This window comes from Aquarana catesbeiana, linkage group LG01 (genome assembly GCF_042186555.1).
Source record: "Aquarana catesbeiana isolate 2022-GZ linkage group LG01, ASM4218655v1, whole genome shotgun sequence".
Lineage (NCBI taxonomy): Eukaryota > Metazoa > Chordata > Amphibia > Anura > Ranidae > Aquarana > Aquarana catesbeiana.
The window spans coordinates 296046894-296152007 of record NC_133324.1 but is presented as its reverse complement, the minus strand read 5'-3'; the positions used below and the strand labels follow the sequence as shown (position 1 = coordinate 296152007).

The window sequence follows — 105114 nt, the reverse complement described above, 5'->3', positions numbered from 1 at the left end:
TATCAATGAAAACATTTTTTTTTTAAAGGGCCGTTTTTTCCGGAGCAGTAATTTTAATAATGCTTAAAGTGAAACAATAAAAGTGAAATATTCCTTTAAATTTTGTACCTGGGGGGTGTCTATAGTATGCCTGTAAAGTGGTGCATGTTTCCCGTGTTTAGAACAGTCCCTGCACAAAATGACATTTCTAAAGGAAAAAAAGTAATTTAAAAGCTAGTGGCTATAATGAATTATCGGTCCCGGCAATACAGATAAAAGTCATTGAAAAAAACGGCATTGGATCCCCCACAGTCCATTACCAGGCCCTTTTGGTCTGGTATGAAAATAAAGGGGAATCCCGAACCAAAATTTAAAAAAAGATTGCGTGGGGGTCCCCCAAAATTCCATACCAGGCCCTTCAGGTCTGGTATGGATATTAAGGGGAACCCTGCGCCAATGTTTTTTTTTTTTTTAAATGGCGTAGAGGTCCCCTCAAAATCCATACCAGACCCTTCAGGTACGAACAACCTTTAAAGATTTTGTCATTCTTGCAGGGCCGGTGCTACCACTAGGCAAACTAGGCAGCCGCCAAGGGCGCATTGCAGCCTAGAGCGCCCCGCCACTGGTGTTTCTACTCTCTTCAGCAAGCAACTAAGTCTCAGCATCAGCAGGCAGCCGCCGTTCCGTTCGCACAGCGGCGGAGGACTGTCTGTGTCCCAACTCCTAGATGAATGGAAGCAAGCAAACATTCATTGATGAACACTGGTAGGCTGCATTGATGGCCGCTGGTAGGCTGCATTTGATGGGTGCTGGTGGGCTGCATTTGATGGGTGCTTCATTAAAAAGATGGGGTATACAAGGGCAGGGCAAAGGGGTTGGAGCCGGGGGGGTTGGCAAAATGAGGTTTCTTCTAGGGTGTCAAAAATCCTTGCACCAGCCCTGCGTTCTTGAAATATAGAGGTCAGTATTTTCTGGTGAGTTACCTGTGTGCATAGAGGTGGTGAAATCACTGGACAATGGGTACGGTGATATGCTGCATTATTGACACTTGGTGCGACACACATAGGGGTTGTTCGTCAAGCTGGACGAGTTTGTTAAAGAGTCATTACTGAAAACTAAAGAAGTCTAAACACAAATTTAAATTACTATGTGTTCTTTTCTATCTCTTCCATAAAACCCTCTTTGGTCTGACCATCCTCGAAAAGGTCTTCTAATATTCTTAATGCATCTCTTGCTGATTTTTGTTCTTATCAAGGGCTGACAGCTATTTTTATGAAACCAATGAAACAACACCTTGCACAGAAAAAAAGATTTAGATAAACTTAAATGGAAAATGAAATTTGACAAAGTTTGATGGAAGAGATAAAAATATGGGTATACAAAGACAGATTAGTACCGTGATAGTGAGAGTCCCTGCCTCGGAAATAATAGGTTTAAAGAAGACACAGAGTTTGCATGTCTGCTGACTGCAGGGCAACAGAGCAGTTATTTTGAGAGGAGAAAACTGCTCTGGCAGCTTTCTCCGGATTTTACTATTTGTGGATGTAGCTCTGTAGTTTGAAGATTCCCAAGAGTCTTGGGTGCAGTGGCAACTGGTGCTCCATCGGTCAGGGGGGGCAGCAAACAAACCTGAGACATCTACCCCCCTCCCGGTCGCTTCAGCCCACCACCCCACACCAACCCCCCCTCGGTCGCTGGCTCACTTGCTCACCGATCGATCGGCACTTACCCCATCCAGGTCGCGGCTGCAGCTTCCCCCCTCCATCTCCTCCGTGTCCCGGTGGTCGCTGCTTCTCCTCCTGGCCAATCGGGTCTTCAGACTTCCGGCCAATGGGGTCTCAGGACCTGCTTCCTGATTGGCCAGGAGGTGAAATAGGAAGACATTAGAAAATATTAATTTGCTAATGTCACACAACTGGATAAGCTCAGGGCGAAGTGCTCTGCGCCCCGAGCCCACCCTTTTTTTAAGCCAATTAGAGCCTCAGGTTATAATCATGTGCTTAAAAAAAAACCCCATTGAAATCCAATGCGTCCGGCGCCCTGCATGTAGATTAGAGGCCAGGTGCATGGATTAGGGGGGCAGTGTCCCTTATGGAGCAGACGCCACTGGTTGGGTGGGACGGAATCTCCAACCCTAGAGGAAAAGAGATTTCATCTCCAAATACAGAAGAAATACAGTTTCTTCACAGTAAGAGCTGTGAAAATGTGGAATAGACTCCTTCCAGAGGTGGTTCTGGCCTGCTTTAAGAAAGGCCTGGATTCTTTCCTAAATGTACACAATATAACTGGGTACTGATATTTATAGGTAAAGTTGATCCAGGGAAAATCCGAATGCCTCTCGGGGGATCAGGAAGGAATTTTTTCCCCTGCTGTAGAAAATTGGACCATGCTTTGCTGGGGTTTTTCGCCTTCCTCTGGATTAACTGTGGGTATAGGATTGGGTATATGGGATTGTATGATAATATTTTTTATTTATTTATTTTTATGGTTGAACTAGATGGACTTGTGTCTTTTTTTTCAACCTATGTAACCCTGTGTCCAGAGTGTTGCGGACAGCCAGCAGGGTGTGTGCCCAGGTGCACACAGCCCATATAACGATGAGCTGGGGAGAGCAGGAAGTGGTGGAAGTTGGAGTGTGAGCAGATGCTGCCATTTGGATTCAGGGTCCTCTCAGAGAACCCGGTGGTCTCTTTCTGAGACTGCATCCCTGGTTAGGGTTTCCACCTCATCCCTTTGAAACCAAACATATATTAATTACACAGGTTCTGTGGCTGATTAAAGTTGTAATTAAACCCACTTGGTGCCTTATCTGTATTAAATTAGCCTCAGAACCTTTGTAACTCATATGTGTTCAGGTTTAAAGGGATGAGGTGGCAACCCTATCCCTGGTGAGGGGGACTTCTTGCCTAAAGGATGGGGAAGGTCGGGATGGCTACACGGGCCTCGCAGACCAAAGTTCAAGGGGGCTAGAGGAAGTCCTGAAGTCTCGGGGAGAGTGAGCAAACCCAGGGGGGGCTGGAGAATCTTGCTAAGGCCAGGAGTAGCACTGTGCAGCAAGGAACTGCAATTCAAGGCAGAGTGCCTCTGTATTTTTTTCATTTGTTGCATTTATTGGAGAAGAATCCTGTGTGGGCAATCCTGTGTATGAACTTTTACTCACTGAAAAAGCATCTACTGTACTGTGCGCTAAACACCCCCCAATATTTCCAAGTGGTTGGAGGATGCAGGCATACAGACGGTGAAATCCAGGTCCCTGCTCCAGTGGTGAGTCTTTCACGCCAGGAACTGCTGCTGGCTGTGTGTGGCAGCCAAGTGAACAGCATTGCGGAGGAGTTCAATTGATGAACTGTGTTGCACGCAGGTGGTGTACCTGTGGAAGTGAGAGCTAAGCGTGGCCTGAGAAGATGTCTGCACCTAGGAGGCCCAGTCCAGAGGGTCCAGTGGTGTATGAGACAGTGAATGAATGGTTCAAGCAGAACCAGAATAAAGCCTGGGGCGCAGTGCGAATGCCTGAGGTCTGGGCCTCTGACTATTTGCCATCCATGCTACCTACAGAGGAGGTTGAGGACTTCCCAGTAAAATTTGAAAAAGTCGTAATGCAGAGAAAATGGCCTAGGGACCGGTGGCCAAAATTGCTGCAAGCGTTATTACTGCTGGAGTTCTGGTCAATTTGTCATTTGATGAATTGGGACCAGGATGACTACCGCAAGTTTAAAGAGGAAATCCTTGTTAGAGGAGCAATCCAGCATATCACGGTCCACCAGCAATGTTTCAGGATGGGAGAGGTGTTACTGGGAGGTCAAGGTATTGGAAATTCAGAGAAATGCAAAGTTTTGTGTTAGGGCTGCTTAGTGAAAGTGGTCAGCCCAGAAAGGAGGGCACAACAGCCAGCATCCTGCATGAGGGATAGCCAACCATCTTTGGAGTGCAAGTCTGCGGTTACCCCTAGCAAGAGAGATCTTGTGTTACCAGCAGGGGGCGTCAGTGGATCTGGAAAGGCTGCAGTGTTGCTCCATGACAGCATGGGGGAGTCAGCCTGTGGAGACATCACAGATGAGAGACATCGCACTCAATTTAAGGCTATGACACCAGCTACAGGAACTTTTAAGACTGTTTCATTTTGTGGGACTGAACCCAATCAAGTGGGGAGATCCGCTGCATGTATGGACATGGACTTGCTGCGATGTGCTACCCTGAGCAGTGGGGAGGCACAGGGTGAAGCCCAGCTGACAGCAAGGTTAAAGACTCAAGAGGACATGGGGACTCTGTGTATGCCTACTATAATCCAGCAGAGTGCTGGGAAAGTTAAACTAGAGGTGGCTAAAACTGTTGTTGTGCTATGTTCCCTAGTTACAGGTGCTGCAGAGTTGCCCAGGGAAACTTCCAAGGGGCTCGCAGTGACTGAGCGGAGTGTTTCTCAGGTCAGCTATGGAGATGCCCAAGTAGGAAAGAGTGTCCCTTTAAAGAGAGGGTGCTGTGAAGAGCAGCTCACAAGCTGTGGTATGTAATAGACAGAGACAACCCACAAACCCGCAGTTATGTTTACATTAAATAAGAATGATGATGGTCATGCTGACAAAAGTGTTACTGTTGGTAAATGTAATGTTATTGATGATAATGACATGGAAAAATTTATTTCTGGTAATGTCATGTCTGAAAACAATGGGAGTAGGTTCTGTGCTGTGGAGCTGGATATTGTTCAGGACAACACTGGTACAGGTCTGGTGGAACAAAGGGGGACTGCAGAATGCAGTGAGAGTGTGTGGGCACAGCCCCACAACCCTAAGTGTAGCTCAGTTGGTAAGGGGTTAATTTAGCCTGTCAAAGCTGGAAATGCAGAGCTGTGTGTGTCGGTAGCGCCACCAGAGCCAGCTTGTAAAAATAATGTATTGCAACCTGCCAGGACTGATGAAGCATCATCCCAATGTCATAGGTAAAAGTGTGCTTGCACCATGTGATGCATATAGAACTGATAAATGTGCTGTTTTGGCCAAAGAATCCCAGGTTCCTGTGGGGCCTTCTAGAACATGTGATGGAGCACTGTGGAGCGCCCATGATGGAACCAAAATGGACTGGGATGGTTGGTATGAGAAAGCACTCACAATACTAAACAATGTGACCATGCATTACAAGGCTATGGTGTATAATAATGTGGTGGACATAACACCTGCTACGCCCAATGGAAGGATCGCAAAACAGCCAGTGCACAAGGGCACGTTAGCCCGTTAGCCCCTGCGAAGGTTGATCCCCTCCAGTCTGAAGGAATGCAGCACTGCGCTGGCATGGCAGATGTGTTGTCCACAGCCCAACAGCAAATCATTTTAAGTGTCAAGGTGACAATGTGACTAATGTTGACGTGCAGAGGCTCATTGTTGTTGAGTTAGAGGAGAGTAGTAAGAAACATGTCTGACAGAGCTCCAGGGGAGCCCCAGGCTCTGATGATGGGTAGCTCCAAGGAGGTAGAGGTCTCTTTAAATGTCTCAACTTCTCAAGCTGCAGTGGATGAGCCCCTCCACATCTCTGACAAGGGAAAGGTCTATAAAAAAGGTCACACAGATGACAGAAACCTTACTAGAAATGCTGGAGTTGGTAAAAACACGTTTGCTGTACACTTGGATGTCTCCACCGCAGTTGGACAAGGTGCTACTGCGTAGTACCAATGGATAGAGCCAGGTGGGACAAGCTGTGCTGGGTAACCTTGATCAAAAATGGAATTGGTGTGACAAATGCTTATTAACAGTTTGGCACAGACAGGATGTCCCGATTCCCTATGAGGGTGCTTCCAGTTACTGATTGGTATGGAAGGCACTCAGGAGAACTGTTGGAGACATCAGAGGTCTCTCCGCCTGGTGTAGTGACTAAGAACATTTCTGCTGGTGTGGTCCGAGGTGCGGCTGAGCAGTGGTCAGTAGAGGGCACAGATACTATCTCTCCCAGCGCCCAGGGACAGCGATGAAATCTGAAAATTGGCTTGGGCAGGAAGGGGGGAAAGTGCTCTGTATTGAAGTGGTTAAATGGAGTTACAGAATTAATTGGTTTTAGACTTTAGAAGTTTGTTTTGGAGAATAATTATTAACAGTTGCAGGCAGATTCTGTTGCCAAATAGGAAGAATACCCACAGGAGCCTTCACCTAAGGTGTTGGGAACGTGCCAGGGTGAGGAGAATGTGTGAGTCTGGGGTACATGTGGCATTATGGAAAATAAGTAATATAGATGATGTGCTCAATGAATGGGGAGAGGGGTGAAGTCGAGTTTAAAGCATGTTTTCTACATTAAATGCATATCTATACGCTATATTTTAAATTCCTGGACCTCAAAATTAGGAAAGAGGATTCAAAAATTATGACATGTAAGTTCCTAAAAAGTATGACTGGGAATACCCTTCTCCTTGTGACCAGCCATCATCCTCTCTCAACAAACATTGACAATTATTGACTATCAATGAGAATCTAAGGGAGATTGTAGGCCCATCACTATCACTGGTAGTGGGACGAGTGGCAATTTTGAAAGACCAAATAGTAAATTGGTTCCTAGAGTAAATGATACCTGGTTAAATAAAAACCTGGTATTTGGTATGTACAGATGTAGCCATTGCTCTGCATGTGCCCAAAAAGGGAGATATTTTTTCAATAGTGAGGGTACTAAAATATGCACTGTAAGATCAGTTATTAATTGTGAATGAGTAAAAATTAATGTATTATATAGATAGAGCTTGGTGTTAGCAATGTGTTCAGTTCCTACTATCTTTTTGCGCTGATGAGCTGTCATCTAAGGCTACCTGCCACTCTTCTTTTGTTTCCTCACAGGGAATTCCTCCCTCCTCTTCTGCCTGGCCGGGTAGTTATTTTGCTTTTTTTTTTTTTTTTTAGGGCTTCTACCCTCAGGGAACAAGTTCCTCCTTCCCATCTATGCCCCTTATTCCAGAGATGTAGGGGTTTTGGGGCTTTTTAAAGCATCTAGCATCTGTTTTTCTCATAAGTTGCAGGACTAGGTGCAAGGTGCCCCTGCTGTCAACTGTCTGTTTGGGTCCATTGACCCCTCTTGCTTGTTTTTGTTTGTGAGCCAGTTGCTGCTTTTTTTGCTATTTTGTTGCCCACTGTGCAAATTATTACCTAGGGATGTCTCATGGTCAAAGAATCGATTCCTGTGCCATGTGCTTCACAATTAAGATAACAGGAATTTTGATGTACCTGTAAATTCATATCCTGTAGTGCAATACAGGAAACAGGTTTCTTCGCCTCTTTTAGCTGTAATCTCCTTACTTCTTGCTAGAAAAAAGGGTATACTGGGGGTGTTCCCAGCAAAGCTTTTGCCAGTGAACAATCACTTGAAGGCAGCGGCATATAACCCAGGGTCTAATAAGCAATACTTGTGTCCTCTACTGTACGCCAAGATATGACATTTACAGGTCTATCAAAATTCCTATTTTTTATTCTGTTATACTGTATATGTTTTGTTCTAAACACAGCTTCAAAAAATGATTTTTTTTCTCTTTAAGCTTCATATGTAAGAACTATGTGGTCTTTATTTATAGAAGGTCCCAAAAAACATAAAATGTCATACAGTCAAGACTGAAAATCTTTTTCTCCTGTAGTTTCTATACTGAATAGTGCTAATAAATCTCCTTATGTTTACACCCACTGAAAGTGACTTTGTATTGTGTCTTGGGATCAGAATAGAAAGAAACAGAACCCGGAACCCAGCTATTATTGTATTCCCATTGATCACACGGATCACCTCTTAACGTGTATCCATGCCAACCTCCCTTATGGAAAGATGACTCATTGAAGATCTGTTTGCGTGTTCAATTACACAGGCTATCTCACAGAAGAGCTAGAATAGAAATATTGGATTTGCAAGCAAAGATACTGACGACTCAGTAATCAGTAGATTATATATGTTACTTGACAAGTAGCAGACACAATATTTAGAAATGTACTATGTTCTGTACTGAAAAGGAGGTAAAAGCATTTAACCAGATCTAAAACTTCCTTTTCAGTGAAGGAAGCTGCCATCTTAGCCTTTGTTTGATCTGTATTTGTCATTGTACTGCACATGTGATCAGTTATGACACCAACCATTTTAATGCATATAAATTATTATCACTCTGTGCTATCATCAAATAAAGACAAAATTGTATGGAGCGATGTATATAAGTGAATCAGTGTGCATTATTACATATAAGGCCAATCACACCTATATATTTATAAGCATCACATAAAACAAAATAATTGTGAAAAAAATTGTGTTCAAAATAAAACCTTGTGCACAGATGTTTATATTGTCCCAAATGACTTGCATTAATTCAGAATGTGCTATGGTATTCTAAATATAGTGCTTTGTAATACAATCCGTGTGTATTGTGAATTTATAAATCAATTCCACCTCCGTGTGAAGGAAGCTGTCCCTATCGGGAGAGGACAATGAATGTGGAGAATACAATTGCTCAGCAGGAGGGATTCCCCTGTCAGTACTGTCTGTGTATATGGGGGAATCGTGCAAATTCCTTTCCTGCAACCTGTCAATGCCCAGTCAATGGCCTGCCTTATCTCTCTGAGAGCGCAGTCAAGTCCTTAGGTTTTGGTAGGATTTTTCTGAACAGCTTTAGACTTATTCTAATGCCCTGTGCACACGATCGGACATTCCGACAACAAAATCCATCTGATTTTTTCCAAAGGATGTTGGCTGAAACTTGTCTTGCATACACACGGTCACAGAAAGTTGGTCGGAAATTCCGAACGTCAAGAACGCGGTGACGTACAACACGTACGACAAGCCGAGAAAAATGAAGTTCAATAGCCAGTGCAGCTCTTCTGCTTGATTCCGAGCATGCATGGCAATGTGTGTCGGAATTGTCTACACACGATTGGAATTAACGCGAACGGATTTTGTTGTCGGAAAATTTTATAGCCTGCTCTCAAACTTTGTGTGACGGAAATTCCAATGGAAAAAGTCCGATGAAGCCCACACATGGTCGGAATTTCTGACAACAAGCTCCGATCGCACATTTTCCGTCGGAAAGTCTGATCGTGTGTACAGGGCATAAGTCTGACAATGAGCAGCTCTTATATTGCAATTTTTATTCTTTTTTTTTTATGTTGCAATACATTTATATATTTTCTCACAATTCAAATATTGGATTCTGGTTGTGCGGGTGTGGAATATTAGATCCAGAGCAATAGGTGTCTCCTTGGCTTCTTGTATCTCTCTATTGGGAGAGAGCATGTGTCAATGCAGTAGAACAAGAAGCAGTGGTGGTCCGTAATGCAGGACGCAGGGGCACCACCTTCCAATCCATGCATCCGGCCGCCTAATCTACATGCGGGGCGCCAGACGCATGGATTCCAATTTTTTTTTTAAGAAGCGTGTAATTAAAGCCAGAGGCTCTAATAAGCTTCAAAAAAGGGTGGGCTCGGGGAGCAGAGCACTGCGGCCCGAGCCCACCCAGTTGTGTGACAATAGCGAATTAATATTTTTGCTATTGCCTTCCTGATTCTCCTCCCAGCCAATCAGGAAGCGGGTCCTGGGACCCGTCGTCTGATTGGCCGAGAGGAGAAGCGATCCTATTGGCCACCGAGGAGGAGGAGGGAGGAGACACAGGGGAAGCCGCCGTGAAGCACCAGGAGGAGAAGACGCCGGGGGGTGGGGGTGGTTTGTCTGCTGCCCCCCCCCCCCCAACAAAAAAAATATACCACCAGCTGCCACTAACAGGGACAGAGATTTTTCATCCCACAACAGGAAGAGCCTGACATGAAACTTTGTGACAGGATCCCAAGAAATTATATTAGCTTGCAGATTTAAAATATTAACATTATATTAAAGTGGAATTCCAGGCTCTAACTAAGGAAGCCTAAAATTGCTCCCACCACTCTTTCAACTTCTATTCTGACTACCCTGTAGAAGGAAGATGCTTATACAGTGGGCAAAATAATGATTTGATCCCCTGCAGATTTTATAAGTTTTTCCACTTACAAAGAAATGAAGGGTCTATAATTATCATAGGTGTGTTTTAAATGATAGAGACAGAATATTAACCAAAGATTCAGAAAAAACACAATACAAATGTTATATATTTTGTTGCAGTTCAGAGAGTAAAATAAGTATTTGATCCCCTACCAACCAACAATAATTTTGGCTTCCACAGACTGGCTACAGTATGTGCTCATGTGGTACACAGATTCAGTGGCGGCTGGTGCTGAAAATTTTTTGGGGGGTGCAAACATACTGAAAAATTCTGGAAATAAAACCCCATCAGTTGCAGCCTCACTGTACCATTAATCGCAGCCATTGTGCCCATCAATTGCCGCCACTGTACCATCAAACACAGCCACTGTTTCCATCAAACGCAGCCAATGTGCCATCAAACGCAGCCACTGTGCCCATTAATTGCCACCACTGTACCATCAACGCAGCCACTGTGAGCCATCAATTGCCGCCACTGTACCAGCAAACACAGCCACTGTGCCATCAAATGCAGCCACTGTGCCAATCAAATGCTGCCACTGTACCATATCAAATGCTCCCACTGTGCCATCAAATGCTGCCACTGTACCATATCAAATGCTCCCACTGTGCCATCAAATGCTGCTACTGTACCATAATGGTGTTTCTGGGAAGTCTCCCAGGATGGCACCATGAGAGATGACTGGTCCACCTGACAGGAAACACAATCAATCAAGAGGTTAAAGGCCCCCGCCCCTCCCTGTGCTCCTCAGTTGTGACAAAGTATTGACCCACACCAGTGCACGAGAGTGAAGAAAATAAACACCTAAAGAGAATGGGTGGGAAGTAGGCCTGCCATCCTGGAAGACTTCCCAGAAACACTGTTACCGGTAAGTGTAATTGGTTATTTTCTCAACTCGTCTTCCAGGACGGCACCCTGAGAGAGGAGCAAGTAGCTCAGGCCTACCTTTAGGGTGGGACAACCGCTTGCAGGACTTTCCTGCCGCTTGACCATGTAGCGGCTCTACATATCTGCTCCACCGAAGCTCCAGCCCTTTCTGCCCAGGAGGTTGCCAGAGATCGCGTGGAATGCGCTTTAAGGTCTCTAGGAGCTGCCTTACCGGACTGCTCATAGGCTAAAGAAATGGTATGCTTAGCCCATCTAGCTATGGAAGCCTTGGACGCTTGTTGGCCCTTCTTTTGGCCAGAAAAATGAACTAAAAGATGGCTGGACTTTCGAAACTCCTTAACTTTCTCTAAGTAGGATAATAAACGTCTGACGTCCAGACAGTGAAAAGAAACTTCCCTTTCATCCTTGGGATTGTTACAAAAGGAAGGTAGCACTACTTCTACGAGTTCTGTGGAACTTTGATGCTACCTTAGGGAGGTACAGGGGGTCCTGCCTAAGTATAACCCTGTCCTCAAATAAACGAAAAAATGGCTCCTTAATTGAGAAGGCCTGGATGTCACTCTCCTGGCTGAGGTAATGCTAGTAAAAAAGCCAACTTAAAGGTCAGGATCCTAAGGGGGATCTGATCTACTTGTTCAAATGGGGCCCTTGTTAACCCTTCTAATACTAAGGTAAGGTCCCAAGGTGGACACCTAGACACCTGAACAGGGGACAACCTCTCTCTGACCAAGAGAAATCTCTTGATCAGGGGGTGTAATGCCAAACGTCTCTCCAGAAAGCAGGACAAGGCTGAGACCTGTGCCTTAAGTGTCTTGGTTGCCAAACCCTGATCTGCTCCATCCTGGAGAAATTCTAAAATAGCAGGGATCTCTTCTTGTGAAGTCCCTCTCACCTGACACCAGCAAGAAAAAATCCCCCAGGTCTTAGCGTAAATACGCCTTGTGACTGGTTTTCTACTAAGGAGGAGTGTATCCACTACTCTGTCTGACAGGCCCTTCTCCCGCAGGTTTTGCCTTTCAAGAGCCAGGCCGTCAGCTTGAAGAAGCTGGAGTCTGGAAGGCAGACTGGACCCTGAAGGAGAAGGTCGCACCGAACAGTAAGGTGTAGAGGTGGGGCTATGGACCAACCCTACAGGGTTGGAAACCAAGCTCTCTTGGGCCACCAGGGGGCTATCAGAGTCAAGTTGCCTTCCGAGAGGAACAATTTTTGAAGAACCCTCGGAATTAACCCCAAGGGGGGAAAGGCATAGGCCAGTCGGAAATCCCAAACTTGGGCCAATGCATCTATCCCCTCTGAGCCCCTCTCTTGGGCAAGGGAAAAGAATCTCTTTACCCTTCTCTTCTTTCTGCGGGCGAAGAGATCTATCTCTGGAACGCCGAACTGCCGACCTACCAGGGAGAAGACCTCTGGATTCAATTCCCATTCTCCCTGCAGAATCGGCTGAAAACTGAGATAGTCTGCCTCTATATTCAAAGTTCCCTTTATGTGGAGTGCAGAAATGGAGAGAATCTGATTCTTTGCCCAGCCCAGGATCTCCGAAGACAGGGACAGGAGAGTTGTAGATCTGGTGCCTTCCTGATGATTTAGGAATGCTGCCGCTGTGGCATTGTCTGATATGACCTGAACCTTCTGGTCCCTGATCCTCCCCTCAAAAGCTTTTAATGCTTCCCCTATGGCCAAAAGCTCTCGAAAGTTGGAGGATGTCCTTCTTTGCCTTGGATCCCAGGACCCCTGAGCTATTAAATCCTCCAGGTGGGCCCCCCACCCCCAGGAACTTGCGTCTGTAGTTATCCTGAGAGGCTGACTCCAAAGGAGACCCCCCTGAAGCCTCTGAGGAAGAAGCCACCAGTGAAGAGAGTCTTTTACTTCGACCGGAATGGCAACCTCTATGTCCAGAGAGTTTCTTTTCCTGTCCCAAGAGGATAGGAGGAAGTGCTGGATGATCCTGGAATGTAGTTGTGCCCAAGGAACTGCTGGGATAGATGCAGTCATCAGACCCAGTACCCTCATGATACCTCTGTAGGAGATGGTCTTTGCCTGTAACAGTGATGTGACTTCTGATATGAGGCCTTCTACCTTGCTCTGGGGTAGAACTAATTTTTTTTCCGAGGAATCCACCAGAAAACCTAGATACGACTTTGGGCAGGAGTCAGCAAGGATTTTTCCTTGCTGATGATCCATCCCAGGGATTCTAAGGTCTCCATTACTCTGGTTAGATCCAGAAGTAGCTGATCCCGATTTTGATTGTAAATCAAAATGTCGTCTAAATAGGGATTCAGTGCCACTTTCTGGAGATGCAAGAAGGCCACCACTTCTGCCATAACCTTCGTGAAGACCCTTGGACTGGATGCCAGTCCAAAGGGGAGGGCTGCAAACTGCCAGTGCTGCACTCCCTCTGGAGAAGCAATCGCGAATCTCAGGAAGATCTGATGGTCCTGAAATATAGGGACGTGAAGGTAGGCGTCCTTTAAATCTAAGGTTACCATGAACACGTCCTTGAGGAGGTGTCTCCTGAGAGAATAAACACTCTCCATTCCTTCAAGATGACCTCCTTTAGGGCGGAATGTACAGGAAGAACCCTGGCCTGAGGCTTAATTATGCCTCTATACATTTTATCTTGGGCAGAGACCTGCGCAGCGGGCTCCTGAATTTCTTCTGAAGTGTAAATGGCTTTCAGAAGATCCTCCATGTCGTCAGCTGAGAAAATATGTCTGCTAGACTAGGAGTCCCCCCTCCCATCCTCCTCTTGACTGTCCAACACCCCTTCGTCCGAAAATCCCTGTTCAAGGGATTCAGACTCTCCCTCCTCCTCTGAATCCTGAGGTAGGGGATACTTTGGTGCATCCGCCCAGTATCTAGACCCCCTAGAGGAAGCGGAGCCCTCCTGGGAGGAGGCGTCCTTACTCATATGAGCCTCTGAATCCCTAGGTTTAAGGGAGGATTGAAAGGCCTTTAGAGTGGACAGCATCTCAGTTTGTACTGTGAGGAACTCCTTCATAATCTGAGATGTCTCCTTCCCTGTCAGCTTCTGTATGCACCCAAAACAGAAGGGCTTTGGATGATCCGGGGGTAACCTGTCATTACAGTTCCCACATCTTAGAACGGGTGGAAGATTTCAGGGGACGGCTGGCAACCTCACAGGCAGTAGCATCGTCCCCTGAAACAAAAAACACAGGCATATAAATGCTGTAACACCCAGAGGAGAAGAGTTGGGGTACCCTCCCCATCTAAACCTCCGGAGGCCGGTCAGACTCACCCCCTGTGGTCTCTTCTATGGCCGTAGACCCTGCAGGTCTCTCCTCATGTTCCATGCTGCTTCCTCTGTAAGAGATCATTGGATATAAGAAAAGCGGCAGAGGAGAAGTGGGCGCCTGCTCCTTCTGGATTTTATATCCCCCTATGTGGCTTCCACCACGCTGCCACTGCCGTCATTTTGCCGAAGACCGGAAATGACACGGTGCACGCTGAGCTAATTTCCTGATCAGTGGAGGAAGTGATGTCACTCCTCCACGACCTTCAAGAAAATGGCGGTGAGCGCCCACAGGACGCTGTACGGTTCTCAACAGAAGAGAAGTGACCAGGCGAGCCCAGCGATCGGCTGGTCGGCTCGGTCGGTCGGACGGACTGGCGGACGGGGGGGTGGGTGGGTGAAGCAATAGTCCTGACCAGACACCGCTGTATAGGACTCTCCCCCCCTGCATAAGGAAAACAACTCCTGCTGCCTTCAGAAGGCAAACCAGGCTCCTTTATCTGCACGGCCACCGCACAGGTAAGGAGTGGAGACAGGAAAATTGGCCCCTGAAGTTCTGGGTACACCACTGTACCCAGGGTCCTTCAGCACTCAGGGGGGCTCTTCCAATTTCTGCTGCCCCCCCTGAGGAAAAGGATAGGGGACCCCCCCAGGAAGGATAAAAATATCCGGCTGGACCCAGCGGCTTCCCAGGCATTTGGTCCGGCTCCCAGGGGGAGACCACCAGCACCAGGCTTCGGGTCATAAGAAAAATAACAAACGGTTTCGCTGTGGGGAAACGCAATCAAAAACTGAGGCGCTCAGGGAGGGGCGGGGGCCTTTAACCTCTTGATTGATTGTGTTTCCTGTCGGGTGGACCGGTTATCACTCAGGGTGCCATCCTGGAAGACGACTTGAGAAAATTACAATGAAACTGTGCCCAAACGTATGTGAACTGTGTCTAAAGCCTTGTACATACGATCAGATTTTCGGACGACCGTTTGTATGTTTTTTGTTGCATGCTAGTCTCATGTTGAAAGGGAAGAGGTTACTCACCATACGAAAATTCTCATACGACAGAATTCAACTTCAGAAGTGACGCCATGCGTTGGATAGTTTTGTATTTGACGTACATGGGCTCACTGTTGCCTACACGGGGCATACATTCTCTCTGCACCATGTACTTATGTCTAATGTCTGATATATGTTTTTAATTCTTTACCTTTTTTTGCTCTGTTTGCATAAAGAATTGTTATTAATAAAATATATTTTTTACCTATTCTTCATCCGAAGTGCCTTTAAAGTCTGACCCAGGGCTGTCTTTTTGCCCTTTTTTTCTCTTTTGAATAGTTTTGTATGTATTCTTTCGTTTATGAGCATGAGTAGTCTTGCTCTCACAATTTTTTTCAGACAAAAACCGTACTAATTAAATGAAAATTGGACGTTCACATCCAACATAAATTTTATAGCCTGCACATCCAGCTTTTGTCGCATGAAAAACTGGAATCGGCTGTCGAAAGCACTATACTAACGAACTGAAAAATTGGCAGATCGGACGACTAAATCTTACTTCCAATTTTTGTATCGTGTGTACAGGCCTTTGCAGTAAAGCCATGGGTACATTTGAAGACTTCAGTCCTAGATTTGCACATGCTGGAACTTTAAGAAATCTCAAAATATTCCCAATTCATTGAATATATATGTATAGAGCAAAGGCTTCACTGACCAGAGTGGCAGATTATCTGCGCAAAAAAAAAAAATGAAGTTCTGATTTTATCCCTCCTCACGACAGTCAGTTGTCAGAGACCCCCACAGTGTATAATCCGTGTAGGTACCAGATACTTTGTTTTCTTGTTTTAGGACTAACTGCTTAGCTATCAGAGGAGGATTTATTTTCCAGAGATGTGGTGTTTCTGTGTCTTCCGCTGATTTCTATTACACGTGCACACGCCGTTCCCATGGAAGCATCTATCTAGGCAATGTGAGACCTCTGCTGGTCAGAGACTATTTTCTACATACCTTGATATGGTTAAAGACCTAATCTAAGCATGCAGCATTCACTTGTGATTTCCTGTGGTCTGAGATATGACTGGGTGTTAGTTTCCTGCTGATCAGTATTTTATGCTATAATATTAACATAATAAGTAGATGTCTTTAGTAAGACATTACAAAGAGCAAACTTGAAGTGAGAAGTGCACTAAACACTGACTTCCCTCTACTTTAGACTGATCAGTGGACAATGAATTATTGAAAGTTGTGGGTTAGTGCATTTTGCATTCCTGACTATGACTATACCTGACAGCCTTTATCAACCTTTTTAACCAGGGATCTTGGGGGACCCTTAATAAAACCAATTCATTAGGGTCACTGGGGAAAATTGAAGGAGCCAGGTGGAAAATTATTGGCCAAAAAGTAGCTGCATCCAATCAAACGCAGCCCCTGTCCCACTATTTTGCAGCTGACAAAATAAATAGGCACAATGGGAGGTTCATCCATCTGCACTGTATAGCGTGGATGAAAGAAACCGTTATATAAAATCCCAACCACGACACTACTAGTTTGCATGTTCTTCCTGTGTGGGTTTCCTCTGGGTACTACGGTTTCCACCCAAAGACATGCTGGTAGGTTAATTGGATCCGGTCTAAATTGTCCCTAGTATGTATATGTATGAATGTGAGTTAGGGACCTTAGAGTGTAAGCTCCTTGAGGGTAGATACAGAAGGAAGGTTTATGAAAGGGACTTTTGGAAAGGCCAAAAAACTAGTGCTACCAATAAATGAGAAGGCAAAAATTCTTATCTGAATGCTCACCAAAAAACTAGTGCTACCACTAAATTAGAAATCAAAAATAGTAAAAAAAAAAAAAAAAAAAAAAAAAATCCTTGAGGGTAGGGACTGATGTGAATGTACAATATATATGTAAAGCGCTGCGTAAATTGACGGCGCTATACAAGTACCTGAAATAAATAAAGTTGTCCATATATTGCATACACCTGCAGGTTGGAAGAAAAAATTAATTGATCCGTGCTATACAGTTTATAGCCTGCAGAACTGATTAAATATTTTTTTTTATTTTCCCAACAGGGCAGTTGAACAGTTCAGCTACTGTGGCCATCCATGGGTCGAAATTTGGCCTGTTCCTGCCCATGTATGGCTAGTTTAGGTGATTGATACTCTTGTTTTATACAGCTGAAGCTCAGTTCACACCATCTGCTCAGAGGTTGCAGGTGTATAGACATTTGGCCCTAGTGCAAATACAGTACATTTATTGCTTTCTACCTAAATTGGCCCTACAGTGTGTGCAAATATGTGCATTTTAAAGGAAGATTTTGTGTAGAATTGTGGTAGGGATATTAGGACTAAAGCATCTTTTAAAACAAGGACTTCTGTGAGTAGTCCATGTACTCTGTAAAAGGCTGCAGAATTTGTAAAAAAAAATATAGGCAAACTAATGTTTCACTCATTATATACTGTATATATATTTTGCAAACATTTACTACAGGGGTACCAACAGACCATGGATTTTTTTTGAAGAGCATAGCAGGATCACTGATTACTTTCAGACTGTCTCTAATTAAAATGTCATATCGAGCCCAGGCAGGAAGGGAGAGGAGACGCTGCTCTGACTTATTCCATTGTGTCGGTCAATAATTTAATCAAAGCAGATAAGAAAACCCCTGCAAAAAGCATGTGGAGCGTAACGTGCCACCTGAAAATTAAGAACGCAAAATATTTGTATGCAACATTTCATACCTAAATTTCCAACACGTTTTTCCTAAAACCAGGTTTCTTCCAGCTGGCCACATGATAAAGAGTGTCATTTCTCTTCTTCTCTGCTGTTGGGTGGTTCTCAGTGCTGCAAAGTGCAGAAATGTGACACTGGGATGGTTTAGTGATGCTCTATTCAGCATTCTTTGAACCAAGGCTGTATTATGAAACCCCCCCCAAGGATGTGTCCATGATGGCCTGGGCTCACGGAAAGTAGGCTGAATGATACTGAGTGATAGCAAGAGGTGGAACATAAGTGTCTGCAGTGGACAGCACCAGGGAGAAGGCGGTATTCCATTGAAAACCGCAAGTTTTATTTTTACAGGTGTAAACATATATGCAAATTTATTATTTTTTTTATACATAAGCAGGTCTAATGCATGGTGCACCTTTTCCTTCTTGCTTAAGAGTAACATAAATCATAAAAAAAGTTGGGGAGATAGTATACTTGCCTTTTCTCTGGATTCTTTTACCAACAGTGTCTAGGCCAGTGTTTCTCAACTCCAGTCCTTAAGGCGCCCCAACAGGTCATGTTTTCAGGATTTCCATTATTTTGCACAGGTGATTTGATCAGCTTCACTGCCTTAGTAATTACCACAGCCGTTTCATCGAAATCCTGAAAACATGACCTGTTAGACACCTTGAAGACTGGAGTTGAGAAAAACACTGGTCTAGGCCAAGGTGACATTGGGGGTTATTTACCAAAGGCAAATCCACTTTGCACTGCAAGTGTACTTGGAAGTAAAGTTGCTGTAGATCCGAGGGGACATGCAAGGAAAATAAAAAACAGCATTTTAGCTTGCACATGATTGGAGGATAAAATCAGCAGAGCTTCCACTCCTTTCAGATCTACCCCTTAGATTTACAGCGACTGCACTTCCAAGTGCACTTGCAGTGCAAAGTGAATTTGCCTTTCGTAAATAACCCCCATTGTCTTCCTAGCGCAATCTGCAAAATGCACAGTAGTCCAAATGTCATGGAGAAGATGCACCCAGCATTGTTTTGCAGCTACTTCTCACAAAATGAGTGCGCACTATTCTCTGCAATCTCATTGGCAGGAGAATGACATTACTCCTTGCACATAGAAGCTGGAGGAAAGGCAAGTACATTATCTATCCCCCAGGCATTTAAACTTTTACGCTGATCCCCAGACATGTTCAGGCACCCAGGAACTGCACATGCCTCATACTGCTCCTAATACAAGTGAATGGCTATACACACACACCCATGCTCAGCTAAACGCTGATGGCTTCTGCCTTTGGGAAGAGACCCTGTACGCACATGTGCAGGTAACCGCCAATGCATCAGCATGTCCCCGAGCACACCTGCATACAGCCATCTACTTGTATTGGTGGCTGTAGATGTCACTAGCAGCTTCCCAGGCTCCTGAAAGCACCGGGGATTTCACACTCCAGCACACCGGACGTAGTAAACTTACATGTGCATGAGGACAAAAAGGAGAGGAAATGCAAAGTCAGCTTTAAAACATCTGTGCACCCTCCCAGTGAAGTGACTGACCTCAGGAGATACACAGAGATAAAACAAAGCTTCCTACGTAAGTTGTTCCTGTTTATCTGCAGTCTTCTCTACATCTGTTCAAAGTGCTGTATTAAAAAGATTGTCTAAAAATTTCAGTAAAAAAAAAAAAAGGAGCTGAAGTTACACTCTGCAGAGCTCAGTGTGGAGGGCTCTGAGATCTGATTGGAGGGAAGGGACACATCCCCCTAACAGCACACACGAACAGAGCTGAGGCTGCCAAATCAGCTGGAGATCCCTCCCGTCACATTTGTTTCCCTCTTGGTGTCAGGAATATTTGTCAAAAGTGATTCATGTTATTAGCAGAGGAACAAAGTAGCAGACAGAAATGACACTTAGCACTCTTAAAGCAGAACTACACATCATCTGAGCACCACAAATGAAAAACGCTGTTTATTCATTTTTGTTATTCAAAGCAAACTCAACCATCCATCCACGCTTTATTTTACAGAGAAATCACTTTGAAAACCACCTGCTAGCATTTCTGGCTGTGGCCATCTTGAGTAAGGGCAAATGATTCATGTAGCATTTACTTTTTTAAATCCATCTGCCCTTAGCTCAGGCATACATACAGGAGGGTGTGCTTAGTTTAGCAAACCCCTCCTTCCCTCCTGAAGACTCCTGGGATGTATGACATCATTTTCCTTTTGCTGGAAACCAGGAAGTAACTAAAGAAATGTAAAAAAAAAAAAAAAAAATTTAAAGTAAATAGGAAAGTATATCACATCTATTTACTAATGCTAGCAGCATGAGGATTACAAATAATCAATGTTGATTGAGAGAGTGGAGTTCTGCTTTAATTGAGACAAGTCCACACTATAGAGGGATATGCTTTCTTCATATTTAATAACCAAGGTTTACAAGTACTTTAAGCCAATTTACTAAAGAACCTTTACATGTACTGTATGTACAATAATTTAATAGGTAAACATTTATTAATTTAAAGACACACACTCAGTTTTGCATCTCTAAACATTTATTATCTATTTTTTTTTCCTTAAATAAATACATCACTGTACATTAAAACCAAACAGGAAAAAAAATTGAAAAAAATTATAGTAAATAGAAGATTTAAGATGAGCACTTTTTTTTCAGAAGAATGTGAAATAAGTTGATACAAAAATACAAGCGGTTTCCCCCCCTCATGTTGCCATAAGCACTGATAATACAATAAAACAACTGCATGATTAGATTGTGACGTTGAAAATCACATGAATAAAGCCAGTTCACAAGGTCATTGCGTACACAGTCCTTTCTATACCAGCTAGAGAAAAAAGCTTTGAGTACAGTACTGGTTGCTGAATATTAGATACACAATCAAATATCAAACCGGCAGAGAACATGAATAGATATTCCTACAGTTCTTTGAAGTTTGTAAGCATGCAGTGAGTGTAACGTTAAGATTTTTTTTCAAGAAGACACATCTGCATGTCCAACAGTTTTGGTCCCACTTCACAGTTAGAAGAATTATCTTACTAAACAAATATAGAATATACACCAACTGTGATATTGACATAAACACACACCCACACCGGTTGAACTGGATAGACTGGTGTCTTTATTTAACCTTACCAGCTATGTGATTACGTGATACAAATTCACACCGATCAGCCATAACTTTATGACCTTCGACAGGTTAAGTGAATAACAGATTGTCTCTTTACAATGGCATCTGTGATATATTAGGGAGCAAATAAACATGTTGCCAATGAAAGAAGTTGTAAACAAAAAAATTCCCTCCCCAAAAAATGAAAAAAAAACCCTGCAAAGACAAAAAAGGCTTACCTTAGAACGATGCCCTGCAGTGCCGCCCGCACTCCGCTCCCACGACCGACATCTTTCCCGGAGTTTCTTCCATTTTCGCGGGCTCCGGTGCTGTGATTGGCTGGAGCCGCAATGATGTCGCTCCCGTGGGTGCCGTCAGTCACAGCATGGGTCCTGAAGAAACATCACGAGTGGGCTGTTCCTTCAGTGTGCATGCGCCGATAGCGGCAGCGTATATAGTAAATATCTCCTAAACGGTGCAAGTTTAGGAGATATTTATAGTACCTACAAGTAAAGCCATACTATAGGCTTATCTGTAGGTACAATTAAAGAGGAAGACTTTACTTCCTCTTGAAGCTGAGGTGTTGAAAGCAGAAAAAAAAAAATGGACATCGCAGTTTGCTGTGTATGGGGCTGCATAGTTGCAGACCGGTCTGGGTGCCCATGCTGATCCATGTCCACAGCCAAAAAAAGTGTCTACAATAGGCATGTATCAACTGGACGACAGAGAAATGGAAGAAGGTGGCCTGGTCTGATAAAATGTTGTTTTCTTTACCATCATATGGAGGGCTGGGTACATGTGCTTCGCTTATCTCGGGAAGAGATGCTACCAGCAAGCAGTGTGATGCTTTGGGCAATGTTCTGCTGGGAAACCTTGGGTTCTGCCATTCATGTGGATATTACTTTGACATGTGCCACCTACCTAAACATTGAAGCTGACCAAGTACATCCTTTTGTGGAAATGGTATTCCTTGATGTCAGTGGCCCATTTCAGCAGAATAATGCACCCTGCAAAAATGGTTCAAGAATGGTTTGAGGAACACAATGACTGTTTACCTGGCCTCCACATTCTACAGACCCCAAACCAATCAAGCATCTGTGGGATGCACTGGAAAAACAAGTCTGATCCATGGAGGCCCCACCTCACAACTTACATAACTTAAAAAGATCTGCTACTGACAGCTTGGAGCCAGATACCACAACATACCTTCAGAGGTCTAGTGGCATCCATGCCTCAAATGGGACAAAGCTGTTTTGAAGGCAAAAGGGGGACCTATTCATAATTAGATGGGTAGTCAAAGTTATGGCCGATCAGTGTATAGGAGCGCATATGAAAAGTGTGCCAACATTCCTTGATTGCTTAAAACAAATATACTGTCTACAGCTGACATATACTGTACAAATTTTCCTAAATCCTGATGAAATTGACAGAATTCACTGCTAGGGTGGACCTGTTGCCACCTTTCCACCCAACATCCCTGAAAAATTTAAAGGAGCAGGGTGGAAAATTGTTAACCAGGTAGTGCCTGCATCCGATCAGATGCAGCTGCTCTTGAGGTATTTGATAGCCAGCTGTCAAAATACAAGAGCCACAGCAGGAATTGTGTGCTGAATAGCATGGATAGAGGGTCGGTTAGATTTTTTTTTGTACAGCCCGCAGGCTTAACGAAAAAAAAAAACCTTTCCTGGATCTGCGTCATGCCATCACTGCAGGTCAACTATGCCCCCTTGACCCCCAATAGGACATTCCTGAATAGTAGTATAATAGGCAGGTAATACCTGATGAGTGTTCTTTTTTGTCCTCGCTCCAGACATTCCCGATAACGCTCTGTTCCCACCGAGATTCCCAAGGTGGAAGGTCCTCTTGTTGGGGGTAAATCCCCCTGAGATTGAGCGCTCCTGGGGTAGAGCAGCCACATAATATGCATGAAGCCTTTAGTGAAGCTAGAGCCACCATTCTGGGCTCCCTCTCTCTTTTCTCTATGCCTCAGAGGACAGGATCTAACTCTCTCTCCTAATGTAGCCAGCGTGCGTTTCACGCTGGTCAGCAGTAAAGCTATTAGCTCCTATTGGTGGTTTGGCCGGCACTCGAGGCTCCTCCTCCCTCGGCTTCCTGCGCTCCACATCAGAGCACCATCTGATTGGCCAGGGAATGCTGGACGCTCATTGGTTGAGTGGAGGGGCAACTTTTTAAAGTGCTGGCGTGGCTTTTCTCTGCTGCTGCCCTAGCTGAATGTTGTGTGAGCTGGGTAAGGATATCAGCCATAGCTGTGCCAGGGTATTGGATTGCATGGCTCCTCTGCTATCTTCCTACAGTCTGCATCTGTCTTTGTACTGCTGGAGAGGAGATCTACATTCCTAGATTACTGCCTGTCTGTGCCCTGATACCTGTATTGCTGGGGAGTGTTGCAGGTTGGTCTGCCTTATTTTTTTGCTGTTCAGTAGAGTTAAACCTTTGATCTTCTACTCCTCCTTTCCCCCCCCTCCTTCCTTCCTTCTTAGCCCAGGATGAGCTTGCCAGCTCCTGTGGATGAGACGCTGAAGACTACAGAAAGGTAGGGTCCACTTATGGATTCCTGTTTAATCATTCTTCCTTATTAAATATTGAGCAATCCTTCTTTATTCCAGGGGGAGAGGCTCTTTACACAAGAATCACAAGAGACTGATATCCTCATCCAGCAATCATTCACCATCTCCACATCTTTCCCATTCTAAAAGCAAAGTTCAAAGTTCATACGACACCATGTTCATCAAGAATCATCTTTTTCACCCATCCCATCTTCTAGACATTGCCATACGGGCTCATCTATGGGTAGAAGGGCGGTGGATCCGACTGGTCCAGTGGCCAGTGTTTGCTGGGCTGGTGAAGGCGTGTCTATGCCATCCAAACGGTTATGTGAATCATGCTTCAGGGAGGTCTCAGTCCAGCCAAGCGGTAAACGAGGATATGAAGCGGTACATTAAAGAAGCAGTTCAGGATAGTGTAAAGGATCTTTTGTCCACCTCCTCCAGGAGGAGTAGGTCTACTCACCAGGCAGTGCAGGAAGACGATTCACCAGAGCCAGGGCTGGTCTCCAGCAGGTCTGATACGGACTCTCAAGGGGCACAGGATGGAATGGATTCATTTTAATTTGACTTTTCCCTAATTCCTGCTTTCATTGCGACAGTTAAGCAGGTGATTGAATGGGAGGAGGTTGCCTCGGTTCCTGTGGAAGGAAATATTACCCCAACTTGAAGAGGGATCATCCTAAGTTTCCTCTTATGGAGGAGATAAAGACGCTAATAAAAGATGAGTGAGCTAAGCCTGATAGGATAGGATAGCCTGCATTTCAGAACAGAGTAGATAAACTTAATCCATTCCAACCGTGAGATTTAGAACCCTGGGATACGCCTCCGAAAGGTTGACGCATCTATACAACACTTGGCAAGGCATATTACTCTGCCACGAGAGAAAACCGTATCATTCAAGGACTCCATGGAGAGAAGGGCTGATTCAGACCTTAAAAAGGGTGTTCTCTACAGCAGGGGCAGCCTGCAGGCCAGCTGTTGCCCTAACTTCTGTAGCAAGGTTGTTAAAGTATGGTATTCAAACGTGGAGTTGGCTCTTGGATCTCAGTGTGAAGAGGAAGCGGTTTCTACTAGCCTCCAGGGCCTCAAGTTACCTGCGGAATATATGGCGGAAGCGGCTATAGATCTAGTGAGGTTTGTTTCACAAATTATGGCACATTCTGTCACGGCCAAATGGGCCTTAAGGTTGAAGCACTGGTCTGCAGACTCTGCCTCTAAACATGGGCTATGTTCTATCCCATTTTCAGGAGGAACACTTTTTGGGAAAACTCTGGAGGATGTGATACATCGGGTGACTGGAGGGAAATCTGGCCTCCTCCCCCAGGATTGAAGACGCCGTACACAGTCCTTTCACACAAACAGGAGACCTCAAGAGCAATTCAGAGACGCATCCTACCGCCTAGGTAAAGAATTTAACAGTTTTCCGTGGCGCCGACGCAACTCCTTTGGGGATCGAGCAAAGTCCAAGGCCTGTCAGCCTCCCAAGACAACTACCAAGTCTTTTTGAAGGGTTGCCCGCCCAGATGTTGCCAGTGGGGGGGAGACTGGCCCACTTTGGCAACATCTGGGTAGAAAGGATATCGGATGCATGGCGTGAGTCCTACAGTGGTTTCGTCTTCAATTCGAAACTCCACCTCCAGCAAATTTTTGTCTTAACGAAGACCCCAGCATCTTCAGAGAAGAGAATGTCGCTAGAATCTTATGTTTCAGAGTTGCTGAGTCTGCACGCCATAGTTCCGGTTCAGAGATCAGAAGAAGGCAGAGGCGTCTATTCCCCTTTATTTCTAGTGCGGAATTCTTCTGGCAAGCGGCACCCCGTCTTGGACCTCAAATACCTAAATGTCTTTCTCAAACAAGAATCTTTCTGCATGGAGTCACTCAAGACCATATCCGCAGTGGTACAAAACATGATTGGATGATCTATAGATCTCGAAAACGCCTATTTTCACATCCCAGTCGCCACGGCTCATCAGCGGTATGTCAGGTTCCACTTCAGCGGCAGCCATTTTCAGTTTAAATGTCTACCCTCTGGCCTCAGTTCGGCTCCAAGGACCTTTTCAAAAGTCTTGGTGATGGCGATTGCCTTTCTTTGCAAAAGGGGTGTTCGCATATTCCACTATCTGGACGATGTTGGCACTGTCCACAGATCTTCTCGTGAAGCACCGGGGCCAAGTCTTGCAGATCTTGATGGAATTCGGTTGGATGATCAGCTTCCCAAAATGCCACCTCACACGACTCAGAACATCACATACCTAGGTATGATCTTCGATACAGGGCAATACAAGATTTTCGTGCCAGAGGACAAAATCAGTCATGTGTGTGCAGAGGTGATGTCTTCAGCTGTAATCACTGTACGAGGGGCCATGAGCTTTTTGGGCCTCTTAACGGCATGTATTCCAGCGGTGGCTTGGGCACAGTGGCATACTAGGAGGTTTAAGTTCTGTCTCCTAGATCAGTGGCATCGCAGTTCTCTGAACCAGAAGTTCCAAGTTCCTCGCTTTATTTTCAACAGCCTTCTGTGGTGGACCAGGGGAAGCAACCTCTTTGGGCAGGCCCATCAATCCTGGAGACTGGATCACGATTACCTTGGACGCCAGTTTACGGGGTTGGGGGGGCTCACTGTCTAGGCCTGAAGGCCCAGGGGACGTGGGAAGGGGGAAAGGAGGGGAAATGGAGATCCCGCTGGAAAATGACTGAACCAGACGCAGCTCACCGACATCATATCCAGCGCGGGCGTCCCTGTAAGAGCGCATGCGCCCAACCTCCAACCACGTCAGAGACTGCAATGAAGAGGTGGCATGCACAGCTCCTTTGGCAGACAGGAGGCGCTAAGGCAGACAGATACCGAGGAGAAGAAAAACCTCCTCGTCCACCAGGGGTGCCCGAATGCCTCACCACATAACCATGCCAGACCACCCTTATTGATGCCAGAGAAAGGACCGCAAAAAATCAACAGCAATACAAAAAAAAAAATGTATATCTCTCAAAGATAAAAATTACAGCAATTATATTCACAATTACTTATTCCCAATAACTGGGGGCTCCCATATCGTTTGATCCGAAGTGCAGCAAAAGCAGGCCTCAAAGATCCCTCTAGGGAATATTACACCTCTACAGAAATGGTTTAAAAGTGAGTGCCGTGTTCATTCCTGGGGGCATAGTTGCCTTCTGATTATAGATCCATTTGGCCTCCTTAAGGGCGATACCGTTCAACTGTCAGGTGCCTCAATTCTTTTCCTGCCTATCCACAGGCGCTAGCCCAAGATGCTCTCTCTCAGATGGCACCTCAAAGCAGTTTACCTGTTCCCGCCTATTGCTCAGGTCACTACTAAAGATCATGGAGGAAGGAGTACCAGCTATCGTGATTGCTTCATTCTGGTCGAGGAGGCCATGGTTTCTCCTTCTAGGTCACCTGGACAGCCGCACACTGCTGAAGGCATCTTTATTGTTGCAATAAAATCCAATACAGTAACCTCATCAACAAAAGGGACAAGGACAAGCAGCTAACACGTTTCACACAAGACCATGGTGCTTAATCATAGCTAGCTGGAAGTCACCTAATACCTTCATTAGGCACTATAAGCTGGATGTGGTGTCATCTTGATATGCTCAGATGGGAGCTTCAGTATTGTCTAATGTTCTGTCATAATAAAAAGTTTGTTCTGTAGCAGCACCTGGTGTCTATATCTTGTTCTTACCGCCTTGGGATTGGCTAGTTAGATCCTGCAGTGATGGCATGAATCAGAGCCAGGAAAACAGAAAATTGTTACAAAATACTTACCATAATTTTCCTTTTCTGGCTCGGCGTCATGCCAGCACATGCCCTCCCTGGTCCGTCGCAAGCTCTTCACAAAAACACAGTCACCAGATACTGCCTGCTACTAATCAGGAAGGTCCTATTGGGGGTCAAGGGGGCGGAGTTGATCCACAGTGATGGCATGATGCCGAGCAAGGAAAGGAAAATTACGGTAAGTATTTGGTAACAATTTTCTGTTATATGTGCATAGCAAGCTTTGAGTCTGTGTCATGTAACAGCAACATATAGATGAGCTTTGTTTAAAGAAAAAAAAACAGTGATATATAGACAGAAATGGCAAATTCTTAATCCCCCTTTCTTTACAAATGGACACACCGAGATGGATTTACTAAAGGGAGTAAAGGCCTTTCTTTGGAAAGTGAAAGTTCACTTCACTTAGTAAACAGGGTCAAGTTATTGGAACGCCACGCATCCAATCATATTCGGTTTTGTTAGATATCCCTTGCACATGATTGGGTAATCAAAGTCAACACAGATTAACCTTATTTACCAAGCTAAGTGATCATACATTTGCAAAGTGAACAGTCTGCTTTAGTAAATCAACCCCATGGGATTGCAGCGATATGTGAACCTTGAATAGGGATTGCCGCCTAGTCCAGGTAAACAACCCTAAGGATGTCTCCTTTAAATGCAAAACAGCATTGCTCAAATTTCACTCAAGTAAGGCCACACCTAAAAAGTGATGGTTAACAAGGGTAGTTGAAGTCTAGGGTCCCAGTAACAGGTTCCAGGGTCTTGTGGTGGGTACCAACATGTCTTGTCATGCAAAAGGAGAGATTTAAAATTACTGCACTTTATTGCCACAAGAGCAAGGTTGGACGGGATTTTGTGTTCAATCCAGAGCATCCCACTATGCCGATTTGCAGCCATGCCCACACCTCTCCCCAGTTGTTATGGGGTTATGCGGTCAGTTACAATGCCCGCAGGTGGATCAAGGCAAACCCAGCACTGACTGCACTGAGGAGAAGGGTTCCTTCTCGTGACAACACTGCAGTGATTTCAATCAGCATGGTCACCCTACACAAATTCTTAGGCACTAGCAGGATCACCAGGTATTTATGTACAGGAGTGTAATCCAATCCTTTCTGCTTTTTAGACAAGGCAGATACATATGTAGGAATCTATATTGCTCCTATTCAAAATAGTCATGAATAAATATGCCATTCAAATACTTGCTATACCATTTAACATACTAATGACCATTACAAACATTTTTCACTGGAACTATACATTTCTTGGAGGGAATAGTTTTATCTTGTTCTTTAAAAAACAGGAAATGTTCAAAACCTGACTTATAACTGTGTCTGTCTTTCTCTGAACAAGTTTCCGTTCTTCAGTACTTCTAGTTTTGGTAATGCCAGCCTTCTGATGGGACAATGGCATGAACCCCAAAAATCACACAAGGTCTTACATTCCCAAAAGAGAATGTATACAGTATTTCATTTACGATATGGTAATATTTACTCAGCAGAATACCCATATATTCTGCTATAATGAGAAGTACAACTTGTGATTTGGAACATGTGGACCTCTAAACCCAACAAAGAACAATGACACATTGATACAAATCTTAGCTGTACAAAAGGCAGAATTCTGATGCCCTTGTCACTGTTAATGTCTTACACGTAGATATGTTAAGCATTTTGCTGAATATAGTAGAATTTCAAGTATAAATGATCACTGTGCACCATTTGTTAAATGACAGAACAGTTGACAACTAAAGTCCAAAGAGAAGCTGCCATCCTCACAGTACTCAACCTTGTAACGATGGGTGCTGGCAGTGAATGCCCCAGATAGTACCGTGCCAAAGCCAGATGCATAGTCACCAACACTCAAAATAAATTAATTTTACATGTTTATTGTAAGGGCAGCATCACATAAGGCATAAGCAACAGATGCTTTGGTTGCCTCACAGGGTCTCGATGTCGCCTTGAGAAAGGGACCCCCGCCAGGCTCCAAAATGTCGGTTTCTTATGCCTTATGTGACGCGATCTTCACAATAAACACATGAAAGGCATTTATTTGGAATGCTGGTGACTTTGCATCTTTACAGAACAGTTGACACAACACTTTTAATCACAATGAAGTTAACTGTCCACCAAATGATATTAAAATTGTCTATAGAATGTAATTTATGCACATGCTGAGGTCATGCTCACCAGATTTTACTATACACTATAAAATTGTGTTTTGTAATGAAAACCATTATAGAATTCTATAATTGAGCCTATAATTGAAAGGTCACAGCAGTGATCTTTTCCATATTATTTGTGTGTCACTGGGTAATTTTTTTTTTTTGACAAAGCAAGTCAATACTGTGAGTTCCAGTACATGCTCTTGTCTTTATTTCTCAAGTTGGAGCTCATACTGAACGCTTCTCTTCTACTGAACCTCTCATTTTAATGTGTGAATAATAATTCACACTGAAGAAATTACTATTTTAGGTTGTATTCTCTGCTTTAAAGTGGAACTTTAATCAGAAAATGAAGTCCTGCTAGATCACTTCAGGCTGGCCCCTTTTGCAAGTATAGCTACATAAAAAAAACATTAAAAATAAATGCCTATGCTGTTTAAAATCCAGTAATACACTGTTTCACCCTGTTCTGCACATGCTCAGTTGTTTTCCATTTTTAGGCACTGCCGAATTTGTAGAGGCTAATCTGCTGACAGCCTTAAAGTGGAATAAACCCCATCTTGGAAAATGCCTACAAGATTTTGTATAGATGGTATTACACGCTGACTAGGCTTGCACATTTTATCCCTGCCTACCCACCTAATTGTTTGAGTATATGCTCACACGTTGGAACAATGACACATATCTGGTGGTCTTGCCCAAAGGTGTGCAGACTTTGGGTCAGGGTTTATGCTCTACTTCGCACTTTGCTTCATACTGACCTCAAACAAACCCCATCCGAAACCCTTCTCTGCAAACCGATTGAAGAAATACTTTGCAGAGAGCGACAATTACACCTTTTTTACTGCAATTAAATTGATGATAGCAAGGGCTTGGAAAACCCCAATTCTGAAGCAGCCAAAATCTGAATGAATGACATTATGGTCAATGAAAAGCAAACAGCCATATTGTCAGACACTCATGGGAAATTTCTCTGGGTGTGGCAACCCTGGATTGCCCATGTTCAGCCATCTTGGTTTGAAAGTGCTCTTTCGTCACTCTAGCAACCCTGCATTGCGATTCCCTGGGGCTCCTTTTCTCCTTCCTCTCTTTTTCTAGCTCTTGCTCTTTCTCCTTGGTTTGAAGGCCCGGCCCTCAGACATAGGCATGGCTTAGATTGTTATGATATGTACAATCTTTACTTTTGGTACTGAAACAAGCCTTATGGGGCGTACACACGGTCGGACTTTTAGTCCGGACTGGTCTAATGGACGCCAACGGACCAAATCCGGCAGAAAATCCGATCGTGTGTGGGCTTCACCGGACTTTTCCAGTCGCAAATCTGACTGACTTTAGATTTGGAACAGGCTTCAAATCTTTACGTCGTAACTCCGCCAGACCCAGAAATCCGCTCGTCTGTATGTTAGTCTGACGGACAAAAGACTGACAGGGCAGCTATTGGCTACTGGCTATCAACTTCCTTATTTTAGTCTGGTGTACGTCATCATGTGCGAATCCGTCGGACTTTGGTGTGATCGTGTGTAGGCAAGTCCGTTCGTTAGAAAGTCTGTTGGAAGTCCGCTGGAAAGTTTGTCGGACCAGTCTGGTTGAAAAGTCCGCCCGTGTGTACGCCCCATTAGGGCTCCTTCACACGGCCATGTCCGTGTACGGAGCCCGCTCTGCTCAGCGGTGGATCGATCCGTCGACCCCCGCTGACCAGGCAAATGACAGGTCCGTCGCTGCGGACCTGTCAGAACGCCACTCTCCCCTATGGGGGATCGGATGACGACGGACTGTAGAGTCCGTCGTCACCCGATCCGATGACAGATGGAAAAGTAGGTTTTTCCTCCATCACACTTTTTTGGATCGGAGCGGGTCGGATGTCAGCAGACGTGTCACCGCTGACATCCGGTGCTCCATAGAGGTCTATGGAGCGTCCATTCAGGCCTGCCTAAAAAACTGACAGGCGGATCTGAACGGATCGTCCGTGTGAAAGAGGCCTTAAACATTACACTTCTAAGTCTATGCATTTGTATCGTTAGAACCATTGTTTAATTCGGATGTTGCTAACATTTATATGTTAAAACTTAAATCTTCTATATTTTATATTATATGGCTCAGTACATTGGCTATGTGGGCTTTTCATGCTCACATTTTTTCATTGTCGAAAATACTGTCAAATTACTGGCTCTGTTTATTCAACTGATTAACGTCAACAATCCCTTGTAAAAGTGGAGTTAAACCCTCCTATCCTTTACTGCTAATGAAGCTACTTCTGTTTGATCTTCAACTGCTTAAGGCTCGGTTCACACTAGGACGACTTGTCAGGCGACCTAGGTCGCCTGACAAGTAGCATCCCGTTCAGTACAATGGAACCATTCTAATCGGAGCGACGCAAGTTGCTCCGACTTAGAAAAAGGTTCCTGTACGACTTTGGGGGCGACTTGGGGCGACTTGCATAGACTTCTATACAGAAGTCGTTTTGCAAGTCGCCCGGGCAGTCGTGTGCAGGTCGCCTCGGTGAGGCGACCTGCAAGTCGTGCCGCCTCTGGTGTGAACCGAGGCTTAGTGTTGCACATGTGATCAGCTATGACACCAGCCATTTGATGGTTTGACAGTTTGCTTGAGGACACAAACAAAATGTGACAGTTAGCAATTTCCAGCATTCTAGGAATGTAACTTTTTTGAAACCATTAAAATCGATGGGTTCAGTTCCTCTTAATGATTTACTGCTGTTCAGGTGCTCTGGGCTTCAGCAAAATCGCGGCCTCCAGCAAGAAGAAACAGGAGCAAAGCTGTAGGCAATTTACAGCATTTTGGTAGCATAATTATTAATCTGGACAGTATGCTAAAGAACATTATTTTTTATTTAGCGGTTATGAGTAAAGTTCCGTTTTGAATCAATTTTGCCATGGCCTGTCCCATGCCCATGTGGAGAAAGAAAAAATGTGCCAACCTCGCAAAATTCAAGAGCTACTTTAGAGACAGCAAGAGAAAACATTCAAAGATACAACCCATACAAGGCCAACTGCTGGATCCTGAAAGGCACACAAGCCAAACAACATCCGTAGAATTCAGCAGAGATGAACTGAATAAACCACAGCCCACAATACTTCCAAGGCTTATTAGGGGATTATCCCAGCAGCAGACTCCAGCCAACACTTCTCTGATGCTTATTTATTTTTTCTTTTACAAAATAAGCACAAATCAAAACGGTCTTAGTGGATGTATAGCAGGATCTTCCTTGATACCGCAATAAAACCTAATGAGCACCCGGAAGTGTTGACGATTCCAAGCAGATTTCAACAGCAAGAACACATAGCTTACTACATCAAGGTCATTTTGCCATAGAGTGAGAGATAGTGATTACTCTCATAGCTCTTGTGGTTGGTTACTTATGTGCAACCTTTTCTTGTTATCGACAAAATATGTGAAGTACAGAACTGATCGTACCTTAACCTTCATTAGTTAAAATTATACGGGTATTTGCCAATTAGTGACCATGGGTTACTGTACTTTGTATGTGTTTTTTTATTTTTGTTAATTACATAACCTAGTGGTGTACATAACTTATGTATAAATAATAATAAAGAAATGTCCTTTCCATATTTTTTTTAAAACCCTGACTAGGGTAAACAAACAATTGTTCTAGGGGGACTAAAAACTACAATTCATTAAAACATACCACATCTACATAATACTTCCCCATAACACCAGTAGGTCAGATATCTGCATTTTGAGGTCCTGAGTAGCCAGGCCTTAAGGTACCAAAAGCTTAGGACTGTCTTTCAAATATAGAGAAGGTTATGGGACAGAGGACTGTCTTTCCAACATAAAGACAGTTGTGGGGCTCAGGTCTGTCTTCCCAATATAGAGACATATATGGGACACATTACCCATGTAATTGTATGACACGACCAAAACATTATCCTTGTGCAGTTAGATCTAGCTTGTGAGGCTTCTTTTACATACCAAGAGTTACAAACTGTAGAAGAAACATATCTCTTGAGTATGTTCTCTGTGCTTTCTTGTACAAGTATAAAAGACTTGTTTAATGTGATTTTCAGTGCAAATGGTAAATTCCTTCCAGGGAAGGAGAGTGTACAACATAAGGGTTTCCTAGCATGTTGGGTCAGAATAGACCTTTTAGGTATCATCTCTTCTGGATTTCATCATCTATGACCTCTGCCCTTCCCATGGTGTCCTGAACGTTTGGTTGGACCTGCTGCACGGTTTCTTCAAGGCTGCTGTTTGGAAACACCACATAACGTGCGGTGACCCCATGGTTCTTCGGTCCTCGCAAGTTCTCTTTACTGTGCCAGATGCCATAACCAAAGTAAACAACCAGCCCTGAAAATAAACAGAAAGGAAGAATGATTTGTGTTTATTCCTGCATAGATGCCAAGGCATTATTAGTTGGTACCAAAAGCCTATCTGATTTCTAGCATAATACTGAGAAGGTTTCTCATCAGTAATAAAGAATTGGCCTGAATGAAAAACTGTTAAAGTGGTTGTAAACCCTTACATAAACCCAGTGAAGTGGATTGCCTCACGTGATACACAGAGATGAAACAAATCCTCCTACATAAGTTGTGCCTGTTTATCTGCAGTCTGCTCTACATCCATTCAAAGTGATGAATTTCACAAAGGATCGCTCAGCTCTGAAAAGCAGGGGGCTGGGAGTTGAAGTTACATCAGTGAGGTGAGCTCCGAGAGCTGACTGGAAGGAAGGGACACACCCACCGTCACCCAGCACAAAGGAACAGAGTTGAAGCTGTCAATCACAGACTATGCCCTCCCCTGTCACCATTCTTCACCTGGTGTCAGGAAAACATGTCAGATGTGATTCAAGCCGATAGCAGAGGAATGAGGCAACAGACAGAAATGACAGTGCTCTAGATTGAGACAAGCACACACACACACACACACACTATAGAGAGATATGCTTTGTTCATACTTCATGTCTGAGGTTTACAACCGCTTTGGCAAAATTTTCTCTAGCAGGAAGAATCACCTGGTACAAATGTAAGCTGTAAGCCATCCTGCAATGCAATTAACATGGGCCACACCTTGCTTTATATTTTAGAAATACGAGAAATTCTATAAAAGCACAAGGACACAACTTAGAGTTCATACAATATGACCCTTGTGCTGATTCTTCCTCTTTTAGGACATCTTTTTCTTTGTCCTACCAGACACATATTTGGCTTTACGTTTTAAGGTCTCATGCTCATCAGCTGGTCTTTGTAGCATGGCATAGGCAAAGACAGCAGATGTCTGTGCCATCTAATTATTTATTACAAGGCTGAGGAAAACAGCACTTGTGTTTGACAAGAAAATAACCGAAAGCCATTTCAAGGGCCACATGATTGCTGTAGGCATACATATGACTCTTTCCTCCTTCTTAAAATGTGGTAGAATGTTGTTAAGTAGTTCTTAATCCACTGTATGAAACCGTTCTTTTTGATGCTGGGAGGAAATTCAAGGGGCTGGTGAAATGCAATGAAGTACACCTTCATTTGTATAGGAATTGTTCTATGCACTCCGTCCAATTAGGCGCAAAAAAAAAAAAAAAAAGTATTTTTTCTGGTCTAAATAATTATTTGTATCTTGAAACTGTTTTTCAATTTAAACTCAATACAAATTATTGAAACAGAAAAGTGATTTCCGGAGTTCAATTTTAATTATAGTTACACATAATCAGATATATTTATTGCTTTACACATTAAACTTGTATATACTACCATTATAATAAACAAACAATGTAGGTGTCACATTCCAATGAACATTTTTTTGATGGTGGTGGTAGGGGTGGAGGGTTCAGATCTTGGTTTGCACAATTTAATAATTTCAATTATTCAAAAGTTAAAACAGTACACGTGTCATATATTGCAGCTTACAAAGCATTAGATGTGGTGGCTGCATTTGTCTTTTTTTACCTGGCTGGCCAGTAACACACCTGTATTAGTGTGCCCCCATACTGGATGAGGGCACAACAGAGACACCTTTGGACAGCAGCACGGTCAGTCGGGGGGGGGGGGGGGGGGGGTGTTAGATGGACTAGCAGATTTAGATACACTAGCAAACTGAAGCCAGCTTTTTTTTTTTTTTTAAAGTAGTTACAGCAACAGCTTTGTTCATTGTGGGATAAAGGTTTTTACATGAATAAAAGCTGATCATTGTAAGCACCCTGTCAGTGTTAAATGGTTTGTCTTAACCCTTTAACTGGGGCAGCTTGTTCTGTTGAAAAACAGACTTACCGGGTAGATCCCTGGGTGAAAATATAGAAAAGAAAGCAAAAAAAAAAAAAAATTCAAATAAATAATAAATAATAATAAACAAATAAAAAAAGAATGTATTATTATTATTATTATACAGGATTTCTATAGCGCCGACAGTTTACGCAGCGCTTTACATTAGGGCAGACAGTTAGAGCTTACAATCTAGGAGGGAGAATGTACCCACCACATTTAAGAATTGGTAAGCTGCAGTATAATAAAATGCTTGCGTTAATGTTAGGTTTAATACCGCTTAACTATTGGGCAACAATAGCAGCTGAACCTCAGACAATTTAATACAAACGTCACCAAGATTAACTTTGTAGAACACAGCTTTTACCAAAACTGAAATAATTGAACCCAAAAAAAAAAAAAAAAACATAACAGCTTCGACTCTTCTGGGAAGACTGTCCACAAGGTTCAGGAGTGTCTCTATGGGAATGTTTGACCATTCTTCTATAAGCACATTTGTGAGGTCAGACACTGATGTGGATGAGAAGGCCTGGTTCGCAGTCTCTGCTCTAATTCATCGCACGGGTGTTCTATTGGTTTGAGGTTAGGACTCTGTGCAGGCCAGTCAAGTTCCTCCACCCCAAACTCACTCATCTTTGTCTTTATGAACCTTGCTTTGTGCAATGGTATGCAGTTATGTTAGAACAGGAAGGGGCCATCCCAAAACTGTTTCCGCAAAGTTGAGAGCATGAAATTGTCCAAAATGTCGCTGACGACTTAAGAGTTCCCTTCACTGGAACTAAGGGGATAAGCCCAACCCCTGAAAAACAACCCCACATCATAATCCCCCCAAATGATTTGGAATGATGTGGATCAGTGCACAAAGCAAGGTCCATAAAGACATAGATGAGCGAGTTTGGGGTGGAGGAACTTGACTGGTCTGCACAGAGTCCTGACCTCAACCCGAAAGAACACCTTTGGGATGAATTAGAGCGAGACTGAATCAGGCCTTCTTGTCCACATCAGTGCCTGACCTCACAAATTTGCTTCTCACTCCCAAACTTCATGGTCATCCTTCCCAGAAGAGTTGAAGTTGTTATAGCTGCAAAGGGTGGGCCAACTCAATATTGAACCGTGCGGAATAAGACTGGGATACCATTAAAGTTCATGTGCATGTAAAAGGCATGTGTCCCAATACTTTTGGTAATATAATGTATTTCCTTTGCTCCTCAGCTCCATCTAGTAGCCATAAAAGTGGTATTCACTACTGGGTTGGGATCTTGCGAGCAACTATGTTATTTGTGTAAAAATATATAAAATATTTAAATGTTTGTACCGACTGTGTATATATGGTGAATCGCTCACACCCTGCACACTCTCATATAATCGTGCTAATAGTCAAATAACAAAGCAAATAGTGCCATGCTCCACCTTCACTATAGGAATCCTCCTCATTTAGACCATAAAACTGCAACGATAAATAAGAAGGCTGGCCGGAGGTTAGCCTGCATTTGTAGGAGTCGTATGGAGGGTATATATCCCTCCTCCTCCTCTTTCTGATCCTGCGTCGGCTCGTCTTCATGGCTGACGCAGGATCAGACAGAGGAGGAGGAGGGATATACAGTCAGGTCCATAAATATTGGGACATCAACACAATTCTAATCTTTTTGGCTCTATACACCACCACAATGGATTTGAAATGAAACAAACAATATGTGCTTTAACTGCAGACTTTCAGCTTTAATTTGAGGGTATTTACATCCAAATCAGGTGAACGGTGTAGGAATTATAACAGTTTGTATATGTGCCTCACACTTTTTAAGGGACCAAAAGTAATGGGACAATTGGCTGCTCAGCTGTTCCATGGCCAGGTGTGTGTTATTCCCTCATTATCCCATTTACAAGGAGCAGATAAAAGGTCCAGAGTTCATTTCAAGTGTGCTATTTGCATTTGGAATCTGTTGCTGTCAACTCTGAATATGAGATCCAAAGAGCTGTCACTATCAGTGAAGCAAGCCATCATTAGGCTGAAAAAACAAAACAAACCCATCAGAGAGATAGCAAAAACATTAGGTGTGGCCAAATCAACTGTTTGGAACATCCTTAAAAAGAAAGAACGCATCGGTGAGCTCAGCAACACCAAAAGACTCAGAAGACCACGGAAAACAACTGTGGTAGATGACCGAAGAATTCTTTCCCTGGTGAAGAAAACACCCTTCACAACAGTTGGCCAGATCAAGAACACTCTCCAGGAGGTAGGTGTATGTGTGTCAAAGTCAACAATCAAGAGAAGAGGGTTCACCACAAGATGTAAACCATTGGTGAGCCTCAAAAACAGGAAGGCCAGATTAGAGTTTGCCAAACATCTAAATAAAGCCTTCACAGTTCTGGAACAACATCCTATGGACAGATGAGACCAAGATCAACTTGTACCAGAGTGATGGGAAGAGAAGAGTATGGAGAAGGAAAGGAACTGCTCATGATCCAAAGCATACCACCTCATCAGTGAAGCATGGTGGTGGTAGTGTCATGGCGTGGGCATGTATGGCTGCCAATGGAACTGGTTCTCTTGTATTTATTGATGATGTGACTGCTGACAAAAGCAGCAGGATGGATTCTGAAGTGTTTTGGGCAATATTATCTGCTAATATTCAGCAAAATGCTTCAGAACGCACTGGACGGTGCTTCACAGTGCAGATGGACAATGACCCAAAGCATACTGCAAAAGCAACCAAAGAGTTTAAGGGAAAGAAGTCGAATTTTATGCAATGGCCAAGTCAATCACCTGACCTGAATCCGATTGAGCATGCATTTCACTTGCTGAAGACAAAACTGAAGGGAAAATGCCCCAAGAACAAGCAGGAACTGAAGACATTTGCAGTAGAGGCCTGGCAGAGAATCCCCAGGGATGAAGCCCAGCGTCTGATGATGTCTATGCGTTCCACACTTCAGGCTGTAATTGACTACAAAGGATTTGCAACCAAGTATTAAAAAGTGAAAGTTTGATGGATGATTGTTAATCCCATTACTTTTGGTCCCTTAAAAAGTGGGAGGCACATATACAAACTGTATGTAATTCCTACACCGTTCACCTGATTTGGATGTAAATACCCTCAAATTAAAGCTGAAAGTCTGCAGTTAAAACACGTCTTGTTCGTTCTATTCAAATCCATTGTGGTGGTGTATAGAGCCAAAAAGATTAGAATTGTGTCAATGTCCCAATATATGGACCTGACTGTATACCCCCCAAACCCCTCTTTCAAATACAAGCTAGCCTCCGGCCAGCCTTATTATTGTAGTCAGAGTCTTCTCTTGGAAATGCGATACCCTAACTACCAAGGCCTAAGGTGTGCCTTGGCCTAGCTGGTCAGTATGCCTAAAAGGAGAGCAAAAAAAAAAAGACACGAAAGTAGGTGTGATAAGAAAGCTTGATGAAGGGTAGGTAACAATCAGTCTAGTAAAGTAACGAACGCCCGGATAGCTTCAGTATACGGATCCAGTATGTATCAGCTATAACAAGAGGAATTCCAGCATCTCATGAATTTAATGATATGAAGGGACCCCCTGTTTGGAACTAGCGAAACTGCCCAGATCCCAAACAAATGTCCTGTAATGATATGGATTAAGCCTAATTTCCGAGTAATCACAGTCATGAGAATGAACTGCTTGTAGTGAGAGGCTATGTGGGGGAAAGGGAGCGAGGGCTGACCCGAGGAGCCCCTGCAAAATAATTGCAGAGAAGATCGTGCTATTCAAAACAGACACCAGTTAAGTAGTAGTGTAAAATTCCCACGAACCTCTGGCCTGTCTGTCTATTCTTGGTATGGGAAGTTTTGAGAGGGTAATCCACAAAAATAGATGAACTTTCAGGAGTTTGCAGGGGTCTGAAGTGCTGGACACCTGATACATATGATCGATAGTGTTGGTGGGCAAGGCCAAAATGCTGTGGCAATGCATGGACAGCCAGGGTCAGGAACCTGAGAAATCTTCCAACCCCCTGATCCGCCTTATTAAAATTAGGCTATGGCCAACCATCCGTAACACTGAGCTCCCTGACCAACCGGTCCTCAGTGACTGCAACGGCCAGATATTGGGCAAATAACCAAAAAATACCAAAGTATGCGCAAACTAAGGTAGATGAAAAAACTTCTGGGGGCCAACCACTCATGTCCTAAGATGGCCGAATCCAACTAAGTCAGTGGCGACTGAAACGCTCCGAGAGCCCTGCTCATGGTTGTGGAATAACATGGAGAAACCATACCAGACACCCAGAAAACTGGTCCCACATGATTTGAATTGGTCGTGCCTCTGCGTAACCTGGCAACCGAGTCAAAGTCCTGAAGCAGGGGAAGGAGGGCCAGACTCCATCCTGAGGAATAATTCAACCTACCCCAAGTGACTGTAAGCCCCCCTTGGAACAGGCTTTGGAATCGGACAAAAGATGAATGGTCTGACTTATTTAACCAGTTCTTCAGGCAACCTGGCAATCTAGAAATTGGAGCCAAGAGTGAACCCAGAATAAAAATGATGATGTTTGGCCCAGAGAGAGACTGCAGATACCTGGGCAGGGTAACCAAGGTCCCCACACAACAGGAAATCAACTAAAATTAAATATCCCCTGACCCCCCCTGCAGGTACCCAAGATCCAATGGAGTGCTTGGCAAAGGTGTCAAAGCAAGGACTGCTTTTGACCCAAAGGTTAACCCAGTGGTGAAACGACATTTGTGCCATTTATCATGCCCTACCAGCGGGCAGGTCTGATGGAAGTAGCTTCAGATTGGATAGCCAAACCACCCCCAACTGTAGAAAGTGCTGAAATTTCCAGATCCATGGATGAGTACTTTGATGAAAATACTGCTGCAGGAAAGAGGGCAGACAAAATATAAACAAACAATAGCAAAAACTTGCCACTGGACACCCCGGTGGGCCGACCCACCACCTTCAGTACGAAGGTGAAGAACCAGACCAAGCACCCCTGGAAATGACTGCCTCCAGTGACTTATAGACAATGAAAGCATGACTGTCTGCTGACACCAAAATACTACATAGGAAAGACTCCAACGAGATAGTGATGAGGTCCGCGAGCAGGCCTGAAAATTCCCCCAGCAGGTGCTGTCTGAAGACCGGGGATGAGAGATTCCAACACAGCCTCTGACAAGGAACATTACTTGGCTCAGACATATTGAACCAGAAACCTTGACAAGTCTGGTGGACTAAGGGGATGCCGACCTTGCCTGCAGGAATGTAGGAGGAGCTGGGGATGCACCAACACCCCGCCTCTGACCGAGCGAGCTTCGACCACCTCCATCCTGTCTTGCAACCGTAACAGGCCGTGTAGAGCATATTAAGCCCACATGAATCTGAGAATAATTCCCAGAACATGTTCCATGCTGGTGGATGGGAGTAGCTGGGATGGAATTGGAAACAATCCGAAGTGTTCTGCCTTCCCGGCTGTGGCCGGGAAAAGAAAACCCCAGTGATAAAGTATAGACCAACACCTAAATGACAGAGTGCTACCATGCTCTGAACCCCACGTTGGTTTGAAGGGATGAATGTGAATTAGTTGCTTCTGAAACGTGCGGCATGCCCAAACCCAAGGAAAAACAAACTAGAGAAAGTGACTGACAACCAGACATGAGAACACCACCCCTCTGTACCTACCCAGGTATAAGGATGTGAGCAGTAATGACGAGACCACAGCGTGTAAATGAATCTGATGACGACCCCCACCCTATTGTATGTAGTATGTGAGCCAGCGTAACCTGCACCGCAAAAACAGGTAATTAAAACTTAATACTCAAGGCTAATGTACCCACAGACTGTGGGGGGTAGTCGTACAGGTGTAATGAAATGAACGTGCATCGTATGATGTATTGTATACGAGCGAGAAGATTGTGGTCAACAATCGTTTAAAAACGAAATTCAGCCCGTATGGATCTGTAGGAGGTGACAGATCCTGAGATGTAAGCACTAGCTAATTAAACCCCAGGTATACAAAAAAACCTGAATTAAAGGTACGATGAGACATGGAAACAAACGAAGATTAAACGGATACTGGTGTATGCCGTAACTGCATGGCACCGACATGCTATGACATGACCACAATGACAGAACATGCAACGACAGAACATGCAACGAAATCATGAAATGACCATGGAAGTGGAGCTACCCTACCAATCAGGCAACCCCCCTCTCGGTACCTGCCCTCAGTGATTCTCTCCCCCCCCCCCCCCAGGAAGCTTGCAGGGAGAGGTGCTGCAACAGACAACACAAGTGCTGACCGATGAACCTGCTGGTCTGCACCCCCCCCCCTTTGATCTGTGACCCCAAGGTGGCCTGGACTATCAAGCAAGTCTCAGCTGGCTTGCTCTCCTGGTTATCAGGACAGGTGGCATGCTGTGCCCCCCCACCATTATTGGCACTCCCCCCCCGGCCCGTACATACCAGGACTAAAGTAGCTGACCAATCCATTGATGCCCAGCGTGCGGGAGGAATGAGCGGGCGGCCCCCAATGATGCCCAGCGTGAGTACCGGGAGAAGTGAGCGGGAGGGTGGGCACCCCCCCAAATGATGCCCGGCGTGAGGCCGGGAGAAGTGAGTGGGTAGGCGGCCCCCTAAATGATGACCGGCGTGAGCCCCGGGAGAAGAAAGAACCGCCACAAGACTCCTGGAGCCAACCGCCGCTCTGCAAAGAAACCGGAAGTGACGCGCCCACCCTGTGAACCCGGTATTTAAAATCCAGCTATGGATTCTATGTAAAAGTGTGTACCCACTGTGTATATATAGTGAATCGATCACACCCTGCACACTCTCATATAACTGTGCTAATACTCAAACAAATCAAATAGTGCCACGCTCCACCTTCACTATAGGAATCCTCCTCATTTAGATCCTAAAAACGGCAAGGATAAATAAAAAAAAACATAATAAACTCAATGTACAAATATGCCATAAAATTGTTCGTATGCAGTTAATCAGTAAATAAATGTGTGCGTGACTCCATATTTAATCTGACAGCACTGTGCTCACAATACAATTTGTGCTTTGTTTTTGATTGATTATTTATGATTGATTTTATTAAATTGTTGTGTGTTCACTTAAAGTGGTTGTAAAAAAAAAAAAAAAAAAAAAAAAAAAAAAAAAAAAAAAAACACAAAAAACAAAAAAACACACCCCTGAATAAAAACTTACCAACAGCAAGCCATACTGCGAACCGCACCCATGTCAAAGCGTTCAGCTTAAGCATGAGATATGTGTTTAACAGGATACTCAGAGCTGGAATCAGTGGTACAAGTGGAACCTATGGGTTTAAGGTTTGACAAATACTCTATTAAAAAAACTTCACATTTGAAAAAAAAACAAACACCACACACCATACCTATATACACTTGTTTATTTAATAAAGTCAAAACACTTTTTATACAATGATTAATGCTTCTAGGCTCCTGAAAGCTCAGTATTGCCCTTTTCTGCCTACAATTTTCCTTATTTAGTCGGTAGAACTGATGTATCAATTGACTAACAAAAAGTAGAAATTTTGTTTACAGACATTTGGCTTTATTTTTGCTGTGATGCATACAGGGTTATGGTAAATAAAAGAGGTTTGGCCCCTGGCTGCCCTAGTGACACTGTGCAGTACATACAGTATTTCACAAAAGTAAGTACACCCTGACAGTTTTGTAAATATTTTATTATACCTTTTCATGTGACAACACTGAAGAAATGACACTTTGCTACAATGTAAAAGTAGTGAGTGTACAGCTTGTATAACAGTGTATATTTGCTGTCCCCTCAAAATAACTCACACAGCCATTAAGGTCTAAACCGCTGACAACAAAAGCGAGTACACCCCGAAGTGAAAATGTCCAAATAAGGCCCAAAAGTGTAAATATTTTGTGTGGCCACCATTATTTTCCAGCACTGCCTTAACCCTCTTGGGCATGGAGTTCACCAGAGCTTCACAGGTTGCCACTGGAGTCCTCTTCCACTCTTCCATGATGACATCACGGAGCTGGTGGATGTTAGAGACCTTGCGCTACTCCACCTTCCGTTTGAGGATGCTCCACATGGTTTAGGTCTGGAGACATGCTTGACCAGTCCATCACCTTTACCCTCAACTTCTTTAGCAAGGCAGTGGTTGTCTTGAAGGTGTGTTTGGGGTCGTTATGTTGGAATTCTGCCCTGCGGCCCAGTCTCCGAAGGGAGGGGATCATGCTCTACTTCAGTATGTCACAGTACATGTTGGCATTCATGGTTCCCTCAATGAACTGTAGCTCACCAGTCCTGGCAGCTCTCATGCAGCCCCAGACCATGACACTTCCACCACCATGCTTGACTGTAGGCAAGACACACTTGTTGCCTTTGTACTCCTCCCCTGGTTGCCCCCACACACGCTTGACACCATCTGAACCAAATAAGTTATCTTGGTCTCATCACACCACAGGACATGGTTCCAGTAATCCATGCACTTAGTCTGCTTGTCTTCAGCAAACCATTTGCTGGCTCTCTTGTGCATCATCTTTAGAAGAGGCTTCCTTCTGGGTCGACAGCCATGCAGACCACATTGATGAGGTATATAGGCCTGAGCACTGACAGACCGACCCCCCCCCCCATCTCTTCAACCTCTGCAGCAATGCTGGCAGCACTTATACGTCTATTTCCAAAAGACAACCTCTGGATATTATTATTATTTCAGGTACTTATATAGCGCTGTCAATTTACGCAGCGCTTTACATATACATTGTACATTCACATCAGTCCCTACCCTCAAGGAGCTTACAATCTAAGGTCCCTAACCACACATTCATACATACTAGGGACAATTTAGACAGGATCCAATTAACCTACCAGCATGTCTTTGGAGTGTGGGAGGAAACCGGAGTACCCGGAGGAAACCCATGCAGGCACAGGGAGAACATGCAAACTCCAGGCAGGTTGTGTCATGGTTGGGATTTGAACCAGTGACCCTTCTTACTGCTAGGCGAGAGTGCTACCCACTACACCACTGTGCCGCGGATATGAAGTGGAACCTGTCCTGCTGAACCACTGTATGATCTTGGCCCCGTACTGCAGCTCAGTTTCAGGGTCTGGGCAATCTTCTTATAGCCTAGGCCATCTTTATGTAGAGCAACAATTCTTTTTTTCAGATCCTCAGAGTTCTTTGCTATGAGGTGTCATGTTGAACTTCCAGTGACCAGTATGAGAGCGATAACACCAAATTTAACACACCTGCTCCCTATTCACACCTGAGACCTTGTAACACCAACGAGTCACATGACATCGGGGAGGGAAAATGGGCCCAATTTGGACATTTTCACTTAGGGGTGTACTCACGTTTGTTGCCAGCAGTTTAGACCTTAATGGCTGTGTGTTGTTATTTTGAGGGGGACAGCAAATTTACACTGTTATACAAGCTGTACACTCACTACTTTACATTGTAGCAAGTGTTGTTTCTTCAGTGTTGTCACATAAAAAGATATAATAAAATATTTACAAAAATGTGAGGGGTATATTCACTTTTGTGAGATACTGTATGTACCTAACGAGAAGTATATATACAGTACTCGAAAACTAAAGCCATTGGAATGAAAAAAAAAGTCAAACTTCAGGATAAATGCATTTATAGTATGAACCTTTTTCAAAGTGTTAATAATTGCGTACAAGTGTAACAGAGTACTAGCAATCACTCTAAACAATAAAGTACCATATTTTAGAAAGTTTCTGAACCACAACTTAAAACCTACTTTTTTTTTTCCCCCAGTGACTTTAACATTCATGTTAAGATTAGTTTGATTTTCTACAAATTTCCCTAAATACATTTCTGCAAGTCCAAGCTGGAAACTTCCAAAAACAATTCCCAAGTACTAGGGTTGTCCCGATACCACTTTAAGACCGAGTACAAGTACCGATACTTTTTTTCAAGTACTCGTCGATACCGATTTCCGATACTTTTATTTTTAGTGTCACGTGACAGTTTTTTTTTTTTTTTACTTTCTTTTTTTTCTTTTTTTAGAGGGGGGGGGGTGCAATACTTTGTGTGTGTTTTTGTTTTTAAATCAGCCCTGTTGAGGGGCTTTGGTGAGATATCAGGGGTCTTAACAAACCCCTGATATCTCCCCCTTGAGACAGAGAAAGAGACCGAGGATAGATATTCCCCAGTGCCTTTCTCTGCAGCCTCAGCACTGAAAATGAATGGAGAGAAGACAGCGGCTCCTCCCCATTCATAAACGGAGACATTGTAATCACAGGAGGTTACAATGTTTCAATTATGTGAATGGACAGAGTCAGCTGACTCTGTCCACACAGAAAAGGAAGGAGGAGGACATGGAGAGGGACAGCACAATGGAGGGGGACAGCGGAACGGAACAGCAGAATGGAGGGGGCATGGAGGATGCGGTGAGTCAGCCTTATCGTGTGTGGGGGAGTTACAAGCACCGATCACCGCTGTATAGATTTCATTAAAGCAGCTGAAAGCTGCAGGGGGAGAAGCTTGTAATTCCCCCACTCACCGATCACTGCTGACTGTCCAGGTATCGGGTGAAGCATTGGGAGCATTTGCCCGAGTACAAGTACTTTGGCAAATGCTCGGTATACTAGTATCGGTATCGGGACAACTCTACCAAGTACTCTCTCTATAGAGAGTGAATGGAGGTACGCACAAACAAAATAACAATGTATTGTTATTTCATTCTTGTAAAAGTACACAGCTCGATGATGAAGCTACAGCACAGATTGCAATTATACAGTTGAATGGTCTGGTCCACTACTAAGTCAACAATAACAATTTCATGGACCTGGGTGTTGAGTTCTGGTGTACTTTTATTTACCATCTGTAACAATCTTCCAGGTACAGCATTTGTTTAAAGTAGAACTATAGGCAAAAGTTTATTTTTCATTTTGGATAGAGAAAGGGAGAGTTATAACCCGTCAGATTTATTTTTTTGCCATTTGTCTCCCATTGGGGAGATTTCCTTTCACTTCCTGTCCCATAGCCAAACAGGAAGTGAAAGGAAATCCCTGCAAATTAAAAGAGGGAAATCCTTGGGGACCCCCGGTCACCAGAACTAGTGTCTTCATTGGAAGATTACTTTTCTGGGGTCAACCCAAAATTTGGGCATTTTACTTTCTCTTTCAATAATAATAGTAAACGGGACAAAGAGAGGGTGCTTTGCGGTTGTATACCCTTTTTTTTTTTTTTTTTTTTTTATTTTACCTACAGGTAAGCCTATAATAAGTCTTACCTGTAGTTAAAATGAATATCTCCTAAACCTGTATGGTTTAGGAGATATTCAATTTGCATTCAGCCGTTGACGTCAGCGGAGCATGTGCCGTGAATGCCGGAAAGAATACTCCCGCGCAACGCGGCTCTGGCCACTCACAGCACCGGAGGCGCGAACCCGTTGTGAGCAAAATGTCAGCTCCCTCGGCATGGACCAGGATGCGATACGGGGAGCTCATTCTAAGGTGAGTATTTCCATAATGAGCTAGTATGCGGTGCATACTAGTAGGGCTGAAACAACTAATCGATTAATCGACAACTAATCGATTATGAAATTAATCGATTACTATTTTCATAATCGATTAATCGGCCAGTAACATAACGGGGTTAAGAAAAACTAAAATGAGCCCTTTATAGTACAAAAAGAGCAAATAATCACTACTGTAAATATTACTTTCACAGTTCTACAGTAAAAAAATTAACCCCTAAGGGCTCTTTCACATGGAGGATCCGTATGTCCGTTTTTCATCCTTCCGTTTTCGGATGAAAAACGGACATACATGTATCCCTATGGAGCGTTGGATGTCAGCGGTGACCTGTCCGCTGACATCTGACGCGCTCCAATCCGAAAAGTGTAAACGGAGGAAAACCCTACTTTTCCATCAGTTTTCGGATCGGATCGGGTGACGACGGACTCTACGGTCCGTCATCATCCGATCCCCCATAGGGTAGAGCGGCGCTCTGACAGGTCCGTCGCTGCACAGTGTGCAGCGACAGACCTGTCATCTTCCTGCTCAGCGGGGATCGGCGGAGCGTTCCCCGCTGAGCAAGCGGATGTTCACGGGGCGGATCATCACTGATCCGCCCCTTGTGAAAGAGCCCTTACAGTAGTGATTATCTGCTTTTTTTTGTACTGTAAAAGGGCTAATTTTAGTTTTTGTTTTTTAACCCCATTATGTTACTAAACGTCTTAGACCTGGTTGCACTACAGTTCATTTACATGGTTTCCTATGGGACGCGTTCACATCTATGCTTTTTTTTAGCCGCTGCGTATTTGGAAAGGGTCAGGGACTTTTTTTTTTTTTTTTTTTTATACGCAAAACGGTGCTTTTTTGGTTTAATATACTTCAATGGAGAAGCTGCAGAAAAGCACGTAGTGCGTTTTTGCAGAAATTTGTGTTTTTTAATCTGCCCAACAAGTTGGCCAAAAAAAAAAAAAAAAAAATGCAAAAACGCAAATTGCAGCAAAATTACGTGCGCAAAAATCAAAATGCACACCAAAAAGCACTGCAGAAATAGATCAAAAGCAAACTGGATAGGTGTGTACCGCGCCTTATGCTGGCCACACCGATCAATTTTCAGATGAGAATATTCAGACGAAAAATCTTTGTACATTCGCTGAATGAAAGAATGTTTGAAAATTTCACTTGTTTTTAACACTCTGTTTTTAAAATGAAGGAAAAGCACATTCACCGTCTGAAAATTCCTTTGACCAAGAAGTTTTCTATTATTTCCAAATTGTCACCATGGTTGAAAATGAACATCGATTTGACCCCACTAACGATTAGAAAATCGAACTAGTGTTCTTAAAATGCCATTTTTTTTTTTTAAGGAAGACATTGTTTGTTTTTTAAATAAAAAAAAAAATTGATCTCTGAGTCTGATGATATTTACCAGATTCACCCTTTAATAGTATATATCTTCCAATAGCATATACAGTATATCTCCACTAATAGTATATCTCTTCTGTCTGTTATTCTCAGAGTGGATTAGATATTTTGCTCCCTAACCATATAGTTATTTATATTTACCACTGCATAGAGATATTTAAGAATAAATTGCCTTTTTTAAAACTTTACATATTAACTAAATTATACACCACACTTTTGTTTTTTTTAAACTTATTAACCAATTAAATCGAAACAATAATCGGCCAATTAATCGATTATGAAAATCGTTAGTTGCAGCCCTAGATGCTAGCTTATTATGCCTTTCCCCCACAAGTCCCCCCCCCCCCCATGTGCGGGTATACAACCGCTTTAACAGGGGCACAGACAGCAACAACAACTGACAGGTGTTCTAATCCATCTCCACTCTGTCCAAAACCAAAAAGAGTTTATATTTAAGGGAAACAAAACTAGTGTTTTTACATCATTGCAATAGTGTACATATAGGAGCTGAAAAAGGTTTTATATTCCATGATTACCTGAAACGTATTTATTTTCTTTTGCTGCTCATGGACCCAGATTAAAAACAGACTGATTAGGTACCCAATCAGGAAGATCACAAGCAGAAGATAAAAACTCCATGTAGGAAGGTGTAGCTGATTGCTTCCAAACACCAAGATGCAGCACATGCAGATGCTGGAGACCATCATTGTCACAACTGCAATAGTGACCACCTCTCCAGGATAACAGTCACTCAGGAACCTAAGGTATGGTTCAAAGGCAGCTTTCAAGTGTCCAGTTTCCCTACGCTCTTTGGCTTTTTTCTGACTTTCAACCAGCTGAAGCTTATCAGAGAAAGACTCGTATTCCTTCATTTCCTCCCCAATGATCCTATCTAAATTGACTTCAGGCTCTCGGTGCTGAGGACTTGGCTCTAGATCACCTGCAGCTGAAGTATCACCTTTCTCTTGCTGAAATCTCAATACGATGATACTAGCTGCAACAAAAGTATAGGCCAACAATGTACCAATAGATAGAAACTGCACCAGGGCTTCCAAGTCAAAAATCAGAGCAAGTAGAGCCATCAGGATACCAAACACCACAATTCCAATGACTGGTACTTTGGTGGTTGGGTTTACTTTGGCGAAAAACTGAAAGAAAAGTCCATCTTCAGCCATGGCATAAACAATTCTCGGTAGGGAAAAGAGATTGCTTAGCAGAACCGTATTCATAGCTTTAAAAGAAAACAAAAACAGCAAGTTAACAGCATTGTACTTCACATTCTCCCCATAAATGAACTATATAAACACAACTTCATTTTTATCATTTAAAGCAATTGTAAAAATAATTTTTTTTTAACAGACATGTCTATACTTACCTGCTCTGTGCAATGGAATTGAAATGGAATTGCCATGAACCTCCTCTTCCCTGGCCCCTCCTCCCTGTCCAGTGCCCCCATGAAAAGCGACTTCCCATGGGTCACTCATGTGACACTCTTTGACACAGACAGCGGGACTCAGCCCCCCCCCCCCCCACTACCTAATCATCACTGGGACCTTCACCCCTTTCCTTAAGATTGTCTCCTCCCTTAATCCTTAATTAATGTGATTTTCTACCAATTTCCAGTTCCCAAACAAATTGCATTTTTTTTTAAAGCAAATATCTTTACCCTTCTTAACACAATGTCCTTAATCCTTGCCTAAGGGACGATATTAAAACTTTACTTTAAGATCTAATCACAGTACAGCCTTCCAAGACCTCATGTACACTGCTGCTGGTAAACGGATATTTAGGAGCAGTTGGGAGTTTTTGAAACTGCCCCTGAACTCTCCTCTGTTATCTTATCAGTACATGTACACAGGGTCATTTACAGTCGCTTCTAGGCAGTTGAGTTTAGGAGGCATTTTTTGGAATGCAAAAAAATGCGTTCAGAAGCTGAGTTTAAAAACGTGGTAACGCTTCTAAAACGTGGTAATTCGCATTTAGCTGTGTTTCCTTTACAGGCGTTTTTCATTTTTGGCCATTTAAAACGCTTCTAGATGCAAACGCGGCAAAACGCAGCTAAACGCAGCTGACGTTTTAAACGTGGGTTACTATCTGTCAAGTTAAATCGTTCAGGAGAGGTTGTAAAAACGTCCCATGTACATGAAGCCTTAGGCTCCATGCATACTGGGCTTAAAAAAAATGTCAGTTCCCCTGGCAAAAAAACCCCCCACTCATATAGAGCATTTTTTTGTACAACATTTAGACGAGTTTTGAGTTTTTTTCTGCCAGTGAGCTCCAAACAAAAAAAGGAAAACAGAAGGGTTTTTTCCTGCCTTAAACGTTGAGCTCAATATATGTCTGTAAATCGTCCTAATGTGCATGGACACATAGGATAACATTGAGCTGCCTCTGCAGGCAGAACACAAAACTCCTGTAGAAGCAGCGATTTTTTTTTTTTTTTTTTTTTTAAGGCAGCGTGCATGAAGCCTTAGGCCCCTTTCACACGATCAGACCGTTCAGGTCCGCCTGTCAGTTTTGACGGCGGACCTGAACGGGCGCTCCATGTTAGTCTATGGAGCGTCGGATGTCAGCGGAGACATGTCCACTGACATCTGACCCCGTCTGATCTGCTAAAAGCAGACGGATGGCCCTACGTCCAGGTCCGTCGCTGGCGGATCAGATTGGGTGAGATCTGATGAAAACGGACATGCTGTCTGTTTTCATCCGATCCCTCCATAGGCGGCAGCGGCGCCTAACAAGCCCCTCCCCGCTCAGTGAGCAGAGAGGGACCTGTCATCCGCGGGCTCAACGGAGATCAACGGAGAGATCTCCCGGTGAGCCGGTGGACCGAGGCGGACTCCCTAGAAAGGGAATCTGCCTCGTGTGAAAGGGGCCTAAGGCTTCATGTACACTAGCAGCTCCTAAACTTGAGTTTAGGAGTTTGTCATTTTTTTGCCAAAGCTCCTAAACTCAACTCCATAAAAGCCTATGGGGTCGATTTACTAAAGGCAAAAAGACTGTGCACTTTGCAAGTGCAGTTGCTCCAGGACTTAGCTTCACTCTTAAAAAAAAAAAAAAAACCCAACCACGTGCAAGGAAGAAAAAAAAAAAAAAAAAAAAATCATCTTGCTTGCACATGATTTGATGATGGAAGTCATTTACGAAGCTCTGGAGCAACTGCTCTTGCAGAGTGCAACTGCACTTTGCAAAGTCCACAGTCAATTTTAGTAAATCAACCCCTATGTGTCCATGTAAACATAGGCTTTTGGGATCGTTCAGGAGCTGCTGCATTTAGTTGAGGTTAAACTTCCCTCTCCTGAAAGTGGAAGAATCGCGTTCAGTATAGGAACGTTTTTACCGCCAGCTGTTGGAAAACATGAATTGCGGTTTCCCACGACTGGTCAGGGTAGGCTAGTGTACACGTAGCCTTAGAAGATATCTACATGTCTCATTCTATCACAAATCCAAAAAATAAAGGGCTTATTTCTCATTAGGATAGTGGATATTGGCCCCTTATTTTTAGAATGTGTGATGTTAGACATATACACATCTTGTGTTCTAAGAAAGCTCTACTGGCCTTTTTTAGTTCATCTCACTAGAACTGGCCTGATTATTATTTAGAAATAAATAATGAAAAAATAATCGATCAAAGGAGCGAGGTTTTCACTTCTTCACTGCAAGAAATCTTCTAGCGACAATTATTGTGGGCTTCTTACTAATAAATTCCATGACCATATCCATTCTGCTGCAGGATGCAATAAAACCCCAAGAGCCCATTCAAAATGACAGGCTAAAATCTATTTTTCCCCCGAATAGGCCCAGCTTACACCGATCTGCTGCATTTGTGTACGTTGGGTAAAAAAAAAAAAAAAAAGGGTGCATTCAAATGCATTGCGACGTGCAGCAACTTATAAAAAGGATAAGTTCTGTGGATCATGGGTGCAATCTCAGGCTACTGCAGACATTTCATACAGCTCTGTACAGGCAAACATTTGTTGAGTTGCAGGAAGTGTCAATGGACTACAAAGGCACTGATCAGCCATTGAGTACTACAAGTCCCTCTTCCACGGTAGCAGACGGGACTTGTAATTCATTTAGTCACAGATCACTATGATTGAATGACACAGCTGTGAGGGAGGAGCTGTACCAATTTTAAATGTGACAGAGGCTGCAGGGGGCAGGAACCCCCATCCACTGTCACAGGGGGTGAGGGTGACTGGCGATTAGTAGCATGTTGCATGTTATCCCCTAATACGGGTGTAGTATGCAACATTTTAAAAGTAAACTTAGCCTTTAAAAGGAACATGAAATACTCCAATGCATGTTATGTACATCAGCGCGTTGCCAATCATTTTGAATGGTACCCAATGCACTAAGGCAATGCTGCTCTAAAGTACATGCTTTACAGTGCACGACAACACATGGTAATGCAATACCTGGTGTTGTGGTGTGCTGCATTGGAAAATATGCAGCATATACTTTTTGATCCATTCTGGTGCATTGGCAGCCCATTTAAAAATGAGCTGCCTTAACCCAGGACACAACATAGTACACAACATGGGTTAACGCACATGTGTTAATGCAAGGCACAAAAGTGGCAACGTGTGAATGGGACCTAAAGGTTCCTGAAAACTACAACATGACAGTTAACAATTAGGTAGTTGCACCTTTCAGTGCAACTATGGGCCCTATAGAAATGTTGTAATCAATTTCTTTTACATCTGTGGGTTCCCTTCATTTTAATGAACTGTATGCACCATCAGGTTGACAATTGCTCAACACTTCTACAACTAAAATGCTGCCCATCCTTTGGAACAGTATTGCAAAAGCTCAAGTACTCCATCTAGTTATGGTGGGATGGAGTAGATTTGCTCCTATATATTATACAACATACTTCATTAATCACAATTATTTTGCTAGGAATAGCCTTTAGGCTTTTTTTCAGCTTTAGAGCTTGTGTGAATGGGCATTCATGACAATCTTTTTCATCTGAAGTTGTGCTATGGGCATGGATGACATTACCCTCGTGACACAGTTCTAGATCCAAGGCGGCCAGTTTATCAACATTTTGCACGAATGTAAAAGAGAGGCCCATGTTGTTATTACAGTGCACTACAAAAAGAGTCTATGGATGTAGGGGGGCCATCCCATATGATCACAACATGGTCAATGTAACGACCATACAGTGGGGAAAATAATGATTTGATCCCCTGCAGATTTTGTAAATTTGTCCACTTACAAAGAAATGAAGGGTCTATCATTTTTTTTGTCATAGGTGTGTTTTAAATGATAGAAACAGAATATCAACCAAAAGTGCAGAATAAAACTAATATAACAAATGTTATAAATTAAGTTGCAGTTTAGTGCGTAAAATAAGTATTTGAACCCCAAGCAAAACATGACTTAGGACTTGATGGAGAACCTTGTTGGCAAGCACAGAGGTAAGACGTTTCTTGTAGTTGGCGACAGTGGCGGCTGGTGCTCAATTTTTTTTTTTGGGGGGGGGGGGCGCAATTTTAAAAAAAAAAAATACATCAATTTCAGCCACTGTGCCATCAAACGCTGGCAGTGTGCCCAAACACTCAGTAGTGTATTTAGGTTTTGTGCTGCCCTAGGTCTGACTAAACCCCCCAATTTAAATATGACCCACCCCTGCCTGTCAAGGACACACTCCTTGCTGTTTAAGACCCGCCCTGAAATTTTCGAGTGGGGACACTAGTTCTGAGGGCCGGGGGGGGGGGGGGTGGATTCCCTTAATTTGCATAGATTTCCTCTCACTTCCTGTTTGGCTATGGGGCAGGAAGTGAAGGGAAATCTCTGCAATGGGACAGGGATGGTAAAAAAAAATTAGATAACCGAAAACAAACCCTCCTGCGCACGAGTGGACTACTAGACAGTCTGTATATCGTGATGGTGCATGTCACTGGCCCTGCCCTCAAGGATAGGGCTATCCTAACAATAAACGAGAAAAAGGAAGAAAGGGCGCACCAGCCTAGTGCATTATCCTTTGGATGGATTTTATTGAAAATAAATATAAAAGAAAACTACTCACAAACGTAGTTGAATAGCTTGCAATGTAAACAGTTTCCACAGGTAGCAACAAAAAGTTAGAACCAAATGCACTCCAAACGGTCACAGAGGAAATGACAAAGGCCACTGCCGGCTGATGCGTTTCGAAGGATCACCTTCTTCCTCAAGCTCTGAGGAGTGGCCTTTGTCATTTCCTCTGTGACCATTTGGAGTGCATTTGGTTCTAACTTTTTGTTGCTACCTGTGGAAACTGTTTACATTGCGAGCTATTCAACTGCGATTGTGAGTAGTTTTCTTTTATATTTATTTTCAATAAAATCCATCCAAAGGATAATGCACTAGGCTGGTGCGCCCTTTCTTTCTTTTTTTTGTTTATGGTAAAAAATTAACTGACAGGGGCTATAACCCTCCCTTATTCTATTCAAAATGAAAAAAAAAAAAAAAAAAAGTGTTGCCTATAGTTCTACTTTAAGCACAAATGTCTGATTATTTTATGGAAAGGACTAAGAAGATATAACCATGCCAATGGCGCAGCAGAAATCATAGCACAGTGAGGAAGGTTTGTGGTCCAGGATGATAAAACAGTTAAAATTAGAAGCGGCGACACCCCCCCCCCCCCCCACAGTTGCGGAATGCCGGCCGCCCACATACCGCAAGCAGTGCGGCCGCTTTATGAGGGCGCCAGACTAATTTGCCTCTCATCCCAGTCCGCCCCATAAGACTGGCGCTAACAGTGTAGCGTAGGCCGGCAGGGACTCTTTCCGTGCTGCCCCCCTGCAAAGTGCTGCCCTAGGCTTTGTTGGCCTAGGCCAGGATACAGCGTTGCAAACGCTGCCAGTGTGCCCAAATGCTGCCAGTGTGGAAGAAAGAAAAATGCTTTCTTCTAAACGCGGCGAGTCCCCCTCAAGAAAGCACATTTACAGTCATGCCAATGAACATCTAAAATGATTCAGAAAAGGATTTGGAGAAGGTGCTGTGGTCAGATGAGACCAAAATTTAGCTCTTTGGCATTAACTTGACTCGCTGTGTTTAGAGGAAGAAAAATGCTGACTATGACCCTTAGAACACCATCCCTACGGTCAAACACGGCGGTGGAAACATTATGCTTTGGGGCAGTTTCTCTGCTAAAAGGTACAGGCCGACTTTGCCACATTGAGGGGCCAATGGATGGGGCCATGTATTTTAAAATCTTGGATAAGAACCTTCTTTCTTCAGCCAGAATACTGAAGATGGGTCATGGATGGGACTTCCAGCATGACAAGGACCAAAAACATACCAAGGCAAAAAAGGAGTGGCTCAAGAAGAAGCATATTAAGGCCATGGAGTGGCCTAGTCTCCAGACCTTAATCCTATAAAAAAATATATGGAGGGAGCTGAAATTTTGGAGTTGCCAAGCGACAGCCAAGAAACCTTAAGGATTTAGAAAAGATCTGTGAAAATAGGACCAAAATCCCTCCCGAGATGTGTGCAAGCCTGGTCACTAACTACAAGAAACGTCTTACCTCTGTGCTTGCCAACAAGGGTTTCTCCACCAAGTCCTAAGTCATGTTTTGCTTAGGAATTAAATACTTATGTTACTCATTAAACTGCAACTTAATTTATAGCATTTGTTTTATTTTGCATTTTTGGTTGATATTGTGTCTCTATAAATTTAAAATACATCTATGATACAAATTATAGACCTCTCATTTCTTTGTAAGTGGGCAAACTTACAAAATTTGCAGGGGATCAAATAAATATTTTCCCCACTGTAGAAGATTATATGTGCACAATAAGGGTTGTTGGCCCAGATGTATTGTTGTTCCCACGGACCCATGGCAAGGTTAGCATAACTCGGGGCTGTGCCATGGGTCTGTAGGTAGAACTCTATCAAACGTGAAATAAATTAATTGTGAGTCGGGCAAAATTCTAGGGCTTCCAGAATGAAATGGATCTGTCGCCGATTCAGATGGGGATCCTCATTAGAAAAATATTGTATTGCTTGGAGGCCCAACTCATGAGGAATACCACCAGCACCGCCGAGGGTTCACCCGGTTTCCCACTGTGGAGAAACATCATCAGTCGATCATCCGGCTAACTGCAGCGGTGACTCACATCCATATTGATGGGCGCTGTTAACTCTACCTTTGTAAGTTGCCACTTTGCCTTTATTAAAAATTATTAACCTGTTTCCTCTCTTCTTTCCATTGCACAGAGTTGTCTTCTAGCTCCACGGCAGCCACTGGTTTTAGCTCATTGGACTTTTGGTTCTCAATAAACTACTTTAAGCTCCATTGACCAATCCATACTTGGGAATTTTTACTTATAAAATGTGTCAAATCCCCCCCCTCCTTTTTTCCCCCTTTGCATTCTTGTCTTTGCATTTAAATGCACAGCGCAGTATTTGACAAAAAAAAAAAAAAAGCTGTTTGAACGCATTCAAAAGGAGTTTGACCTGCTTTGTCTTTAGTCCAGAATTGCTGTCTGAAAAAAAATGCACTACACAACTATTGACATTAATTAAGTCAATGGGAATCTGCTGACCAGCATTGGTCATACATTTTCAAAGCACGCAAGAACAGGAAAACAACCTCCAATTCAACAACCCTTTACAGTGGCAGCAGTAGTGGAAGAACACAACTTTTGCAGCTTGATAAATAACACACAAATAATAAAGATTTGACCCTTGAAACATACATGTTAACAGTAAAACAATGACACTACTATGTTACGTGCCTTTAAGATGAGCAATACATTTGGTATGTGAGAACACATAACTCAACAGAATCAATAGCAGTCACTTACACAGTCAAACCATGCACACCAAGTCAGAGGACAACTTATTTAAACTGACTATGATTGACACAATTCAATATGCTGCTTGACCTGCTGACACATGATTTGTTTTCCTCACACTGAAATTCCAAAATGTAAAGACACTACCTGCTCCAGAAATAATTTTCTATAAAAGATGACATTTTTAAAACGCTCATTATGGACACCCCTAAGTTATTAAGCCTCACGCACACTGGACGTTATAAAAACGCCAGTAGCTTTAGCTGTAGAATGTTATGTTAAAAACACAAGTTTTGCAGCATTTTTTCATTAGCGTTTTTTTAGCAGAACTATAATCCCACAGAAGCCTACGGCTCAAAAATGCCCATGAACGCCAAATAACCACGTTTTTTCAGCTGAAAATCTCTTCAAACCCACTAGTTCTTTGTTTTGTTTTTTACACCGGGATGCATGGAGGGCCGCATTCACCTGCTAATATATGAAGATAACATTACACAGCCCCCGCACCTCTGGCCCCCTTTACATCACATAACCCCCCCCCCCCCTGCACATCGCACAAGCCCCCCCAAGCTGTGTAAGCACAGAGGGAGCGATAGGGCACTTTAAAAAAAAAAAAAAAATTAAATCAAACACTGTCCCTTTGAAAAAAAAAAAAAATTCTGATCTCTTTTATTGCTGTCAGACGGAATGTAAACATCCCTTGTGACAGTAATAGGCAGTGAAAGGTACTCTTTATCCTCCTTTGCTTGGGATAACAGCCGAGCTGCTTCTTATCCGCATTGGTTAACACAAGAAAGCCAGACACCGGCTCTAAAAAAAAACAAAACAAAAAAAAAACAAAACATTGGTACTGGGGTGATGCGTGCAGCTGCAGGCATCAACCCGGTATAACCCCTTCAATCTGAGGCCGCATATTTGCATACGGTCGGCGTGAAGGGGTTAACACGTCCATGAGTCGGGTGCACGTGAATTCATCACGTGCACTGATGGGCCCAACATTTAGCGGCCCTCATTGGAGGTAAGTGGGAGAATGCCCCTTACATTGGTGGTCAGAATGACCACCCTTACAGATAACTAGAAAGATCATTGGTGTCATACTGCTGGCTCTGCCAAGTGGTGTTAGGCCCAAAACTATGCAAGCACCATCAGATGGAAGTTCAATCAGCCAAGGAACCCCTAGCAACCACTGGAGGAACCCCAGGGTTCCATGGGCTCCTTGTTGAGAATAGCTGACCTAATAAATGGCACAGGGAAATTGCGTCCCATTCTTCCAAGTGGTGTACTTTGCATGGAAAGTGTGCGTGTCAAACTCGGATTGCTGATTTAGGTTGGCTTTTTGCCCCTATACTATGTTCACATGCAGTCAGTGCAGAAATGGCTACTATGAGTTATAACGATGAGCCTGATGCATTGTGTTTTTAATAAGACTTGTCTGTATTGTCCTGTGGCAGGTTTTAGCTTTCATATTCCAGCTGTTATTTTCCAATGCAAGTTTGACATTTAATGGCAGGTGTGGGGGGAGAGTGGGTGGAGATAATTATTATATATTGTACACCCAAGGCTCAATTCAGAAAGCTAACACACCAGGATAAGGATCCTTATTTTCAAAACAGTGACAGTTATTTTAAGTGAAGGCCAATGAGATTTGACAAACATAACTACATTTAAATAAAGTGTAAATACCGCGCTAAGACAAAAGCAAAATCAGCAAAAAAAAGCAGCAACAATAAACCATCTAATACCTAATGGTGCTAATAAATGTCAAAGTAAGAAAAGTTGTGCTACATTAAATATTTCTTATGCAAGAAATAGTGTGAACCAATACCATACAGAAAACCAGGACACACCCGAATCAAGAGTGCATCCTGAGCCTCCTAAACTCCTTCAGGTGATGTATACATAAATGAATTGTTGAAATAAACAAAATAGCGACAGCTGAAAAAATCATGTGCACATCAATCAATAAATGAAAAAACAATGTCCATAAGACCATTAGTGTCCATATACAAATAAAATAAAATGAGCAGCGTTTTCTTTAGATGTAATAGAAAAAATATGTGAGTTATAATCCACAGCAGGTATCAAGGTCCAGATATTCAGCCTTAAAATGTCCACAAATGAAAGACAGCTCGATGTAAACTCTGTATGTGATAACCCTTACCGGAGCCGGTGGACCCCCTAAAGAGCGGGGTCATACGAACAGACAGGTACAGCCCTCTGCGGGGACACTTGAATCCTCTGGTATCTCGAGTCCTTTGGTTGCCTTGAGCGGTCCGCAAGGATTTCCCCAGATAGCAGTAAATGCTTAGCAGCTGGATGTCCCCAATCTGAAAAGAGAAGCACCCTCGGGCTCCCAGCCATGAGTGAGCAGACAGAAAGGGACTCCAGTCGTGTAGTAAGTTAAAATTCAAAATTTTAAATGTTAACTAGATAAGCAAAAGCTCATAAGACAACATGTACAGAGGTAATGTACAGGGGTATTGCACAGAAAAATTGTATAAAGGTGCATGAATAGATAAAAAGCCGGCTAGCTAAAACAAACAATAAAAAGCACCCATGTACCGGGTCACATGTGGCGTGATTGCGTCAGCACAACGCACAGCCCTACATGTTTCGCAATACCTTGCGTCTTCCTGGGGCACGGGCGACGTGCTGACACATCACTCAAATAGCATCCACTTGGTACCAAGCCTCACTTTCACTCCAAGTTCGTATTGGCCGTGACGGAGACCAAGCCTCGTTATCACTCAGGAACCAGGCCTCGCTATCACTCCTAAAGCCTATTGACTAAAACGGAGATCAAGCCTCATTATCGCACGGACGACATATTGGAGCCCAGAGATCACATGGACCGCAAACATGGTACCAAGCCTCAATCTGGGGCTTCAACCTAACAGGGCGAAACCTCAATATGAAATTCATAAGGAACACATAAACGTGTCTCTATATAAAACAGAGTTAAATCGCATTTGATAGTAAACTGCCAATAAACACACATATAGTGCCAAAACAAAAAAGAAGAAATAAAAAGGGGGAGTATTTTAAACAAAGGGTTGTTTACAGAAAAGTTCCATGACATCAAACCCTCATATATAAACGCACAGCCGTGCCATCAAAAAGAGGTAGGCCATATAGTTGAACCATTATCGAGTATTCTTACGAGTTATCAATAAACGCATTAATTTCTATATCTGTATTCAAACCATAAGGTTTGAGACATCCCATTTTGTATATCCAGCTCATTTCGAGCTTTGAAATGGCACGCCTCTTTGGCCCCCCCTCCAAGGGTGTTTGAGCCTATCCAACCCTATCATGGAGGTACCCCTAGGGTTTTGTTGGTGAACCTCCAGATAGTGTCTAGAGAGAGGGTGGCCCTTAAAGCCTCTTTTAATATTCCCAATGTGCTCGTTCAACCTGACCTGCAGGGGTCGTACAGTACGGCCAACATACTGAAGCCCGCAAGGGCAGGTCAGGAGATAGACCACACAGGGAGTGGAGCAGGTAATAAAGGATTTGATAGGGAAAAACCTGATTTTTAGCACTAGACGCAAACTGTACCGTTCTCCTAGCCTTGGTAGCATTGATGGAACAAACAGCACACCTATTGCATCTGTAAAACCCGACCAGGTTCTGAAAGAACATTGGTTTGTAAATAGGTGGATCACAGACGCTGGGGGCTACCATTTGTTTGATTGGGGAAACCCCTCTGAAAACCACTTTTGGCTTATCAGGAAGTACTGAGCTCAACACATGGTCATTTTTGATTATATGTCAGTGCTTATAAATAAGTTTTTTTTTATAGAAAAATGCTGCTGGGAATAACGTGTGATAAAAGGACAAGAGAAGTTGTTAGATTCACGATCTGAAACCGCAGGTTTATCTGCCAGTAAAAGATTGCGGTCCAGCGTTCGAACTTCAGCCATTTTGTCATTAAGTGCAGCGATATCATAACCCTTATCTTCAAGTTTATCTCTCAGTATTTTACTCTGAGAGTCAAAGTCGTCAATTTTGGTACAATTTCTTCTCATACGAATAAATTGACTTTTAGGGACTGAATCTAGCCAAGAGCTATGGTAACAGCTGTTTCGAGGTATAAACGAGTTACGATCTGTCATTTTAAAAAACGTGGAGGTAACCAGACTATCACCTTCACTACAAATAGTTAGGTCTAAAAAATTGATAGTATGTTGGCTTGCTTCATATTTGAATTCTATACCTCTTCCATTGTTGTTAAGATGAGTCATAAATGTCTGTAAGGATTCTAGAGTACCATCCCATAGGAGGAGGACGTCATCTATATACCTGGCCCATAGGACCAGCTCAGGTCTCCTATCGGCATAAATGACGTCCTCCTCCCATTTACCCATGAAGAGGTTGGCCAGGCTGGGGGCGAATTTTGCCCCCATGGCCACGCCTCTGTCTGAAGATAGTAATTGTTACTGTGCCAAAAAAAGTTGTGAGTGGTGGCATATTCTAAGAGAGTCATAATGAACTCTCTGTCTTCTAGACAGGGTACAATCCTGTTTGAGAAAATATTCCACTGAAAATAATCCCCAATTATGGGGAATTATAGTGTACAGGGACGTCGCGTCCGCTGTCACTAGCCAGAAACTTCCCTGTACCTACAATTCCTAAGGAGATTAAGGACATGTCTGGTGTCCTTAACAAAAGCAGGCAGGGATCTCACTAGGGGTTGTAAATACCCATCAATATATTTACCTGCTCGTGAGGTGGGGCCGAGTCCTTTTGAATCTTCGGAAGGTAGTAAATTATAGGGAGGCGAGAAGAAACAGGTATAAGAAAGGATTTTTCTTTCTTATTATACTAGACTCAAAACCTTTATTAACAATACATTCTAGTTCCTTTTTAAATTTGGAATGTGGATCTGAAGGGAGCAGTGAATAGGTCTCTCTGTCACCAACAATCTTATTCAGCTTGGCAAGACAGTCTGATTTGTCGAGGATCACATTCCCTTCTCCCTTGTCAGCGGGTCTAATTACCAAATCCTTTTGGCTGCAAAGTTGATCTAATCCTAGTTGTAAATGCTTAGTCATTTTAGCCTGTTTGACCTTAAGGAGATCTAAATCTCTGAGAAGTACATCCCTAAACACCTTAATTGATGAGGACAGACCACATGGGGGATTGAACAGGGAAGCGTTGGCGAGACCAGAATGTCTAATCCCAGTGGAGTGAGTCCCTCTAGGATTTATGGGGTTTGATAACATGTATCTTTTGATAGGAAGACTTTGTGTGAATTTATGGATATCCATATATGTTTCAAATTTGTTGAGGGCTCGAGGAGGCGCAAATTTGAGACCCTTGTCTAAGACAGAGGTTTCTGCATCAGTGAGAGTGACTTTACTTAAATTAAAAATTCCTTGTCCTTTCATTCCCTTTTCCTTTTTGCTTTTTGACCTCCGCCCCCCTCTGACTCCTCTCTGTGTTCTATAGGTTTTTGTGTTTTTTGTTTCTTCTTTTTTGTTTTGGCACTATATGTGTGTTTAAGGTTTGGCAGTTTACCATCAAATGCGAATTAACTCTGTTTTATATAGAGACACGATTATGTGTTCCTTATGAATTTCATATTGAGGTTTCGCCCTGTTAGGTTGAAGCCCCAGATTGAGGCTTGGTACCATGTTTGTGATCTCTGGGCTCCAATATGTCGTCCGTGTGATAATGAGGCTTGATCTCCGTTTTAGTCAATAGGCTTTAGGAGTGATAGCGAGGCCTGGTTCCTGAGTGATAACGAGGCTTGGTCTCCGTCACAGCCAATAAGAACTTGGAGTGAAAGTGAGGCTTGGTACCAAGTGGATGCTATTTGAGTGATGTGTCAGCACGTCGCCCGTGCCCCAGGAAGACGCAAGGTATTGCGAAACATGTAGGGCTGTGCGTTGTGCTGACGCAATCACGCCACATGTGACCTGGTACACGGGTGCTTTTTATTGTTTGTTTTAGCTAGCCATTTTTTTTATCTATTCATGCACCTTTATACAATTTTTCTGTGCAATATCCCTATACATGTTGTCTTCTGAGCTTTTGCTTATCTAGTTAAGTTAAAATTCAAAATTGTAATGTTACTACTTGACTGGAGTCCCTTTCTGTCTGCTCACTCGTGGCTGGGAGCCCGAGTGTGCTTCTCTTTTCAGACTGGGGACATCCAGCTGCTAAGCATTTACTGCTATCTGGGAAAATCCTCGTGGACCGCTCAAGGCAACCAAAGGACTCGAGATACCAGAGGATTCAAGTGTCCCCGCAGAGGGCTGTATCTGTCTGCTCGTATGACCCCGCTCTTTAGGGGGTCCACCGGTTCCGGTAAGGGTTATCATATACAAAGTTTACATCGAGCTGTCTTTCATTTGTGGACATTTTAAGGCTGAATATCTGGACCTTGATACCTGCTGTGGATTATAACTCACGTATTTTTTCTATTACATCTAAAGAAAACGCTGCTCGTTTTATTTTATTTGTATATGGACACTAATGGTCTTATGGACATTGTTTTTTCATTTATTGATTGATGTGCACATGATTTTTTTTTTCAGCTGTCGCTATTTTGTTTATTTCACAATTCATTTATGTATACATCACCTGAAGGAGTTTAGGAGGCTCAGGATGCACTCTTGATTCAGGTGTGTCCTGGTTCTCTGTATGGTATTGGTTCACACTATTTCTTGCATAAGAAATATTTAATGTAGCGCAACTTTTCTTACTTTGACAATTATAACTACATGGCTAAAATAAAGATCCTTATCCTTGTACTAAAACAGTGGTTCCCAACCTCAGCCTTCAGGAACCCTCACGTTTTGGGACTTTCCTTTAGCTAAAATATTTGTCATAAATACAAGCCATTGACGCTGACCTATGCAAGGTGAAAGAAATACTGAAAACCTGACCTGTTGGGGGACCTTAAAGTGGAAGTTAGCTAAAATCCCTGCCACCAATATTCTAACACTAACCTATCTAGCCCTGAAAAGCAAAAAAAAAAAAAAAAAAAAAAAAAAATCAGTATACATACCTTTTCTACAGGTGATCTGACCCGATCTCCAGCGACGGAAGCTCTGATCCCACGCTGAGCTGTCAGCCGCGGCTTCGCTGTATAGGCAGGTGCAGAGGACACATCTGACAACGGAAGCCTCATAGTAAGTCTATGGGTGACACCACTTCCCATTCATTTCACAGCCGTTGTCGGCCATGTCCTCTGCACAGCTTCCGCCACTGGAGATCGAGTTGGATCGCCTGCAGAAAAGGCATGTATACAGATTTTGTCGTTTCAGGGATAGATAGGCTAGTGTTAGAATATTGGTGGCTATAGATGTAGGGATTTTAGTTTTAGTACGGACTTCCACTTTAAGGACTGATGTTGGAAGCCACTGTGCTAAAATATTGTGAACTTGGTTTTGTACTGCAAAAATTAGTAAACCAAAATGAACTTCATATTTGAGACTTACCACAAATGGATCCAGCAGCTACAATAAATCCTGCCCAGGAATAGCCTCTCCTGTAAAAAGCATCAGAAAGGGCAGAGTCGGGTACTAATGTATTCCAAGGCACCATGAGAGTCAGGACAGTGGACACCAGAATGTACGCCCCTGTGGCAAGGCCTAGAGACACAGCAGTCGCAATGGGAATAGCTTTCTGAGGATTCCTTGCTTCTTCGCTTGATGCTGCAATTACATCAAACCCAACAAAGGCATAAAAACACGTGGCAGTGCCAGACATAATGCCGGAAAACCCAAACGGAGCAAAGCCCCCATATTCAGCTGACCAGTTCTTTGGTTCTGCCAGGATGAAGCCAAATATAAGGATGAAAAGGATTATTCCCATACTAATGGCAGCAAAGATGTGATTCAGCCAGGATGACACCCTAACCCCAAATGTTATAAATGCTGTGGCAAAGAGCAAGATTCCTGCAGCAAGAAAATCAGGGTAGTGAGCCAAAAACTGCACATTCCAGGTTCCAATGTGAGTTTCAGTAAAGTTTTTTATTTTATGGTCAAATATGGAGTCCAGATAGCCGCTCCAAGCTCTTGCTACAGCTGCACCACCAATCATGTATTCTAAAATCACATTCCAGCCAATCAGAAATGCCCAAATTTCACCAACTGAAACGTATGTAAACATGTATGCGGAACCAGTTTTTGGCACCCGTGCACCAAATTCAGCATAGCACAGAGCTGCAAGTAGAGAGGCAATTCCGGCAATAAGGAATGATAGGACCACAGCTGGGCCTGCTATTTCCTTGGCTACAGTGCCAGTAAGTACATAAAGTCCAGAACCCACCATTCCACCCACGCCTAAAAGTGTGAGGTCAAGAGTGGAAAGGCATCTCTTTAGCGAGGTCTCCATTAAGTCATCTTCCAGAGTTTTTACCCTGTTCAGTTTCTGGCAGAACCGAACAAAGGTGGCAGTAGAAGGTAAGCTGTTCCCCATCTTGCAAGGTGTTTCTTTACCGTGTACCAAGGATTGTAGATTAGCGTGAAGATTCCTTCATGTCAGCTGGTCTGTAATCTAGAAAAGAAAAAAAAAAAAAAAAAAGTTATTAAAATAAGAAAGGTTATTTACTAAAAACCTACCCTACTTGGCTAAGTTTCTGTAAAAGTTCTCATTGCTCCTGCCACAACTGAAAGCAAAAAAGGGAAAACTCAGTCCGAGTAAGGGACACCGACAACTATAAAAACCCGATTGAGGGTCTAATCCTTTCCCAGTCTAAAATGACAAAAATGGTTAGAGTTCTAATTTAACTGAGAAAATGTAAAAAAAAAAAAAAAAAAAAAAAACCTTCCATGATCAGCTCCCCCAGCCCCCCTAAATACTTACGAGTCCTACCTCGATCCAGCACTGCTTACTTTTTCTCTTTCCTCACAGGACTCAAGAGGCAGCAGTGGGAACCATTGACTCCTGCTGCTGTCAATCAATTCCTGTGAGTGGGGGGGGGGGGGGGGTTGTGTCTATGGACACACACAGTTCGGCTCAGGATTGAGCATGCATGTGCGCCTCCATGGCAAGCAGCTTGCTATGATGGTGCAGATAGAAGAGAAACCAAGAGCGGAGGTGGGGGACCACTCTGTGCAATATCCCTTCACAGAGCAGGTAGGTACAACATGTTTATTATTTTTGAAAAAAAAAAAAAAAAAGGGAGGGTATGCCTTTACAATCACTTTAAACCCCAAAACATTATATTGCAGCTTACCAGTCCTTGTGGTGTCTGCATTAGTTTTCTATTTTTAGGCTTTTTTTTTTTTAAAGAAAGAGAAAAAGGTCACCTTCACCCTCAGTGTATTTTTTTTTTTTATATTTTACAGAGAAGAAAGAAAGAAGGAACAAACTATTTGAACATTGAAAGGGGTGCTTACAATGGTCAGCTTTCATTTAAACCTTTAGCCCTAATCGAAAAAAATATCTGTTGCTGTGACTGCTGCTTATAAAGTGTTAGCTACAATGGATATAAAAAGTCTACACACCCCTGTTAAAATGTCAGGTTTCTGTGATGTAAAAAAAATAAATAAATAAATATGAGACAAAGAAAGAAATTTCAGAACTTTTTCCACCTTTAATGTTAATATAAAAATAAAAAACAAATAATGTGGTTGCATAAGTGCGCATACCCTCTTATAACTGGGGATGTAGCTGTGTTCAGAATTAGGCAACCACATTCAAAGTCATGTTAAAAAGGAGTCAGTACATACCTGCCATCATTTAAAGTGCCTCTGATTAACCCCAAATAAAGTTTAGCTGTTCTTGTAGGTCTTTCCTGACATTTTCTTAGTCGCATCCTATAGCAAAAGCCATGGTCCGCAGAGAGCTTCCAAAGCATCAGAGGGATCTCATTGTTAAAAGGTATCAGTAAGGAGACGGGTACAAAAGAATTTCCAAGGCATTAGGCATACCATGGAACACAGTGAAGACAATCATCATCAAGTGGAGAAAATATGGCACAATAGTGTCATTACCAAGAACTGGACGACACCCAAAACTTTATGAAAAGACGAGATGAAAACTGGTCAGCGAGGCTGCCAAGAAGCCTACAGCAACAATAAGGGAGCTGCAGGAATATCTGGCAAGTAGTGGCAGTGTGGTACATGTGACAATCTCCCGTATTCTTCATATGTCCGGGCTATGTGGTAGAACTTTTTGGTCATAACTACAAAAGATATGTTTGGCAGAAAAACAAAACAACACCGCACATCGCCAAAAGAACAACATACCCACTGTGAAGCATGGTGGTGGCAACATAATTCTTTGGGGCTGTTTTTCTTCAGCTGGAACAGGGACATTAGTCAAGGTAGAGGGAATTATGAACGGTTCCAAATACCAGTCAATATTGGCACAAAACCTTCAGGCTTCTGCTAAAAAGCTGAACATGAAGAGGAACTTGATCTTTCAGCATGACAACGACCCAAAGAATACATTCAAATCAACAAAAGGAATGGCTTCACCAGAAGATTAAAATTTTGGAATGGCCCAGACAGAGCCCAGACCTGAATCTGATTGAAAATCTGTGGGGTGATCTGTAGAGGTCTGTGCACAGGAGATACCCTCACAATCTGACAGATTTGGAGTGTTTTTGCAAAGAAGAGTCGGCAAATATCACCAGGTCAAGATGTGCCATGCAGACAGACTCATACCCCAAAATACTGAGTGCTGTAATGAAATCAAAAAGGTGTTTCAACAAAGTATTAGTTTAAGAGTGTGTACACTTATGCAACCATATTTTATTTTTACTTCCCTCCACCTAAAGGGATTTCAGTTTGTTGTTCAACTGAGTTGTACAGTTTATAGGTCACATTAAAGATGGAAAAAGTTCTTAAAAAAGTTCTTTGTCTCATTTTTTTTAAACATTGCAGAAACCTGACATTTTAACAGGGGTGTGTAGACTTTTTATATCCACTGTATAGTTCACCTTTAAAATTTGTTAGTCAAGTCAATTTAAATCGTCTAGCTCATTTACCACTACCCTATCCCCAGACTGACAATACTGCTGTCCAAAAGGTTGTTCCATTGCTTCTCCATCCAGAGTGGAGACATCCTAAAGCCTGGTACACACAATAAGATTAAAATCAGACAAATGATCGTCCGTTTTTTTTTTTTTTTTTTTGCATTCTAATCTCTTATCGAAAACGGAGTTTACCAAAGTTATGAAAATTCTTGGACAGAATAAAAATTCGGAAGTGATATAATGTCTGGTATCGTATTTTCAAATGACAACCGTACCGATTAAACGAAAATCGTACGAGAAAAATTTTCATGCTTGTCCCATTGGAAAATTTTACATAAATTGTCATGATCGGCTCTCGAAAGCCGTGTACCAACGATCAGATTATCATACGATCGCTCTGAAAGAGATATTTTTCCATACAATTTTCTGATCGTGTGTATGGACCATAGGACAGGAAGTGTGTTATTGGCCAGATCACCAAGTGAAAATAAAGCCCAAAAAAACGTAAGACACAAATGGAGGCGATTTGGCTCACTCAGAGAAGGTAAAGGATTTTTGTTAACTTTATATATAATTTGTTCCGTAGGGGCCCTTTCACATGGGCGGACTCATTGGGTCCGCCTGTTTTTTCAGGCAGACCCGGTCGGACCCTCCAGTCACCTCTAAGGAGTGGCAGGTGTGAACGGAGGTGTGTCCATTGACATCTGATCCTTTCCGCTAACAGACAGATGGGGGAATCGGATGGCAGTCGGGTGTAACCTATTAACATCCGACCACCCATAGAGGAGAGCTGGCTGTGTCTGTTCACTCTGCATAAAGCGGACCAGACATGTACCACCCATCCGCCCGCTCAGCGGAAAGAATCCCCACTGAGCAGGTGGACTCCAACAGAGCCAGGCCCCAATAAAGGGGCCTAACTGAATTTGGTACTTGTTTAGACTGTCATACAGGAGCCTTTAGATGTACTTAAACAGTGATTTTAAAACAGGTACCAACATTGTGAAATCCGAACTCTATTCTGAAAATAGTTCTGAAAATCAGTGTAAAATACACATAAATGAGCCTTATGCCTGAAGGTAAAACAGTTTTTGTTGCTTTGGCATTCTTTACAAAACAAGGACAAAATGTGGACTGTTATGTGCTTGACTATTACTAAATAATATATAATAATAGTGCATATTATTCTAGATAAAAACAAATACTTGAGAGAACATTCGTTTGAGGGATCTGTGTTTCTTCACCTTATTTCTGCCCATGTACCCATTATAGTAATTGTGTGTGTACACCAAATTAGACAGACAACAGCTGCTTGTTATGCCAGAATGGTAATTTCTAGAGCAAGGAATTACATTCACAAATTATTGGATATATTTACAGAGCTTGAAAATGAATTAAGTGGGTGGAGGCTACAAGTGTAAGTTTGTTATATAGGAGGTGCCCTTCAAAACGGCATATGCCTTGCCAGGAATGGATAATTATGCTTGCCTTGAGGCACTGGTTTCCTAGGATAAACTGACTGCAGAGGCACAGAATTCTCCACCTGCCTGATGGATGTAAGCTTCTTGAGGGACAGGACTTGATGGTTCAATATGTTCTGTGAAGCATTACATAATAAATCTGACATTATATATAATAAATAAAATAGGATTTTTGTATTTGTGGTAAAATTATTTCCTTAGAGTCAGTTAAAAGGGATAGAGAATATTATATATTTTATATTACACACACATCGCTCTCTATTATACTATTATAGATAGATAGATAGATAGATAGATAGATAGATAGATAGATAGATAGATAGATAGATAGGAGACACATACATATATATCACCGCCTGCAGGAGGATTGAAAACTAGCAAAAAAAGGTTTTGTAGCACCAAGAGTTTGATGATCCTATTTTCTCTCTCTCCTTTTGAGGGACACAGGAAGTTTTTTATGGCCAGGACGTCCACATCAAATTTTAATAGGCACAAGAAAACAACAGGACTGCCTGCAGCTCAAAGAGCCATCTAAAAGACCTTATGCTCAAAAGCTGGCATTAGAGGCCAAAATGTCCACCTGGCAGAACTTTGAGAAAAGTGTAAAAAGAAGATAGGTGGCAGCCATTCAAAGCCGGGAATTAGTTGCTGGAGGGCCCCAGAAGCACTCACAGATCTGTTGTGGCGGACCATGCCTTATCAGGAAAGGGTGGGACCCAATCCTTGGGACTGTGAGCTTGGATGATCACCTGTCTGAGCCAAAAGAGAGTAGAACAAGGAGTCGGTGCATCCTGATGGAAGATCATCTGTGATGACAAAAAAGGAATCAATCTTTCAGAAAAAAGCAGTGGCTGAGAGGTATACTCTCACAGCCCAAACCATGAACAACATCAAGACAATAGAGGGGAAATATCCTCTTGGTAAAATGAAGCCAGACAGGGGGATGGAAGAACAATGTCCTGGTTGAGGTGCATGGCGGAAACTACCTTAGGAAAAAAGGATTTCCTGAGCCTCAAATCCACATTGTCCCTATGCAAAACGAGAACATTTTTCCTCATTAGGTAAAGGACACCAATTCAGACATTCAAATTGCAGGAGGTAATGGCTACAAGAAACAAAACCATGTGGGTGGGAGTAAAAAAAAGAAGGTCTCTAATGGGTTCAAACTGCAGTTTCTGAAGCATAAAGAGACCTAATTTCAGATCCCAGAGAGTCACAGGTGAATGAACAAAGCGAGCTACATAGGAAACTCCCTGTACAAAAAGTTTTATTCAATTCCTGAATTAGGAGAGAAAGGACAGAAACCTGACCTCCGGTAGTGCCGAGAGTGAAATTCTGGTCCAGACCCAGCTGTAGGAGGGATATGATTGGTCCTACAGTGAAACTCTTAGGGCAGAAGTCCTGGGACTCACACCAAGTAAATTTTGCCTTCCATGGCCAATGACAGACCTTGTACGAAGTAGACTTCCCTTCCTAGCCTTTGGGTGCAGAGATCCCCCAATCACTCAGGACCTGGGCTTCAGCCATGGTGTTAAAGCCAACTACTGTGAAGCAGGATGGTAAATCGCAGCCGGACCCCGGTGTACGCCTGCACAGCAACAACCCCCCCCCCGGGAGTTTACCTTGATCTCCTCCACCGAGGCAGATGACATACATGGTGGAGTCGAGATGCAGATAGAAAGACAGTAGTCCATTGAGTCTGCCCATTTTTTAAAAATAGATTATTCATGATCCCAGATATAAACATGCTGTTATAGACCCCCTATAATTTTGGGGTCTATCCATTGGGTGAGAGGCTGCATATGGTGGTGTAATTCACAGAGGTTACTATTGCCAATCATGAGTGGAGGAAAAAAAAAAAAAAATAAATCATGAGTGGTGGAACCCTTCCAAATATAACAATTTAATTTACTTGGACATACATTTTGAGGAGGTGGACTTTCTCACTGATAGAATGCTTATTGATTTGTGGTCAAATTGAAAGTTGAAATCGCGATTTTGATTCTTTAACGATTGATTGTGGAGCTCTAAACACAGCACAACATTTATTTTTGTTACTTAACAATGGTAAATCTTTGAGACAGAAGAGCTGGACAATCTGGTAAGAGTTTTACCAGGTCGATGTACCATATATCCTTTGCAGCAATGAGGACCACCAGAATGCCCTCAATGTTAATCCGATGATGAAGACAGAGAAGATGTTTCAGAGGGTGAAAGGCATAGATCACCGTGTATTGATCCCACAAGTCACCAGAGCATCCATTGCTTCTGCTTAACCTGAAGCTCTAGGATGTTGAACAGGTGATGACGACCAAGTCCCCTGCATCGACTAGACCCAGATAACCCAAATGAGGAGTTTGTTCCAGTGACAGCTGCTGAAGAATCTGGATCCATCTGAACTGCTGTAATGTCTAGACGGTCAATACCATGTCGATTAACAGAGCTTTGGTTGTCTAAGTATATCACAATGATTATGCTATGAGAGAGAGAAGAAAGGCTTTTTGCTGGGGCTAGCACCCAAGGTGCAGACGAGAGGCCAAAAGAGCAGGGCAATGAGCTTGCAGTGTAAGGGAAAGTGTAGGAAACTGATGCACTGAAAAGCTGAGAGAATGTAGATATGCATCTTTGATGTCCACCGAAGCTAGAAAAACACTGTGAAAGGATCAGAGTGGACATAACAGACCTGGTGGATTCCATATATATTCAGTGCTGAAACCATTCTGCCACAGGAACTGGGGAAACAACATCTTAATTTAGAAGACTTGAGAGGGCTCAGTGGAGATCAGGTGCCTCAGGTGATACACAGATCAAACAAATAATCCTACATAAATTGTAGCTGTTTATATGCAGTCTTCTCTTCATCAGTTCAAAGTCCATAATTTAAAAAGCTTGTCTGAGCTGGCAGAAAACAGGGGGCAGAGAGCTCAAGTTAAGCAGAGCTCACTGAGAAGGACTCTGAGAGCTGACACACCCCCCTTCACGCAGGAACAGAGCAGAGGCTGTCAATTATGGGCTGTGTGCTGGAACTTCCTCCCGTCACTTTTTTCTCTTGGTGTCAGGAAAACTTGTCAGAAGTGACTCACACAGACAGCAGAGGAACGGGGTAGCAGACAGAAATGACACTTAGTGCTCTGGAGTGAGGCAAGTACACACTATAGAGGAATATGCTTAGTTAATATTTCATGTCTGAGGTTTACAACCACTTTAACCCCTTTTACAGTGGAAAAAAAAAAAGGAAGTGTTAAAAGCTCCCAGTGACCCGCATGGTAACTCCTGATGCTCGGCACAACCAGCCCACTCACAAAGTAAGTCTTCAGTGACAAGGCAAGCGATGAGACAATGCCAGCAGCTCTGGACCTGCAAAACGCTCCACCACTTACTTTTGATCTGAAAAATAGTAGTAGTAGTAGTAGTAGTAGTAGTAGTAGTAGTAGTAGTAGAGGTTATCTTGGCCTACAGTTTTTTTGTCTGTGTCCCAGGTGGCAGTAAAACCCAAAGATAAAAGACTTGTGTCTCTTCATGGACGAGAGAGAAAATCAGTTACTGACATGCTTTTTTTGAACCAAGTTTAGTGCCCAATATTACAGAAGGGTTAAATAAATGCTCTTCTAGCGTGAGAAAACATTCATGAACAATATAAGCCTTTTAAGTACTTAATTCTCCCAGTAGCTCCCTGTAACTCTGATGGCTGTTTTCCAAGAATACGAATAGTGAGCTTGGCAATAATTTACTTCAGGTATTATGTTATAAAATTCTACATTGCACATTATTGTTCTATGTGCCTTTTATTGGCCAGAAAGATATAACAGTGTATGGATAAAATGGCACTAATCTTTAAATTTATCTACATGTTCGTGATGAAAGGGTTGAAGAATCCATGAAGAGCTAATTGATGAAGTAATACTCGCAATAAAAAATAAATACAAACTAAAGCAGAACTCCACACAACAGATTTGAATAAGTACGTCTAAAGCCGTGTACACATGATCGGATTTTCCCCACGGAAAATGTGTGATGACAGGCTGTTGGTGGAAAATCCGACCATATGCACGCTCCATCGGACAATTGTTGTCGGATGTTCCACGGACAAATGTTGGATGGCAGGCTTTAAAATTTTCCACGGACAAATGTCTGTTGTCAGATTTTGCGAGTGTGTGTACACAAGTCAGTCGGACAAAAGTCCAAAGTACAAACACGCATGCTCGGAAGCAAGGATGAGCCAGAAGCGTTCAGTCTTGTAAACTAGCGTTCGTAATGTAGAATTAACATTCGTGATGCTGCAAACTTATGAAATCTCGAAATGCAGCGCACATTCTCTTTTTCTTTAATGGGATAATAATGAAGCTGCTTTGCTGGTGATACTGATGGAATTATTGCAAACAAATTTTCAAAGGCTTTTTTGTTTGTTCTAGTGATATCAAGAATATTATTATGCTTATTTTTTTTTTTTTTGGTGCAAGTTATCACAACACCATTATCCCTTAGTTTTTAAGATCAAAGATCCAACTATGTTGGTGTCCCTTGTTAATTTTACATAATATTTTTTTTAAACGCAATTGCCTACTCCCAAACTGTAATTTGAAGTAAAACACATAGCCAAGTATTATTCTCCACATTGTTTTTACTGTGCATTAAAAAAAAGAAAACAAATAAAATATTAGACATGCTATCTGCCAATAGAACTTAGCCAAAAGTGCATTCTATGCATCCTAAAGTATAACAAATCAAATCGTTATTAAACCAAAAAAATAATAAAAGCCTCATGCATGTGTCCTGCTTCTTAATATAGGGGTTCAACAATGTCAAGAGTTGGTGAAAGCAGGAGTCCGTCCTCCAGAGATAATTCAGAAAATCATCTGGATTATTCTCCTGGAGCTCCCGCAGCAAAGGCATATGACATAATTGGTCACGATTAATAAAGCAACCAATTTTTGGTCCAAGAAATCCTCCCCAATAATAAATAACACGTTATATCCTCAACATGGCTGATTGACGAACGGCCGTTCAGAAACGAACTGAAAAGCGCAAAATAAAAAGTGCGAATCAACACTCCCTAAACTTCTACTAACACAAAATTAGCAGAAGGAGCCCGAAGGGTGGTGCTAAAGAGCTGAAAAACCACGTAGCACGTCACTACGTTTGTGTTTGTTGGCCGACAATTCCTTGCCGTTTGTATGCAAGACAAGTTCCTGGCCAACACCCTTCGGACAAAAGTCAGAGGTTTTGTCTGCGGAAAATCCAATCGTGGGGACGAGGCTTTAGAGTTTCATCTGGCCAGGTCCCCAGTGTCCAGCCTGCATGGATATGATACTTGTCGTGCAGGCCTTGGACCCCAATAGTCAATACTAGGAATGGGATCACTGCCTTGTAAATGGGAAGTGATCTCTAGTAGTCTTAAGTAACATTTGTCCCGTCTCTATCCCTACCTACTCTCTGTACTCTCTGTCCTCGCTCCTGGACAATATTCGCAGTCTATGACAGAATTCTGAAGCATTACATATACGGGTTATTATGGGGATGTCAGCAGCCATATTAAGTCCCCCAATACCTCGTGATTTGACCACAGGTGCCGTAGGCAGGCAGCATGGACGCAGCATGTAGTCTGGCTAAAATACAACATTCAGCTATATCCCTGGTATCAAACATGTAGCCCCTGGCACTTTTTGTGTGGCCCTTGAGTTCTATTAGTCAGTAACCAGTTTTTGTTCTGCCTAGGTGTTTACCAGTACTTCAGATCAATAAATGCTGGCTACTGCTAGCTAAGGGATTTAGTTTATTTAATCAATTTCCTTTATATAGTAAAAAAAATAAAAACCCCAATGATTAATAAATACCAGCAAAAGAACGTTTCTAAATGTTGAATATAAAATTAAATTTGGGTACACTATTGCATGACCAAGTAGTTTGTCAAACTATAGCAGCACTAAATATTGAAACAGCTCAAGTAGATAACCACTTGACCTCCAGAAGGTTTTACCCTGGGTTACCAACCGTCCATAAATTTACTGACAGTTTGAAAAAAATCAGTGATCTTTGCTGCGGAAAGCAAATCATACTTATTTTTTTATATAACCAGGGCAAGCGCCAGCTGTGGAGTAAGCAGACGGTCGCACTTGCCAATGCTGCTCATCGAATTCTGGCTGCAGCCCTCAGATAGTCAGTGAAGAAGTAATATCTGTGGTCCACCTCTGCTCCACCCCTCCCTAGGAACCCAGCGCTCGTGGCATCAGCAGCTTGAAACCTGCGTCCATGGCCTACCTTGCAACTTGCACTCTACACTCTTTGAGTCCTGAGGGTAAGCTGTAGCTGCTTTTCTGCAGCAGCAGTTTTGCTGTTACTGTCCAAGAGGAGGGATTTGGGAGTGGGAGGAGAGCACTGCACTGGTGTAGGGGGCCATTTGGAGGAGAGGGGGATGTAATTTTTGGTTGTAAGTTGGTTATTACTCTCTACAGAGTGCAGAGTTCAGGGATGTGGATACTGCACCCCTGAACTCTACACTTTCTACACCCCTGAACTCCCTATATACACCACACCGCTTTTAAAATGTACATCAGGTAAATTACTTGTTCTGGGTATTGTCAGTGTTTCTATATTGTGTTTAGGCGGTTTAAATATTGAAAAAATGTCGCAGGAAGTTGGCCATCCTGGTTTTACCCACTTCATGAACAGGGCATTTGTTGCAGCATTGCTACTTTAACTGGCAATTGCGCAGTCATTTAACACTGTATGCAAGTTACATTTACATCATTTTTTTTTTTTCTACAAATAGAGCTTTCTTTTGGTGGTTTTTAATCACTGTTTTTTTTTTTAATTTTCCGCTATAGAAAAATCCCCACAATTTTGAAAATAAAAATAAAACACACCACACAGTTTTCTCAGTTTCTTCTATAAAATTTTGCAAACAAATAATCTTTCGTCCTAGGATTTAGGCCAAAATGTATTATTTAGTGTTTGTGAAAGTTATAGAGTCCACATACTATGGTATAAATATTTGAAAATTGATCAATCCTGATGTACTGATGTCCCATCTTGTTTTTTGAGACCCTAAAATAGCAGGACAGTACAAATGTATATATATAACCCCACCCCCCAGACCCCATTTTGAAAAGTAGACAGTTTTTTTTTTGTTTGTTTTTTTATACATACTGCCACCAGTATAGTATAGTGCCATCATATGACTGGTGTGGCGGTGATCAGGGATACTGACTGGTGACAGCATGTTAAAAAAAAAATATATATATATATATATATATATATATATATATATATATATATATATATATATATATATATATATATATATATATATATAATTATTTTTATTATACAGGTTTTATATAGCACCAACAGTTTGCGCAGCGCTTTACAACATGAGGGCAGACAGTACAGTTACATTACAATTTGGTACAAGAGGAATCAAGAGGGTGCTGACCGTTAGAGCTTACAATCTAAAAATCACACACACATGCTGTTACCACACACATGCTGTTACCAGTCAGTATCCCTGATCACCGCCACACCAGTAATATATATATGAAAAACCTTCTGTAGTGCTGCAGCCCCCAGCCCCCCCGTTCTATTCACCTGAACGCTGTCATCCTCCGTCCGGAAACGAGCACACCAGATCTAGCTGGCGTTTCGTGTCCTGATTGGATAGATTGATAGCAGCGCAGCCAATGGCTCCCGCTGCTGCCAATCAAATCCAAAAACGCGGCGCCGGGGGGGCGGGGCTGAGTCCTGCATTCTGTGTGAACGGACACAGATGCTGGACTCGGGAGCGTGCCCACACTGGTGTCTACCAAGGAGAGCACTTCTCCAACATGGACACTCGATGCAGGGCTGAGCCACTAGTACCACTGGGGACCCCAGAAGAGGAAGACCGGGGCCACTCTGTGCAAAACAAACTGTACAGTGGAGGCAAGTATGACATGTTTTTTTTTAATATTAAAATAACAAAAGGGTTTACAACCCCTTTTACGGTGCCAGGGATCGAAGAGGAAGAGAAGGGATGGCTCGGGTGAGCAGATTGCTGGATTGTGAGATAGGTGGGTGTGTGTTTATTAAAAAAGTCAGCAGGTACAGTTCTTGTAGCTGCTGACTTTCAATCACAAAAACAATTGGAGCTTCACTTTAAATTCCCCATCTCTATATACTGTATGCTCTAACATGGAGACTCGGAAATATAAAAGTTAGAAGCACACTTTACAGCAGGGCCTTGATGAGGCCGTCCGCCTTCCACGTATTTTTTCAAATGCTGTGCACCTAAACCCTCTGATGTAAACGGATAGCCATTTGTTTTTTCTGCAGGCTAGCTGGTAAGTGTGTTGGGAAAACCTTTGTTTGTTTTTGCTGTGCAATGCTCTTCCACGTACACTTTACTAAAGGCTACGTATATGAAATAATAAACCGTAGCATACCATGGTTAGGGAGTTTACTGTAAAATGTTTCCAGCAGTACTAATAATAAACACTAAAGACATTGACAATAGGAGCATATAACAAGATTAATCACACATAACCTAACTAAGCATGTCATATCACACATGCATGAAAACCACACATTAACATTTATTCTGTAATCACCACTCCATGAAGTTGTAGTTTCTGGTGTTCTTAGAATGCCTGTTGCTACTACTAGATGTAGTAATATTAGAAGGTATGCATGTGGCAAAGTGATTACAACTCATTCCTGGATAAAAGGATAAGCCTGCTCACATATTACAGAAAGCCAGCACAGCATGATGGTCCTGGGCCTTGTTTTAAAGGCACTAAATAGTCAGAAGCATGTGAAGAAATATAGCAATGCTTAGATCTTGATGAGAGGAAGCCATAAAGCTGGCATCTCCCATGCTGTATGTTATACTGCACCCACACAGGCAGCAGCCTGCCAGCAGAACAGATGCTACTGGATAATAAGGGAGGCAGACACAAGCATTCATTAATTATTAAGCACTCACGTAGCAAGCCATCAGATATGGCAACTCAAAGTGACACATACACCGAGAGGCTGAGGTCTGTACTGATGGCCTAAAAATCTGTACATATACACTAATGGGCCGAGATCTGTACACACATACACTGATGGGATGGGGATTATTGAAAGTTCCTTGCAAAAGTATTCACACCCCCCCCCCCCCCCCCCCTTGGCTTTTGACCCATTTTGTTATATTACAGCCTTTAGTTGAATGTTTTTTTAATCTGAATTATATGTGATGGATCAGAACACAATAGTCTAAGTTGGTGAAGTAAAATTAGAAAAATATATACATACAACTATTTTTCAGAAATAAAAAAAATGATAATTGGCATGTGCGTATGTATTCACCACCTTTGTTATGAAGCCCATAAAAAGCTCTGGTGCAACCAATTACCTTCAGAAGTCAAATAATTAGTGAAATGATGTCCACTTGTGTGCAATCTAAGTGTCACATGATCTGTCATACATATACACACCTTTTTGAAAGGCCCCAGAGGCTGCAACACCTAAGCAAGAGGCACCACTAACCAAACACTGCCATGAAGACCAAGGAACTCTCCATACAAGTAAGGGACAATGTTGTTGAGAAGTACAAGTCAGGGTTAGGTTATAAAAAATATCCAAATCTTTGATGATCCCTAGGAGAACCATCAAATCTATCATAACCAAATAGAAAGAACATGGCACAACAACAAACCTGCCAAGAGACGGCCGTACACCAAAACTCACTGACCAGTCAAGGAGGGCATTAATCAGAGAGGCAGCACAGAGACCTAAGGTAACCCTGGAGGAGCTGCAGAGTTCCACAGCAGAAACTGGAGTATCTGTACATAGGATGACAATAGGCTGTATGCTCCATAGAGTTGGGCTTTATGGCAGAGTGGCCAGAAGAAAGCCATTACTTTCAGCAAAAAAAAAAAAAAAAAAAGGCATGCTTTGAGTTTGCGAAAAAGGCATGTGGGAGACTCCCAAAATATATGGAGGAAGGTGCTCTGGTCTGATGAGACTAAAATTGAACTTTTTGGCCAAAGAAAGCGCTATGTCTGGCGCGAACCCAACACATCACATCACCCAAAGAATACCATCCCCACAGTGAAACATGGTGGTGGCAGCATCATACTGTGGGGATGTTTTTCAGCAGTCGGAACTGGGAAACTGGTCAGAGTTGAGGGAAAGATGGATGATACTAAATACAGGGATATTCTTGAGCAAAACCTGTACCACTCTGTGTGTTATTTGAGGCTAGGATGGAGGTTCACCTTCCAGCAGGACAATGACCCCAAACACACTGCTAAAGTGTTTTAAGGGGAAACATGTAAATGTCAAACCATCCAACTTGAAGGAGCTGGAGCAGTTTTGCAAGGAGGAATGGGCAAAAACCCAGTGGTAAGATGTGGCAAACTCATAGAGACTTATCCAAAGTGATTTGGAGCTGTGATAGCCACAAAAGGTGGCTCTACAAAGTATTGACTTTAGGGGGGTGAATAGTTATGCACACTGACTTTTTCTGTTATTCTGTCCTATTTGTTGTTTGCTTCACAATAAAAAAAAAAAAAAAAAAAAAAAAAAACCTTCAAAGTTGTGGGCATGTTCTGTAAATTAAATGATGCAAATCCTCAAACAATCCATGTTAATTCCAGGTTGTGAGGCAACAAAACACAAAAAATGCCAAGGGGGTGAATACTTTTGCAAGGCACTGTACACACATCCACTGATGGCATGGACGCTATGTACACACATCCATTGATGGGTGGGCACTATGTACACACATATACGGATGAGGACCATGTACATATAGCCACTGACGGCATGGGCGCTGTGTACACACATCCACTGATGGCATGGGCGCTATGTACACACATCCACTGATGGCATGGGCGCTATGTACACACATCCACTGATGGCATGGGCGCTATGTACACACATCCACTGATGGCATGGGTGCTATGTACACACATCTACTGAGGGCATGGGCGCTATGTACACACAGCCACTGATGGCATGGGCGCTATGTACACACAGCCACTGATGGATGGGCGCTATGTACACACAGCCACTGATGGCATGGGCGCTATGTACACACAGCCACTGATGGCATGGGCGCTATGTACACACAGCCACTGATGGATGGGCACTATGTACACACAGCCGCTGATGGATGGGCACTATGTACACACATACACTGATGAGGACCATGTACACACATACACTGATGGATGGGCACTATGTACACACATACACTGATGAGGACCATGTACACACATACACTGATGAGGACCATGTACACACATACACTGATGAGGACCATGTACACACATACACTGATGGATGGGCACTATGTACACACATATACTGATGAGGACCATGTACACACATACACTGATGGATGGGCACTATGTACACACATACACTGATGAGGACCATGTACACACATACACTGATGGATGGGCACTATGTACACACATACACTGATGAGGACCATGTACACACATACACTGATGGATGGGCACTATGTACACACATACACTGATGAGGACCATGTACACACATACACTGATGGATGGGCACTATGTACACACATACACTGATGAGGACCATGTACACACATACACTGATGGATGGGCACTATGTACACACATACACTGATGAGGACCATGTACACACATACACTGATGGATGGGCACTATGTACACACAGCCACTGATGGATGGGCACTATGTACACACATATACTGATGGGTGGGGACTATGTAAGCACATATACTAATGGTTAGGCTCTATGTACACACACTAATCTCCCCTTGCCTGGCCATGTAAGATGCCCTAACGTGATAATGACACAGACATAAGATGGAGATCCCCAGTCCTGCCTCCCCCCAGCAAAGCCCCATTCTGCCTGCCTTGTACTGCGCACCTGTTCCTGGTGTCATCATAGGACCGGCTGTGGTCAGCTCCTGTCCCCGGAGTAGGATGCGATCACCTGTGACAGCTGGATGGAAGGCTTTCCTGGTGTAACTAGAGCAGCCGGGGGCGGGGCCATGCTCACAGACCCTGGAATCTTTAAAGTGACAGCTCCATCCTTCGTGTGCTGACTCTGCTTACACAATGACGTACAGCTCTGGATTTAACCCTTTCCACTACTAGGATATATATGCACTCTGCTCTTGTGTTCAATATCACATTGTTGGGAAAGAGTAGTTTCGTGCTTATATTTTTGTATTTAATGGCTCTGTTGTGCAGTCTCTCATATGTGTTTTTTAATATTTTTCTCTTGGATCTAAGGCTGATCATAATAAAATAGTGATCATATTAAAATACTGATAATAAAAATGCTTATCATATTAAAGTAGTGATTATAATAAGAATATTGATCATAATAAAATACTGGTCATGATCAAAATACTGATCTTAATAAAAAAAATACTGATCATATTAATGTAGCGATTATCATAAAAATGCTGATCATAATAATATACTGATCACATTAAAAATACTGATCAGAATAAAAAACTGATTATATTAAAAATACTAATCATAATATAATACTGGTCATAAAAAAAATACTGATCATATTAAAAATACCAATCAATAAAATACTGGTCATAATAAAAATACCAATCATAATAAAATACTGGTCAAGATAAAAATACTGATCATAATAAAATATTGATCATATTAAAATACTGATCAGAATAAAAATACTGATCATATTAAAGTAGGGGTTATAATAAAAAATACTGATCATAATAATATACTGATCACATTAAAAATACTGATCAGAATAAAATACTATTATATTAAAAATACTAATCATAATATAATACCAATCATAAAAAAAAAATACTGACCATAGTAAAGTATTGATCATAATAAAAATACTAATCATAACAAAATATTAATCATATTAAAAATACTGATCATAATAAAATATGGATCATATTAACAATACTTATAGTAATAAAATGCTGATCATAATAAAAATACTGGTCATAATAAAATATTGTTTATATTAAAAGATCATAATACAATATTGATCATAAAAAAATGACTGATCATAATAAAAACCATAAGAAAATAATGTAACATTATAATAAATTATATAATAAAATACTAAGCATAATAAAAATACTAAACATACTGGCAGAAGGATCCTGCATAAAAAGCATGGACCATAAAGTGCATGTGTTTATATGGTTACATTTGTTCTTGTCTTCTTCTAGCTCTGTTTGCATTCCCAGAATATTGTATTTATGTATTCAAATTAGATCATCTTGGAGCCTTTTTCTTGCACTTTTCTTTTTTTCTTTTTTCTTGCTCTTGAGAGAGCAGTCTGCTGGTTGTGTAGTAATATCTTGTTTTTGCTGATATTATGGACCCAATTGTTAATCTAATTGACAAAGCTCTCCTTTTGGTCATGATGAGGAGAAGAAGGCAAAAGAAGTAATGCCCTGTACACAGGACCGGTTTTGCCTGTCGGAATAAACTCTGAAGTTTTTTCCGCTCAAGCTGTCTTGCATACACACGGTCACACCAAATTCCGACCACCCAGAATGCAGTGTCGTACAACACGTACGACGGGACTAGAAAACGGAAGTTCAATAGCCAGTAGCCAATAGCTTCCATCTCGTACTTGCTTCAGAGCATGCGTAGTTTTTGGTGCGTCGGAACAGCATACAGACAAGCGTTTTTTCCGATAGTAATTTGTTCCGTCGGAAAAATATAGAACATGTTCTCTATCTAAGTCCGTCTGAATTTTTGACAGAAAAAGTCCGATGGGGCATACACACGGTCGGAATATACGATGAAAAGCTCCCATCGGACTCTTTCTGTCGGAAATTCCGCTCGTGTGTACGCGGCATTGGAAGTAAAATATACAGTTGCCTGCCACTAGATGCAGCTTGTTACTTGCCACTGTGGCCTGCCACCAGATGCAGCGTGTCACTTGCCAGCAGATGCAGTGTGCCAATTGCAACCCATTGCCTGCCACCAGATGCAACGTTTCACTTGCCACCGTTGCCTGACGCCAGATGCAGTGTGCCACTTTCCACCCATAGCCTACCACCAGATGCAGTGTACCACTTTTCACCCGTAGCCTGCCACCAGATGCAGTGTGCCACTTGTCACCTATAGCCTGTGTCACGGAACGCCCCACACTCCGCTTGAGTGCTTCCGTCATATACCGCTTCCTAAGTTCTGGAACACGAGTCCAATGGATCTGGCTATAGGAACCCCCAAGAACTAGACAACACCAGTCTTGGAGTACATCAGAACTACCTTTATTTTGAGATCTCACAGACCTTTATACAGCAGGGATGACTCAAAGCTAACCTAATTAACATGACCTAATTTACTACAAAATGTACCCAGACCAGATGACAGTCTTGTGGGCACCGAGCTTCACACATTAATACAATTAACAATACAAACAACCATCTCCCCCCTCCTCAGCCTAGACCATTCGTCTATTAGCCAGGGCTGGTGGCTAATGTGATCAGCTCTCTCAATTAACATAAACACATGTTGATAACACCAGCATCTCCTCACAGGATGTGTCCCAGCAGAATGAATCAGTCTTATCAGCAGGGGGCTGCTGGAGGAATCCCCCCTCCCTCTTCAGGGACACAAATATACAGTAAGGAGTCCCCATACAATATATACATGACTGAGTCCGATTAATACAGTTCAGACTGGATTTCTCATTCACCTCAAATGCTAGGGCCCATAATCGGTGGGCAACAGGCTTGCACACAGTCCTCTCCAACAGCCTCCGCTCTGGCCATGCCCGTGACATTTCTCCCCTTTCGGCAGGAGACTAACACAGGAGGAGACCCCAGACGGGTTGACTCCGAAGTTAGTCCACAGCTCCAGTCCTCTACTGCCTGTACCCACACAGTACCCCAAACAAATCATCCCAAACAGTGCATTACTCACCCAGCCATCCTCTGCCTCTCTCAGAGAACATATCTGCCGCTGGGGAGAGGCCCGGACTGGCCCTTCTCCCTGGAATCCTTTCTGCCGCTGGAGAGAAGACAGGGGGACTGGGCTCACTCCATCCTGCTGTTGGGGATCTGGGCCGACTGCCCAGCATCCCTGGGGTATACAGGTGGGGACTGAAGCCCCATCAACCGACACCAGATCAAGCTGCAGTTGTGAGGTGATGACTGCATTCTCTCCTTGGATCCTGATCTGCAGCTCGCGATAGACTGCAACCTCCTCACCTTGGGCCTCCACAATTGCTGCAGGTGTGGGGCAGAGGTCTTGGACCCTCTGTCCGGTTGCCAGCACTTCTGCTGGGGGTTTGCCAGGTGGTTCCTCCTCTACAGAAACGTCTATTAAATCCCCAGTCTCTGGAATTGGTAAAAGTGTGGGACAGAGGTCTTGGACCCTCTGTTCAGTTACCAGATCTTCAGCTGGAGAAGTTTGTTTTAACTCCATAGATGCTGCTGGCAGAAAATCACATGTCCCTGTCATTGTTGTGGGAGAAAGGCTGACTACCTCTTCTCTCAGGAAGGCTGAAGCCACTGTTGGTGCTGGGCAGAACACAGTGAACTTTGGCCCTGATAGCAGCTCTTCTGCTGGAGGCTCATCAGGTTGTTCTTCCTCAGCAGAAAAGTCTATTAAATCCTCTACCTCTATAACTGGTGTCTGTGGATAGAGGTTCACCATCTCCTGTCCGTGGAACTCAGAAGATGCCATCAGTGCTGGGCAGAGGTTAGCAGAGCTCTGCCCTGTTGTCAGCACTTCAGTTTTGGGGATGGCAATCTCCAGATTTTCCACTGCAGATTCTCTGGCATGCTGCTGGACAGGCACATTCCTCCATCCAAGATCATCCCATGCAGAAACAGGATCATCAAGGTCAGTCAGCACTTGCTGCATCCGCCATAAGACCTCCGCCTCCATAGCTGTGGGGGCAGGTTGGCAAAGCACACTATCGCTCTGCCACATTGCCGACTCTTCAGCCAGGATTTCAGGGTTGTCAGCTGGTATTTCCTGATAGTCCCAGGCAAAGGGAGCCCAGCCCTGGCACTGAGCAATGTCTAGCAGCCGTCTGTAGGCGATCTCTAGCTCCCATTCCTGAACGGCCAGAAACTCCAAATCTTCCTGTGCCCAGTGCACTTCCGAAATGTTCAGTAGCCCTTCTCTGAAGTCCATGATTTCGTCCACCCGCCGCTCCAAATCACTCCCAAAGTTAGGGTCCCCTGTCAGCTTCACAAACAACAGTCCCAAGCCGCTGTAGCTTAAGCCTTCCGTTGGGCTGTCATCCGCTATCCAGGGACATGCTTGGGATACATGCCACCGGAGGGCTCTGTAGCTCTCATCCAGCTTCATCTCTGCCCAGACCAGCCTGCTTAATTCAGCTGTCTGCTTCTTGTGTGGTTTTTCTCCCAAAAACCGCACCCGCAGTCCGTACTGCGACCAGTACCTTTCCTCGATGGAGGGGAGAACTTTTCCCTGGTGTCGCTGCTCACGGGCTAGCGCTTCCTTCCAGAGTTTGCAGCGAATAGAATCACACCATCCCAGCAGGACCTGCTCCGATACTGGTACTCTGTGCTGTATCTGCATCTCTCGCAACCTCCTTCTGAATTCCTCATCCATGGCGGCTGGTATCTGTACCTCTCCTCTTCTGCTATCTGGACCTTGGATCCAGATGGAAGTTTGGATGTCCCAGACTTCAGGAAGCTTTCCCGCTGCTTGCCACCAATGTCACGGAACGCCCCACACTCCGCTTGAGTGCTTCCGTCATATACCGCTTCCTAAGTTCTGGAACACGAGTCCAATGGATCTGGCTATAGGAACCCCCAAGAACTAGACAACACCAGTCTTGGAGTACATCAGAACTACCTTTATTTTGAGATCTCACAGACCTTTATACAGCAGGGATGACTCAAAGCTAACCTAATTAACATGACCTAATTTACTACAAAATGTACCCAGACCAGATGACAGTCTTGTGGGCACCGAGCTTCACACATTAATACAATTAACAATACAAACAACCATCTCCCCCCTCCTCAGCCTAGACCATTCGTCTATTAGCCAGGGCTGGTGGCTAATGTGATCAGCTCTCTCAATTAACATAAACACATGTTGATAACACCAGCATCTCCTCACAGGATGTGTCCCAGCAGAATGAATCAGTCTTATCAGCAGGGGGCTGCTGGAGGAATCCCCCCTCCCTCTTCAGGGACACAAATATACAGTAAGGAGTCCCCATACAATATATACATGACTGAGTCCGATTAATACAGTTCAGACTGGATTTCTCATTCACCTCAAATGCTAGGGCCCATAATCGGTGGGCAACAGGCTTGCACACAGTCCTCTCCAACAGCCTCCGCTCTGGCCATGCCCGTGACATTTCTCCCCTTTCGGCAGGAGACTAACACAGGAGGAGACCCCAGACGGGTTGACTCCGAAGTTAGTCCACAGCTCCAGTCCTCTACTGCCTGTACCCACACAGTACCCCAAACAAATCATCCCAAACAGTGCATTACTCACCCAGCCATCCTCTGCCTCTCTCAGAGAACATATCTGCCGCTGGGGAGAGGCCCGGACTGGCCCTTCTCCCTGGAATCCTTTCTGCCGCTGGAGAGAAGACAGGGGGACTGGGCTCACTCCATCCTGCTGTTGGGGATCTGGGCCGACTGCCCAGCATCCCTGGGGTATACAGGTGGGGACTGAAGCCCCATCAACCGACACCAGATCAAGCTGCAGTTGTGAGGTGATGACTGCATTCTCTCCTTGGATCCTGATCTGCAGCTCGCGATAGACTGCAACCTCCTCACCTTGGGCCTCCACAATTGCTGCAGGTGTGGGGCAGAGGTCTTGGACCCTCTGTCCGGTTGCCAGCACTTCTGCTGGGGGTTTGCCAGGTGGTTCCTCCTCTACAGAAACGTCTATTAAATCCCCAGTCTCTGGAATTGGTAAAAGTGTGGGACAGAGGTCTTGGACCCTCTGTTCAGTTACCAGATCTTCAGCTGGAGAAGTTTGTTTTAACTCCATAGATGCTGCTGGCAGAAAATCACATGTCCCTGTCATTGTTGTGGGAGAAAGGCTGACTACCTCTTCTCTCAGGAAGGCTGAAGCCACTGTTGGTGCTGGGCAGAACACAGTGAACTTTGGCCCTGATAGCAGCTCTTCTGCTGGAGGCTCATCAGGTTGTTCTTCCTCAGCAGAAAAGTCTATTAAATCCTCTACCTCTATAACTGGTGTCTGTGGATAGAGGTTCACCATCTCCTGTCCGTGGAACTCAGAAGATGCCATCAGTGCTGGGCAGAGGTTAGCAGAGCTCTGCCCTGTTGTCAGCACTTCAGTTTTGGGGATGGCAATCTCCAGATTTTCCACTGCAGATTCTCTGGCATGCTGCTGGACAGGCACATTCCTCCATCCAAGATCATCCCATGCAGAAACAGGATCATCAAGGTCAGTCAGCACTTGCTGCATCCGCCATAAGACCTCCGCCTCCATAGCTGTGGGGGCAGGTTGGCAAAGCACACTATCGCTCTGCCACATTGCCGACTCTTCAGCCAGGATTTCAGGGTTGTCAGCTGGTATTTCCTGATAGTCCCAGGCAAAGGGAGCCCAGCCCTGGCACTGAGCAATGTCTAGCAGCCGTCTGTAGGCGATCTCTAGCTCCCATTCCTGAACGGCCAGAAACTCCAAATCTTCCTGTGCCCAGTGCACTTCCGAAATGTTCAGTAGCCCTTCTCTGAAGTCCATGATTTCGTCCACCCGCCGCTCCAAATCACTCCCAAAGTTAGGGTCCCCTGTCAGCTTCACAAACAACAGTCCCAAGCCGCTGTAGCTTAAGCCTTCCGTTGGGCTGTCATCCGCTATCCAGGGACATGCTTGGGATACATGCCACCGGAGGGCTCTGTAGCTCTCATCCAGCTTCATCTCTGCCCAGACCAGCCTGCTTAATTCAGCTGTCTGCTTCTTGTGTGGTTTTTCTCCCAAAAACCGCACCCGCAGTCCGTACTGCGACCAGTACCTTTCCTCGATGGAGGGGAGAACTTTTCCCTGGTGTCGCTGCTCACGGGCTAGCGCTTCCTTCCAGAGTTTGCAGCGAATAGAATCACACCATCCCAGCAGGACCTGCTCCGATACTGGTACTCTGTGCTGTATCTGCATCTCTCGCAACCTCCTTCTGAATTCCTCATCCATGGCGGCTGGTATCTGTACCTCTCCTCTTCTGCTATCTGGACCTTGGATCCAGATGGAAGTTTGGATGTCCCAGACTTCAGGAAGCTTTCCCGCTGCTTGCCACCAATGTCACGGAACGCCCCACACTCCGCTTGAGTGCTTCCGTCATATACCGCTTCCTAAGTTCTGGAACACGAGTCCAATGGATCTGGCTATAGGAACCCCCAAGAACTAGACAACACCAGTCTTGGAGTACATCAGAACTACCTTTATTTTGAGATCTCACAGACCTTTATACAGCAGGGATGACTCAAAGCTAACCTAATTAACATGACCTAATTTACTACAAAATGTACCCAGACCAGATGACAGTCTTGTGGGCACCGAGCTTCACACATTAATACAATTAACAATACAAACAACCATCTCCCCCCTCCTCAGCCTAGACCATTCGTCTATTAGCCAGGGCTGGTGGCTAATGTGATCAGCTCTCTCAATTAACATAAACACATGTTGATAACACCAGCATCTCCTCACAGGATGTGTCCCAGCAGAATGAATCAGTCTTATCAGCAGGGGGCTGCTGGAGGAATCCCCCCTCCCTCTTCAGGGACACAAATATACAGTAAGGAGTCCCCATACAATATATACATGACTGAGTCCGATTAATACAGTTCAGACTGGATTTCTCATTCACCTCAAATGCTAGGGCCCATAATCGGTGGGCAACAGGCTTGCACACAGTCCTCTCCAACAGCCTCCGCTCTGGCCATGCCCGTGACAGCCTGCCACCAGTCTGATACACCGGAGCCCCGGGAAAGTGAACGCCCCTCCCGCCACCGGCTGCTGATGTTACTTCTCCCATGCGACGGCCGGGGGGGGGGTGTCAAATCTTCAGTTCTGAGGGGTTCATGCTGGGACCTGTAGTCCTTCATTTTTGGGGGGGTCACATCCCAGCATGAACCCTGTCCTGATATCTAAGGATGTGTCCTCCTTCCATCCCTCTGAGGGTGTCATCTCATCTGTCAGTGTCCTCTCCTCTTCTGCAGACCCCTTATTTGCCTACCTTCCTCTTGTCAGTGCTAGCTCCAGGCTGACACACACTTGGAGCTCCTGTGAAGTGCTGACAGTTCAGCACAGAACGCTGGCTGATTGTGGAGAGCTGACTGAGGATTTTAACACCGATCTGTCCATGGTGAATGCTTTGGATTCACTTGCCTTTCTACAAAACTAATCTCTCCTTCGCTCAAACTTGGCTCAAACTTGTCTTGCATACACACGGTCGCACAAATGCTGTCGGAAATTCCGATCGCCAAGAACGTGCTGATGTACAAGGCGTACGATGGCACTATAAAGAGGAAGTTCAATAGCCAGTGCGCCACCCTTTGGGCTCCTTCTGCTAATCTCGTGTTAGTAGAAGTTTGGCGAGAGACGATTCGTGCTTTTCAGCCTTGTGCTTTTCAGATCGTTACTGCTTTTCAGTTTGTGCTTGTGGGTTCGTATCTGGTTTTCAGTGCATGTAGTCAGTTCGTATCTGGTTTTCAGTGCATATTTTTATATTACGTATTTGATTTTCAGTGCGGTTTAAATTGCTCGTTTTTAATTTTCAGCTCGCTCTTCCCAGGCCTTTCTGATTTTCAGTGCGCTCTGTTAGTTCATTCTGACCAGTCGACTGTTTTGAAGCAATGTTGCGGGTACGTACTCATTGTAAAGTTCGTCCTGTGCAGGGGCTTGGTGTTGGGGTTCTTATTTTGACCCAAGCCCAGTCCATGAACAGGGCGGGGAGGAATTCATGGACCAAGAATTGGTTGCTCCAGCGTGACCAATGCTCTCATATGCCTTTGTTGCGGGAGATCCGTGAGAATAATCCTGATGATTTCAGGAATTATCTCCGAATGACGGACACTGTTTTTCACCGTTTGTTGACTTTTCTGTCCCCTTATATTAGGAAGCAGGACACCTGCACGCGGAAAGCCATCACTCCTGAACAGAGGCTAGTCTCCACCTTGTGGTACTTGGCGATGGGGGTAAGTCTGCAAGTTCTCAACTGGCATCTCCCCCCAAGCTCTGGGGATTATTTTTCCAGAGACCTGTTCCATCATACAGGTCCTGCAGAAGGACTATATTAAGGCAAGTTTTCTCCTTTAACATCATATTCTATGTATTTAATGTTTGCTAATGTATTGTATTTCTTTCTTCATTCCCTAATTACCATGATTGTAATTAGGGATGAGCTTCGTGTTCGAGTCGAACCCATGTTCGACTCGAACATCGGCTGTTCGATCGTTCGTCAAATTGCGAACGATATGGGCCGTTCGCGCCAAATTCGTGTGGCGCGTCACGGCCCATAATTCACTGCGGCATCGCAGTGCATTGCTTGCTGATGATTGGCCAAGCATGCACTATGACCCGCATGCTTGGCCAATCACAGCGCCGCCTTAACAGAGAGCCGTAATTGGCCAAAGCCAAGGAGGCTTTGGCCAATTATGGCTCAGGGGATTTAGTACACGCCCCACACTATTTCATTTGAGTTAGCTAGATTAGGCAGGACAGTCAGTCAGTTAGCTGCACTTAAAGTGTATTGTCTATATATATGCATCCCAGGTGTTGCATATATATATATATATATATATACACTGTATTCAGTTTAGCTAGATCCGTTCCTGTTATCTTCTAGACTATTTACATTTAGTGCAGTGCGTCCTGCTCACAGTGTTCAGCTAGATCCGTTCCTGTTATCTTCTTACTGACAGGCAGGCTTGTCTTGTTACAGTATTTTGAAGAAAATTACTGGTGTTCTTTTGATCCTATTAGTACCACAGTCAGGCAGCTAGACTATTTACATTTAGTGCAGTGCGTCCTGCTCACAGTGTTCAGCTAGATCCGTTCCTGTTATCTTCTTACTGACAGGCAGGCTTGTCTTGTTACAGTATTTTGAAGAAAATTACTGGTGTTCTTTTGATCCTATTAGTACCACAGTCAGGCAGCTAGACTATTTACATTTAGTGCAGAGTGTCCTGCTCACAGTGTTCTGCTAAACCTACAAGTTAGTGGAGTGCGTCCTGCTCACAGTGTTCAGCTAGATCCGTTTCTGTTATCTTCTTACTGACAGGCAGGCTTGTCTTGTTACAGTAAATACAGCTACCTGAAGAAAATTGCTTGTGTTCTTTTGATCCTATTAGTACCACAGTCAGGCAGCTAGACTATTTACAGTTAGTGCAGTGCGTCCTGCTCACAGTGTTCTGCTAAACCTACAAGTTAGTGGGGTGCGTCCTGCTCACAGTGTTCAGCTAAACCTACAAGTTAGTGGGGTGCGTCCACCTCACAGTGTTCAGCTAAACCTACAAGCTAGTGGGGTGCGTCCTGCTCACAGTGTTCAGCTAGATCCGTTTCTGTTATCTTCTTACTGACAGGCAGGCTTGTCTTGTTACAGTAAATACAGCTACCTGAAGAAAATTGCTGGTGTTCTTTTGATCCTATTAGTACCACAGTCAGGCAGCTAGACTATTTACAGTTAGTGCAGTGCGTCCTGCTCACAGTGTTCTGCTAAACCTACAAGTTAGTGGGGTGCGTCCTGCTCACAGTGTTCAGCTAAACCTACAAGTTAGTGGGGTGCATCCACCTCACAGTGTTCAGCTAAACCTACAAGCTAGTGGGGTGCGTCCTGCTCACAGTGTTCAGCTAGATCCGTTTCTGTTATCTTCTTACTGACAGGCAGGCTTGTCTTGTTACAGTAAATACAGCTACCTGAAGAAAATTGCTGGTGTTCTTTTGCTCCTATTAGTACCACAGTCAGGCAGCTAGACTATTTACAGTTAGTGCAGTGCGTCCTGCTCACAGTGTTCTGATAAACCTACAAGTTAGTGGGGTGCGTCCTGCTCACAGTGTTCAGCTAAACCTACAAGTTAGTGGGGTGCGTCCACCTCACAGTGTTCAGCTAAACCTACAAGCTAGTGGGGTGCGTCCTGCTCACAGTGTTCAGCTAGATCCGTTTCTGTTATCTTCTTACTGACAGGCAGGCTTGTCTTGTTACAGTAAATACAGCTACCTGAAGAAAATTGCTGGTGTTCTTTTGATCCTATTAGTACCACAGTCAGGCAGCTAGACTATTTACAGTTAGTGCAGTGAGTCCTGCTCACAGTGTTCTGCTAAACCTACAAGTTAGTGGGGTGCGTCCACCTCACAGTGTTCAGCTAAACCTACAAGCTAGTGGGGTGCGTCCTCCTCACAGTGTTCAGCTAGATCCGTTTCTGTTATCTTCTTACTGACAGGCAGGCTTGTCTTGTTACAGTAAATACAGCTACCTGAAGAAAATTGCTGGTGTTCTTTTGATCCTATTAGTACCACAGTCAGGCAGCTAGACTATTTACAGTTAGTGCAGTGCGTCCTGCTCACAATGTTCAGCTAAACCTACAAGTTAGTGGGGTGCATCCACCTCACAGTGTTCAGCTAAAGCTACCTGTAGAAGGTTGGTGGTGTTCTCATACTACAGGCAGGCAGTTGATTTTGCTAGCTGCAGTATCAGTACATATATATATATATATATATATATATATATATATATCCCAGCTTAGTGCAGCTACAGGCCATTAGTATGTCTGGAAGGCCAAGAAGGAGAGGCAGACAGTCACAAGCCAATAAGAGAGGGCAAGCAGGCTCTGTGTCTAGTGCTGGTCGTGGAGACGGTGCATCCTCATCAGCACGTGGCCATGGGACACGCTTGGCCTTTTTTTCGGCAGCTGGCCATGTTGAGCCGCAACATGCGGAAGACTTGGTCGAGTGGATGACCAAGCCGTCCTCATCCTCCTCATCCTCTCTCACCCATGCCCAGGGTACTTTGTCTGGCAAAGCAGCGGCCTCTTCCCTCGGCTCAATGTCATCAGTGACTCCTTCCCTAGCCCCACCATGTCCTCCTGAGGAGTCCCTCGAACTGTTTGACCACAGTGTTGGGTACATGCTCCAGAAGGATGCCCAGCGTTTGGAAGGCTCTGATGATGATACTGAGCTGTATGAAGGCAGTAACATGAGCACGGACAGAGGGGGTGCCCAAGAAGGACAGCAATCTGGCAGTCATGCTTCCCCTGCTGCAGCATACTGCCAGGTTTGCTCCAGTGATGAGGAGGGAGGGGCGGATGAGGTCACTGACTCAACGTGGGTGCCTGATAGGAGAGAGGAGGAGGAGGAGGCGGCACATCACCAACGAGGCAGGATGCCCTCCAGGGGCCAGCCTAAGGGCAGCACATTGACTGCATCACACCCCAAAGCTCCACATGTGCAGGGCGCTGCAGTCTCTGCGCGTTATTCAAGAAGTTCTTTGGTGTGGGCCTTTTTTGAGACGAGTGCATCAGATCGCACCGCTGCTATTTGCAACATATGTCTCAAGCGTATCTCGCGTGGCCAAAACATCTCCCGCTTGGGTACCACATGCTTGACCAGACATATGTTGACCTGCCATGCAGTTCGTTGGCAAGCGTATCTAAAAGACCCACACCAAAGAACAAAGAGGACCTCTCCTTGCTCCTCATCAGCTGAGATTTCCAACCCCACTAGACCTTCAGTCCTCTCTGAGACCTGCACTGAGAGGAATGAAGGTGTAGAATTAGGTGTGTCACAGCCAAGTACTTGTGGGCAATCTGATTTTGGTACACCGACGTCAGATTGTACCAGGCAAATTTCCCTGCCCCAGCTGCTGCACCGCCGAAAGAAGTTTGCTCCCAGCCATCCACATGCCCAGCGGTTGAATGCTAGCTTGGCAAAATTGCTAGCACTTCAACTGCTGCCTTTTCAGTTGGTAGACTCTGCCCCCTTCCTGATTGTGTCAGGATGGAGGTGGAGCCTGGCACTCAGCATCAGCAGCAGTCTTTAAGGGATCAGTCCCAAGAAACACATGGACTTGTACGTGGCTGGGAGGAGGTGGCTGCGGACCATGTCGTCCTTAGTGACCCAGAGGACTCCGGACCGAATGCCTCAGCAAACCTACGCTGCATGGCCTCCCTGATCCTGCAAAGCCTGCGTAAGGATCCTCGTATTCGTGGTATCAAGGAGAAGGACCAATACTGGCTGGCAATCTTCCTTGATCCACGTTACAAGGGTAAGGTTGCGGACCTTATCTTGCCATCGCAGAGGGAGCAGAGGATGAAACATCTTCGGGAGGCCTTGCAGAAAGGTCTGTGCAACGCGTTCCCAGAGACTGGGAGGTTACAAACTCCTGTTTCTGGACAACGTGTTGCTGAGGCTTCGGTTAGTCAAAGAAGGAGCGGTGGAGAAGGTGGCCATCTGACCGATGCGTTCAGACAATTTTTTGGTCCGCAGCCCCAAGGTATGATCGGTTCCAGCAACCATCGCCAGCGTCTGTTTTACATGGTGCAGGAATACCTAGGGGCAAGATCAGACTTGGACACCTTTCCCACCGAAAATCCTCTGGGTTACTGGGTCTTGAGGATGGATCACTGGCCAGAGCTTGCACAGTATGCAATTGAGCTACTGGCCTGTCCTGCATCCAGCGTTCTTTCGGAATGCACATTCAGTGCTGCTGGAGGCGTGGTAACCGATCACAGGGTGCGTCTGTCCACTAACTCGGTCGATCGACTGACCTTCATAAAAATGAATCAGTCTTGGATCACCACCAGCTACCAAGCACCTGATGCTGATGTAACCGAATAATTTTTTTTGAAATCTCAGATCCCTTCAAAGACTGCCTATGCTGATGCTGAGTGACTATCCCTGAGTAATTATCCTCTTCCTCCTCAATCATTACGCTGATAGCTTGTAAGAACATTTTTGGTTCTGGGCGCCACCACCAGTGCCTAAGGCACAATTTTTCAGCCCCTGTTTAACAGGGGCGTGTAATTACAATTTTTGATGTAATACTTTGCAGCAGGGCTCGTTCCTGCATTCCAACTAGAGTGTCTGTGAGGGGTTGCAGTGTTGTGGCACCAGCACCAGTGCCTAAGGCCCATTTTTTCTGCCCCTGTTTAACAGGGGCGTGTAATTACAATTTTTGATGCAATACTTTGCAGCAGGGCTCGTTCCTGCGTTCCAACTAGAGTGTCTGTGAGGGGTTGCAGTGTTGTGGCACCAGCACCAGTGCCTAAGGCCCATTTTTTCTGCCCCTGTTTAACAGGGGCGTGTAATTACAATTTTTGATGCAATACTTTGCAGCAGGGCTCGTTCCTGCGTTCCAACTAGAGTGTCTGTGAGGGGTTGCAGTGTTGTGGCACCAGCACCAGTGCCTAAGGCCCATTTTTTCTGCCCCTGTTTAACAGGGGCGTGTAATTACAATTTTTGATGCAATACTTTGCAGCAGGGCTCGTTCCTGCGTTCCAACTAGAGTGTCTGTGAGGGGTTGCAGTGTTGTGGCACCAGCACCAGTGCCTAAGGCCCAATTTTTCAGCCCTTGTTTAACAGGGGCGTGTAATTACAATTTTTGATGCAATACTTTGCAGCAGGGCTCGTTCCTGCATTCCAACTAGAGTGTCTGTGAGGGGTTGCAGTGTTGTGGCACCAGCACCAGTGCCTAAGGCCTAATTTTTCAGCTCCTGTTCAACAGGGGCATGTAATTACAATTCTTGATCTAATATTTCACAGCAGGGCCCTGTGAGGGCTTACAGTGTTGTGGCCACAGCAACACCTAAGGCCCAAATTTCTGCTGAGTATATAGGGCAGGACCCTACTTTCAAACAACTAACTTACAAACGACTCCTACTTGCAAACGGAAGGAGACAACAGGAAGTGAGATGAAATCTACCCCTAGGAAGGGAAATTCTCTCCTGTAAGAGTTAATATGGGAAAAACATTTCTCCTTTCCACTGATGCTTTCCAATCCATTGGGACAAAAAGTGAGGTGAAATCTTCTGAAGAGGAGGAAAGACAGCAAAACAAATGTCACAGGGGTGATAACCCTTCCCTATGTTTTCCAAAAAGCTTAAAAAAGATTTTTTGGCTGGAGCTAAACACGTTAAAAATGTACCCGTTCAAAATTACAAAGAAATTCTACTTAACAACAAACCTACAGTCCCTGTCTTGTTTGCACCGCCTGTATACTGCTGTTCAGAGTATATAGGGCCTGGTGGCCCCACACCTTTCCTTATTTTAATTTGGGTGTGGGGTTCCCCTTAATATCCATACAAGACCCAAAGGGCCTGGTAATGGACTGGGGGGTACCCATGCCGTTTGTCTCACTGATTTTCATCCATATTGCCAGGACCCGACATTACATTAAACCCGCAAGCAGTTTTAAATGAGATTTTTTCCTTTAAAAATGACATTTGGTGCAGGGACTGTTCTAAACACGGGAAACACGCGTCACTTTACAGGCATACTATAGACACCCCTCAGGTACGATATTTAAAGGAATATTTCACTTTTTTTTTTTTTTACTTTAAGCATCATTAAAATCACTGCTCCCGAAAAAACGGCCGTTTTTAAAAGTTTTTTTTGCATTGATACATGTCCCCTGGGGTAGGACCCGGGTCCCCAAACCCTTTTTAGGACAATACCATGCAAATTAGTTTTTAAAATGAGCACTTTTGATTTCGAACGTTCGAGTCCCATAGACGTCAATGGGGTTCTAACGTTCGTGCGAACTTTCGGTCCGTTCGCAGGTTCTGGTGCGAACCGAACCGGGGGGTGTTCGGCTCATCCCTAATTGTAATATGCTGTGAATGTCATCTTTATCCTTATGTATGCTGGAAGTTTTGAAAGTTCCTTTTTTGTCCTTCATGCAAATATGCCTTCACTAACCTCCCCGGCATGCTATCCTGGACCCATACACACCTAGCCTAGTCACTTAACACTGTATTTTGTCAGCTCCATAGTAGTGCTTTACCCTAAACACCCCCTAAAATGTATACAAATGTTATTTGTGTCCTTAAATTCAGGCAGAGTGCCAGAGGCTTTTTTGGGGTCCCAAAATCATTTGGAACCTTCCCTCCCCCAAACCACTAAGTCAACCGATACCAATCCTCTATCTGCTGACTTTGCCAAACCCATACACACTATACCTACCTCTTTTGTGTTCATATTTATGGATGAATTCACCAAAGCATGTAGTGAAAGGGCCAGCCTGAATACTTTCAAATGGTACTGTTTAAAGTTTTGTTCTCCTATTATCTTGATAGGTAATTGCAGAATGTAAAAATGTGCTTCAATTTGTACAGTGTGTATTTATATTTTTGTATTATGACACTTCTTACCTGTCCAGTGGGCTGCCAATAGTGTAAGTAAGGAGGGGCTGGCCAAAGTAACACACATTATTTATGCATTCAGCTCTCAATAGAGGGGGGCGGAATCGGATAAGTGGACCTTAGTTTTTTTTCTTTAAATATTCCTTAAAATCAAAGTTATACTGATGTTGGCTAAGAATGTTTGTGTCTAGTCTGCTTGCCATGTTATGTGCAAAAGTACTTATTTTTATTTTTCTTGTTTCACTCCACAGTTTCCTTCAATGCCACAGGAATGGCAGACTGTGGCTTCCCAATTTGCCCAGCGGTGGGTCTTTCCCAACTGCAGAGGGGCAATAGATGGGAAACACGTCCAGATAGTCCCACCCCCCAACTTGGGGTCATACTATTACAACTATAAGGGGTTTAATAGTATAGTGATGTTAGCGGTGGTGTCGGCGACATATGAGTTTCTCTATGAGGACGTGGGGAAGAATGACCGGATGTCTGATGGTGGAGTCATCACCCAGACCGAGTTCTACAGACGGCTCCAGAGTGGTGGCTTGGGATTGCCACCTCCGGAAGACAACGTGGCTGGTCTGCTATTCGTCTTTGTCGCTGATGAAGCGTTTGGGCTGGATGATCACCTGATACGGCCGTTCCCCATGAGGACCCTCACCCCGGACCAGAGGGTTTTTCACTACCGGCTGGCCAGAGCCAGAAGAGTGGTGGAGAATGCTTTCGGGATAATGGCCAGCCAGTTCCGCCTATTCCTTTCACCAATCAACATGGCGGAATATAAACTTAACCATATAATCCTTGCATGCTGCATTCTCCACAACTTTTTAAGGAGAAATTCTATGAACTATGTGGCCTCAGTTGGGCCTGAGCCCGGATTTCAAGACCAAACCCTGACGGCGCTTGAAGCTGGCCATCCTGGCTTCCTGGCTTGCCCCCCCAAAGCGCCCGCAAGGTTCGTCTAAAATATATGAAGTGCTTTGCGGGTAGGGGGGCCATTGATATGCCAGAAAATGTATAAGAAACATTTTTTAAATAAATGTGTATTTTAAACAGTAAAATATTTCCTTTGATTTACTGCTTGTGTTTCTTTTAGCTATCTCTTAGGTTATCCAATGGGCTTTTCTTTTTGGCCATTTTCTTCAATAATGCAAACTTAATTTATTTTATACATGAGGTGACAATCTCTCCTTCAGTTTACTATTATGTTGTGGGTCTGCTACACACACACCTTGTTTTTGTTGTTAATGTATGTAATAAGGATCATCATTTTCAGCACCGTGAAATAATTTTTTGGAGTGACGAAAATGGCCTGATTGTTGCAAATTATAAAGCACTGTGGGTGTTATTTACTAAATGAAAATCCACTTTGCAATACAAGTGCACTACAAAAGTGCACTTGAAAGTGCACTGAAACAGCACTGAAAGTGCAGTTGTAGTGGAAAGTGGATTTGCCTTTAGTAAATAACCCCCATTGCCACTGTAAACACCAACTTAAGGAAAAAACTGCTACTGAGCATTGAAAGAAGAAGCCACACATTGTCGATTAGAAAAAAATGTATTCTTTTTTAGAAAATGGTTTTTGAACAAACCAACATATTTTTGTATTTTTTGGGGGTTTTTTTGGACAGTAGAAATATCCTTTTTTTGTGGTAAACAGGCATGTTTTTAAAAACATAAAACAATACACAACTCAGGAACTTACAAAGTTCAACTTTGATAAATTGAAGCCAATATCATACATTAGTATGTCCAAACTGTGTTGATCTTGCCTTCAGATGGGGTGATGTCACCCCTGTGAAAGCCAAATTTTGAAGATGCACACAAATTCAGAGTCAAAATGGAGATTTCCCTCCTGATTCCATGCCGAATATCAACATGTGCTAACTCCCATCATGGAGGATCAATGGACGTGTTTTGGGGGTGCAACCCCTTTCTCTCATCTACTTTAGTTGCGAGGAAGGGGTTGCACCCACAAAAAAAAACATTAGAACATTAGTTTCATGAAGTGATGTTTGAGACAGGAAGAGGAAGTAGGGTGAGTAGGATCCAAGATGGCAGCCAAAAGACATATGTCATTGAGTGACTTTTTTGCTGCAGTGGAGGAACATCCAGCAATTTGGAACAAAGAGGATCATACATACTCAGACAAGAGAGAAGCTATGGGAGGAGATATTATATATTTACACACAATACATTTGAAGGTAAATACCCCTACGTATTTCACATGCTGGGATTTGTAGATCCTCCATGGAAGGAGTTCAGCATATATATGCTGAACTCTACTGTCCATATACTTTAGTGTACAATATAGCAGCAGTTGAGTGATGCATAACACTAGATAACATTTTCAAGATATCTGAGCATGATTAATGCCACGTACACACGATCAGAATTTCGGACAACAAATGTTTGACAGGATCTTGTTGTCGGAAATTCTGACCGTGTGTAGGCTCCATCGGACATTTTTTGTCGGAATTTCCGACAACAAAAATTTGAGAGCTGGTTCTCAAATTTTCCGACAACAAAATCCGTTGTCGGAAATTCCGAGTGTGTGTACACAATTCCGGCGCACCAAATTCCACACATGCTTTGAATCAAGTACGAGACGGAAGCGCTCGGTCTGGTAAAACTAGCATTCATAATGGAGATAGCACATTTGTCACGGTGTAAATTTAATAATCTTTGATATTGCAGCGCATTCTCTTCTTCTTTATAATGCTAGAATAATGAAGTTGTTTTGCTGCTCATATCCACACAGAGTTCTCACAAACTGATTTCTTTATTATTTCTTGTGATCTCCTGAATAATATTTTTTATTTTTTTCGTCAGATCTCCATAATAATGTTTCAATTTTATTTTTATAGTGTTCTTTTTTTAATTATTTTTTTATCAAGAGCTCCTTTTTTTTTCTAGTGATCTCCATAATATTTTTTGTCGTTTTGTGTGTCAAGTTACCGCAACACCATTATTATCTTGTATTTTTTAACCTCAAAGAGGTTGGTTGGTGTTGGTGTCCCTTGTTAATTTGACATTGTATTTTTGAAATGTACCTGCCTACTCACAAACAAACTGTCCTTTTTTAATTAAAACACATAGCCAATGAGTGCCCTGTGACCTTTGCATGCCCTTCAACATGGCCTTCAGAGGGTGAGCAGCAAAAATGAACAGTCTAGCAGGGTTTTGCAGAGTCCTGAAATGCTGAATGCCAGATAGGTATAATTTAATGGTACTTGCGGATAATGCCAAATCACTGTGGCAATATGCCGCAAATGCCATCACATACTTGATGTCCTCCGATCAACTACAAGGATGTTGACTCAAAATTTTGTTGAATGTCTTCAAACCCATTGCGTATGCAATGAAAGTGTTGCTGGATAGAGACTTGTTAGCCAGCTCGGTTGCCTGCATCCATAACCTGGTTAATCCATGATGAGCAGAGAAAACGGAGGAACCGGCTTGCTCACACGCTTTCCATCCGGGTGCTGTAAGAAAAATTGATCAAATTAAAACCGAGATAACGCATCGGCTGCACTGTTGTGATTCCCACTAATGAATTCCCCCTGAAAATGGAATCTGTATCTCAACCCCAGCAACGTCAACCTGCGCATGAAGGACATGATGCTCACAGACCCCGACCTGCCCTTGTTGATGATCTCAGCAGTGGCCAGATTTTCAGTGACCAAACTTCCTGCCCAACCTGGCCCTCAGGTGATCGCTGCCACCAAAATTGGGTAGACTTCAAACAACGCTGAAGTCTGCGCAAATTTGGGTATCTGGGAAACCTCCGATGGCCAACCCCTATGGAGGCGGCTGCATCCGAAAAAACCCTAGGTGACTCACTGGTTGGCTGCGAAATGAGCAACGAAACGCCATTCCAGTCACGCAGGAACTGGTCCCACATGACCAGATCGGTTCAAGCGTCCGCCTGTAAACTGACGACTGTGTCACCATCATGATACAGGGGCAAAAGGGCCAACAGTCTGGACACAAATGACCTACCTTGTGGAATAACCCTCACCGCATGATTCACATGCCCAAGAGTGACTGTAGATCCTTCTTTGAGCAAACTGGGGACCAGACAAACGAATGAACCGTCTGTCGTATCCTGACCAACTTCTCCCTGGGCAGAGTTGCAATCATGCGATTCGAATCAAGCGTGATGCCCAGAAAATTAATAATGTTGACCAGACTTTCCACCTTACTCTCTGCCAACGGAACATTTAGCTCTGCAAACAGTTCAGTCAGACACTGCAAATCCTTAGGAAGCCGACCAGGGTGTTTCAAGAGCAGAAAATCATCAAGGTAATGCACCACCCTCTGACACCCCTTGCAACTACCTAAAACCCAATGGAGAGCCTGAGAAAAAATATTGAATAAACACGGACTGCTTTTGGATGTGAAGGTTAATTTTGTGGCAAAATAGTAATGATCACGCCATTTGATGCTGTGCCATTGCCACAGAGCCGGACTTATGGGAAGTAATTTAAAAGCATCGGCAATGTCAGCTTTGGACAACCAAGCCCCCCTGCCCAACTGCAGAATATGTTGTATGGCTGAATACACTGATGAATTTTTTTAACGTTAATTCCTCAGAGGGAATCAATGAATTGAGGCTAGGAATGTGCGAAAATGAGGTGGGGACAAGTCGTAAATTAGATGATATTTATTAGAGAATTTCCCACAGACTACCCCTGTGGGAGATGACCTGAAAGGACCAATAACAAATCCTTTGGCCACTTCATCTTCCAGCAATGTATCTACTACCGTAGCATGATTGTCAGCAGACAAAATATTCCTACACTCATATACTTCTGTAGGCAGCGTAATTAGGCCTGTGTGGAACCCTACTGAGAAACCATCCAGCAGGAATTGCCTGAGACCCCCAGATGGATGGCCTTCAAGATACGCCCCAATGCGGAAATATTCACTTGGCTTAGTCACGAAGAACTAAATGGCTTGACCAAACAGGAGGATTTAGGATTTGGCCCGGAAGCAATTGGAACAAACATGCAGTAACCTTCACTGGTTGTAGTTACACCCAGAATGGTTAAAATTGTTGAACACCTGCGCTTTCCCCAGGAAATGAATTGGCCTGCCCAATTTGTCCACCTGCCCAGAAGGTCCTGTGGAGGACCCATCGGCCACTTGCTTTCTTAACCCTGACTGACCTGGGGCCTCAAACATGAGACACCATGCCGAAGTATGCGCTGAGGATTGCCATTGCCACACACCGGAGCCTTTTGATTGGTGAAATGCCTGCAAAACAATTCCATGTCCACATTGCTCCAACCAGGGCCTTTTTTCAGGGGGAACTTGGTGGAACTCAGTTCCACCACCTCTGGCTCAGACCCTTTCGTGCCTGCTCACCACAATCATTTGTAAACAAAGAAGTCAGGTTTCTATGTTTACAAGTGACAGCTCTGCACTCTGTATGTAACCCCGTGAACTCTGCACTCTGTATGTAATGCAATCCTGATATTTAATGCCCCTTTAAGACCCTTCTACTGTTTGTGAAATATGACCACACCCACTATTTGATGTGATTTGGAGGGTGTGTGTGGGGGGAGGGGTTTTGGGGGGTCGTGGTTGAGTTCCAGCACCTATTGTTTGAGAAAAAAAGCCCTGGCTCCAACACATGACTACCTAAAATTGCGCCCAAGTGGCCACCACCTTAGCTGAGAAAGACCGATGATAGTGGTAGAATGTGCACCCCCCGTACTTGTGCGTTAAATCCACCACTTTGTGTAAATACAAGTCCAACTCCACCCTCCTGTCAGGACTGACTGTACAAATAATGTCACGAAAGATCCCAAACGCCGATGGGAAAGCCGCTAGTGGGGGATGGAGCTGCCACGGGCAATGAAATAGCAACATTACCTGCGGGAGAACCAGCAGGAACCGGAGCTGGAGGTGCAGGTAAAACCTGCGCTCTGGCTACCTGGCCTTCTATCACCTCCATCCAATCCTGCATCTGTGACATAGACGTGGATAATGTATATAATAGGGCATGAATCTGAGTCAGTGAATTGAGAACCGACACCTGCCCTGAACTGATAGATGGGAGCGGCTGCTCAGGATTGGGGAACAACAGTCTAAATAGCTCAGCTTTCCTCGCTGTGGCTGGAAATGCAATGCCCCATGACGTAATTCTGCTGTGAGCCTGGGAACAGTGCAACTCCTTAACGACGTAGGTGCTGCAATGCTCTGAACCCCCAGTTAAGGATGGAGGAATGAACACAAATTCGTCACTTTCAGACACATGAGACAACAAGAACCTTAACCACTAGGCGCCCGCGCTATAGCTGAAAGACGGCTACAGCGCAGCGCTCAATTGCCAGGAGGGCGTCCCTGGATGTCCTCCTGTTTACTCCTTCCCCGCGCACATCGGGGAAAATCTATGTTGGCCGTGTCCCTTGGAGACAGCCAATCACAGATCGTGCTAAATGGCCAATCACAGATCGTGCTAAATGGCCAATCACAGCAGCCATTTAGTACTTGATCGGCGTGTCCAATGAGAGATGATCTCAAGTGTAAATATATGAGATCATCTCTCATTGCCGGCTCTCCCTCCTCACACAGAGACTGCGTGTGAGGAGGGAGAGCGGCCTGTGCTGCAGATCTGTGAGTGAACACAGTGCCCACAGTACATATCAGTGTCATCTGTCCCCAGTGCCACCTGTCCCCAGTTCCACTTGTCCCCAGTGCCATCTGTCCCCAGTGCCACCTATCAGTGCCATCTGTCCCCAGTGCCACCTGTCAGTGCCATCTGTCATCAGTGCCACCTGTCAGTGTCACGTGCCATCTGTTATCAGTATCACGTGTCATCAGTGCCACGTCATCAGTGCCACGTATTAGTGCCATCTGTCATCAGTGCCATGTATTAGTGCCATCTGTCATCAGTGCCACGTATCAGTGCCATCTGTCATCAGCGCCACATCAGTGTCACGTGTCATCAGTGCCACGTATTAGTGCCATCTGTCATCAGTGCCACGTATTAGTGCCATCTGTCATCAGCACCACGTATTACTGCCATCTGCCATCAGTGCCACATTAGTGTCACGTGTCATCAGTGCCACGTATTAGTGTCAT

At 43.7% G+C, this 105114-nt stretch overlaps 1 protein-coding gene across 1 annotated transcript; it reads right to left on the bottom strand.

The window, feature by feature from the left end:
* Positions 1 to 20664: 20664 nt before the first annotated feature.
* SLC7A4 (solute carrier family 7 member 4) lies at positions 20665 to 81764 on the bottom strand. The gene is made up of 5 exons (XM_073629337.1): positions 81615 to 81764; positions 64760 to 65819; positions 49061 to 49755; positions 42828 to 42936; positions 20665 to 33756 (listed from the first exon to the last, which is right to left on the bottom strand). The coding sequence occupies exons 2-5, from the start codon at positions 65739 to 65741 to the stop codon at positions 33560 to 33562; spliced, it is 1983 nt and encodes a 660-aa protein (XP_073485438.1). The 5' UTR covers positions 65742 to 65819; positions 81615 to 81764; the 3' UTR covers positions 20665 to 33559.
* Between the last annotated feature and the right edge of the window lie 23350 nt (positions 81765 to 105114).

Bases quoted from the DNA above. Each gene is read 5' to 3' on its own strand.
- SLC7A4 (XM_073629337.1), bottom strand. From the start codon at position 65,741: ATGGGGAACAGCTTACCTTCTACTGCCACCTTTGTTCGGTTCTGCCAG. The intron at 49,756-64,759 runs GTAAGTCTCAAA...TTTCTTTTAAAG, and splicing joins AGCTGCTGGATCCATTTGTG to CTATGAATACGGTTCTGCTA. The intron at 42,937-49,060 runs GTAATCATGGAA...TTAAACCCATAG, and splicing joins AGAAAATAAATACGTTTCAG to GTTCCACTTGTACCACTGAT.